This window comes from Protomyctophum bolini, assembly GCF_963924005.1.
Source record: "Protomyctophum bolini genome assembly, chromosome: 5".
Taxonomy (NCBI): Eukaryota; Metazoa; Chordata; class Actinopteri; order Myctophiformes; family Myctophidae; genus Protomyctophum; species Protomyctophum bolini.
Window position 1 is genome coordinate 41216919 of NC_137866.1, and position 144179 is coordinate 41361097.

The 144179-nt window shown below is 43.3% G+C and overlaps 6 protein-coding genes across 10 annotated transcripts; 4 read left to right on the plus strand and 2 right to left on the minus strand.

Moving 5' to 3' along the window:
• Positions 1–8860: 8860 nt before the first annotated feature.
• On the minus strand, positions 8861–74944 carry LOC308315637 (protein bicaudal D homolog 2-like). Of its 4 annotated transcripts, XM_080763718.1 has the most exons (13): positions 74246–74944; positions 47362–47574; positions 33849–34001; positions 31985–32199; positions 30589–30835; positions 26426–26683; positions 25860–26063; positions 24985–25263; positions 24511–24768; positions 22458–22609; positions 14822–15044; positions 12779–12870; positions 8861–11113 (listed from the first exon to the last, which is right to left on the minus strand). In XM_080763718.1, the coding sequence occupies exons 1-12, from the start codon at positions 74456–74458 to the stop codon at positions 12811–12813; spliced, it is 2475 nt and encodes an 824-aa protein (XP_080619844.1). In that variant the 5' UTR covers positions 74459–74944; the 3' UTR covers positions 8861–11113; positions 12779–12810. The 4 variants fall into 4 exon arrangements, with proteins under 4 accessions (XP_080619844.1, XP_080619843.1, XP_080619845.1 ...); XM_080763717.1 differs by having other exon boundaries at positions 8861–12870; XM_080763719.1 differs by lacking the exon at positions 12779–12870 and having other exon boundaries at positions 74246–74943.
• A 907-nt stretch (positions 74945–75851) lies between these two features.
• On the plus strand, positions 75852–80462 carry adtrp1 (androgen dependent TFPI regulating protein 1). 2 transcript variants are annotated; one of them, XM_080763386.1, is made up of 6 exons: positions 75852–76027; positions 76166–76303; positions 76718–76819; positions 77805–77920; positions 79011–79171; positions 79293–80462. In XM_080763386.1, the coding sequence occupies exons 1-6, from the start codon at positions 75866–75868 to the stop codon at positions 79316–79318; spliced, it is 705 nt and encodes a 234-aa protein (XP_080619512.1). In that variant the 5' UTR covers positions 75852–75865; the 3' UTR covers positions 79319–80462. The 2 variants fall into 2 exon arrangements, with proteins under 2 accessions (XP_080619512.1, XP_080619511.1); XM_080763385.1 differs by having other exon boundaries at positions 79301–80462.
• Positions 80463–90506: 10044 nt separating this feature from the next.
• LOC308315223 (putative helicase mov-10-B.1) lies at positions 90507–105652 on the plus strand. The gene is made up of 23 exons (XM_080763091.1): positions 90507–90714; positions 90849–90954; positions 91974–92143; positions 92467–92584; positions 92690–92831; positions 93086–93341; positions 93875–93976; positions 94396–94576; positions 96697–96839; positions 97209–97385; positions 97787–97899; positions 99154–99350; positions 99813–99910; positions 100791–100888; positions 101344–101442; positions 101848–101953; positions 102067–102184; positions 102655–102861; positions 103120–103191; positions 103312–103437; positions 103544–103632; positions 104135–104241; positions 104388–105652. The coding sequence occupies exons 1-23, from the start codon at positions 90584–90586 to the stop codon at positions 104393–104395; spliced, it is 2964 nt and encodes a 987-aa protein (XP_080619217.1). The 5' UTR covers positions 90507–90583; the 3' UTR covers positions 104396–105652.
• A 3505-nt stretch (positions 105653–109157) lies between these two features.
• ptpdc1b (protein tyrosine phosphatase domain containing 1b) lies at positions 109158–114344 on the plus strand (the record flags this gene model as incomplete). The annotated part of the gene is made up of 8 exons (XM_080762967.1): positions 109158–109203; positions 109930–110095; positions 110192–110272; positions 110824–110942; positions 111239–111376; positions 111726–112621; positions 113232–113417; positions 114234–114344. The coding sequence occupies 8 exons, from the start codon at positions 109158–109160 to the stop codon at positions 114342–114344; spliced, it is 1743 nt and encodes a 580-aa protein (XP_080619093.1).
• Positions 114345–116608: 2264 nt separating this feature from the next.
• Positions 116609–122136, minus strand: fbxw12 (F-box and WD repeat domain containing 12). The gene is made up of 9 exons (XM_080762734.1): positions 122107–122136; positions 121689–121858; positions 121368–121492; positions 120451–120657; positions 120182–120346; positions 119804–120041; positions 119031–119209; positions 118211–118353; positions 116609–117603 (listed from the first exon to the last, which is right to left on the minus strand). Exons 2-9 carry the CDS (start codon positions 121798–121800, stop codon positions 117504–117506), a joined length of 1269 nt encoding a protein of 422 aa, XP_080618860.1. The 5' UTR covers positions 121801–121858; positions 122107–122136; the 3' UTR covers positions 116609–117503.
• Positions 122137–123654: 1518 nt separating this feature from the next.
• Positions 123655–134690, plus strand: wnt7ab (wingless-type MMTV integration site family, member 7Ab). Its single transcript, XM_080764901.1, has 4 exons — positions 123655–124017; positions 124805–125031; positions 128844–129115; positions 131685–134690. Exons 1-4 carry the CDS (start codon positions 123947–123949, stop codon positions 132165–132167), a joined length of 1053 nt encoding a protein of 350 aa, XP_080621027.1. The 5' UTR covers positions 123655–123946; the 3' UTR covers positions 132168–134690.
• The last annotated feature ends 9489 nt before the right edge of the window (positions 134691–144179 follow it).

Here is a 144179-nt window from a genome sequence, read left to right on the forward strand (position 1 = left end):
TAATAGTTCTCAAATTCTTTCAAAGGTTTTCAAAATGTGTCAAAATCTTTTGAAAATTGCAAGTTCACAACGCTCACACAACGTTCACAACGCTCAGTTGCAATCTGTTGCAACGCTCAGTTGCAACTGATTGCGATTGCAACTGATTGCAACGCTCAGTTGCAATCTGTCTTGTAGATATTTGCACAAAGTATACAAAACAAGCTAGGTTTAATTTGTTAATGTGGGCCTATATTATATTAATAAATGTAGACACTATATTATAACTAAAAAGTCTGAAAATCGTCTCAAAATCGTACTGAAGTACAGTACAGTACACCTACACCATTTGAGTAAATGTACTTTATAGTTACTTTACTTGTCTTTCTCTGATCATTTCATCATATTGGCCTATTGGCAGCCGTGCATGGGAAGGCCTGTTGCCCCATGAAATGATGAAAGTGATTAGACCTTTCTACAGATAGGCAGCTCTTTCTTACTCTTATGAAATTATGAAAGTGATTAGACCTCTGTCTACAGATAGGCAGCTCTTTCTTACTCTTCTTGGCGTGTTGTGATGGGGGGGGGGGGGGAGGTTCCTGGAACACAAATACCAACTGGCATTTCTATGTCAGTGCTCCCATGCCCTCTCTTCTCTTCTCTTCTCCCTCGCTCCTGTTCCATTGACTGCAGTTTATTCCTCTGGAATTTCCAGCCCAGTTAACAATTGCTGTCAGCTGTCAGTGCAGTAGTAGAACAAGGACTTGACAGCTTGACTTTCCAGATCAACTGCAGGTAGGCCTATAAGAGGGTGCAATTATTTTATGCAAGCTTAATTGACCTGAGATCAGATTCTAAAAATGTCTTCTACATCCTGACAGTTTTCTGAAAAAGCAGATCTACAAGCTCATAGCGCACCGAGTGGCTCGCTACGAGCTTGTAGATCTGCTATTTTCCAATAGCTAAAGCATAACATAATGCTAACACCAAAAGGGGTTCCCGCCCAAAATGGGTTAGGACCACGTCACCCATCTTATATCCTTTCCTCACTAATGCTCATTATAATACCATTTTTGTCTACTCTGTCTGTATCACAGAGGTGGGCTGTGGACAGTTGAGAAACCCGCCTACCACCATGCAGTGACTGGGAGCCCAAGCTAACAGAAACTGCCCACAGCCCTCCTGCGTGAGTTGGTACCATGTGAGGAGGACCGATTATGAAGATATGGTTGAAAAGAAGTACTATTTGCACATAAGTGGGTCAAAAATGACCCGGTTGATTTGTTTCCATGATATATTTTGTAATGAAAGGTTTTTAATATAGTTTCATATTCCAGATATTCCTCAAATAGATTGTTTTTGATAACAGTTATAATTGAAAAGGCATACACTTAAGAGAATAAGAGTAAAATATTGTGGAACATATCAATAAAGTTAAAATGTACAAGGCAGATTTCTTTCTTGATCCCATTTTGCTAATTTCTCTGAACGTCAGATGGTTAGAGGTTCAAGGAAATATGATATTGTTTAATGTTAGCACTGCAGAATAGAATAGAATAGACATAGAATAGAGATACTTCATCGACCCCCAAGGGAAATTAAAAAACCACAGCTGCTTTCATCAGCAAAGTAGTCATTGTCTTCTGTAAAGTTGGCCTGTTTGATGTAGTAGACTAGGGCTGTATATCTCCCCTTGTCCTGTCAGAGTCCTGTGTAAAATATAGGCTTCTTCATGTGGGCAGTTCAAACCACCTGGTATGACTACCACCCCCCCCCTCCTTACTCTCCCCACAAAGAAGAGCCCTATTTTCGTTAGTTCATAAACCCCTTATCCCTAAACTACTTTGCCTTTTGTACTATTTTGAATATTAGTTTGGTTACAATGTTTTTCAAAATAGTAAATAGTAAAAAATAAAAATAAATAGTAAAAAAAAGAAAGACAAAGAAGTTTAGGGATAAGTGTTTAGAGCTAAACAGCATTCCATTTTGCTCTGGTTTTGGGTAGATTATTTCCAGTGTGTAAGCTAGCTCTCTCTCTCTCTCTTCAACTCAAAGGGCTTCATTAGGAAGTGTGAATTCTGTGAAATAATACAATCAAAATGCATGTAGGCTACAATGAAGAGGAATCGTGTAAACAGCTGTGTCACATTGCAACTTTGAAAAACTATAGCTTTATATGAAACCACAAATATGTGCATTCTGTTTAGAAATAGACAAGGATAGCTTATTATATAAGTAGCAGCAAACAAGTAGCAGCACATTTTCAAGGTTAATGCAGACATTGCAGGCTATAATACATTTGGAGACAATTATCAGCAATTTATCAAATGCTCTCTCTCTCTCTCTGTGTGTGTGTGTGTGTGTGTGTGTGTGTGTGTGTGTGTGTGTGCGTGTGTGTGTGTGTGTGTGTGTGTGTGTGTGTGTGTGTGTGTGTGTCTTTCCCTCTCTCCTATCCACCATGTCTCTCCCTTGTTGAAACCAGCGTCGACTGGGCTAGTGGGCTACGCACCATTAACCCCCTTTGTGACATGCCAGTGTAGCTGCACGCTTCTCCTCTGCCTCAAATCAACACAGACAACAGTGGGGTCTGTCACTCTGTAATGATACACCCCCCCCCCCAAACCCCCCCACCCCCACACACACACCACCATCTGGCAGCCTGCCAGCCACTGCACCACTCTATTCACACCACCCTGTAATAGACCACTGTCACTGTAACATTATATGCAAGCCCCCAGGCACTGGCAGTGGTGGAAAGGAACTAAGTACATTTACTCAAGTACTATGCTTAAGTCCTATTTTGATTTTTTGATTTTTTTTTTTTACTTTACTTGAGTGTTTTTCAATTGTTTATATACTGTGTCAGAGTATTTTACTTTAAATATATTCTGAAGACAACACTGAAGTAAAAACAGGGTATTTATACGTCTACTAACTTTACTTGAGTAAAACATTTTGAGTAGCCTATATACTTCCTCCTCCACCACTGCCTCCAGGACATTCCCGCAGTTGTAATAGTTTATTTATCCTAATCTATAATCAGCCTAAATAAGGGGCCATTCTCCCCAAACACTATAACTATAACCACTGTAACCATTATCTTTGTTATAGTGGTGGAATGGACTTTGTCATCACCGCCAGTTACAAAGAGTGCTTCCCCAACGTTTCAGGTCGAGACTCAAAAGAGAGCCCGAGACCCAAACTAGTGAAAACGGTAGATCTGCAAGCGCACAGCGCATTGTTCCGCGCCACATTGTCAGCTTGTAGATTGGATAATGTCACTACTTCTTAATTATTTTTCTTTTTTTATATATGGAATTTCTTTTTTGTTTGTTTAATTTTTCTTTAATACTTTTTCTATTAAAAAACTTTTGAAATATAGGCCTATTTTTTTTAAATGTAGGAGAAAAGAACATGGGAATTTTGCTCGTGACTCATAACAATTGGTCCATGACCCATAAATGGGTCTGTTTGGGAAACAGTGATTTAAAACAATAATCGTAGTTATGGTGCATGGTGTGTGAATGGCCCTTTAATCACACATTTTCCCCTTTCCATCTGAGAGACCCAGCAGCAGGTACTTGAAGGAGTGTAGAAAACCTTCTCTCCTCACTGGCCTTTGATTTCCAGTCTTGCAGTGCAGCGAGAATGATTTCTGAACGTGTCAGTGCACATGCTGAAAGGCCTCTGGAAGTTGTTGCTGTGGATGACTGTAAATAGGCCAGGACACACGCTGTCTGTCTGTCTGTCTGTCTGTCTGTCTGTCTGTCTGTCTGTCTGTCTGTCTGTCTGTCTGTCTGTCTGTCTGTCTGTCTGTCTGTCTGTCTGTCTGTCTGTCTGTCTGTCTGTCTGGTTGGTCTGTCTGGTCTGTCTTGTCTGTCTGTCTGTGATAGGTTTGAGATAGGTTGTAGGACTAATGACTGGTCTAACCAATGACTAGTCTAAACCAAAAACTGTCTAAACTACCACATCCCCGGTCCTGGAATACACGCATGCATGCATGCATGCATGCATGCATGCACGCACGCACACACTCACTCACGCACGCACACACACACACACACACACACACAATGTTTTGCTTTTGATAAACAGTTTTTTTAAACTCATTTTGGATGATATTGTTTAATGGGTTATGGGTATTGTGTCTCTGATGTCTTATTCAGTGGGCATGTTTTTAGAAGGTGTAACTCAGTTTCCACCACCAGTAATCACACACAAGCAAAACACTAATCAGTGTCTGTCACATACAATCAGCGTCTGTCACATGCAATCAGTGCTTGTCACATGCAAATTACGAGGTGACACTGGCTGTCATTCCCTTTCATGTTAACTGACACAGACACCAGCGATAGTGTGGAGAGAGATACATCTTGCCTGTTCCAACCTAGAATTACAATGCGTCCTGGATGATCTGCCTCTGAATAAAGGTGTGAACTACGTCTGAACACACTCAAGGAGCCTTGACATTCAAGGTTGGGGCACTTTCAGTGCAGTATGAGACGTAGGCTATTGTTTTTGTCCACATCTGGGTCGCACAGGCTCAGCTGGCTCAGGAGGTAGAGAAGAGTCATGGAATTGTGGATCAATTATCCAATCAAATAGGCATAATGGTGAGAAAGAAGTAGGCTATGTGACAACGCCAACAGTGGTAGCCCAAGGTAGTTCTGCCAACAAACAAGGATCAGATCATCATAGTTATAATCTAGCTGAAGGAAGGACAAGCTGATCAAATCACAACAAGCCAGGCTGTACCAAAACGATAGCTATCAGACCAAGCGGAGACATCTTGACTCCTAGCTACAAAATATCATGTCATATCATACGGCAGAAAGATAAACAATATAAGGTAGCCTACGACAAGTACATTTAAATCATGGCTCAGATTTCACCCGCTAACACCAAAAGTGTCAGGTTTCTAACCCAATGCAAGGGCTATACACCAACTCTCTTTGCTGTAGGCCTACAAGCTCACAGCGCATCACAATCTTGTGAGCTATTTTCATCAAATGTCAAATTCATCAAATATTTTCACAACATTTTTCACCTATGACATGCCCTGGCCTGAACGTGGTGAGGGACCACCTAGGCTGCCATGGTTCGTGACAGACAGACAGATTCAAACTCTGGCATGTGGAATGTTGTTGTATGTGTATCATGATGAAGAGTTCATCAACATAAAGTGCAACTATACCCATAACCACTGAAGTATTATTATTTTTTATCCATATGATTATATGATCTACACAACTCAACATTAAGTTGATGCATTTTGTGCTTTCACAAAATAGCTAAATTGAGGGTTCGCTGCTATTTCTATCCCTAGGCTGACTTGTTTCCAGTGTGCCCCTGGTGGAATGTTTATGTAGCATGAGGTACGTAGGGTTCATCAACGTTCCCTTAGGGCCCAGGTTCCAGGGCGTCCCCAGCTAAATTAATGATAGTTAGGTCTGTAACTCTCTGAGTTATGGAGGTCTGTGGCCTAATCATCAGCTGACCTCCCAGTTTGATATGCATACCAAAATGGGAGGTCCCTGAAATGAAAAGGTTTGAGAACGATAGCCTTTACGTACACCGGTCCAGGAAGAATATACATGAAAGACTGTGTGTTTGAAGAAGATACACATGAAAGACTGTGTGTTTGAAGTAGATACAGTGTATATATGTACAGTACCGGTATGTGTGGAGCCCGACATCATCATGTTGTTTCCCTCTCCATGCAGAGCAGACCACCTGATGTCCTTCCAGGACTGCTCCTTCAGGCTCCACGCGGAGATACAGTACAGTACAGGTCATCACATGATGCATCACATGACGGATACACATGAAGGAGACTCTTTGTAGGAGTCATTCTGATTCAGTGTCACTGAAATAACACACACACACACACACACACACACACACACACACACACACACACACACACACACACACACACACACACACACACACACACACACACACACACACACACACACACACACACACATCCAGAAAGACATTTGGACAGTTAGTCAGGCAGTCAGGCAGGCAGGCAGACTGAAAACTCAGAAAAACCACAGAAATATCACTTACACACATGCACGCATGTATGCAGACACACACACACACACACACACACACACACACACACACACACACACACACACACACACACACACACACACACACACACACTACGCAGGCCTGAGGTCAGTGTTAGTCCTTGAACTGAATTAAAGCTGTTGCTTGGCATCGGCCAGCGGCTGCTTGCCATGGCCATTTCTTCTAACCATGATACACCTATATGTACAGGTATATCTTACTGTATACTCAATAGCCATATCAAGAATATCTGACCTGCTTGTATAAACAGATATTTCACTCAACTCCCATCAGTAATATTAGGATATATCTGACCCTAACCTCAAATGATGGGAGCTTCGCAAAAAATAATTTCACCCATTTCACACCTGTAGTCCTGTAATGTGTGTCAATAAAGTTCAAGTCTAAACGAGGACAATCTTTCAAGTTTGTATCTTCCTAATACCAGGGATATAGTGCCACCAAGTGGTGAGTGGTCAGCAATGGGACGTGGTTAGAACAAAAGCTGAGGATAATCATTGCACACTGTCTGTCACAATAGGTGTAATCAATCACAGCACCTGACAGTAGATTTGGGGAGGAATTACAGTAGGTCATGGCATGGCTCCCAGTGACCTACATGCTGTGTGCCAGCAGGCCAGGCCGGCCAGGCTGTTGCAGGACAGGATACACGAGACGTGAGGGGAGTCCAACAAAGACTCCTCTGTTGTTGTTACGATGATGTCATGGACCGCCGATGATGAATTGACCCCTTTCCCTCTGTTCCACCAAAATATGCACAGCCTATCAAATTCAATGGTACGGCCACATGGCAAACGGTATAGAACAGTCTGTAGTAGTGTTGTGGACAAGCTTATGTGTCAAAGTGTCCCTGAGCAAGACACTTAATCGCTAAGCGCTCGCTGGGCACAGTGCCCACTGCTCCTATAAGCGCTAAGCGCTCGCCGGGCACATGCAGTTCCCACTGCTCCTAAATATCTAGGATGGACATATTGCATTTTTTGTGCAAAAGTACAGTGACAAAAAAAAAGAAAATACCCCAAAGCAGTGGAGTTCATATTCATTATTATGCCCACGCATGTGGTTCTCAAAGTGGGGTCTTTGGCGGGGTTCCAGGAGATCCCCAGCTAAATATATTGGAAAATATTGCATAAATGTAACATTAACACAAATCTCCTTCACTGTGACTGGTGGACAGACTGTCAGACTGGACACATGCGCTGCATGGCCTCAGATGGATTGTGAGTGTGACCGATCAATTTGCGAGTCCTAGCTGTGCCAGAGCCCAGAGTGGCACAGTATGTATTCTATCTCGACTAAGAAACACATCAACGACGGACTGTGACAACTTCTGAAGAAAGACCCCATTAAAACTATTCCAGCTCGTCAGCATGTGTTCTGCTAGTTTGAATAGCTCCAACAGGAAGCCATGGAGGACCACTCCAAAACCGAGGAGAGCTCCCGCGCTCTGGCAGGAAGCGCCGGGTGTATGAAAGGTCAGAAGCCAATTGGCTCGCCTCTGTATATGTGGGCGTGTCTTTAATTTGCTGCCGAGAGAGAGAGAGAGAGAGAGAGAGAGAGAGATGGAAGAGAGCCGGGTTAGGGTATATGCACAGCAGCCATTAAAACTCTTCCTACTTCCGGGCTTCTTCCGACTTCCTTCACAGGTGTTACCGATGATAAATTAAGGCTCTGTTCCATTTAGTGTACAGCGATTCTCAAAAAAAAAAAAATTTCAAGGACTCCCATAACTCTGAGAGTGTACACATGGAACCAAATGGACCAGTGTACATTTGCACACTCTCAGAGTTATACACACCCCCATACAGGGCCATTTGGAACCCACTCAAGGTTACTTTGAGACAAACTGGTGTAGCAGAGCTGGTTTCCAGCGAGCCAACATGCACAGTAGCAGCACCCTGACCTTAAATTCCAAGCTTAGATGGCAGAGAAAAGACTGAGGGAGAAGTTGGTTTCATTGTCTGAAATGTGATCTATCCTGCAGATTTTCAGACAGCTGGGAAGTTCCCCTTGACTCCCCCTCCTCCTCCTCCTTGACTCCCCCCCCTCCTCCTCGACTCCCCCATGCAGGCCAGAGCAGAGCTTCCAGCTGGGAAGTGGGAACACTCTCGAGGAGAGAGAGCAGCATCTGACTGCATACTTACCGAGTTAACCCTTCACGTGCTCATGAAGATCTGCAGTTGTCTGACCTGCTGGTATATTTATTTTCACGACTCATATCAGGAACATTGCAATATCTGTAGAACTGTTTTGATCCTTGTTCTTTCTCAATAACCCATTAAGACCTGAGGCAGATTCTACAAATGCTTTCTAAATCAGTAGTTCTAACGTTTTCGTGCCACGGACCGCCAGATTTAGGTCTATATTTGGCCACTTGCAGACCCCCGTGTTAAAATTCAAAATGATTCAACACTTTCAAGATTTTCCAAAAATGGTCAAAAATGCAAGCTTGCAGCATGGCATGAAGCAACATTTTGGAGAACCACCGTTCTAAACCAAAATCCTAATAGTTTTCTGAAAAACGTATGTTTCTACATTTCCTAGCCTGGGTTCCAGCCTGATTCGCTGCGTTCCGCGGATCTGAAAATGTCACTGCAGCTGCAAAAATGTCCCGGTTTTAATGGGTTTGAAATTAAAACATTAAAATGACAAATTGTCAAAAGTTTTACCCACTTCTTTACACCTGCAAAAACATGTGATGAGACAATAAAATGTATTCTGATTCCTGACTGCTGCAAAATAAGCTATAAATAACAACACAGAGTGACATCTTGGGGACGTTAAGTCACGTTTATTGATTTTTAGCCAGTATGACTACCTTTACACAGTCGACAAACCTCCTCTCTACTGGAAAACAAACAACACTTTTATACTGTTAGGTTTCAGCAGTAATACATCAGACTAAACTCTGTTTTTGCGTTTTTTTTCTTCCTTTTTTCCAACCCTTGACAAAGTTATACGTTTGTTTTTCAATTCTGTGTAAAGGTTCCCATGTGACTGAGGAACATGCATATGACATTTAGCTGTAATCAATATGCCTCTAATCATAATGCACATTATCAATAAGAATACAGTACTGCATGACAAATTCAAATAAATACCAACATACAAGTGAAGTCGTTATTATTTCATATAAAGGTATCAAACTCTCATTATGGGTCAATACTGAAACACAATATGACAATATAACGTTTGCACTGCTAATAATAACACAATGCCATCGCTTCCAGCAAACAGAAAACCCTTTTCTTTTCTTCGTTCTTTTCAATGTAAAACGTTTATTTAAAATTGCACTTTAATTTTGTAGCTTCTCATCCACATTTCAGACTTTTTTTCACCGCCTCAACAAACAAGCAACTGGCTGTAATGGCACGATTCAAGCTTGTTGATGCAAATTGTCGTTTTCTGTTTACTGAAAACATAATGCTTAAAGATGGTGTAAAAAAAAAAAAGATTAAAGAATAAAAAAACAAAACTGTAAATGACAACAAAGGATAAAAAAATGTGCTCTCTGCACATTATTCAACAATACTATGGATATCACATGACCTTAACCATACAAAGCTAGAGATAAATAGATGTTTCCAATAGTCCAAAACATTACAGATGCTTGGAGCATTTTGTTCAAGAATAATAATAATAGGAGGCCAATTTTTATTTTATTTGGTTCCCAAAGTTTGATACAAAATAAAATAAGGAAAACAAAAATGAAAAATAAACATCAACTTCTCAATACCCCTGAATTAATTGTTGGGACCACTAACCGACAGAATTCAATGCAATTTCAGTTTTATTGAGCTAATTTCAAAAGTATCATATCAATCATGCTGAAAGGTGTCATTGTTCCCTTTGCACTTATTGCTGCTCAGTCATTTTGAACCAATAGCCCCCACCTGAAGCAAAATAAAACAAATGCTAGTCTAAGATTCTCCCTTGAAACAATGAAAGGCACTACTGGTCAGAAACAAGGAACTAAAACGTAAAAACAAAAAGTCCTGGCGCTCAGCGAGGAGAGCTACGTACGGACGACCCCGAACACACTACACCTCTCTGACTCGACGCTTTGTCTTCTTACAGATTCTTGATTCTTTTCCTAAACGGCGTACCAAGATTTGGCACAATAAACAAAGAGAGAATGAAACAATTCCAATTTGGAATTTAATTGATTCACTTGCAGAGAATTCTGGAGGTCAGTGATCCCTTTTCAGTGGAACGCCCCTGGTAAGACGATAGGGAAACCCCAAACTTACCAATTTGAATCGAAGCGTTGTCAAGTTTTCTTTTGTGTTATTTTGAACTATTCCTAGGAATAATAAATACATGAAAAAAAAAACCAGAATTTGCTCACCCTGGATTTTTTTTAAAGATCATGGCAGTAGAACAAACATAATTATAATAACATAACATAACAATGCAACAATGGTTATTCGATGGATAAATTCTGAAGGATAAAGTCAAATAGTAGGTCTGTGGTTTCTGGTATCTTAAGGAGTAAATAGTCTCTGTAATTTCAACCCAGAGACAATTCAGACGGATGTATACAGTATTTATATTCATCATATAGCATGTAGATACTGAATAACTCACAAACCACTACTGCTTTTTCCTAGGTTAATAATGGTATGTTATAATCCTATATAATAAAAGTGCACAGGTTAAGAAAACAATAAACTAAAACAAAAGAAAAACAAGATTAAACAGCTTGTTGATTTACATTGGGAAACAACCCCATTTCCCACTCAATCATGAGCTCTGTTTATGTTCATTTTACTTGTGTGAAACATTGGCTTCCGACAACAGCGCCTAAAAATAATGTTTTCATTTCTGTTCAAAGTGTCTCAACCGAGGAGGGAAAGAAGCAGGACATTTTCCAAATCAGTGTTTTCATTAGTTTTTGTGTGTGTGTGTTTGTTTTGATGTCTTGGAGTTCAAATAGGTTATGCAGTAGTGTTAACTCCTATCGGGGAACCAAATCAGCAGTGAGAATGGACCTTGATGGTTCCTCATCCGGGCAGAATTATCGTAATTACTGCAAAATGGGGGAAAAAACAAATCATCAGACTTTGCATTAATTATTAATTTAGAGTGCACGCCAGTCAAAACGGTTAAGAAAACGGCAGCTCTTGTTAGTTAGAAGCAACTAAAAATGTCCAAAAGGCATTAAGCTGTTTTAGGTGTCCAGTAGGCTGCCAGCAGCAGTTCTGTCATCTTGAAAGCCATTCATTTCAGCCATTACACACACACACACGCACACACACACACACACACACACACACACACACACACACACACACACACACACACACACACACACACACACAAGAACGTGCAGCTAGGAAGCCAATGTCTCACAACAAGTACCACAAACTATCATTTCCACAACAGAGTTAAAGCCAAATCCCACAACCAGGTCAGCAGACATGGTCTTTCCCATGGTGCCATGCAGGTTAATGGAAATTAGTTTATGTTTTTTGACATGCAGGCTCATTAACCAATCAGAAATTGGATGCAGCGGTGTGTATGAGTGTAAGAGAACTCAAAGGTGAAGTGGGACGAGCCTGCAGGCAGAGGTAGGAGGAGCTGTATCTTTTTTTATTTTTCAAGTGACATGCTATGATGTCACCCGATCAACCAGACATTGATTACAAACTAGTTGGAGGGTTTAATCACAATGATATGGCGGCGTTGTAGTGTCTATCTAGTACAGCTCTGTGCTTCCACAGAGCCTATAAAACCAAGGAAAAGGGTTCAAAGAGTGAACTAATTTGAATCAATGTCCTGGTTAAATAACCAGTTGATGGAACAACCACATGTAAAATTAATTCATTTGTTTGTTCATCAAATCGCCAAGGGTTTGTCCGTCCCTCGGGAAAACCCATGGACTCATTTCTCCACAGTATCAGAGTCAGCATTTCACCAGACACACCGGACGGGGTGTCTCGCTTTCTTATCTCTCTCTGCTTTGAGACGTCGAGTAGTTTTCCTCTCTCTACTCCCAGAAGCCTTTCTCTGTCGGCGTAAACTGATAGGAACGGAATATGTTCGCTGTTGCAAAGTTAAGTGGAACTCAAAACAGATGAGTGATTGACCTCCGCAGAGGATTTTCTTGTGTTCTTTTTTTTGCATTATTCTCCATGCTGTCTGTGTGCTAATGTCTGCACACTCAAGCAGGGCTGACTACATCTCCCTCTTCGTCATTATTTCAGAGGGAGGAATACTATAGGAGGATCCTGCAAGATCATAACTTGAACACAATATTATCAAGAATATAGAACTTTACATACAAGTTATTGGAAGTCTAAAAAAAAGAAGCATAACTTGATTAATCTTGCAGGATTTCCTCACATCAACCCTGCTTTTAAGAGCATCATAAAGCTAATGTGTTTATGATCCACAAGCAGTGACATGGATTTTACTAACACGAGCCCCACATATTCTTGTATCTGCCTAACGCTAGCTTGCAATGAGATTAAAGCTATTTTGAATACTAAATATAGTACAAATAGTTTGTCCCCACACACACACCAAGCAACAAATCAGAAATGAACGACCCTCCGTTTTGCAAATATCATGAAAACATACACGCGCACGAGGGTCCTTCACGTCAATGCTGAAACTCAGATGCTGCGATAACACACACACGGGTTTGTGGAACACACACAAACACACTCACACACGTGCGTGAGGACGTTACCTGACAATTACCCCTCCCCACAATGCCTCATTCTAGTTAAAGGGTGAGAGGCGCCGCAGGGTGCGCTGTGGGAGCAGCAAGCTGCTGACAATCTAAGAGAGAGAGAAGGTCGCCATGACAGGCGAGTGACAACAAGGACACAGGTTAGAAACATGAGGGCGGGTTTGGTTGCGCGTCATGTCGCATACCGAAAATAGCCGATGCTGGCTATTGTTTCGGCGCACGACACAGGTGCACAACTAGTATAAATTAGGCATTACTGTATCACACAGACAGTGGATATAAAGAAAGAGAAGTGTTTATAGCTCAACTTCAGACACACAGGAAGGACAGGCCTTTACATTTACAGATGAGATAGATAGATAAATATATCAAGTGTTTGGGTCGACAGGCACTTTGCAGAGTGATGTCGCTCGGTTTCATTTGCAGATTCGTGATTATTGATTTGTGCTCATTTAGGATCTTACTCCGCTTAAAAAGGAAAATAATCTTTGATTAAAACTATATTGAATCTGTTCACAGTAATCACTTCTTTTTTTTAAACAGAAGTAGGAACCTGAGGCACCCATGCTGAAGTGCACTTAATTTTGGGTGTGGAGATCGATTTGTCTTAAACTTTCTTACGCAAATATGGCTCTGAAATGATCCACCATATACTGTAGCGTAACAGCTCACACAGAATAGCCCTCATGTGTTCAAATAACTCCTCTCTTTGTAATGTAAAGCCCTGTAGTACATGAGCTACTGTTGCACCACACACCTGGCAACAGAAAAAAAAGACAACCTTTAAAAAGCTCATAAGCATTTTCCAGCTACAAAGCCATGCGATTTGACCGACCCAATCGTGTTGGTGTGCTAGTGTCACAGTATCCTGAAATTAAACACACATACACACCCCGGTGGACCCAGGTGCTCCTTTTGACCACCCACCTCCTCCTCTGACATCAAATCAACAGCAAACCTGCTTCTTGAGTTTGGAATTTTCCATTAAAAAGAGCACAGCAAATGACTGTGCTTCCCCTAGCCCACAGCAGGGGGAGTTTGCATATTTCTCCATTAGTTTCATTCATGTAAACATTTTAAGAGTGACCTGATTGGACAATAGGTTGCTGGGCAAAGAGGTCAGTCCCCGGTGGGGGTCATCCCGGGACTTTCGCCCCCGGGGGTCTCGTCCCCGGGTACACAGAAGAACAGGAAGGAGGATGGGGGCTTTTTCCAAGGAGCACCCATGCCAACGAACAATCCTAAGAGTGAGAGGACGTGACCATGACAGTAACGTCCTCTCCACAAGTCCCCCGCCCCCCTCTAAATCACACAGGGAACACACTCGAGGGGTAACAGGGGGAGGTGGTGGCTGGTGGGTCCCAACAGAACCACCCCGTTACATCATCATACGTACACCACCATGACAGCGGAAAGAATAGACACCCCATAATATCCACAACAAAACCCCCATCAAGCCACGTTGATGGACGTTCCTATAACCCCACATGCCATAGTATATGTCTACTACCCCCCCACGTGGAGCGAACACTGTACATAGACATCTGCATTCCTCTAAGCGTTTACACTAGCAGGCGTGAACAGCCATATGAAGGTTAGACACACGTGCCCTTAGAGCGCTGGTTCTCAACGTCAGGTCCCGGGGACCACCGGGGGGTCCAAATGGGACCGGTTGCGGGTCCTTAACTCTGAAAACGTACGCTGTCAGAGTTAAAGGAACACCGTGGCCCTAATGCATATCACACCTTTTTAATATCCTCGTTAATTAAAAGGTTGAGAATCACTGCCCTAGAGGAGCTCAGCGAAGGCTGGGCTATGAAGCGAGCGAGTGGGGCTCTTGAACACTAAGGCTAGGGGAGGCGCGGACCACCCCTCCCCTCTCTGTACACGGCAGTCCCAAGCGGATGTCCCTCCGCTTTAGTCGCAGTAGATCTTGTACTTCTCGCTGCAGAACACCATGGGACCTCCCATGATGCCGCTGGGCAAGGCGCTGTTGAGCTCCGGGCGGCCCAGGCCGGCGCAGGTGAGACTCTGACTTACGTGGGGGTTGTTGGCGACCCCGGACTTGAGGGCCTTGCCACTGCGGGCCTTGCCGCCGCGGCGGACCTGCTCGTGGTCGAACTCCAGGTCCTCCAGGCGCTGCGTGAGGGCCAGCTTCTGCTGGATGGCCATGCGCAGCAGAGAGTTCAGGGTCTTCTTCTCGTCCTCGGACGCCGCCAGCTGACGCTGCATGTGGTCCAGCTGGGTGACGTACTCGTCACAACTGTAATGTATAGACAGACAGAGACTTTAGCATGCTAATACGTTGCACTTGCATGCTGCTTTTATGATGTACGGTATCAGTGCATCACATTCATTATCCTGTACATGCCTATTAATATATACTTTACTCCCTAACACCTTTCTCATGCCTTTCTTGTATTTATTGTTATTAACTTTTGACCAACATCCGACCTCTTATTTCCATCTCTATTCTTCTTCCACTTTCCTGAAAACTACAAACTTTGGACCTTTGGAAAAAAACACTTGTCCACACCTGTAAACCTGTGATGTCATCATGTGACAATGAAGTTCCTTCTTTTTCTTATAGAGCATGTGGTTTCCATACAGGCCCAGCAGGAGGCAGTGTCAGCCACAACATTTTCAAGACCCACATGCTAACAGGATGGGATGGTGTGAGTCTGCATTAAGAGCATGACTCTGAAACACAACCATATTGCCACCGAAAAGGACAGGACAAAACCATTTGTGTATGTCTCAAAACCATTTGAGACAGTGAGATGACCAATGTGTCTGTCTCAAAACCATTTGAGACAGTGAGATGACCAATGTGTCTGTCTCAAAACCATTTGAGACAGCGAGATGACCAATGTGTCTGTCTCAAAACCATTTGAGATAGCGAGATGACCAATGTGTCTGTCTCAAAACCATTTGAGACAGTGAGATGACCAACGTGTCTGTGCTGAAATAAACCATTTGAGACAGTGAGATGACCAATGTGTCTGTGCTGAAATAAACCATTTGAGACAGTGAGATGACCAACGTGTCTGTGCTGAAATAAACCATTTGAGACAGTGAGATGACCAACGTGTCTGTGCTGAAATAAACCATTTGAGACAGTGAGATGACCAACGTGTCTGTGCTGAAATAAACCATTTGAGACAGTGAGATGACCAATGTGTCTGTGCTGAAATAAACCATTTGAGACAGTGAGATGACCAACGTGTCTGTGCTGAAATAAACCATTTGAGACAGTGAGATGACCAATGTGTCTGTGCTGAAATAAACCATTTGAGACAGTGAGATGACCAATGTGTCTGTGATGAAATAAATGTTTCCATTATGACCTTTCCCTTCATTCTATCGCCACCAGGTGGAGCCATAGAGCCGACCGGCAAAAGGCCTGATAGGAGTTCCCGAGCTCCTGCATCATTAATGATTATATGATGATGTCATCAGACATTTCACTCCTACTGTCTCTATCAGACCATCCACTCGTTCCCCTCAGAGGAAATTGTGTCTAACAGGAGTGTATTTCAACATTTTCATGTCAAGGAGATTGATATGTACCGAGTCTGGCTTCTGAAATGATGTGCCAGTCGCCCGGGCCTAGATTGGCTATTTTCAAATTAAATGAAATAGGGTTAAAGTGGTTGACGCTATATTAACTCATTCTGCTGGGGTCCCCCTGGGATGTACCTCAAGGACCCCCTGATGGTCACTCTCTACGTGATGTCGTCCTCAGACGAGCCTTCCATCGGCCTCTCCAGTCTACTTACATCTGGCCAGCTCATCTGTGCTTTCCCTGGACCCCACTTTGAGAACCACAGAGCCGTTTGCACAACTCTCTATATTCCTCTCTACAGAGCAACTGTTCTGTTGTAAATCCAGCACAGAGCTCGGCTTCCCCTCTCTCACAAGACTAGACTAGCAGCAGTGACTCACTGCTAATATCCCACCTGCATTGTATCTCCATATTTTATTTTATTATTATTATAATTATTAATTATTTTATACTTCTTTATATGACAATGACACGCAAAAGTAGAGGGAGTAGTGAGAGGTGTATGCTAGGCTGCAGTAAAAAAAACTACAGTAGCACACACACACACGGGATATTAAAAAGCATTAACCCTGTGGGTCGCAAAGAAGATCCGTCCTGCGTCACCGCAGGACTTAGTCGAGGACGAGAAGGAACATAGAAAGTGAGGTGCACAAGACACCTGCACGACACAAGAGTACAGCCTCATCCTCCACACCTATTCTCCAATATATGTGGCACCCCACGCCCCTCCATCTGCCATGTCTGTGTAAAATACCACAAGCAGGCTCAGACCGTCTGCAGCACTGCGGCAGAATCCACTGTCTCCCGCTGCCCTTGTGGAGAGAGTGTGCTGCGCTGTAGTGTGTATGTGTGAGTGTTAAATGCAATGGTGCATGGACAGCTGTAAAAAGAAAAGTAGGTCACGCACGTGACATGACATTGTGACACTCTCACTTGTCATCTTGGTCCATTTCTCCGTGGCCTCACGCGTTCTGGCCACTTCAGCCTTCATCCATCTTTCATTCATGGTCTCTCCCTCCTGCACCTGCAGCTACTCCCTGGTATTCTCATTTACTGAATGTATCTCCTGCAACCGGCTGCAGCCTCTCCCCATCTCAGACAAAGCATTCATTCATATATTCTTTTTTTTTTGCAGTAATGAATGACACACCTCTGCAAAGAAGATCCAATCTCGCATGATGCAAGCAGAGCTAGACTGATATATCGGCCATTATTTGACTTTTTTGATGACATCGGCATCTGCAAATATGGAGCCGATGTGTCGTTTTCAAAAATGCTCAAGAAGCCTCATGACGCGTCACAAAACGATGCGTTGTGAGCCTGTAGATCGGCAGTTTTGTTTTACAAAATACGGGTGAAAACATTGGCAGTCAGTGGGCTAGGAGTCTCAAAAATCAGGATCGGCTGATGAAAAATCGGTCTAGTTGCAAGTCGCTCTGGATAAGAGTGTCTGCTAAATATCAAAGTGTGAAAGCAGAAGATGGCTACATGTGTGAATAGTGTGAAAGGAGAAGATGTGAATAACACCTCAGCCTTCAGCTCCAACAAAGCCACTCAAGAGATTATCCGACGAAGACATGCACATGCTACTGCTTCTTTAGTCGCAAACACTCCCTTGAGACGATAACACAGACTCCATCGGAAAACACCTTAACCAGTAATAACAGCCAAGGCGTGGACTGACTTATAAAAACAACAATGGCTAACCCTGACAAGTCCTACAATGGACTGTTCATGCCATTCATCCATTTCAATGCCAGCACACACACACACACACACCAGCACTGGCCTGTTCTGATTGGTCAACATGGGATCTAATGTTTTTGTTTGGGTATTGGCCATTGGCTGCTGGATCTGTTGTGTTTCTGTTGCACGTGGTTGCGCTCCATGTGAACTTCTGCCCTATCAGTCCCCCACGCGCACACACGTGCGCACACACACACGTGCACACACACACACACACACACACACACACACACACACACACACAAAGGGATCAGTGATGCTTCATTAAACGCAGTGTGAGTCGGGGGGGACTCCCTGGGTAGGGGCAGCGCCCCCTTAAGATGGTGGGACGGCTGCTGGGAGATGCAAGGCCATGGGTTTTCCCGGGATAAAGAATAAACCAATAAAAGAGGAATCTCCGTTCTAGTAGTGACTGAGGGCGTACAATGGAAGCCTTCTTGGCCTTCTGGTGGGGTGTAGGTTTGGGACTGGTGGGGGTGGGGGGGTTGTGGGGGGGCAGGAGGGGGTCTTTTGTGGATGAACAGTCACTACATTGAATGCACTGATGGACAGCTAGGGGCTCAGCTTCTCTCTGGAATCACTTACAGTAACCTCAGGGGTTAGGAGATATGCTTTCACACACATATGCACGCACACACACACGGCAACATAAAGAGGAGCTGCACCCAAACATGCCATCATGCATGGCACATAACTTAGCTGAAGTGAAGGGATCTATCTGAAACTCCCACACATACGTACGCACATGTACACTTAAAGTCGTGCGCAAGCGCACACACACACACACACACACACACACACACACACACACACACACACACACACACACACACACACACACACACACACACACACACACACACACACACACACACACACACACACACATACGTCACGGTAGGTAGGACATCACAGAGACAGAATAGACAAAGAAAGGAATTAAAAATGAAAAGAGCTTATGAATGGAAGAAAGAGAAACATGCACAAAGGGTGTATGTATGTATGTACTGTATGTATGCATGTATTGTACGAGGTGGGGGTCCTGTATGGCTGTTAATGACAATGTGTGCATGTCCAGACATGTCTGCATGGAGGCATGTCTGAGGAATGCTAGGGGGCAGCAGGGGTTTATGGGTAATATGATACCACAAGAGACTGCAGCTGGAGAAACATACACACACACACATGCACACGCGCACAAACAAACACACACACATTTTACTTGTCTAGCGTGTTGAAACTGTATCGGGTATTTTGGTGTTTTATTCTTTTGACAGATACATACAAATATAATATGGTCATGTACATGCATGTATATGCATTTTTGGCAGTAAAATCACACCAGCCATAACGTATAACTCAACACTAATCCCACAGAAAGGCAACAAATCCGTTTAATTTCACTCTTTCATCTTCTTTGTGTGCGGGACCACACCTCTCATATCGGAGACACTTCACCATGTCTCAACTTCACTAGAAGAAGTCTACCTTCACGGACTGATCGATTAGCATGAGAAAGACCACTCAGAATGGGCTTTATTAAAGCCCCGCCGCCCCCTCGTCCCACCAAACCAGAGGATGAGGTGAGAGGGGGATGGATGGATGGATGGGGGAGTGTGGGAAACGTCGGACCAACGGGGTCCCCCCAGCCTATCAAAGAGTCCCCCTATACCCCCCCCTGCCTCCCTACCCATACCCCACTCACTAATAGGGTTGAATTTACATACCAATACTGAGTCTGAGCTATAAACACAACATTGCATACGCAGTGAAATAGGCAGGCAGGCAGGGACCCCAGATGATTTTAATTGTTAAATTATTATGACGTTTTCAGAATAGGCGAACATTCTGCGAAAATAGCCAATCGTTGCAAAGCACTGTGAGCATGTAATTGTCTAATTTTGGCAAAGAGATTAGTTGTAGAGGGGGAAAAGGAATGGACTTAGTATAGAACCCCCCCCCCCCCCCCCCAGGGGGACCTCGGTCAACAAAGTACATGAGAGATGATGTGAATAGTAGTCTTACAACTCTTCCACAATCTCTCAATGCTATGGAGAGTCTGGAACTACATCCCGAAAGACGAGAACGGAGGCTGTCATCCGTTAAATAAACGGATAAACGGTTGGTTTAAGTGGGTCAGTGTGCCGGGGGGCACAGCACATTATGTGTCCATCACCTTACATGGTAGAACACTGGGGGGGGGGGGTAGATGCTACTGTAAGTGCATTCCTGTGGGTCCAGGCTGGTGCTATCATGAAGAGGAAAGAGGGACTTGACACGGACCGGACTTGAACCGCCTATCTTATCTCGCACCCTTCCTGCCCTGATAGCGAGAGGTGATGTTTCTTCATGGACGCCTGCCTGGAGAGCGGAGGGAAGTATAAGAGCCCGACCGATGACAGCTTTCTCAGCCCCGATATACCAATCCCATTTTTGGAGAGTCCTAGATCAAAGGTTACCGATATTTTGACCGATATTCTATCAATTCTAATCCACCCTGTTTTCACGTAACCAAAGTGCAGGAAGTATAGTGGGCATTTTGAGATCCATCTCATGAGAAGACGGGCACTTATCTTGTGTGGCGGCAGTTTTGGTGTTCACAATTTTATGGCAAGCTTCCTTTCAATATTTCCGGAATGTACTGGCGGAATTACAATTTCCCTGTAGTGAAAACGCTAGAAATCAAATACTGGAATAGCGTGATGACGTTAGATTTGAGAAAATGTCATCAATAATAGCAAATCTACACATGCTAACATATCAGCCATTATTTTATTACCGGTATTATTTTTGTTTCACTTTTAAAGACATGCTCAAAATAGGGACATCAGATTGAAAGGGGTTAACATTTTTTGACACATGGCCTGAATTATTTCCGATACCGATGTGGTCAAAAAGTACATTGGCCTGGCTCTAGGAAGAAAAGTCCCCTAAGAGGCAGATTTCCACCTTGCACACTGTCACAACAGATTATATTTAGCAGTGAGAGTGAGATAAGAGGAGGCGCAGGGCTTTCTCCTGCTACATGTGCATCTTGTAGTCCAGATAGCTTAGCATAACACCCACATCCCTCCTGCTATACCATCTGGCACTGCACTGCGCCAAATCGTCATGACAACACAAACTCTCGTATGTGCCGACGGGGGAGTTTTTCCGCACGTCTCTAATTGCCAAGGGCGCTGCAGGTAATATGGAGTTCACTTCAGAGAAACCTGAATGAATTTCTGCATGCCACGGACAGGGTGGGGAATGCCCAGTGTTCATCCTCTGCTCCTGCTGCCCGGTGGCACAGTTTGAGCTTTGCCTGCGGATTGTAGGGGTGTCGTCTTAACCACATGAGCCCTGACTGGTAATCCAGTCAGGCAGTGTGCCGCGGGTTCGACTCCCGATCCCGACGGCCTTTACTGCGTGTCTTCCCCTCATCTCTCTCCCCATTTCTGTCCCTCCATAAAACATATAAAATAAAATAAAAAAGTTCATGATAACTTGCCATTACCTATGTTTAGCTTCCAAGCAAGTCTGGCAGCTGCAAAGTGACGCAAAGATATTGCAGAGTACTGTTTGGTCAGAGATGATTTCACTACTGCATGGAAAGTAAAAAATACTTTTACACTAGCCACTGGAAATGTCAAATTCATCAAATAATTTGAGCACACACATACACACACACACACACACACACACACACACACACCATGCCGAGGTAGAGGATTACAACAGAACCTTTGGCCTGCTTCTTATAGGAATCACAAAGCTTAACGAGCATCTGAGGGGGTTAGTATCTGTGCACCCCTTGCAGAACTGCTCCAAAACACTGATGATGATACGACAGGATTACAACCCTAACATCAATGTACATCCCTCCATGGCCCACATTCATAGACCCAAAACAATAATATCCTTCTAATAATATCCTTTCATATTGAAATAATATAATGAATACACATAGAAAGCAACCATATGGTTATATGGATTACATTATAATAAACATGGCTTAAGCTTAGTTTTATGTAGTGTAGTCAAATGTTGTATATGTAGTGTTTTTAACAATGGATTAAATGTGCCAAAAATAGACAGATGGTATCATCATCATGACACACTTAGTAATCAATCTGCTTATTGATATACCATGTAAATAGTTCTAATATTATGTTGTTGTTTGGTTACAACTTCACCAACGTGTGGATGTACAGTATTGTCTGATATTGGGAAGCTTGCACATCTGCCAATTTCTTTTCCTGGTGGTCCCTGGGACAAAAAGTAACCCTTTTCAGATGTGGGGGTCTGTGGCCAAATACCTATGTATGAATATGAGGCTCCTTGGCATGACAAAGGTTTGAGAACAGCTGGTGTAAATGAACGTACCGTGTGGCGAACATGGCTCTGAGCGAGGAGAAGGTGGCGGCGTCCTCCTTCAGCGCCTTGAGCTCGTTCCTCAGCTTCATCATGGTCTCGGTCACCATGGCCTTCTCGTTCTCGTATTTGCTCTTCAGGTTGGCCAGCGCCACTTCCGCCGTCTGTGGGAACACACCACACCGAAACAAAACAAATGAATCAGACAGGAAAGGTGAAGCATGTGAGCCACACAAGGCCTTTGTTCCCTGCTGCGTCGGCGTGGCACATCAAAGCGGCCTTGTGACCTAGTAGTAAACCTCGCCACACCCCTCAGTTGGTTTGTTGGCTGTTAATTAAAAGAAAAATACACACAGGTATGTGCACGTGTGTGTTTGTTTCACGAGGTTTTCATGTCTCTGTCCTGTTCTAATGTTCAGACATAACAAACCACACATGTCTTTCAGAGATCTGTCACAGTAACAACTGTCGGCACCTCCTGCCTCGTTTGGGGTCTTTTAGTTCCCTGGGGGTCTTTTCCTCTCGTCCACCCACCCACATGGCACAGAGTCACTTGGCAGCTGACGCCACAAGACTGCAGTCTCCACCACACACGCGCACAAAAACACGCACGTGCACGGCAGTGTTTGTTATGGATCTGCAGTGCATGTGCTCTGCAGTCTGCAGCAGCTGATCCTAGCTGAAATAGCAAGCCGCCTCCCTGTTTCTGCTGTTCAAGGAATAGTGTCAGGGATCAAAATGGAGCCTGTTAAGACGAACTGTCTAGAGCCTACTAGAGCAGGGGCCTTTAAAGGTGATATAGGCAAGTTTCCAGTGTTTGTACACAGAAGCATGCATGCACGGACGCGCATGGACTCACGCACAGGACACGGACACGAACCTGCAGTGCATGCAGAATCATCGGTGGAAATTTATCGGCAGCATCAGCGTAAAATAATTAATTTCATCGGATACCTGATGAAATCATCGGATACTGGTCTAAAAGATACATTCCCAACTCCGCGTCGCTGGATATATCCATGGTCCTCGATAGCCTCTCCTTCAACGCACGCCATCGGAGAAACGCAACACCCAGATTTACTCTGGTTTTGGATCGAGCTCTGTCTGCCACACGTTTGCTTTCAAAAATCTTTCTTTTCTTTGGTAAAGTCGAAGCGTCCGCTGACTCCGCCATGTCACGTTATTTTCTTGAAATGGAAACAGAGTGAGGGCCTGGACCGGTGATATGCGGGCTGTACCTGTACGCACCCTCGCGCTGTGATTGGCTAAGACTCCGCGTCACCCCCCACACAGACCCTCCTCCCAACACACTTCCTGACGTCCCGACACAAACAACAGTGGATATAAACAGATACAAACACATAGAGGGAGACAAAGGGAGAGTGTATGTCTACAGGGCAGCAGCTCAGCATCAAAATATAGGGGAAGATAGAGGGAATAAGGCCACAAATATAGATAGATAAATATTTTGATTTTTGGCTAAAAACTTGCCTATATCACCTTTAAGTTAACGTATTCAGGCTTCTTCTTTTTTAACGAAAGCCTTCCATACAACATTTGAGAGTTGAGAGTTGAGACTAGCTTGGAAGTATTTCACAATTTCCACAGGTCTTTCTTTTAAGTGACTATGGTATGGGTTAAGTATTTTTGTTTGTTTACACATCATCTTTGCTAATAAAATGCTGGATTCCTGTTAGTGTATTTTCAGACATTTAAAAGTTTTAAAAAAAGAAAATGACAAACAACCCTCAGGCTTCCTTGAATGGGTTCCAAATGGACCCTTGCATGTCCATAATTAATTTGGTTCAATTTGTATACTCTCAGAGTTATGGGGTAAATGTCTGAGAACCACTGGCCCAGAGCCACAGACGGGTGGACAGACCCATTAGCCTAGAGCCACAGACAGGTGGACAGACCACTGGCCCAGAGCCACAGACAGGTGGACAGACTAGAGACACAGACAGGTGGACAGACCACTGGCCTAGAGCCACAGACAGGTGGACAGACCACAGGCCTAGAGCCACAGACAGGTGGACAGACTAGAGCCACAGACAGGTGGACAGACCTGCTTGTTGGCCTTCAGCACGGTCCTCAGCGTGGCGATCTGCTCCCGCTTGGTGCTAAGCAGGGACTTGAGCTTGAGGATCTCCGCCATGCACGCCTCCTTGTCCTTGTCGGCCACGGTCCCCAGCTCCAGCGAGGCCACCCTCTGGCGGGACAGCTCCGTGGTGCGGTCCACCGCCAGCTGCAGGTGCTTGATCTGGTCGCGGATGATGGCCACCAGGTTGTAGATGTTCATGGGCTCGCGCCGGGAGTCCGACCCCTAGGGTTGTCGTCATGATCATGAAAGTTTAGTCGACTGACTACATAGTCGTACATGTATAATTGTGATTAACGTCGGAACGTGTGCATCGAAATTACATTTCTGTTTGGCTTCTAGGCGTTTGGAAACAAAACGTGCACAGGACAGATATAACTAATATAATACGTAATTAAGTATAATACAATGTATTAAATATAATAATTGTGAGAGGCGTACCGGGGAGGGCAGGGGTGGTGACAGGGCTCCATCGTCGGCCCTGGCGGGCTCGGGGAACAGGCCCTTGGTGAGCAGGATGGGCGAGCGGCGGCCGCGGACCTCGGGACTGCTGCGGCCGCCCTTGCCCTCCTTGTAGAAGTCCAGCATGACGCGGTTGGGGGTCTCGTTGTTGCACATGCAGACGTGGTTGTAGAGGGTGGCCAGCTCCTCGCTGAAGGTCACCAGCTCGTCCTGGGCCACACTCAGGCTGCCCTGAGACTCACCGGCCACGTCGCTCACCTGAACACGCACAGCGGAACACATGGTTTAGCAACGATTAATACACAAAAAGACACACGGAATATGCTGGTGATACCATTAGACTTCTGACGACAACAAAGAAATACTGTTTGTTGTCCTTATCTTTTATAGATTGGGTAGGTTATTATACTGAATTCTGCATGTATATTTTTTATCTAGGACTTGTAATTCACAGGTACTGTGTGTGTACATGCTGAATTTAAAGATAATTTGCCTTTATTGATAGGGTACAGTAATTAGACAGGAAAGGGGGAGAGAGATGGGGAGTGACACGCGGCAAAGGCCGTCTGGCTCGGGAGTCGAACCTGTGTCCAGCTGGTGCCCAGGCGGTTGAGATAACCGTCCGGGCCCATGCTACTGAATTTAACCTGCATTTTATATTATCGTCTTTTTTTTCCATGTTTTTATTCTCCTTTTTATTCTTCCATTTCTACTCTCTTAAACTGCAACAGTAAAAGCCTGCACCCAGTATAGAGTGTGGTGACAATACAAATTCAAAATAATTAAAATTATAATTATTAATTGTAATATAACAATTATTAGTAATTATCAGTAATTCACAGTCTGCTCCTCACCTTGCGTAGCTCCTTCTCCAGCCTGATCTTCTCCTCACTCTCCTTGCGGCTGCTCTTCTCCAGCACTGACAGCTTCTGTCCCAGCGTGGTGACGTCATTCTCCAGGCGTCTGCTCTCCTCCTCGTAGCGGGACTGACAGCTCTGGTACTCGGCCTTCAGGGTCTTCAGCTCCTCCTTGAGCTCACCGGCTTCAGACACCGCAACCTGGAGAAGAAACGCCGTTAGCAACCCGCTTCAGACACCACAACGTGGAGAACAACGGTTCCAAACCTTTTGTGGATTCAGGGCCCATTTGAAAATCGTGAAAAAAACACGCATGCATTTTGAGAGCATGCTTTACTTTATTTGTGTTCTGGCTCGAGTCAATGGACATTAAGTTCCTATTCATCAGTATCACATTCTCTCTTTACATTCAAGTTGTAAAGCCAAAATACCATGACATTTTATAAATGTTATCATTAAAATCGTAGTGTTTAGCCAATTACTTGGGGGCCCATTTGCAATATCCACTGCTGTTAGACTAGTCCAAACACCACATCAACAAGAGGAAAGAACAGGTTTCTGACCTTGTACTTGCACTCCAGGATCTCGGGCCCGTTGATGTCCACCTCGTAGTAGTCCCCGTCCTCGTGGCTGTCGCGCTCCTTCTCGTTGTCCAGCGCCGACTGGCGCTCCTTGCTGGCCTGCAGCTTGCGGATGGTGTTGAGGTTCTCCGTCAGGCGGTTGACCTTCTCCTGGTGCTCCGACAGAGCCCCGTTGGCCTGCTCCAGCTGCTTCTGGGAGTCCTGCAGGTTGGACAGCAGGTTGACCTTCTCACGCTCCATCTGGCGAGGAGAGACGGAGAAGAGTGTTATGGACGCGACTTAACTGACTGATGTTTTTTTCCTTTTTTCAGATTTTTGTTTCTTTCTTTTCTTTTATTGTGACTTTGTGAGTCTTCCTTGGGTGTTAACCGATTCGGATTAGTGTTATATTACAATGTTTATGAAATATGAAGCTATTCTTTGATTGTATCTGCTTAGATATTGAATGCTTCTGTGAAAACCCAATAGAGGGTATGCGCATGCATGAAGTGTATGGGATATCGAGTGGCAAGTAGGCAAAGTGACTTGGCAAAGTGAGTTTAATGTCGTTTAACGTTGTTTAATGCAATCAGACAGACTTTTCTAGGAGGTGTTGACACGAATAAGCTTGTGGGCGTGTCTCTCCAACTGCTCTCTACATGGGAAAGTGGCATCGATGTGCGGCACTCCTCTCTCAAAAGTTGAACTGTACTTTGGTGCCCAGAGCACTGTGAAATGCAACGCTCTGCCTTTACCACAGCAATGCAAGGCAGAAAGGCTCTGGCAGCTCAGAAGATGGTTTCTTTGGACACGGCCCCTGGAGGGACACTCTGGAAGCTAGATGTGTGCATTAGGTCCTACGCTTTCAATTACTATCACATGTCCTGTAACCCTATACCCACAATGCACTTGTGTTGGTGAAGCATGCGAGGCTGGCCCCACCGCCCCGCCCCGGGCCAGCCGAGCAGCCCGGTCAGCGTTGACCTTGAGGAGTGTTTGGAATAGGTTCAGCTCAGCACTGGCAGAGACCAGGGCGGGTCCCCTTACAGTACATGCACACGCGCCTGGACACTGAATAATCTAAAAGCATTTCAGTCATGTTCATCCTTATTAAACATTTACAGAACAGGCCTAGATCTGGAAGAATGTCACCCACATAGAAGAAGCCACGGCTTAATTAACGGAATGCCATCCTTGACAAGTTCAAGGGCCAACTACAGTAATTTTACAGTTCCGCACTCCAGGATTGCTGCACTCAAACTAAGGAAGATTAGAAGGATGACATGATGGTACAATAAACTATGCTCATCATTCAGACAGTTAGCGCTGCTTGTTTTATTGTCTTAACTGGATATTGCACTGATGTCTATGTTTCTGTTTTATTGATTCTAAGACTATATATGACATATTGCTTCTTTTCCACCCAGGCTACAATTGTAAATAATGATTTGTTCTCAACTGTCTGCCTGGTTAAATAAAGGTGAAATTAAAACACAATGACAATTCAGGTGACCTCGTCACGTGCATCTGCATGTAGTTGCAACATTGTTCTATAATGGTGTCAATCAAACAATAACCTCTGCAGAAAGTGTGCAGTATATGATGCAAACTGTAATGCTGCAGGGAACGCTGGTCATTGCTTGGACCATTTGGCATGTTAAGGAAGTCTGTGTGTATTTACCTCTAGCAAGCTCTAATGCAGAGTGACATGACCTAAATGTGGAAGAGGGGATCTGTGTTAAAGGGCATCCGGCACACATCCAATTCCCTCAACAGCCATTTTAGATGTGATTCTAGACGGCATTGGGGAGTTCAGGTGCTGTGCGTACAAGGAGCGGATTGGCTGTCGTTATTGATCAGTGCGACAGAGTGCGTCACTAATCAATAGAACTAACTAGGTGAGGAGGTAGAAGGGCAACAAAGCGTTGGCCATTAAGGTAAATAAGCTTTGGTTTCTCCTGTCCTGATCACTGTCTGGAATCTGTGGAATGGCCTGGCAGTGTGACGCAGTCACCGGGGCATTGTCACACATTGTCTGAGCCAGACACACTCACCATCAATACACTAATCAATACACCATCAATACACAAATTCTTCTCATCTCTTCTTTTACCACCATCTCATCCAGAATTTTTACCTATATTTTATTTGTAATACTATGGTATGGTATGGTATGGTATGGTATGGTATGGTATGGTATGGTATGGTATGGTATGGTATGGTATGGTATGGTATGGTATGGTATGGTATGGTATGGTATGGTATGGTATGGTACGGTATGGTACGGTATGGTTCTGTAGAACAGATCCTACCAACACTGCTTGTACTGTACTTGTATTAAGTAGGTGACGAATAAAACCGCTCTTGATTCTGTGTGATTGATCAAGCGTGGCCTCATGGGACGATCTGGCAGATGGCAGCTGGTGGCGCCACCCGCTCGTGCCACCTCCTGCTGGTACCACCACCTGCTGCCTCAAAGCTCAACCCCCTTGGGATGGGGGCGGGGTGGGGGTATCTAACAGGGTTTTAGATGTGGCTAGAAGCCTGGAACAGGATCTAGCTCACACCCCAACTGACTCCCTGACTCAATAAGGACATGACTCCACACTGACTCCCTGACGTTAGTGACGTAAGAAGGACATGACTGTCTTGAAGAACCACACCAAACATGTTTGAGAGGAGTATGCAGCCTTTAGGAATTGTGGTGAAAACACTTACCATCATATATCTTTTTAAAGGTCATAAATAGCAGATCTGCAAGCTCACAAGTTCACCACATTTCATCGCACCATTAGCGTGTAGATGGCCTATATGAGCTGCTGTTGCACCAGTGCTTAGACATTACAGTAAAAAGGAGTGTCAAGTATCATAATGTATGGAATGGAAAGGAATCGTAGAGGAAGTGCCCCGGTGCTTTATTGACCGTGTGTGAGTGGTCCGTTATTGATCTGCTTATCGGCTGCAAGGGGCAGTGACACATAATGCATCATAATGAGATGGATGGAGCCTTTCCAAACAAGTCCTCTATCGAGGAAATATCCCAACCTCCTCTGGTGGGAAGACTGATGTGTGCCATTAAGGGTTCACCTCATCTGTGAGGTGAAATGCGTCATTTACAGTGATCTGTAAATACAGTGTATGGTGTAATTCGGGAATTCCAGTTAATTTGTCCTATATATATACACACTACAGTATATCCATATCCATGTTTGTGCAATGAAAGACCACCACAGGATAAGGCTGGTCTCAAAGCTAAATGATCCTTTAGATTTTATTGACTCTATGAAAAATCTATATTTGAACAACAACAAGGCCATTAGTATATAGGTAAAGGCCCAGCTGAATGCAGTTAGTGAAATTGCAGCAGAACACAACAGTCTTAAAATGTTTGAGGTACAGATTTCTTGGAAGATATGTTGAAAATGTAAATGTATGCTGACATCCAATGATTTTAATGTTTAATGTTTATCCCGGTTTTCATCCAGTGTATAGTATGCATGTCATTTACAATTATTTGGAATTGGGGGGTGGGTTACGTTACGGATAATATGATGGGACGTTGTTGTGTTTATAGTTGAACAAAAACATTGACTATAATTATACAGAATTTTACATGAATAACACCAAGATAAAATAAAAGACAGAATGCTCTATAGTAGTTCCCAAACTTTTCTGCATCAGGGCCCACTTGAAAATCCCAAAAGGGTTCACAATCACAGCCCACCCATCTGACCACTTAACACGGCAGCCCTTCAGCGGCCACGTTAAGCGGGCAGATTGGTGGGCCCATGTTAAGCGGGCAGATTGGTGGGCCCATGTTACGTGGGCAGATGGGTGGGCCCATGCATTTTCAGAGCACGTTTATCTTTAAAGATCAATTAATCAAGCCATTGTTTCCGGCTTGGATCAATGGAACTAGCGTAGCATAGTATGGTAGTTTCGCAGTTAATGTCCTTGCCGACTGGACGAAAATTTATTTTTATTTACACAGCAGTGTGCAAGGACCTTTAGTATCACAATGAAAATTTGTTTCCCCCCCCCCCCCACATGAAACTATCACATGAAATCTTTCATTATTATTATTATTAATTGGGGTCCACATGCCACACAGGTTGGGAATGACTGTTCTAGAATGGTGAATGGTTGTGTGTTGTCGTAAAACAAACCTGCAGCAGCTGCTGTTTGAGCTTCTGGATCTCGGTGATGTTGAGCTCACTGAGCAGGTCGTCCACCAGGCTGGGGATGGGGCGGAACAGGTCCTGCTTGCTGGGCGTGGCCATGCGGTTGTTGTCGGTGATGGCGCCGCTCAGCTTGCTGAAGCCGTTCTCGTAGCCGTTGAGCGCCTCGTCGTTGTTGGGCTCCGTGGCGGCGTCGTCGCTGAACTTCAGACCGTCCAGAGAGATGCTGAGTGGGCTGGACGTTTGGAGAGAGAGAGAGAATTTTGAAAACAGGGCGGCATGATATCGTTAGCGATTATACTCTTTGATTAACCGAATAATCAAGAAGAAACCTTTTTCATTTATTATATATCATCAAATTGTTTTTTTTTGTTTTTATGTAAATCAACTAAATCGATTAGTAGTATGATTAAAACTAAGGTTCGGATTTTTTGCTGCGTTTCTCCAGCGGTTTTCCGAAAAACGCGCCCAGTGTGCAACCACCTTTACAGTATGTCCTATTTTATAATTGGTTGTATACCGTTTTGAGCTTGTGGATCTGCTACATTTGATGTTTTGTCTTGTGTGACGCTGCAGTGAAGATCAGTTAGGGCGTTAATTTACAAAAAAACTAAAAATGCTAAAAGTTAAGAATATGGAGATAAGAGGATAAGAGTCTCGTATGGTCATGTAGTGCAGAGATTCCCAACCACTGGTATGTGTTGGTACACTGGTACACGGGACATGTCCCACTGGTACACGGGACATGTCCCACTGGTACACAGGACATGTCCCACTGGTACACGGGACATGTCCCACTGGTACACGGGACATGTCCCACTGGTACGCAAGAATGGAATCCCAAGTTTTCCCAAGTGTGAATCTATAACGCGTTACCAAGATCAATAAGATGGTCAATGACAATGATATAACATTATGTTATATAATGTGATATAATAATATAGCAGCGGTTAGGCTACTTGATGAGGCCAATCAACTGTCGACCATGTTTTGGTATGATGATGCGCAAATACAACGCACAGCCCACTCCCAGCCATGCCGGTCTGATGTAGTGGACACACTGGACAGTACCTGTGGTATATGGAGTCTCCTATGGTCATGTAGTACTAGTGATTAGTACCTGTGGTACATGGAGTCTCCTATGGTCATGTAGTGATTAGTACCTGTGGTACATGGAGTCTCCTATGGTCATGTAGTACTAGTGATTAGTACCTGTGGTACATGGAGTCTCCTATGGTCATGTAGTGATTAGTACCTGTGGTACATGGAGTCTCCTATGGTCATGTAGTGATTAGTACCTGTGGTACATGGAGTCTCCTATGGTCATGTAGTGGACAGTACCTGTGGTACATGGAGTCTCCTATGGTCATGTAGTGATTAGTACCTGTGGTACATGGAGTCTCCTATGGTCATGTAGTGGGACAGCTCCTTCCTCAGGGAGGCTTTGAGCTCCCTCTCGGTCTTGATGGTCTCCAGAGCCTCTCCCAGCTGCCGCTCAGCGATCTCCTTCAGGCGGATGGCCTCCTCCAGCTGGCTGTTCAGGACATGGCCGTCCTCCTCCAGACGACGGATCTCATGCTTCAGACCCTCAAACTCCACCTGTAAAAGGCCAGGGAAGCAGGGGACACGTTAGTGGTGCGATTTACACTAGTACACGGACATAGCATCCAAATACCAGGGGACAGAAGTCCTGAGCTGACAGCCTGAGACTCTCAGTGAACAGTCTATAGAAATAGTCTGCACGCACAAGGTGCATCTTCTTAGTTTTATCCATTTATTTACCTGTGGTAAATTAAAGAATTCAAAGAAAATTCACCTTGGGACTGTTTCTGTATACTGTACTACACCAGATATAACATAACATATTGTCGACGTCAGGCAGAAACCTTGCATTTGCACATTTCAACTTTTTATAGGGCGTTTAATTAATGTGTAAAATGAATGCCCTAGTTGGTCGAATGAGAGTTTCGTGAAAAGGAGCAAAAATAGCAGATCAAAAAGTAGTTAATACTGTGGGTTGGGTTTATAAATAAACCAATGAAAAGTATTAACAAGAGCTTGAGACAAATAATAACTGGTGGATAGATTGGAACATGCGGGGTTTCCACCAAACAGCGACAATATAGACAGATATAACAAACAAATATACACATAATATCTGGTCCATGACTGTTCAACCAGATATGAGAATACAGATTTAACCTAGATGACGATCTACAGTTCCACCATTTCATTTCCGCTTTCAGATAAGATTTCACCGTCAAGTCATATCTTTGTTTCTTGGAACCAGTGACAAGGGCAAACGTAATAAAATACTCCCAGTCCATGAATGGAAATACCATACTTGGAAATGCAGTTATTATGTGCATGCTATTATGTATAGAATTTCTCTAGTCACGTCATTTGAATGAAGTTGAGCAATGTGTTTTTGTGCAATCAACTGTGAGGATCTCCCATTTCGTTCTGGTGGTTCATTTGCCAAATCTAAGTGAGGTTTTCATCTAAATTAAATCTTGTGTGCGTGTGTGTGTGTGTGTGTGTGTGTGTGTGTGTGTGTGTGTGTGTGTGTGTGTGTGTGTGTGTGTGTGTGTGTGTGTGCGCGTGCGCGTGTGTGTACACGTGCGTTATCAAAGACTTCAGAAAAGCTGCCTCTAGCTACGGCTACAATGTGTCTCTGATGAGCCAACTCAGCTGAATGTAGTATTTGTACAGTATGCTATAGTGCTGCATGCTGGTGGAATCTATGAATTTGATATGCTTTTTACACTTATATGCATTGTGACTTTTTCTTCATGAATGTTTATATCAATGGTTCTCAACATGGGGTCCAAGGACCCTCAGGGTTCCTTGAGGGGGTTCCAAATGGACCCCTGCAGGTCTGTAACTCTGAGTGTTCAAATGGAACGGAATGGACCTTATGGGTCCATTTGTACATTTAGAGGGATAGACAGTAGGCTAACAGGAAATGGAGAGAGAGATGGGGGATGACATGCATTAAAGGCCGTCGGGATCGGGAGTCGAACCCGCGGCACACTGCCAGACTGGATTACCAGGCAAGGTGCCTGGACCGCTGAGCCACGGCAAAGACTAATTCTATTTTCTTAAGTCTCAGTCTATAAGGAGTCTTTTTAAATGCGATAATGCTGTTAACCTGAAACAAAGGACAAAGAAAGGCACAACTGTTTCCCCCGTACGGCACTCTCCCCCACCACACAGGACTCTCCCCCACCACACAGTGTATCTCTCACCTGGCTCTGCTTGAGCACAGACACCTGCTTCTGCAGGGAGATGTTCTCCTCCTCCAGCTCGGTGTAGTCCTGCAGCAGACGAGCCTCTCTGAACTTGTACTCCTTGATGTCATCCCGCAGGCCGTTCCTCTGCAGCTCCATCACCTGGTGGTTCTGTTAGAAGAGAGAGAGAGAGAGAGAGAGAGATGGTCAGTCAGCGGTCACCGTTTCCATCTGGGTCGGGGGGCTCATCGATGGGATTCATCTGTGTCACTCACGGCAATACATTTAGCATAGTAAATCTTATAGGATAAGGATGTATGCCCATCTGGCCCTAAAGCCCCTGGCATGTACAGTACAGTATACAGTATGGTGCCTTTGATGTGTGTGTGTGTGTGTGTGTGTGTGTGTGTGTGTGTGTGTGTGTGTGTGTGTAGGCACCAGGGCCCTCATTTATCAATCGAGTGTAAAATCTGCCACAGATTCGAGTGCAGGTTTCGTAGTACACCCACGTCGCCACGGCATTTATAAAGTGATCGCAAACAGCTGATCCTTCCTTAATTTCGTCCTGACGTTAATAAATGTGACGGCTGAAATCTATCTGGCACGCCCTATGAAATCAAGCCTCGCCCTCGTTTTTGCGACTGAACACATGAATTACGACCTGTGGGAACCATGGAAACAAGTTTTTACTATGGAAAAAAGGTTTCTCCCGTGCCTTGCCCGCCTCACGCACCTCTCTCACACACACACACACACACACACACACACACACACACACACGCAGAAGCACACGCAACTTGCAAGCCCACTGGTGTCTTGTTAAATAAAGAACGAACACCTGCATGAATTAAATAAAGTTGTAGGCCTACCCTGTCTGTTTTCCTCTCACCTCGCTTGCTTTGCTGTCATGTCCACGCATGCACGCATATACATGACACATCGACATCGCATCGCCATGAATGGAATTAGTTTTTGTAGGCTGGCCTATATTAATTTTACCCATTCGTGCGCAGTGCACGGCGAAGGCGTGATACTGCGCACTGCTGTGATATTAAAGTCCTGTGGGTGACATGCCTGCATGAGAGATAGGCTATCATGTCCTCAAGGCAGTTCACAATCAACGTTTATGTAGTGATTTGATCATTGATGAACGAATCATAAACATATGGATGAAGGCTTGCCGCTTGCGCTGGTATGTGTTGGCGACGCACGCCGCGGTCCCGTCCTCCCGAGCCCCGAAAATGATCTCGCTTTTATCTGAACTGTCAAAACTGTCTAAGCACTTATAAATGGTGAATGATTAAGCCCCTTACGCCTATAGCCTGCTAGTACTTACTACAAATAGGCAAGCTGTATTGTATGCTTGTCATTGTCACTTGGAAATAAAGGCGTGCAGTCCATTCATGCCTTTAAAAAAATAATAATATCATAATCGCATATGCCGCATCACCGCGTCCGCATGCGCTCCAAAATCATCTCACAAGTGCGCTCGCATAACAAGTGTTTGATTAAGCACAAACTAATACATTGTAAACATGTTATATTGTTTTTAATTGCGCGATTTTAATTACTTGTAAAGTTGGAAATCTCTCTTTTGTTTTTTACATACACATACCGTTTTATATTAACATTTTAGGAGTGAAAACATATGTTTTGATGCCCGTGACAGTGTCAGCAGTTCAGACAAGGCTGCTCCGCTTGTGTAAGACAGAAAAAAAATGCGTACGCCAGGTGAGGAGCAACCGTGGATTTTCAACGTTGTCACGTTCAATTTCAAGCTTTGGCGGAATTGGTAAATGTCAAAAATGTCGGCAATTTCGGCGTGCACCCATATTTTGGCGTACGCACGGTTGATAAATGAGGGCCCAGGTGTCTGTTAAGGCAGTGGGCCACCACCATTGTGGCAGTGAACTGTGATGACACCACAGAGAGTATCAGATCCTGTGCAGGCACGAGGAAAACAAAGACATCGAGAATTTGCGTCCTTATTTTGTCAGACTGCAATATAAAATATAAAATGCAATCCATGTTTGAAATTCATCGACATTCCTTTTTTTATTATTATTATATTATTTAACCCACGATTTTGTAACCCATTTTCACCCCTGTGTCAATTCTCTAATGTGATCCTGGGCTCTACACACCCTCCGCCAACCTGGGGAGAGCAACGGACTTGAACTCATGCCAAATTGCTCCTTTACACCTGACAGGGGGGAGTTTCCCTGGTTGGACGTAGCGGGTGGAAGGAACACGTTATTCCAACCAGTTCCTTTCCCCTCCATCAGGCAGCCCGTTCATCGACATTCCTGAGAAGGTGTGACTGCACACTGCAGCGACGGATGATCCACAGTTGCAGTAATTATGCTTAACGTCATGTTTTGTTATTAGGGAGCAGTGCAAATGCTGGTAACACAAGTAAGCAAGTAAGTGCATCTGCTACCTGCACTGGACAACCTCCATTAATTAATAATATAAAGAGCAGTGTGAGAGAGAGAGAGAGAGAGAGAGAGAGAGAGAGAGAGAGAGAGAGACTTCCATGTTCTGGACTGGCAGACACACAGACAAACTGAGAGCCAGAGGGATACTGTAACTGTATACTCAGGTATACCAACTTGGTTGTACAAGCTCACAATGCGCATAGAATGCAGTAACTACTGGAGCTTTAATGCCTGTTAATCCTTCAACGTTGAACCCTCCTTTCGGCCGCCCTGCCTCTCGCCTCGTGCAATTTAAGAATCCCACAGGAGGGCAGAGCAGGGTGGGAGATGTGTTAGCCCGCAGCTGTGTGCGTGGTACTGAGGTAAGGAGATATGCGACGACAGAGGGTGGGCCTCACCCCTCTCAGTGCGGCTGAATGAACACGCACATGTGTTAGAGAGAGAGAGAGGGAGGAGAGCATTTTGATATTGATATCTGTACCCATTTGTGTTTTGAATGAACTTTGTACCGTATGTTGTCCATGTGTTTTCTTTGTTTATGTGCATGTACATTGTGTGTGTGTGTGTGTGTGTGTGTGTGTGTGTGTGTGTGTGTGTGTGTGTGTGTGTGTGTGTGTGTGTGAGTGTGTGTGTTGTGTGTGTGTGTGTGTTATGTGTGTGTTGAAATGGTGTAACGTGTCACATCGTTTTTGGTAGCACAGGAGACAAAGGATTCCCTCGGCACTACGTCATGTTATCTATCGCAACAGTTGCCAAATGTGTGTGCGAGAGAGACAGGAGTAAAAGAACGGCGCTCTCCATCTGTGCAGATAGTATACCTACAGTACGGTATGGTGTGTGTGTGTGTGTGTGTGTGTGTGTGTGTGAGTGTGTGAGACGAGTGCCTTTCTCTCTTTATCCGACAGGACTGACCTACCGACAGGGGGACAATTAGCATCACAATCCCGCGCCAGGTGTCCTCACCCCAACACAATCCATGCTCTCTCTCATCATCTGACGTCAATCCTCACAGGCTGTCGCCGTGTAAGACCATGAGCCACCAGGCTGTAGTGATTTTAATCATGGAAAAATTAAATAGTTGCAGTGCAGCCTCGATGCAAAAATATGTGTTAAGGCTTTTGTTAAGGTTTCAATGTGCCTACAGTATGTGTACTCATCAGGGCAAATGTGTGATATTTGACGGGATATTAGTGATATTAACTTGAGTGAGTGTGACAACAGCCTGGTGGTGGAGGGCGGGCCAGATGTTTATAGAGACAGTCAGTTAAGCAGGTTAGAGGTTTGATGTGCTTGAGTGAGACAACTTAACCTTGACCTGCTCATGGTCGCCTCGCGCTGCGATGACACTAATGCAGACAAACCGGCTAAACCTTGAAGCATGACCAAACGGCTAAACCTTGAAGCATCACCAGATACCTCTTCCATTTACAACTTTTCAGTAATTGTGAGGAGAGAGAAGGGGTCTAGAAATGCTGAAAGATAAACATGTCATGATTGACTTGTCCAGGTTAACTTCCTTTTGTAGCGTGTCACACAAGTGTCGGGCATCCTTTTGTATCTTCATGTCGTTAGTGGCTTCCACTTAAAATGACTGGTTGCCTGTCGTTTTGACGCCGCTAGTGTGAATGCAGAATCAAGGTTCACGTGTCTCAATGAAATATGCAAATAAACGTTTGAAGATATCTTGTTCATAGAAGTGCTCTTAAATAGATGTTTCTTTTTAAAAGACAATGTTAAAAACATGATTGTTAACACTGTGAAATATCCCACTAATCTAGCTCAAGAGACTTCCGCAGCTAAAACATGGCCAAATCTGGGGAGGAAATGGGATGTTTTGAAGTGTTGCTAAATAACTCCCCAGGTGACGAGGCGAACAAGCTGGCTCGTTAGCCGTGTGTAATTATTCATCACTGTCATGATCATGTACACAGCTACTGTATGACGGAGAATGACGTTTGAAGCTGCATTAATATTCAATAGGACTCGGGTTCACGAATGTCCAATGAGCGCGGGCGCAGTCTTTTGCAGCCTGCGTCAAAGCACCATGCAGCGTTGGTGCATTACTGAATAATGCATGTGTGATTAACATAGAGATCAAGCCTGCCTCTATATACTAAGCATATACAGCATTTTACACATTTTAGCCCGATATATACTTCATTGTAAGATGAAAGATTTTAAATAGCAGAAATAGCTGGTCTACAAACTCTCTACTATCTGCAATTTCGGCTGTTTTAGAAAAGTTTGACTTTTTTTTTTTGCCGATTTTTGTAACATTTCCAATTGCACTATTTTGTGCAGCATGGGACGTGTGGTTGAAAACTGGTGCCATAACGGCACATGTGTAACCAATATAGAACTGGAAAGTGAGTTAGACTGAAATCTAATCAGGTACAAAGCAAAGTAACATAATCGTGACAAAAACCATGATGAATTGCTTTTTTTGTTCAGGAGTGCCAGCTGCTTGTCTGAGGTTGCCACAGGCACCCATACATCGTATACGCCCACCCAACCCCAATCCCATTATACCCCGTCATTGTCTTTTTAAAGAATCTATTCATTTATTTAGGGTTAGGGGAAAAAAAGCCATCAAACTCTTTAACTTTAGTCACCTTGAGTCCTTTTTTCACCCCTTTACTACAGTAGATTACTAGTCAGTTTAATTTGCAGTTAACTATTTTTATTTCACAATTAATTGATTCCATTTTTTGGACCTCCTGTAAATTATTTGAATGTGCAAGATGTAAGAGTAAATGGGTTGTTCATACATTGTCATGTCATGTCGTTACTGTCAGGCAGAAACATTTTATCTCCGTATTTCAATAGTAAAATTAGCTGATCTACAAGCTAATAACGCATAGCGATGTGACACGTTGTGAGTTTGTAGATCGGCTATTTTCACAATGTTAATCAAAATATAATTTAAAAAGGAACAGTTTTGGACATACAAGGCTTCCACCCGACAGTGACATACAGTAAAAAAGGAGTGCCAGCTGTTGGGACAGGCCTGTTCCTGGTCAAGGTCACAAGTCTCAGCTGCAGGTCGTATGGACCACCACTAACTCTGATTAGAAACCTCCTCCCAAACTGATTACGATGCAGCCCCACGCGCTGACCTTTCACCCTGCTACTCTAAACACATGGCGGGGGTCCTCAGAGCCCAGGGGAGGGGCATGGGTCTGTGGGACGCAAGCTGATTGGTTGTAAAGTAAACGCCACAGAGCCGCCCTGTCCTAGAAATGTGAATAACATTTACTCAGCCGAGGGACCTGGACCCCTGGGTAATAGTGGGTATGTATGACAGTGTGTGGTATGGTGTGTACTGTGTGTGTGTGTGTGTGTGTGTGTGTGTGTGTGTGTGTGTGTGTGTGTGTCAAGAGGGTCGAAGGCTGTGTTGTGTGTCATGGGGGTCCTAGTTTAAGTGACAAGTGACGTTTCACCTTTAGACATCTCATTAAAGGGATGTCATTCATTGACAAAGACATTTTTGGTTAGTGCACACACACACACACACACACACACACACACACACACACACACACACACACACACACACACACACACACACACTTAACTAATCATTATCAGCTAATTATTAATCATGTTTCTGGGTAGCTCCCTAACCATTGTGTGTGTGTGTGTGTGTGTGTGTGTGTGTGTGTGTGTGTGTGTGTGTGTGTGTGTGTGTGAGATACGACTACCATAGAAAAGTCCTAGACAGGGGACCGGATGATAGTGGTGCCGCTCAGTTCAGAGAACATGGAAGCGGTGTTCTGGAGACTCCAAATCGATCGGCCTTAAGCAGCGGAAGCAAAGCGCCAAAGACGCCAACATCTTTTTCTAGAATTTCTACCCCGTCCACCTCCAACACTTCCGTGCCCAGACTGCCCCAGACTCTCCCACCCACATATACACTACATACCGGCCTTCACAGTAGGCACACAGACATAGAAGAGCCCAGCTCGCATTAAAAAGAAAACTGAATGGATGAGGAGAACGGATCCTTGATTCTTTCGCGGTTGCCATGATGATCTAGGTCAGCAGGTCAGGAGTCCAACCTCCTTCCAGTGACACACTCACTGGTCTGCTGCAGTGATTCTCAACCCTTTTCACGTCAAGGTCCACCATTTCCACATGAATTGGGTGGTCGCGTACAGAACAATTTATTCTGTACAAAGAAGTGTACAAATTAATTCTACACTCTCAGAGTTACAGACCCACGAGGGTCAATTTCGACCCCTGGTGGTCCCGAGGCTGAGAAACAGTGGTCTACTGTACCCATGCACCGCACCGACCTCCTGCTTTTTGCCAGAAATATGATTTTCAGCATTAAAACGGCTTTTGACGCCATATGCTGGTTTATCCAGCTTAAAGTCTCAGCAAAATTCTGAAATATTTGCGTTAGAGCTTCTCAAAAATACCAGCTCTATAGAAACGGCCTAAAATCACGGTGGAAGAGTTTAAGGGTTTAAGAGTTTAACACAGTTACAGATTAGGTGTGTTTTAAGCATAGAGCAGAGACTTTAACAGAGAACCGGGCATCAATTTATTAATCCTTTCCTCTCTATAGTTTCCTTCCAGTACTGCAGACTCCCAGTCGGCCCAGAATGAGATTACTGATACTGTATGACAACTCAGACAAGCTCAATATCACTCTCTCTCTCTCTCTCTCTGCTGTTTCTTCAAGCTCTCTCACTCCACTAACCTCCATTTCGACTCAAGTGCTCGCTCTGTCTCTTTCCATTCTCTCCCTCTATCCTCTCTCTGCTCTCTCTCTCACTCTGCTGTGTCCTCATGCTCTCTCACACCACTGACCTCCATTTCAGTCAAATGCTCACTGTTTTTCTCCCCCTCACTCTCTCTCCATTGCTTTTCCACTGGGAGTGTGTCAGTTGGCTTTTACAGTCGGCACAGTTGAATTCCTTCGTCTGGCAGACAGACACTTAGTCCCATCAGATCCATCTATCAGATGGACATTCAGGGGACAGACTTTGACCTACATCTACAACCCGACGTCGGAATTCAATGGGAACATCCCAGAAGATCCCGTGAAACAGTGTGTCTTTCACGTCGGCCCGCCATTAAATGGGATGCAGCTGGGCTGTGATTATCTTCAAGGGAGTCGAGCAGAGAGTCGAGGAGACAACCCCCATTAACCACTTGAATCCTAACAATCCCATCGTGGGGTGAACATTTGGGGAAAATAGACGGATATTTTCGGGAAATACTAGTGTAAAGCCCTGAGGGACCGCCGGTCAACTAAGTATAGGGTTTAAATTGTTAACCACTTGAACCCAAGCGTCCCTATTCTGTGGGCCCGAGAATCAGGCATCAGTTTATTAACATGTTCTCCTCCAGTTTCTCTACTTGCAGATTGGCTATTCCCAAGCGAAGAGATTCAGAGTGTAATGAGTGTAGAGTGAAATACTAGCGGAGAACCCCGGAGGACTTCAGTCAATTAAGTCGATTATTTCCAATCAAGTCATTATGCCAATTAATTCCTCCCACTGCTGTTCTGTCCTACTGGCTCACCTGTCAGTGAGGAGCAGCCCCCACCGCGTAGCGCCTCCGTCCTATAGTACTGTTCTGTCCTACTGGCTCACCTGTCAGTGAGGATGAGCCCCCACTGTGTAGCGCCTCCATCCTATAGTACTGTTCTGTCCTACTGGCTCACCTGTCAGTGAGGATGAGCCCCCACTGTGTAGCGCCTCCATCCTATAGTACTCCTCCCGGTCAACATCCCCGCTAGCCTGTAGAGTACGTGCATGGACAATCAACTTCACCGTGCAACTTCCCTCCCCCAGAACACGGCCAACTGTATATACAGTATATGGTCTATTATAAATATAGACGCTTGTCCAAGCCAGATGCACTGCGGTGGAATTGGGACAGGTACTTCACCCGAGCACCCCAAATACCGTAAGCAGCTTATAAGATCCTCTATTGTCAGTGTTCCGCACCGGCCACAACGAAATATAAATCAAACCTTAGAGCCGAGGAATAATGAACCTCTGGGGCTGTCAAGAGTGAAAGCAGATCTGCTTTTATCCTCCTCGTTGCCCGCAAGTGGTGTCATTCTATACAATCTACCCACAATGCATTAGGGAAGGGGGGAGGTGAGACACAGTCAAGGTCATAAGGTTTTTCAAATAGACTGCAAAGTGAAAAGTGTTTCGCTCAGAGTGTGTGTGTGTGTGTGTGTGTGTGTTCATTTTGGAGCGTGGATTGTACGCCTGCTGAGAGCTGTTCACCATATCATCGATCGAGCATGGAAAACTACTTAAAACTTGGTAGCCGCTGGATGGGAGGGCTTAAAAAAACCCCAAATCAAATATGACACGCTTTCAGCCGTCTCCTCTTCTAAGCTGAGGCCAAAAGACAAACTCCATTAGGGATCAATGGCAAATCTTTTAAATGTCTTTGGGAGATGGAGCTAAAAATAACCATCAATCTGACCACCCACAGTGATCGTTAGGCAGATTAAAACAGCAGGTCGAGAAAACATCTGGACGCTTAACCCATTTTGACATCATGACAGTTTTCTGATAAAGCTATGTTTCTATATCAGTGGTTCTTCACCTCAGTAGACCACCTCCAGACCATCACAAACAAGAGGACACCATTTCATCCTAATTCACTCAACCGAGCTCATTTTCCTCCCTCTCCTATGACAGGTCTATAATCCCTCCAGTTGAAGGGTAATAAAGGAATTAGCAGAGATGCGTAATGGCCAAGAGCTCTATTCACAGTGACAATGAGGCGGGAAAAAAACCCAATAACGTTTAACAGCTGAATGACTTCCTCATTACGGTGATTGACAAAAGAATAGGGACCCACTGTATACTGTAATACGGTTCAATCAATGGGATTGGTTGACACCTGAAAACATAATTATGGCACAGGGACTGTACTGTATATGCACCAAGTTCACCCTAAAGCATATCAACCTACATACTGTGAGATTTCTGAGTGATGCTACTATTGTGGAGATAATATAGATTCATGCAAAAGCGTGAATAGAAAGGAAAGAAAGGCCTGGGCCATGGCTCAATGGTCCAGGCACCTTGGCTGGTAATCCAGTCTGAATCCGATCCCGATGGCCTTTACTGCATGTCTTCCCCCCCATCTCTCTCCCCATTTCCTGTCAGCCTACTGTCTGCCCCTCCATAAAAAAATATAAAATAAAGGCGAAAGCCACAAAAGAAAAAAACCATTAAAAAAAAGAAAGGAAAGAAAGACAGCACTGATCCTTTCCTCCGGCGAAGGGAATCCCTGCTGCTCTGCAGGGAGCTGTAGGCAGTCGTGTTCAGTGAAGACACACTCCGTCTCATGACATGAGATTGGATTTAATGGAGTCACGCACGTTAGTCTGCGCCTCCTTACAACGTTACTGCTTCATTGTGTGGGTCTAATCCTGTCGACTGCACCGTGGCACAGGGATGGGGCTGATCAGCCTCCGGGGCCTACGCTATAGGCCTGTGGACCATAGGGAGGGTTATGCTTCAGCGACTACACGGGAGGATTATATGGTTTATATTTTGTAAACCATTAAAATCGTTAAACATTGACAATCCAGTTAACGAATAGCTGTAAAAGCAATTGATTGTTGGCGTTACTCGTCTTCGTTCTCTCTGGTTCACACAAACGAAGAAAAACAGCACCCAGTAAAACATTAAATAAACCCATCAGCGGGGCTGTGTACTGGCAGAGAGACTGTACGCTCCAGTGATTGATGGTGATGTGTTTACCAGGTTCGGAGGGGTCAACAATGAGCCATTATCATGTGGACTCTCACCAGCTTATGAACCAGCCCTACCACAGATCTTTACCTTAAATCACATCAAGGAACATTATATACTGTAGTCTCCACTTCAAATAAGACCTGGGGCCTATAGGCCGTGTTAAAGCCGTACTACTGCTCCTGCCACGTGCTTTACTCCAACTAGAGCAACAGTCTTTGTACATACGGTATGTAAGCGGAGAGTAAGACAACCTTCAACACAAAAGGCTAGTTAGAAGAACCCACCTGTCTGCTCCATTTCATGACTAAATTGAGTCACTCAATATGATTAGCTGAGCTGTCCCAGAAAAACGTGGCGTCTGACTCTGCACCACTTTGGCTTATTTACTCTCACTAAGCCTTTTCTCTCCCTCGTTCCTTTAAACCAATTTCATTCCCTCTCTGTCTGCCAGGCCCCAGCCAGGACGCTCTCCTCTTCTTCCCTCTGTATTCAGAGTTCAGACTAATCTGAAACCAGGGTGACAAAGGGTTCTTTCAGTGTTCCCGCGGCGCACGGGAGCCACAATGCCAGCCTCAGTGTCCCTGCGCCCACCATCCGTCTGCCACACTCGCCCCTCCTAGCACCAACCATACAAATGCCACTGGAAGTGTCATTATCTCCAATACACAAGAACGATTAGCACCCGCGTCCCCTTGTATCTCATCAATCACAGCTGGCAGGAGGCCGTACGTGGCACTGCGTCAGTTACTGTGTGTGCGTGTGTGTGCGTGTGGTCACACAATGGTCACAGCAGCACCTGTCCGACAGAATGACCTGCGAATGTGACACCAGCACAGCACCAGTGACTGCTGTCACATATAGGATTAGGATATGCAGTGGAGACTGTGTCTGACTTAACCACATGAACTCTACTGTTGCAATTCTGGGATGAACAGATTGGTGAAAATATCTAGAAGCTAGCTTGCAGAACTGCTATTTTTGGCAAATATATTTAGCATTGAGGGGCCTACCCGGCCTAGTGTAGAGCCCTGGGACACTCCGGTCATGGTATAAGTGGTTAATAACACTGTTTCTAAAAAGTGGGGACTTACCGGTCTCTCTTGATTTAATAAGAAGATGCTGAAAAGCACTTTGTTGTAAATTGGACTTTTAGAGGAATTATGTCCTTTTAAATGAGGGATCATGTGCTCTAAGTGCAGGGAGTAATGGTTCTGGAGTGTTTGTACAGAAGAGGCTTAGTCGGCACATCAGAAACGGACCCTGGTTCACAAGCGAAACGAGCGCCGTTTGGAAAGTCCAAATAAACTGTCCCAAATCAAGCCAGTCTGTCTAATTCCCACTAAGACGATATAGCACCCCTGTCCCCTAGTCCTATCTGCAGTGGCAAATACGTAAAGCAAATGGAGTCGTGTGGAGTCGAGTTGAGCTGGAAGCATGCAGTGGAATACAGACTCTACTGCCTCTTGTTATTAGCTGATGATTCCAAACATGTCCTTAATATTCTAGTCTTAACCTGGCCTGTCCGAGGCGTCTTTACACATCAAAGACACACACATCTAAGGAAGTGGTAGAGCAGCGCTCTCTCATCTCTCCATCAGGCTGGTTCAAAGCCCCCGAACGGACCGCTCTCACAGGGGGGAGACCTTTGGAGACCTGTTAATTCAATCCCTTCATCGCCACATACAGTACACACACACACACACACACACACACACACACACACACACACACACACACACACACACACACACACACACACACACACACACACACACACACACACACACACACACACACACACACACACACACACACACACACACACACACACACACACACACACACACACACACACACACACACACACACACACAGTGCTCTATAATTCTCTTCAAATGAGGTCAATTGGCTTTGATTGGAAGTGACAGCACAATGCAAAGGGCTGGCAGTGGTTCAGGAGGTAGAATTGCCACTTAGAAACCGGAAGGTTCCTGGTTCAATACCAGGCAATTCCTGACTTCACGCTGAAGTATCCTTGAGTAAATCACTGAACCCTGTTCATTCTGATACCGATGAGGTTTGTTCCTTGTATTGTTGCCTGCCTCTGTGTGTGTGTGTGTGTGTGTGTGTGCGTGTGTGTGTGTGTGTGTGTGTGTGCGTGTGTGCGTGCGTGCGTGCGTGCGCGCGCAGTAAAGCACTTGGGATTAAGGCGCCTATAGAAAATGCAATCATTTACCAAGACAATGTCTAAAGTGGGGCACAGACAATAGTGGTTTCCATTATGATGGCTGGTAATGTCTGAGAGGGTAGAATACATATATGAGTGCTGGAAGGGGGTTAAGTTGAGGAATTTGTGCAGTGATTCTACAATGGACAGGCTGGAGCCCCTTTACACTTGGTTGCGTGCCGTATACAAGCTCATGACCAAGTATAAATGAGCCTTTACTTGTATCTGTGGGCTGGCCAGTAGGGCATGGTAGGTATATGTATAGGACGCATATACTGTAACAGCAGATTCAACACAGGAATGTAGAGTTGTGATACAGGCAGCGGTGGACCTATATTTGTACATTTATTAATTGAAAACATTTAAAGGAACTGTAAAAATGTACTAGTACTTCAGGAGGACTAAAGCTTTCAATTGAGGAGGTTCAAAGTGGGCAAAACAAGATGCCTCTGTTTTTTACTAACCCTCTAATCATTACTCTACCCTGAAGATGCCACACCACAACTGAACACATGGAGCCTGTTCACCCGCTCCCCTCCCACTCACCACAAGTTCCAAAATGATGAGGGTACAGTACGCATGAATGTTCCTGCCTGGGGTCGCTATCACAGCGCTGATGATAAGATCTCGCATTTCTCTTTGGGAAGTAAAGCTATATCAGTGCTAGTACAGACAGGTCATAAGTATTATAGGTATAGCTGTATCAGCTTACAGCATGTACCCTACAACAATAGTGGCTCAGGAGGTAGAGTGGCCTCGGTTCAATCCAGGAACCTTCCAATTTGAACCCCAAACTGCTTCCAATGAGTATAGCTTGGCACTTATGTATGGTTTCTTCCACCGTTGTGTGTGTGTGTGTGTGTGAAGAGGCCAAGAGGGCGAATGTTAATGCACAATTGCACATTATAAAGCACTTTAGAGAAAGGCACTTTATAAATGCACCATGTACCTGTACCATAACCGGCTGAATTAATTCAAAGTCAGATCAGATAACATGGCTGGCAACAAGAACATGGCTGGCAACATCAAAGAGACATGACAACAAATTAAAAAAATAATGTTGTTCTCAAAATGTCAAACAATTTCAAGAGACTCAGCAGTCCGGTTCTGAAACCTGGTCTTACCTCTCTCATCTCCTGGGCGATGGTAGCCAGGCGCTCGTTCTCAGACTGGGTGTTGGTGAGGATGTTGCGAACCTGTCGGACCTCCGCCTGCAGCTCCAGAACCCTCTGTTCGTAGTAGGCCTCCTTAGAGGCCGACTCCTGGATCAGAGACTCCTCGCGGCTCTCCCCATCTGCTGCCACCTTCCTGTGGTTGGAGTAGGCGTGTCCAAAGGCCTGAAAACACAGAGATGCTGGTTTGAAACTAAGAGATGTTCAGGGAGGTAGAAGACTACTTTGTAAATGATATGAGGGAAAACATGAGACTGATTTCAAAGGCTTCCGAGTTCATATTTCATTTGTCCAGTTGCTTCCACATCGCTTTAATTCCTGAGGAGATATAGACCTCCTTAAAGCATGCAGTAAGCTCAGCGGTTAGCTGGATAATGTCAGTTAATGGCTGCCACAGATAAGGATTGAAATATCAAAATAGCAGGATTGCAATGACCAAAGCCTTGCTTTGTTTTGCCAGATTTTTACTGCATTGGCTCAGCTGGGACTCAAAAGCTATCCATGCATACTGTGAAAGGAGGCTTCACACAACATACAAAATGTCCCAAATTAAAGTTCCCAAATCTACTCGAGAGAGATAATCAGACGCCCACCAATCTGGGATGCATTAACCCCCCCAACCCCCAGCTCCCAGCAGGGCGCCAGTCCCTACTGCACGCACGTGCTCAGTAGAGACTCCACAGATGGAGAGACTCCACAGATGGAGTAACAGGAAAAGTGGGACAGAATCCTGGTAAACCCGCCAACTTAGGCCCACACTGGACACGACCTCTTGATCAATGACACAGTATGTCGTCCATATAAGAAGATAGCATCCCTATGTGGGCCTTACACACTACACAGTATACACAGTATAGCTCACATACACATCAGACTTTGTTTTCTACACAGGATTTAAGTTAACGACCAAGGATACAGACTTCTAATTTCCTCTATAGAGATGTGGAGTGTGGGACAGTAATGTATTGTGTCGACAGTGCTCACGTGCCCTGGTGAGAATGTGTAGTATGAGGGCTGGTTTCGCTATTAACAGCTCTTCCCTTCAACATTGACCTTAATTTGTTAATGGATCACAAGGCAGATGCACTCAAACAACACGCTGCAACATGACCATAGGAAAAAAGGGAGATAAAAAAAGAGTCATAGAGTCCACCACTGCAACAGAATGTAGGTTAGAGACTACATTCTAAGAATTATATCACCCCATGATTACATATTTCATGTCCAATCCTGTAACCAGCAGTTGGCCGTTCAGATTCCCATCTGGTCCCTCAGCATGAGTCACGCACACACGCTGGTCTGGAATCACCTGGGGAGTGTGGGCTCGTTAAAAGCCTCCACTCTGCTGCATGTGACTGACTGACGGACGCTGGATTTTCTCGGGTCAACAGTGGTTCATTTTAATCCCAGTAATTCCTTCATAAAGAGGAAATCATGGGCATGTGGAAATTATATTTCTGAACCTGACCTACTTCAAGGACTTAGTAAAATCAAAGAGGGGAGAAAAAAAACAGGAAACATGTCAAACTAGCTTAGTGGGTTAGTGAAACATGACATCATGGCTTGTGCATGCTGGCTCGTCAAGCTCTCACTCGCGGGTCAAGATGGATTGAGCAGGAACACATGGACTGTTTGCTTAACCACAAATACTAAGTATGTTGACTGAGACAGCATCCTGTGTCATATGGTCTGCAGCAATGTTATACTGTATATCCTTTCTTGGGTTTCTATTTTATTTGTCAGCTATTCACAGTTTTGTTTATCATACATACAAACATACAGTTTCCCGCATTTTTTACACCATGGTTACACAGCCTAAGTTGCAACGTGTTGCATTATGAAACACTGGTGTGGACTGGGCTTTTTAGGGTCCACAAGGCATTATTTCTCTTTTGCAGTGGACAACTAGTGCCTATATCCTACTCACTCTCAGAACAGTTTGTTGCTTGAGATTCCGCGTGTCTCCACTGAGTTTGGAAAGTTGGCTTTCAGGTTTTGTGCCCTGCATACTTGGAACACCTTACATGGTTTGCCTATGTAGGTCACTAGGCCACAGGGTTTTGCTAGGTCACTTTCAGTCGGCTATATCAACTTTGGTCAATATAAATGGCACCATTAGCGACCAGCGTTAAGCTAGCTATTGTTTTGGTACCTGTGTTTTGGTAGTTTATGGTGCATCCCCTTGTGACACTAGAGTGAAACTATGGTCTAACTCCTGTGTTCGTTGGCAGAACTACCTTAGCATGTAGACCTGTGTGTGTCTAATGTTCTTTTCCTAAATTAATCCTGACCTCCACCTTGAAAAATGGTTTCCTCTTGCCTCATCAATTACAGACTGATCCAGAATTCCACAACAGTTGTCTGTTAGAGGTTTACCGCGAGTTATTCTCTCGGCAGAACCCACTACATGCTGACTTGTGATTGTGATTCCATTTCGTCACTGGAATATAAATGACGTAATTCGGTTTGTGTCACCACCACGTGAGATTACACACCGCGCGGCGCACTCACTGACCCACATGGCTCGATGAAAACATCAGCTGATTGTCTAGTCTATCGTATCAATGTCATCACAACGCCCCCCCCCCCCCACCCCTGCACCCGCCACGTCTAATCCATGTTCGTCATTAAGGAAAAGAGATTAACCCAATCGGAAAATGGGGGAATCCTATCATTCTAATCTGACACGTGCCAGAGATAATGGGTCAGTCTGATCGTCCACACACAGCGTCTCCATCTCCTAATGAGCAGCACCCCAGCCAAAATCTGCTCACCCAAGCTTGGTAATCCCAGTCTTGTGATGGGTCTGACGCGCGTCCACTACTATAATCCACTAAATGATCTGGTGACCCAATCTATAATTCATCTCCATCCCGCCATGTGTTGCGTCTACAATTGAGCCTATGAGTGTAGATTATGAACGTGTGAGGAGGCTGATGAAGGACAAGTTACAACAGGGCGTTAATAACGAATTGTACCGTTTTGGTTCATTGGCAACCAGTTATGTGAAGCCAGATGCAGTATTTTGGATAAAGATTAGAGCCCCGATCGACGGCAGATAGACCACCACCGATTATCGATGAGAACGAGAAGAGAATTAACTATTAACCTATTTTGGGGCGGGAACCCCTTTTGGTGTTTTTTTTAAACATTGTTATAATTTAGCTATTGAAAAACAGCAAATCTACAAGCTCAAGCGCAGACCTACGAGCTTGTAGGTCTGCTATTTTTGAAAAATTGTGAAAATATTTATTTCAGAAAACTGGAGGATTTTGAAGATATTATTTTAAATGTCGAGGTCAGGCCTAAATGGGTTAACCTATTAACAATATGCCCAAATTAGGGATGCCAGGTGTAAAGTGGTTAAAAGTCAGAAAACGAATCGGCTGCGAGTACTATAGACGAATAACAGTTCACACTAATTATCCATAATGTATACATTATGGATAAGGGGTCAGGACAACTAGGCCTTTTCGTGGAGGGGTCAGACAACATTTTGGACTGTTATTCGTCTATGGTACTCAAATTGAAAACATACCCTATAAAAAGATGAAAGGTCATATCTCTCGGTCTTATGTCGCTGATTCCAGATCAGTGCATAAATACATCACAGGCTGAGGTCAGACACACACAGACCCCTCTGATCCCCGCCATGTGTGTGTAGACCCCCTTAATGCACAGAAGAGAGCGCTGATCAAGGGAGTCCGCTAATTGGATGATCGGTCAGAAAGGGCGTCTGATCTTTCGCCACTTCCTGTTTTCCTCCCCGTCGCTCTCGACATGTTCTTACTTCCCTCTGTGTCATTCAATCATTCATGCCGTCACTCACAGTCATAATATGATGAACACAGGGAATTGTGTAAAGTTCTGAACATCAAACGCTGGGAAAAGCTATACTGTGATCTCGATTTCCTGGGCGGGGTGAAGGGAGAATTGGATGGGAGACGTCACCACCATCCAATTTCCATGGCTGGTGGTGACGTCCTGCATAAATGAGAGTTTCGCCTCACCGTCACCTGTAACTGTGTTCTGTGTACTAGTGACACTAAAGCTGATTGATTGATTGATGTCATGAAGCCCTGCTTTTGGTCAGACTGAATTAAACACACGCATTTCCTTTTGGGAAATGTAGACTGTCCGATATTGACGTTTTCCTTTTGATAATAAACAATAAGACAAATTATGTAATCCGCACATTTTGCTGAATTAGCCAAAATGTGTCCAAATAAATGTTTTACTTAAAAAATAGCAAAGAATAGCAGATATGCACATTCTCAGATTAGGGCTTTAATTTCCCACTCAAAGCAAACATTGATTTGAACAATGATGGTTTGTTTATCCAATTTCAAGGCATGTTCAGACATTTTTTGTCTAATAGACGTTTAATATTCTTAGATTAGATGTTGATTGGCGGTTGTTTAAATGTCTATATATATATAGACGTTTAAACAACCGCTAATAAAGTCTAAAAAACTTACATTTTTAGCCGTTTTTTAGACGCACGTCTAATAGCCGTCTTTTGCTCAGTGGGGTTGTTATGTCTTGTAATCTGACCACTGCAGTGACATGGTTTAAAGTTCATGATTAGAGGGAAGGCCAAACCAGACCTGCTTTATGATCCGATCCAGCATGATCGCTGCTGCTGCTGCTGCTGCTCGGGAGTGGAAGGGAAATGCTAAATGATATGTTCTGCAGGCTGTATAAAGCCTTGCTGGTGATGTTTCCAACAGCATGGATAGCCTACAGAGACCTTGCAAGGTCAGAGAGTTCACATTGGTTTCCCCTGCTCAAACTCCTCCCCCACACAGTAATCCAATGAAGCGCGCAGCGCACAGAGGGGCTTTGGCTCTCTCTCTCTCTCTCTCTCTCTCTCTCTCTCTCTCTCTCTCCAACAGGTAGCAAGCAGATCAATAAGTGCAACCTCAGTAAAAACCCCATCTAAAATTCTATTTTCGGTTTCTGATCTGCTAGGAGAATATGTGTATAGGGACTTATTTTCCCCGCATTGTGAGAACAAAACAGAGATGTCTCTATAGATAGGCCTGCTACACAGCATTGTGGGAATGTATACCGATGTCTCCAGACTAGAGATAGGCGTACTGCACAGCCTTTTGAAGTACAGGATCAAACCAACACAAGCGTAAAAAGCTAATCCTTCTCCTCTCTCTTCTCCTCCGTTTCCACGTGGCTGTGTATACACCAGCAGCATTTCAATCGATATCAGTGTTTCTGCTTTTACAATCATTGCCTTTAGGCCCTAAAGCCCAATTAGAAAACCACTCACTGTAGGTGGATCAATCACTTTGAGATTTGGACAACACCTTCAAATCTCCCTTCAGTTTCCTGTTGTCTGGCAGCTTGGCTGTCCTTGACAACAGAGAAACCAAAACCTGCAGAACAAAGACCACAAGAAAAGGCAGACGGGACGAGATGGGGGAGAGAAGAGAAAAGGTCCAAACAACATCCTTGTTTTGCGGGGCAAAAAGAAAGGACCTGCACCTCCCATTCCAACACTCACAGCAGACAAGTCTTTTGTCAATGAATGATTAGGTTCTTGGTAAGCCAGTGATAACTCAGTTGGAGTTGTTTGGAGGGGCTGACAGATTATCATCTTGTCCCGGGCCTCGGCTGTAAGCTTCCATTGTGATTTATTCAGACTATGACAGCGGCAGGAAGGAGACAATAAAAACACTGAGTTGCAGTGACTTTGTGCTTTTGACATTGCCTAGATTTCTGGCCAGCAGACAGAAATAAGTCACTTAATCACCGTCTTAAACCATATTTTATACTTCAGCTATTCAAAATATCAGATCAAAGCTCAAGATTAGGTGTAACCCTAATTGAAAAACAGAGACGCCAGGGTGAAAGTGGTTATACAGACAGACACTGTGCACGAGGATGCTTATGCACACCATGGGCCGTGTGAGAGGCCCACGGGAGAATAAACTGAAGAGGGAATCTTGAAAAAACAAGAAAGTGGCCTCACACGCTGACAGCCAAAGTGCCAATATTTTATTAGGAATTTAGGATGCAGAGTAAGACATGGATACAACGTTTCGGCAGTTAAGCCTTCATCAGGGAATATTCACAGATGCATGTTTTGTGGGAAAACTTGTTATTTAAATTTAAATAGTCAGCAGAATAAAATCCCAAACCCTGGCAGCTCATGTAAACCGATCCTTGCTGATTTTGAAGCTGAAGTGCTATCACAGTATTTTTTACAAGGCCAGTGAATGCCCGATAGGGTAGAACAGAGGTCATGCTTACCTAGCAATAATAAACAAACGCACTCCGCTAAATGCAGCCGTGTTCAGAAACGTGATATGAGAACGCACGTGTCAATGCCCTTCGTACGAGCATTGTGTCGCTAGAGGGTGGGCTGAGGCTACGGCAGGACAATCTGACGACAGTTTATGAGAAACAGAGTTGGTTGTTGTGTGGAGATTGAACAATGCAGTGTTGTGTTTGTTTCCTGTGGGTGGCGGACCGACTCATACATGAAGTCAGGTCACATTGCATGCCAAGAGAGTGACTCAGGGCTGGTCAGTGTGTTAACCGCATGAACCCTGGCGTCCATATTCTGGACATTCTGCTAAATTAGTCGACGATCTAGAAGACTACAACAAGTCCCAACTTTTAGATTGTCTATTTTCTTGGTGTAATGGGAAAAAGGAGGGGGGGGGCCCTGGAGGACTCTGGTCTACGACATATACAAGGTTTAAGTGGTTAAAAGCCAACACCGAGGAATGAGGGAGGAAGAAAGGGATGGACGATGTGTGTGTGTGTGTGTGTGTGTGTGTGTGTGTGTGTGTGTGTGTGTGTGTGTGTGTGTGTGTGTGCGTGTGTGTGTGTGTGTGTGACGTGTGTGTGCGTGTGTGTGTGTGTGCGTGTGGAGGAGTTGTTTCCTGCCTCGTGCACCATCCCTCACATGGAGCCACAGCGGTAAACACGGCATACATCCTTCCTTGCCCCCTTCCTCCCTCCCTCTCCCTCTCTCGGTTTAATTCACAGGCCATCGCTCAAACAACACACAGATACATTCATAGTCATATACACGCATTTTCACGTGTTTATTAATTCTATATTTAGCTGCCCGACCAGCGACCGTCACCATCTGCTTACAATAATGGATCATCTGTTTTTGTGTTCATATGCTGTTCTGGAGTTGAAAAGAGCTTGTTGTATAACATGCAGTGCAGGGTGGCGTTAGCTTACTGTACATTCAACTACCACTCTGAAAACCCTACTACAACAGTGTGTGAGATCTATTATTAGAATGCAATCAGAAAGAACATGGAGCGACGACGATAATAACACAGAGGTGTTGATCGTCCACTGATTCAAATCCTCCTCCTCTCCCTGCTGTCTCTCATGTCACTAGATATCAATGTAGAACATAGTACATACATGTTGGCACTGCAGGATGTTCTGTGTAAATAAATCATTTTCCACCAGAGTGCTTCATGTAATTGTAGTTTACATAAACGCAACTGTCTGATTTCACGATCACATTTTTACAGAAAAATAGAGAGGCTAGGGGAGAAAGGGAGAGAGAGATGCAAAGGGAAATGAGATTGAGGGTGGAAGACATTATACCTGATTTATACTTATAGTCGGATGCCAGTACAGCGAATAGCAGATCTGCAAGCTCACAAAGCATTGCATCACAATACGTTGCAAGCAATATAGTTCTGCCATTTTCGGTACATGAGATGCGCAACCAAGTACAAACCGGGCATTAGATATTGTCTGACACAGACCCAGATTGATTCACTGTGTACAGCAGAGCACGTGCACGCACGCACGCATGCACACCCACACACGGTCACACACAAAAACTCCATTTCCAATTTTCGTGCCCTGCAATAAACCATTCTGCACCAGCCATGTTGAGGCCTGTTCTGCTCTCCTGAGACGAAGCCAGAAGAATGCATTGGTAGCCTCGGGTCTTCTCCTTGATGCAGAAACCTGGGCCCGAGTCACAGCGGCTCTGCACACAGGCTGAGCACTTCTATACGCCAGAGGCAAGGAATACACCACCGAGAATATCAAGGGAGAGATGCTCAGGTGAAGGAAGCGCCGCACACTAAACATCCTGGAATAGAACCATATACAGTACACACTCCAACAATAGAACTCCTACAACACTGCTTTTCACAAAGTGAGCAAAGCTTACAGTGAGACAGAAACGGCACAACTATATTTTCAAAAATAATAAAGAAATCAAGAAGGTTGCCGCTTTGTCAGTCATTATTCATGAAGGTACAATCAGCTAAATAGATTATTGGGCCACGATTCAAAACAAATGAGCTGTTAGCTGTTTGGCTTTGCAGTTGCAGAATAATAATAGAACATCAATGTCTGTCTTTTTCTGCCCACTCTTTTCTTTTTATCCTTCTGAAATGTACAATCTGAAGTGATATTGCCCTGTTGCCCCTGTTTAAGTGTGGACTTGATGTCATATGTAGCTCACGCATCTAAAGAAAAAGGACTATACAGAGACATTGGAGATGGAGCCACTTGGAGGGGGGATGAGGGAGGGAAGAGGGGTGGGGAAAAAAAGAAATCTTGGGAATTGCACTTGTGTCCTATGTAAAAACGCTATCTATAATGTATTGCTTTTTCCAAATAAAACAAATATTATTAAAAAATAAAGAACATCAATCTTAAACAACATCAACAATAATAATAAAAGATTGATCTCCCCCCCACAAGGGCATGAACTAAAACCAGTATCATCCCTGGAGGAACAGGGTGGAGGCAAGGCCAGGAGAGGGAGAGATGCTGGAGGGTTTGGAACCACGTACTGGGATCCTCATTCACTCACATCTCACAAAGTTACAGGTCTGTACTAATCAGACTCTGGAGGCACACGAACACGCCGCAGAAATGAGAAAACATCAGTACAGTCTTAATTACGCTCACGTTGCAGCGTTTCGGTGATACGCCAGACCAACGGAGCCGTTCTCTGCCAACAGGCTGTTATGCTTGATTAATACTTCGTTGCACGCCAAGTTCAGGCAGCATTGCATGTGTGATGGGTTGTCAGCTTGTAGATTGCTTTAAGATCGTTGCGTGACAACGTCTAATCAGGCTCATCAACACAGTACGTAGAAATGGGGCATCAATAGCCGAGTTTTTGTGGTGCGTGTACAGCGTACCACATGATGACGCTGCCTGACAAAGTCACAGACCATTTTCTGCATGTCCCTCCCGGTATCCGGAGAACTCGCCAGTTTACCAACTCGCCGCAATTTAGTTTGACTTCACCTTCATTTGAATTGCATTGAATTGAATTGAATTGAGAGAGAATATAGTTGTTTAGAGTGAACACTAGAGAAAGTAGGAATGCTAAAAGTTTAAACATCAAAGTACCGAAACAATGTAATTCATTAGTAAACAATTCCTGAATTGGTAGGCCTACTTATCGTTGGTATTCACCTTTTCTATCATCATCTAGCTGACCATTTAATTGCACAAAATAATAACTATAACATCTGTGGGTTTGACACACTACCCTGACGAAGACAGCATCTTAGCATAACGGTGAAGACATTGATGAAGAATGTTCGCCGTGGCGACTAGTCTACTATTAAGCGTGATGTACAACAGTATAAATGGTTCTGCTTTAAGTAGGCATTAAGCCAAGTCAGATGTCATGTTCAAAGTAAAGCATACTGCTCATCTATATTCAACATTATGTCTACACTGACAGCAGACTGGGGAAGATAATATTCATGTATTGTAAAGCATACATTATTGTGTGAGTGTGTGTGTGTGTGTGTGCGCGCGCGTGTGCGTACGTGTGCGCGCGTGTGAGATCCCTATGTAATTAGTACTAAAAGCAGTCATTATGGGTTCTGGTACGGCGGCAAAATCCTCAACACCTGCATGTGGCTGACAACATGTTATCTGTGGGAGGACATGAGTGGGGCGTCACCTTTACGTGGTATGGAATGTTTCATTTAGCCAGCGAGGGCCATTTTCATTCCAGAGAAAATGTAAAGTGAAATGTAAGCCACTAAAACAAACCATGTTCTAAATTCTAATCTATGATGATAAACATTTACAAAGCCACCACAGCTCTGCAGAGTAAGGCAGTTTTTTCGGAGAACGTTGGTCTTGGCTAACAAGTTCTTGGTTTATTGACATAGGAACGCTGGAAGAGGGCAAAAATCACAGCACACACTTCGTAACGTGCCAAGCCAAGCGATGTTATTTGCCGAGCGATCGAGGACGTGAACCACGCTATTGTTTTTCAACCGTACATTTGAAAAACAAAAGACACCACTATCAGTCCATGAAATAATAACGAGGCACATGTTTGTGGAGTCTGTTTATCCATTCTATTGTTTAGCTGCTAAATCTGTTATTGAATGGAGATAAAAGCCAGGGTCTCAAGGGAGAACCACACTCAATAGGGCTGATACACTGCAGCACCATATCGGTGCCCGGCTGTGAAATCAGCTTTTCTTATCTCAGCTATGCTCCGTACCAGCTCTGGACAAACAAGACCTCAGCCATTTGCAATGCAAATATACTCCTTATCTGCCAGGCCCGAGTCTGCAAGGCCCTAGTATGGCATGTCGCCCTGCCTTCCGCCCCATCACACTCAGCAAGAGTCAGCAATAGTGAAAATAGCTGATCTACAAGATGTTTTATTTATTAGGGCTTAAGTCATACATTTAGAATATATTTGTGTACATTTGGGTCCTGTGGAGATGGCAATTTCCTCTTTTTGGTCTCGCGTTAAAAGGTTTGGGAAGTGCTGCTGCCTTGGTCTGCATGTCTTTCTGTCAACCTCCACCAACCCCGGGGAAACAGCCGTTGTCATGGATACGATGCCGATTACAGTACAGTGACAGAGCGAGGTGCAGAGACTTCCTGTGACACAGATGGCTGTTCCAGGGCCACGTCCAACACAACCTGCTCTCCTCAATCCTGTTCAGCCAGCATCTCTTATTAGGGCTGTCTGTGTCTGTCACAATTACACATTACACAAGTTGACGATTAATTGTCACTCAGATACGATTGAATATATTTTGGCATTCAACATTTGAACATATGAATACAAGTTTGGTTTTTAGGCTTCATAATAACAGGGCAGATATGACAAATAACTTAAAGATACAAAGAAATTACTATCTACAAAACAAAACTCACACTTGTGTGAAGTGAGGGGCGCTCTTATCATACATCATCATACAGTACATAATCACATTCCGTGCTCAGCCAATCAAATCATCACATTCCATGCTACAGGCACACACACACACAAAGCTGTGCATAGGAGGGGGCCGGGGCTAGCGCCCCTCAAAAATGTGCATATATTTGGGAGTGGGTCTGCCTGCCGTTCTGACTTTACGCTGGAATTCTAAGTAAGTTCTCCTCGCTCAGAACCTGTGCTGTTGGGCCAAGCCCTGATCATGGTAAACCGCCGTTCAAAGCCTCCTTTCTGGATTAGAGAGCATGTCTGCTCCCATATGATATGACTGCCACTGCTAAACACAAATCACCTCTTCCTGTTGGCAAGAAGGAGAGCAGCTGGGATGCAGCTGACAATAATAAGTGTGTGTGTGTGTGTGTGTGTGTGTGTGTGTGTGTGTGTGTGTGTGTGTGTGTGTGTGTGTGTGTGTGTGTGTGTGTGTGTGTACACGATTACAAGTTACCATGTCCCAGGGCAGGAGGATATACAGGAAGGGGGAAAGAGGAAGGGGTGGGGTGAGGTCTCCAATCTCTGCATCCATTTGTTTGAGTATTTGTTTGTTATTTTCACATGATGCATGCATATCGGCCAGCTGCAGTGATCGTTTATTAAAAATGAATAACATGTCCAAGGCTGTAAGGAAGGAGTTCCTTTTCATCATCCTAGACATGTCCAATCAATCAGGGGCCAGCCAGACAGGAAGGGGGTGGGGCAGGAGAGGACAGTCTCAATTTCTGCACTCTGGTTTTGTTCCGTTCCTCATTGCTAACCTCAGGTGTTAAAGCTAAAACAAATATGACTGAAAAGGTTTTGTTCGGCCAAGTACCACTACCAATCTGCCAATTGTGAAACTAGCACTATAGCACTCTGTTGCCTAAATCTAAACTGTAGTCTGTGAAATTATGTTTTGGCATTATCGTTCTAAACCTCTACGTTCCTGCTATCCTACTTACAGCCAACCACTTAAAAACCCTACTAAAGCCTTAGGGTTTATGGAAGTTTCCAAAAACGGGAGAGTGGCCCATTGCTCACACCCAGACGCAGAATAATTACACTCTGTCTATATGAGACTGCCACGAACAATCATTTCAGTTAATGTGTGTGTGTGTGTGTGTGTGTGTGTGTGTGTGTGTGTGTGTGTGTGGGGGGGGGGGGGGGGGGGGGGGGGGGAGATACATATAGCCTTGAGTGTGCGTGAGACTTTATTCTACTTCATATATCCATGTACAGAACTTGACACGTCTACATTTTAAATCAAACAGCCCTTTTCAATCAGCATTAAAATTTAAAAAAATGCATCCAGGTAAACAATGAGTCAGGCACTCTAATGACATGCGTCCAAATACAAAACAATTCTTATATGAGAGAGCTACAAAGTACACAAGCGTACATAAAGGAAATCAAGTTGAGACTATTCTCCATTTAAATCCCTCTGCACTTTAGTCTCATTAAGGCAGATGGGAGGAGGAAGCCCTATTCTTCTAGGTTATAAAAAAAAGAGAGCGAACCGGTTTCCCACAGGGAACCCTGGCATTGCCCAACACCCCTCCCATCTCCACCCCCTAATTCTCAAGGACCCCTGAGAGACGGGCACACATCCAAATCGCAAACCAACCAACCCCTCCCCGCTCTCCATCACAAACTCCCATGCTGTTATCGCCATAAAGCCATCCCACCCCAGTCCCTCCTCGTTCCATTCTCCTTCCTCTCCTTCCCCCAGTCTCCTCCGTCAGTCTACCATCCACGCCACCACACAATACACCCTGATAGAGAGAGGGGCGGGGGGGGACGGGACCAGACCCACTAGCCCACTTTCACTAGGAGCCTGGGGGGGTGGGGGTATGGAGAACTGTGGGTCTATAAATGTGTCCCTGTTCGCCGATTGTGGCGACAGTGTTAATGGAGCCCCGTGGTGAAGGGACCTAGTAACCTGCTAATGTTCCATTATAGCTTAGCTAGACCCATTAAATGCAGCTAACATCGAAAGGCGAGATGCAATGATTCTCAACCTTTTTCATTTCTAGGACCCCCAGTGTGATTATGCATTAGGGCCACAGAGACCCAGGTTTCATCTCTGGGCCAATAATCTATACCGTAAGATCCTGGGTGTTCATTTAGCTCAGAGAGTGTACAAAATATAATCAACTGGACCCGTAAGGGTCCCTTTGTACACTCTCAGTTACAGAGCCATAAGGGTCCAGTTGGTTCTCAACTATAAATCGTCTCCGTCAGTTGGAAACCTCACATGTTACTTTCTGGACGACAGCAACAAAATCATTTTGCTGGGGACCCCTGGAACCACCTCAAGGAACCTCGGGGGTCCACAGTCCCCACAATTTGAGAACCACTGACTAGCGAAATGGTCTGGAATCACTGTCTGGAATCGGTCCTCTGGTCAAATTAATTCAAGGGAGATGAAATGAGGTGAGAGGCGTCACGTCACCCTGTCATTAAGGAGATAATGGGGATGAGTGGAGCTGGTGAAATTACAGAGGGACCTGAGAGGCGTGTGCCAAAATATCCAGTAAACACAGGGGGGGATGACTGATATCCATCTGTCTGGATCTCTCATCCTCTGGCGTCTCATCTTCAGAACCAGACAACACAAGCAAGCACACAGTACGACAATGGCGCAAACTAAAGATACCACAAACTTGAAACTTCAAATAGGTTCCTGGAGGGGTTTGAAGATGGGTGCCATGTTCTCCCACCTCCATCTGACCTTCCTCAGTGAACTGATATCAGTTTACAGAAGATACTGGTATCTTGTGTGTGTGGATGTCAGATTTTGGGGTTAACCGATTACCAATGTTTTGACCTATATTTTGTCAAAAAGCACAACATTAATTCAAAATTCTAATCAATTGAAGTTCTTCACAAACTTAAAATGAGCAGATCGACAAGCTCATGTAGGCAGCGTTCTGATTTGTGAGCATGTATATCTGCCATTTTTGAAAACGGCTCAAAGTGTGTGGCTATAATGACATAACCAAAATAGAGATGCCAGGTTGTGAGTAATTCAAAATGGGGACACATCGGCTGCATAATTGCCGCGATATAGATAAGCTCCTCTTCCCCTGTCTGAGCCGTTCTGCAGTGGATATGTGTACGACACCTCACACACCCAGTGTGTGTGTGTGTGTGTGTGTGTGTGTGTGTGTGTGTGAGAGAGAGAGAGAGAGAGAGAGAGAGAGAGAGAGAGAAGAGTGGGGTCAGGGGAGGGCACCCACCATCTGTCCTCTTATAGTGACTCTAAACATATTTATTCCCGCCCTCCGTATATGCTATTGAACGTGGGGTGATTCTGGGGGTTCAAATACTCTAAGCCAGGAGCTCTTCAATATGCCCTCTAGGCATGGCAGGAGGAGCTCAGTAAAAAAAAAAGAAACACGTGTGCACATTTATTTACTGTATTTAAATGTTTCAGTCATTCAAACACAACACAAACACCAACACTTGAGAAACTGTAATTGCATGTATTTGCATCCTAGCCTAGTAGCCTACATATACTGAGATTAGGTGAGATTATAGGATGTTAGCCAAACCACATCTGTCCAGTTTATCCACTTAGGGCTTTCCGTCCTTACATGCTAAAGTTTTCAAACATTGTCAAATACACCGGATCTACAAACGACTACTTTCGCGACTCGCATGACACCGCCGCTCTAGGATGTATAACATAAACTTTATGTTATACATCCTAGAGCGGCGTTGTCATGCTTTTATGTCATAAAGGCTTACTGTAAGCGTATATAAACTAGAGAACGGACAGCCCCACCCCCAGCTATTCATTTCAATGGAAGTAGCTCAGTGGCGTTTTGAAGCACCCGGAAGTCTGCCGGAAGTACCTCTGTTGGCTGGATATAATTGGTTGGCTCCTATGAGAGTACCTCTGTTGGCTGGATATAATTGGTTGGCTCCTATGAGAGTACCTCTCGCGCTGCTCTTGTGGTACCTCTACGTCACGTACCTCTACGACCCAGCGGCACGCTCTCTTGCTCGTGCATGTATTTCGCCTGCCTGCAGTTCCAGCTTTGACCAGTAGGGCTTCAACGTTGGCTAGCCGCTCTTGGAGTTTGGGCTTAAGTGGTTAGCGGTTACAGCGGACGGATTCGTTTTACTATATGCTGCTGTCCTAACTAAGTAGTACTAGGTTGGAGTGGCTTATTGTAGGCCAAGAGCAATATTCCATTTTCCTTTTCGATGACCAAGATCTGTGAGAGATGGACTACTGAAGTGGAGCACAACACATAAAATCAGCTCCCACAATTCAGAACCTTGTGGTCCAAAGGAGAGTGCTCCATCGACTGAGATACCCGGACACTGTCCTAAAGTGTCTGTAACTATTATCATAATTTGCATATTTGCTCTCCCTTACAGCAAGAGCAGAGAAGCAGTGACCTCAGTCCTGAACGGGAATCACTATCTGACTATCAGAGTGAACAGTTCTGATCAATACCTAAACGACTCCCAGTGGCGTTTATTGACTGACACTTCCTGTCTCTGATACCATGACAACAGCCAACAACAGGAAAAGCAACACGCTGAGCATGGAATTCAATGGCACACAGTGGGAAGACAACCACATTCCTGGTGATCCAGCTGGATGATCCAGCCTTTTTCAATGTCCACAAACAAGGGTCAACGCCGGTGACCAGTGGTGGAACAAGTACACACTACCCAGATTTCTTAAGTAAAGGTAGCAAGCCAATCAAACAAGTGAAGTGACATAGTTTTGAATAGCCAAAGTATAAAATAGGGCTGAAGTGGGTAACTGGTGGTTACGAACGTAACCCAGGCTATTTAAATCAAACTAGCGAAGCAAATTATAATTATAATGTATTATAATCTAAATCTGCAAAGTCACGTAGTTGTAAATCAAGTTGTCAAATAATTTTAGTGGAGTAAAAAGCACAATATTTGCCTCTGAGATGTAATAGAGTAGATGTCATGGAAAAACTCAAGTCAAGCAAATTAACCTCAAAATCTTACAGTACTTGAGTATGTAGTATGTACTTGGTTACTTTCTACCACTGACGGTGACTTTACTGATGTGTCCCATGGGGTTATATTCCCCCTCTGATACCCTCATGTATCCCATGGGGTTATATTCCCCCTCTGATCCACTCATGTATCCCATGGGGTTATCTTCCCCTCTGATCCCCTCAAAGACATCCGGTCTGATCCAGAGTCATATTTCAGCTGCTTCCTGGCTCCTTTAAATACCCCCAGCTCCACAGACGTAAACAGGATACAGGCCCGGGGGCTTCTGATTCTAAATTCAATCGAGGGAAGAGGTGCAGTGTTGAGGGAGCAGAGAGGTCGTTCAGTCCAGTACAGTCCAACATATGGAATTCGCCAGTGTAATTTATGCCTTGAAACGTTCAAGGGCAAAATTCGCAATCACAAAAACAGGATAATAAGTGCAGAGTACTGACAATAGAGAGAGATGAGTGGTGAAGTGGTCACCCATGGATTCAGTGATGCAGCCTGTGTTAGTCAGACCATATGGCGCTGCAGACTATAATGTGGTTTTGGAAGGAAATCTGATACAACACACAAAGTTCACCCACATCCTCCATCAAAAGAACAATGCAGTCAGGAGGAGGTGGGCCTCAAAACAAGTACTTCCACAAACTCTCTCTCCCCCCCTCTCTGTGTGTGTGTGTGTGTGTGTGTGTGTGTGTGTGTGTGTGTGTGTGTGTGTGTGTGTGTGTCTCTTTCTCTCTCGCACATGCACACTTTGATTTATACAAAGTTCATGTAATCTAATAGTTTGATCACATCGCCCACTGATTAAAGGCAGTTAAGACTCAAGAGCAACAAGGCAAACATTTCCTATCAATATAAACATATGTTACTTAAGCTACAGTGCCTCCAGTTACAGTAGGTATAGTCTAACGCAATACAGTACCACGGCTATCGTTTTTTTCTCCCAAAGGCATGGTCACAAGACAGAAGACACAAGGCTTTTAAGTGCTTCCTTCATGTCCCTACCTTATGTACCTACAGTATGTGGGCTACTTTCATACTGAATACAATATGTACATTAAGCAGACAGACTACTTTCCTTGTCTCACCTGCATACGAGACTGCAAATGATGGAGCTTGTATGAAAAAAACTAAAGTGTGATGTGACCATAAATCTGATTCTGATTATTATGTATCCAGCCATCATAATGACTGAAACAATGGCTGTAAAAAGTTTTAAAAATAATAATAATGAATGGGGGAAAAATATTTAGAAAATGTGGTGAATAGAGGTGCTGGGTGTGATTAAGACAAAATGGAGTCAGCTGAATATTAACAGAAGGTGAAGGAGACAGTTGGTTCAGTTTCCATCCATCTGTTCTACAATACAGAGGATGCAGACACGTGGCTGACTGCACGTGCGAGACACACACACACACACACACACACACACACACACACACACACACACACACACACACACACACACACACACACACACACACACACACACACACACACACACACACACACACACACACACACACACACACACACACACACACACACACACACACAGTGTATTTGTTGGGAGATTTACAGTAGGCGTTGACAAAATGTAGGAGCACAAAGAAAGTTCCATCAGGCTGATTGGCTGTAATGGTGAAGAATGACAGCCGTACGACGTACGTCTTCCTCTATGACATCACGTTCTACTTTTAGCCTGATGGCCATACCGGCCACTAACAGGATTACACAGCTAGAATCATGACCCTGCGGAGCTACAGCAAATACTCCAAGAACCTTTCACTTGAATGTTAAGAGCGCTTGTTCTTTACATCCAATGTTTGTAATTAATAACACAAGAGATTTTAAATGTTTGAATTAGGCTACGTGGCCTAGATGCTAGGCTGGGTGGTATGTAACTATACATTTACTAAGTTAACTTTATGATTCATAATTTGACTTGGAATGATATCTTCAACAGGCTGCAACAGGCCAGGCAGTTTAGGAGCTATATATAAAAGAGACAAATTCCCCAATCCCCATGAGACAGAATTTGACCATCATCATAGTCAGTTGGCACCACACACAGTGCAGTAGTCCCCACACACAGTGCAGTAGGCCCCGCCCACACACAGTGCAGTAGGCCCGGAGGGAACTGAAAGTTGTGAATGGTTTAGGTAATGTAGCGGGCATGAGCACGCTACAGGTAATGTTAGACTGGGGGGCAGTGTGGCATGCTGGTAACGTTAGGCGTGGTAACCTTAAGGGCTGCTAGGCTCTGGGCAGCATGCAGCACTTAGCGTGGCATGGCATGTTACAGGTAGCGTTAGCCTCAGGGTGGCTGCATAATCTCTGTTGAGCACGAGATGAGACTTAAGCCAGGAGGAGGCAGTAGCTCTGTGTTTCCATCCTCAAACATTTGAGGATGGAAACACAACAGGATTACAAAACATGATTATGAACCGCTAAAATGTCTGTCCTGGTGGAAACACAACGGGATTAGACAACATCACTGTATGAGCAGGTATAATAATATCTGTGTTTCCATCCTCAAACATGGAAACACAACGGGATTACAAGACATGATTATGAACCGCTAAAATGTCTGTCCTGGTGGAAACACAACGGGATTAGACAACATCACTGTATGAGCAGGTATAATAATATCTGTGTTTCCATCCTCAAACATGGAAACACAACGGGATTACAAAACATGATTATGAACCGCTAAAATGTCTGTCCTGGTGGAAACACAACGGGATTAGACAACATCACTATGAGCAGGTGTAATAATATCTGTGTTTCCATCTTCAAACATGGTTTGAGGATGGAAACACAACAGGATTACAAGACATGATTATGAACCGCTAAAATGTCTGTCCTGGTGGAAACATAACGGGATTAGACAACATCACTATGAGCAGGTGTAATAATATACATGTGTCAGTCAGCAGGCGCTTCTCACAATATCATTCAGGTGCCTGCCCACATGTCCCATGATGTGGTTTAAATCCATGGAGGATCACCGATTGAAACAGATGAATAAATATGTAGGCCTAACCCACAATGTGTATAATTGTACTCTTTAGTCTTTATACTTGTGCACAATGGGGAAATTATATATGGCTTTCCTGTAATCTGACTCTTTACTTTGTTTCTTCTCTATTCTCATGACTAGAATAAAGTGCCCTTTGGCTGTTTGGCCCATCCTACCTGAAAGCCCACCCATACTTGTATAAAATAAAATTAAACTAATTTTACCACTCTGCAGACCCTATGTTGAGGACCCCTGCTCTGTAAAATACCCAACGCAGAGACCACCACACAGCAAACATCATAGCTGAAGTCAGAGAACTAAACACAGCTGCTGAAGTCACTTCAACACCAGCCAAGCCTAATGCACTAAGTACGGTACTTCACAAGCACGTGATCCTTTTCATCTGAACACATCTTACCAACACTCCACTGTAACACAGCAGACCAAAAACACCACTCAAAACAAGCCTTGCCATTCAGTCCACCTCTGCCTGCAAACACTGATTAAATACAGCAATCTACTAACGCTCACAGCCAAATATGGCCTGTGCTTGAACTGAGACAGTCTCTGGTCTGGTGGTACGCTGTTTACCAGAGTTCCACACAAAAGACCTTTAAAATCATTGGGGATTAGCAGTGGACCGTTTTGCCTAAAACTGTGCAAGGTGAATGTTTTGTTACTTTGCATTTAAAATAGTTGACCAGGGCCTGGGCCGTGGCTCAGCGGTCCAGGCACCTTGGCTGGCAATCCAGTCTGGCAGTGTGCCCCGGGTTCGACTCCCGATGGCCTTTACTGCATGTCACCCCCCCCCCCATCTCTCTCCCCATTCCTGTCAGACTACTGTCTGTCCCTCCATAAAAAATATAAAATAAAGGTGAAAGCTACAAAAAAGAAATCTTAAAAAAAAGAAAATAGTTGGCCAGTCAGACTGAGGCTCAGTGAGATTTTCCTCTGGACTTACTGTAAATTAATACTGCGAATGGTCTGTGCGTAACTGTAATTGCATTTGGGAGTCATACAAGGTAACTAAGCGGGACAGTATTATACGTCTAGGGCAGCAACTATCAATTATCTTCTTAGCAATATATCAGTTCGTTTTTCGATTAATTGAGACTTTTCTATTAATTAATCAACGAATCGATACAACAAACTATAGTGTTGCGTGAAAATAAAACGTGTCACATCTTAACGCTTTTAGTAATTTTTGGAAATCTATTCTTTTATTGATTATCATGGAAAAATTCTATTAAATCGATGAGTTCGATGAACTGTTGCACCCCTAACAGACTCTCCGGGGTGCTAGACAAGGTCAGGCCAGCATTCCCAGCAGATGGACCTGCATGTCCCTGGCTGTGAATGCCACCAAGTGTGGCTGGACCTGGCCGAGCTCCCAGACCTCCGTAAGCCTAGTGCATAGTGGCAGGGATTCATCCTCTTAGGGATGGGATTTGAGACTTTATTTAGTGCCATTTAGAAAAGATTACCCCTTAATTGCAGAGCGGACGCCCACGCAGACAGATGAAAGGTTTGGCCGAAATACCCCCAAAGCAATGTGTGGGTTTTGGCAGGTCTGAAGTTTTGAATGGTTTGTAAAAGCAATGCTGTGTTACCTTTCAACACATCATCAGGAAATGCTCTGTGGCATAATAGTCATCAGTAGTACAGAGTAGACCACTTCTACAGTATCACTTCGATATTAATTCAATGGGAATGATTGGTATTGGTAAGATTATGAGCAAAAAGAAACAGAGCAAGTGGTTCTGAGAGGAACAGCTGCTGATGAATCATGAAACGTGATCTGGTAACAGAGAAAAGGGGCTTCACTATCACAGAAATGCAACAATTATGAGAGTGACGTTGTTTATGATGACACTTTACGACTTCGCCTTCCAAGAGTCCAGATGGGAGGGTGTCCTCCTCCTGCTCTCTGCTGCGGTTCAGCTGGCATCCACGGCATTTAAACACCACACTTTTTAAAATCACACCAAATACCTTTGTTTGAGGACACTGCGATCCGTCCTTTAGTGATCTGCCATTTCTAAAGGGACAAAAGGGAGCGATCTTTTTCATGTTGTCACAATGGGACGGCTCTCTCAATCTCTGCTTTGTCGAACTCTGTGTTCTGTGAGCGTTTAACCCCCTCCCCGTTTAGTGTGCGACACCCAAGACCTGTTAACCCCATCGGGTTCAGACACACAAAGGCCAGCGAACCGAGGACAGAGAACCCAGTTTTTACCGAGCTTAACCATTTACGTTCCCGATTGTCCACGAGAATTCCACAACGCACTACACAGCTGCTGCTGCAGCCATAGGAGAGAGAGAGAGAGAGAGAGAGAGAGAGAGAGAGACACGGGTGAGAGGTAGAGAGAGGTGGGTTATGACTGAATGGCTTTACTGTGTCCACTGGCGCTACAATGCAACAAGGACCCCAAAACACTGCTCTTTGTCACAGTAGCATTGTCATGGTCTGCGTGTGTGTGTGCGTGTGCGTGTGTGTGCCCATGCACAGAAGCCTAAAACACACAGGTCCCGTATTACACAGAGAAAGAGCATATTAGGTCAAACAAAGCATGGGATTTGGGATCTGCAAGGATAAGATGATCTTTATGGCCATGACCACTCCGTCACCCTTGAAATACGTAACTTTCTAGATATGAATAAATTGTGTGCAGTGGCTGGTCGGCCATTGACCATTGTCCAGAACTTTATTCTGCCTGGCAGCACTGCACCTAAATGCTTATCATAACTATTAGTCATAACACCTTTTTGGATGGGATCTGTTATATAAGGTAACAAATAACTATCTTGTATTGAGGTTCGATTAATGCTTGCTTGACCATGCTTACAAGAGCCGGCAGAAATTCTGGGAAATCAGATTACCAATTCATGGAAGGCCATTAGTGGTATTCTGCAGGTGTAGCAAAGGAGCTAACTGGCTCACACACTCATTGCATAATGTGACAATAGACACTTGACAGTGTAGCTGTCAGGCCAGTGTGCCACACAGATTGGATAAGAAAGATGATGTACTGTACAATTACCTTTCCCTCTTTTACTGAAGAGGGGCTCACCAGAAGAGGGCTTGTGACCTTTCTAGTCAGGTGAGAGCAGTGGAGGAACAAGGAAGGAGGGGCTTAAACACATGAACCCCAGCGTTCCTATTCTGGCCTGAACATTTGGCCAAAATAGCGGATCTACAAGCTCACACAACGCCTTGCGACACATTGTGAGCTTGTAGATCGGCTATTTTCAAAGATATTGAGTGTAGGGGGGGGCCTAGTATCGACCCCTGGGGGACTCCAGTAAACTCTACATATGGTTTAAGGAGAGTGGCAGAGCAACAAGAGGGGAGGGGCTTATGGTTGACAGGCAGTTAGGAGGAAAGACCAATGATTAAATAATTAATCTCCACAAACAGAGATAGCATGAATCAAAGTCTAGTAGTGTAATAGAGAGCTAGGTCAACATGACCATAAAGATAACATTCACAACATCACCTGACAACATGACAGATCACTGTTTGGAGAGCATGGCAGCATGGCAGCATGCTATGAATATCATTAACCTACTGTATGTTTAGATATTTCCTTGGAGCGCTCCAGAGGATAACCGGACAGCGTATCGAGTACACAGATAATGAGATAATTGCAATGTCTGGTGTCTCTGGTCTGGAGGCCTGTGGTGTGTGTCCTCTACCCCATCTCTAGGTTATTGTCTCTCTACACTTTCCTATCAAAAATAAACAAGATACACGAGATCATTTCTTGAGAAAGAAGTCTTGTTTAGTTATTTCCAATCATTAAGCCCTGCGTATATTCTTATTTTGATGGCCAATAGAAATAGTAGATCTACAAGCTCACAATGTATCGTGATGCCACATGTTGTGAGCGTTTAGATCTGCTACTTTTGAATGTTTTTTGAAAACCACTGAACACTTCCTATGAAGCTTGAAAGTGATTAGCCATTATCTAGCAGCACTAGTATCCTATGTACCAGCATACTCTGCGAAGCTACAATATGCACTGGTAGTCATGCAGTCTCCCACACGCACACACACGATGAAGCAGCACCAGCCCGGCTCCTGGCTGCTTGAATGAACAGAGAGCTGTGCCGTTACTAAGCAACAGTGCAGAATTCCTCCATCTCTCTGTTTTACTGTGTGTGTGTGTGTGTGTGTGTGTGTGTGTATGTGTATGTGTATGTGTATGTGTATGTGTATGTGTATGTGTGTGTGTGTGTGTGTGTGTGTGTGTGCGCGCGCGCGCACTAGTGTCCTGTCCTGACCCAAGGTTAAGTGGGACTAAAAAGTAGTTTTTACGGCAATTTCTAATAATAATTCTAATACAGTAATTTCTTTCCAGGTTTCATGAAGAAATTGAAATCCATACACGTGCACTGTGGTGAGGTTTGTATGTGTGTGTGTGTGTGTGTGTGTGTGTGTGTGTGTGTGTGTGTGTGTGTGTGTGTGTGTTTGTGTGTGTGCGTGTGTGTGTGTCTGCGCCTACATGCATGTGTGCATACATCTACAGTAGAAGCCATTCCGCACAAACATCCTCTGTTTGATGTCAACAGATCAATAGCTACTGTATGTGATTATTTATTGAATGTTTACACTTTATACTAAGGCTATTACTTGGTTTGTGTTCACAAAACAAGCAATAGCTTAAGTAAATTTTGGCAAACAATATAATAGAACAATTACATATAATAGAACAATTAAATGAATATACTCCAAACATCCATTTTACAAGAATGGCCTGAACATGATGATGGGATAGCTGCATATGACAGCGTGAGAGAGAAGGTTAGAAAGACATCATGAGAGAAACTGTTGAATGTCTATGTCTGAAAAGGGAAGGTCTCTGTAAAATAAATCTCCCAGACAATGTAGTTCCAACTGTCTCTGTTGTCTGAGAGACTAGTATAAGAGAGAGGGGTCGTCCAAATATTGTGTAGACAAATAAGCACCAGGTACCAACGGCTCCGTGACATTTAGCTCTGACCAGACAGATGTCGATGACAGATGATTACAGGCAAAAGTTACAGTTTGACTCTTCCGTTTCCTTAGAGAGGACAAACAAGCTGTGGGGCATGTTTGAATAACCACTTTGACCCTAGCGTCCTGATCTAGGCATGTCGTAAATAGAAGGCGAATATTCATGAAAATATTGGCTAACATAACATTCAGCAAAAATAGCAGATCTACACTACAAGCTTACAAGGTGTGAGCTTGTAGATAGTCGAAGACATTTGGTGTAGAGGTAGAGGATAAGTAGGGACCCAAGTACGGACCCCTGGGGGACCCCATTCAATGAAGCATATAGGGTTTATTAATTTTAATGTGACATCCATGTACAGTAATTGGTGAGGACTTGATACTTCCAGCGGAAGGTGACCTCAGATGATAACGTTTATTTTTAGCTACTAGTTCGGCAGTAGCCTGTCTACACAGACTGATCCATCTTCCTAATGATGGAGACCGGCCCCATCCTTCCTAGGGATTGAGACTGACCCTTTCCTTCCTAATGGCTGAGACTGAACCCGTCCTTCCTAACGCTCTCCAACAAACAATCAAGAAGAGGAAGGAGGGTGGGGGGGTCTGGCCGTAATTCTTTTGTTCAGGATCAGAGCTATTGACCATTGCACTGCAGCCAGCATGGACTGTTCTCCCAATTAACTCTCCACAAGCACTAATATAATGAAAGTGTGTCAATGCCTTGGAGGATAATTGAATCTGTTGTATATTATACAAATGCATGCATTGCATTGTCACCTATCTGAGACAAATCACCCACTGAATCATACAGATAGGATTTATAATTTTTCCACGTCTTACAATAGATCTTAAAAGGGTGATGTGAAAGTGTGAATACATCATAGGCCACACTTTCCTACATTCTCTTCTGCTTTGCTGCCTGTCGTGGATACTTTTCCTAAATGTGTTGCCAGTCTATTCAACATGTTTCTTCTGCTAGACAGTTAGGACTCCCAGGACAAAGGAGCAGTACATGGGGAAACAGAACAGGAGCTGTTGAGAAAGCCCAGAAACCTCCCCCTCTCCACAATAACAACTATTAGAGAGAGGGCAGCACAGAAACAGCCAGAGAAATAAAAAAGACTGACACGCCAATCACACATTGAGCTGAAATCTCTCTCTCTCTCTCTCCTTTCTTCATAGCCACTCTGTCCCTCTTTTCCCACAGAACAACACATAATCCCAGGGGAGCGATGAACAAATTCTGACTATAGCGAGGAGGGATTTGCTGTGGCGTCAGTTCTCACAGCAATTGGTTGTCCGTCTCTGTGGGAGGAACAGGGAAGTACCCAGAATCTCAGAGATGTACTGCCCATAGGAGGGCATGTACTTCTGTGCTGAAGTGGACATAGATCTGTCTTTTCTTTTCCTAAGACTAGCTAACACAGAGTGAGTGGTTCAGCGGCTGACTCCTCCTCAACCAACTCCCACGTTCATTTGACTTTATGTAAAACATGTAAGATGTTGATCAAAAATGCTGAGAGGTGGAAAACTCTGACCAGAGTTGGACAGAGAGAGCAGCAGCGAATGAGTCAGGACACTGTTCACAGTAACAGACACATCATTCACCCTGAGCATTCCTCCCATTCCGAAATGGTTACAACACTTAGAACACTCTTATAGTTTCCTCTGCGTTGCTCATCCCTCGTTTGAGCGGGAGGTTTTGAAATTCAAACCATCTGCCCGCCCCTTTTATTATCCGCACCGGCACTTTGCACTCAGACAGTTCTTGTTCTTACACTGTAGAATCTCTGAGCTGGGTCGGGTGTGTCATAAATGTAAAGCAACACAATATCTTATAGTATTGGTTTATCTGCTCAAATGATCAAACTGACTTAAAGATTTTTGATGATTTCTAAAATAAAAATAAAATCCATTTACATTTGATTTAGCAACTAAATAAACCAAAGGGATGGCAGACTTGGAAATAATATCCCATCATAAAAATAATAATAATAAACAATCAAGTGGGGCAAACAGATCATAATTTTCATTTCAAAACACAAATTATATATATAAGACCCTATTCAATGTCAAGAAATGCTATGGGTTTGTTGGGGGATTCGTGCTAGACAAGCAAGGTTGACAGAGCTATATGCCACTGTCATAAATAAATAAAAGGGGTATAGCTTGGGGAATCCCAGCCTAAGTGACTGGCGGGGGGCGGGGGTCCATCTAGCATCTTGCAATGACTAACATCATGTTGTCTCAACCCTTAATTTTGACCTTGAGGGGGGGCTGTTATTAATTGTCTATTACACTGGTTTTCAACGGGGACCATGCACCACCAGGGTAATAGATTATGTACCGGTCTGTAACTCTGTCTGAGTATCTCTGAGTATTAGCCTACCCTACACATTAACACAGCGGATTTTTACAGTGTATAGATGCATGATGGGTCCCAGATTATAATTTTTGTTGCATCATAAATGTGGCCTAATAATGCATTATGCCTATCAAAAAGGGGGTCGTTGAATGAATCACTGGTTTGGTAAATGGCCCGAGAGAAATCAATTGCTTTACCATTTGAACACTGGTGATGATGATGAGTGAATAGTGATAATAATTAATGTAACTGTACCTCTTTCAGCTGGTCCAGCTCCTGGCGCACGGTCTCGTATTCAATCTCCAGTTCGTCATACTGCTGCTTGAGCTGCTGCTTCTCGTCCAGCACCGCCAGACCGTACTCCGCCGCCTGGATCTTCTCTTTCGTCGTCTCGCTCAGCTCCCGGGATAGGCGCTCTACCTCGGATCTCAGCCCCTCGGGCCCGGCCTCCATCAGCAACACAGACATGGTTGTCAGTGTTGGGGTACCAGCTGGTGGTCTCAACGACAGACAGCGGGGGGATGGAATGAAGGATGATGACTTCAGGCGCTCTAACCTTGAAGACGTCAGATGCTTCTCTTTAGATTCTCCTGTGTTTGAACAGCATGGTTGTTGTTTTTGTGTTTGCCGACGACGCTGTCTTTTCGGTCTTCTTATTTTTTGTCCCTTTATCCGAAAGGGAAACGGCTTCTGGCGTCTGTTACAATTGCTCCATGACCGAGGTGACGTGCTCCCCTAGTCCCTCTTCGCTTCTCGCCGGCTGAATGCTTATTGGAGCTTCTGGGGAGGCAGTTCGCTGTCACATCACCCAGCTGGGACGACAGGGGTACAAATGTAACCGCGGTGCTGACCGGGAAATGTAGTTATTTCTTGCACGCGGCCAGGTGGAAAGGCACAGGAGGCTGCCACAAACTGAACTCATAATCCCGTGAGGCTTTGCGCGCGTGCCGATGTGGAGCACGGAACTGTTTCGCCGACAACTGCTTGGTCGGCATAGAAATAGAACGACTAGACTCACTAGAGGCAACACACCATGCAACACACCGGTGGCGTGGCGTTGTTTACACGCAACTGCTGCCCCCTGGTGGACCTTTACTGTCAAATAACGTCTTCAAAACTTAATCTGTCAGTTTCAAATGAAGACAAATTAACTAAGAATAGTTGGTATATCATCCGCTGGGACCATAGAGCTATAAAGGAGGCTGGGACACGTAGCCTACTGGGCTGCTGCAGATAGTTTCCCTTCCCGTCAGTATTGATTGTTTATCATTTATTCATGGATTTCTTGTTTTATTTACAGTAATATGTATGCTTGTCAATACAAATATCAATCATTATCAGTAACGAATTACATTTACGCGAGTATTGTACTTTTAAATTAGAAGTACAATGTTGAGACTTGTATTGAGTATTTTCACTATTCCATTACAACTCAGAGGAAAATATGGTACGTTTTACTTCACTTCACTACATTTATTTATTTGTACAGCATTAAGGTACTTACGAATATTATTACAACATTCAATACCTGAGCGAGTTGAGCCCAGATGTACAGTATACCTCTCGGTTAAAACAATGGAAATTGGATACTTCTTCCACCACTGATTCATTCTGATTCATTCAGTCAGTATTAGATTATATTAATTTATTATTAATGTATAGGCTATCTTTATAAGGTCACATTGTTGTAGGCTAAAAATACAAATATATATCAATCAATCAATCAATCAATCAATCATAATTCATAAATGTTATTGTAACAGTAATTACTAATTCGTTACAATAACAAATCAAACTCCACAGTGACAGCCTCATAGGGGGACAGCCTCCTCTTGCCACGTGACTAGAGGAGCTGTCAGACTGTTCTAGTGCAAAATGGCTGCGGCCGCATCCTGGGGGTCGTGCCTGTGCGTTCATACCATAATATTTGCATGGTACGTTTTCACGATAACCAAGAATTGCTCATTGAACACGGAGAGACACCCAGGAGTGAAAACATACGGCGGGCGATGGAAATATCTGACATTCCTCGATCTGGTAAGAGGTGTTTACCTTTCTGCATCTTTATAAGATCAAAGGCATGGTGCTCGTAATGTGTGCATTCAGCCAGCATCACACACATCATAAACTATTTCTAGGAGTCGGACTGAATCATTCATTGCCATTTGCCAACAGGTCCTGCAGTGCGTGTTCTTTGGATTATGCGTCTTCATTGACATCGTTCACCTCATACTACCTGCCAAAGGTGTTCCATCCCTGTTGGTTAAAATAAGGGACAAAATATTCACTATTCTGGCTTTCCCTCTAGCTGCCGTGAGTATATTTGACTCTTTTTCATACATTGCATAATGTCTAACATAATTATTTCTCTATTAGATAGAGGTGCTGTATAAATTATATATATATATATATTCTGAGAGTAATCATTGCTACAGTGTTAAGTTACAGGAGTCTCCCCATCTCTCAATTTAAAAAAATAGTATTCCAGATCCAATTTTGTCAGCTAATTTTGCATTTCAACAATTTCAATTATTGTTTATCCTGTATGTGTGAGTTCTCGATTGATTGGATGAAAATGGTATTCTGAATTGAAAATGTATTTATGAGCTGGAAAGAGTGCATGACTTGTTACTCTGTAGTAATGATTGCTATCAGCATATAGTCAGAGCCATTTGAGTTTTTAGCACTTAATAATAGCTAATCCACGACTCCTTCATGTTTCCACAGTTTGTGTTTTTCTCTTTCTGGTCATTATACAACTATGACAGAGAGCTGGTGTATCCCAAGTACCTAGATGGCATTATCCCTGTCTGGTTGAACCATGCTATGGTAAGTGTGCTTTAATGTGTCATTAAACAGGACTTTAGACAAATCAGGCTAAATGGGGTATACTAGTAATGGTTACAGTTAGGGCTGTATCCACTTTACAGTTGAATTCTAAAAGCATGACCTGTATCACATGCTCTTTAGACAAGATCACAACACGTGTTTTCTCAATTGAATGTTTGATTCTGTGTGTGTGTGTGTGTGTGTGTGTGTGTGTGTGTGTGTGTGTGTGTGTGTGTGTGTGTGTGTGTGTGTGTGTGTGTGTGTGTGTGAGAGAGTAGGGTTGGTTTGTCCTGAACACACTACTGCTTTTGTTGCTTTGATTATTGCATGTTAGGGCTTTCACTATGAATATAATCATCTGTAATGTAATGTCAAATTATAGAACAGTTAGAACAGTCAAGTTAAGAAAGACATAACGTAATAATTATATCACAATAGTACAATATGCAAAACATCCCAGATATGTGGTCTTTATCACAATATTGATATATTATTGTATTAGTCCCCAGCCCTAATTGCATATATCACACTCAACTGTGAAATGCTTAACACTTAAATACAGCACAACTTGAACTTGTCTGCTTAATGTTTATGCCAATCTTTGCTACTAACTGAAGATTGTTATTTAATCTATTTGCTCACAGTCAGATAAAAGTTTGTAATGCTAGACTGCCAAAGGCCACCATTGTTATCTTACATTCTCTCTTCAAACACCCAATATTCTAATCTACAGTATGTTTGAAAGACCCGAAACACTCTATGATCCCAGGTTTACAACACTGATGATGTGTCCAAGTCTGTGCATCAGTAGATGTATTGTTAACTAACTACAGTATGTTTACTGCTGGCGTGTCTCTGGTTGAAGTTACAATATCACCTGTTCTCAACACTTTTTGTAATGTCCTCCTGACTAACTACTATGTGCTAGCTTCACCTTTTTTGTTCCGCAATAAAACTCCTGTTCTGCATTTCTTTCCATTTGCAGCACACTACCATCCTGCCCTTGGTACTTGTGCAGATGTACATTCAGAATCATAAATATGGCGACAGAATCAAAAGCATCCTCGGCTTGGCTCTCTTTGCTTTTGTGTACCTTTCATGGTAAGACGTGATTTCCATGATGTCGGGCACAAACCTTGTATCTCCATACTATGTCATTTTGTTTCATAAATTATTATTACCCTATTTTATATATTTATATATATTTTTCTTTCAATTGTTTGCATGCCCTATTTTGACACACCAAAAATAACAGATTGAAAATGGTAGTAAGTTTGTGTGTTTTATAAATATTGATCCAATGAAAAGTATTAACACCCCCGAACGTCCGGGGATATTTAGGACCATTAAATCAGGGCGCCATCTTGGATGTAGCTGAAGTAGCTAGATGTAGCCAAAACACCCTGAGGATTGATCAAGAGTAGATCAAGAGTTATTCACGTTTTAAGATTTTCGATCTCATTCACTAAAATGGGAGGGACCACTTTGGATGACGTCCCAACCGGAGATGTTGCCCAACAGGCGCTCCCAGCCTGTAGAGAGGTGCACTCTGTTATGATATCATTAATGTTCCGTCCTGTGATTAATTTCCGTCCTGAGCGTCGAGCGTAACTATTTAATAGGACGGAGACCTCTGTTTATGCCGCTCACTTACAGGAGCTTGTGAATCAACAATGGATTCATTGGAACACAGTTTCTTTTTACTGAGACTAGACAGGCACCAGCCATTCAATTATCTGGTTTATTAGGGTTTTATAAGGCAATATAGAGGGTATGCATGTGACATCATAATCATACCCGGAAGTTATGTGGGAATGCCTACTGAGTGGCCAAACAGAAAAGTTCTATCTGATTGCATTAAACATTAAACAACGTTAAACTCACTTTGCCACTCGATTTGTCCCTCACTTTATGCATGCGTATACCCTCTATATTAGAAGTCTGCACATAGTAACTTTGCAAAGCTCCCAGTCTAAGTTTATACAGGTATAATAAAGCCTTGAGTAGGAGCTTTGCAAAGTTACAGTGTGTTACATATTGTGTTTCCTTGTTGGTCCTGCACCTGCCATCCACCGGATGTGCCAGTTTTATTCTTTCTTTATTGGGGTTTTACTTTTATCCCTAATAAACCATTGAAATAGTTAATTAGATTTGTGTTCCGTTGTGTTTTTGTATTGTCACTGTGTGTCAGGGTCCTGTGGGTGCACTATGTCTCAGATATCTGGGTGTATCCCATCATGGCCAAGCTGAGTCCAGTGGGTCTGGGGTTATTCTTTGGGATTGCGGCCCTCACCATGGCTCCACTGTACCTGCTCGGGGAAAAAGTCTCCCGCAAGATCTGGACCAGTGCAGGTAGGAGCAGTCTGAAGTAGTAAGATTGGTGGAAAGTCACCTTAATGAGTTAATCTATCCTTCTTGACTTGGTGTGGCCATAATTAACAAGATTTCCTAACGTGTCTCCTGTCTCTGACAGGACCTCAGAAGAAAAAGAAGAAGTAAGACTTGGTTGGCCTGAGGAACAGGGAGGGGCCTGTTGTGGCACAGGTCATAAGGGACACGCCCCTCCAGCACTGACTACCTCCTTAAGGACAGAGTGGGAAAAACGCTTATGACTATACAGACTCGGAATATTACCTTCTCATTTCCTGTAGGATGACTTAACAGTAATCCATCAAATGCATATTGTCACATCAACTCTGTTGTGATTCTTATTGGAGCAGACTTGCACTGACGTAGCATATTCTTCACCATCATGCTATTCTATAATGGACTGCATCTGACAGTTGACTTGACACTTATTTTGATTTCTCATACTCACTCTCTCTCTCTCTCTCTCTCTCTCTCTCACCTTCATCACACGACCACATTTTCTCAGATATGGTAGCACACATGCACATAACAACACTTCTCTTCTCTTTCATCTCTCTGTGTGATATTCCAATACTTACTGTACATCATAATCTTGTTTGAAACAATATTGTACATTTAGTCTGTGTGAAAGGGACCATTCCTACTGTTCTGTCGCTGTTCAATCAAATTGCTGAATTTAGATAAAGATGTTTTTTAAAGTAACTTGTAAAAATAATTATTGCTAAAAATGATATACAGTGCTTTTAATGAATAATAATATTAAGAATTGTATCTCTTTTAAGTGATTGCTGCTGTGCTGATTATGGTTTTTTTCACTGAAATGGAAGAAATAATAGGGGGAGCTTTTGCCAAAAGTAATAGTGAAAATTATATTGTTACTTTCACAGATGATCATAACCATATTGTATGTTTATGTTCCATTCATCTTAACCACTTTTAGCCTGTCATCCCTGTTTTGGGAAAATCATTACAGGCCAATTTTCCTTTTAAAATAGTGAAAATTGCTGATCTACAAGCACTTGATGTGCTTTGAGCTTGTAGATCGTCTATTGATTGCTCATAAACATGAACAGGTTGGCAAAATAAGAAATTGTAAGCAGGTGGAATATTGACTGACTTACCACAGAATTCTTAATGAACGAAGCTTTTTATTTTGAAATGGCATTACTACTTTTAAATACATTGCTGTGAAATGTAACAATTTATCCTGGGAAAAACACTTCATGTGAGTTATTACAAACACATTTCCTATTAAAATAAATGACAACAACTATTACAAGTAGTTACAACTATTTTTGTGGAAAATAGGTTTTCATAAGCAGGTGGGATATTGACAAAGTTACTAAAGAACATGTTTGAGTAACCTACTGAAAAATCCTACATTTCAGACAGTATTGCAGAGAAGATTGACTGACCCTAGTTATATTCTGCCTGATACTACTTATATCCTGTAGACATTGCTGTGCTTCCTAAAGCCCACAAGGAGTCAGATAAGAGCCGATGGTGAGTATGTACAAGGTACAGAGTCAGACATTAAGGCTAAAAGGATGACACAAAAACATCCTGGCTGGGGACATGTTTCCATTGTGCTCCTATGTATTCGATTTATCAACATATAACATTACAAAAATCACACTTGTGTGAAGTGAGAGGCGCTCTATATCATCATGAATCACATTCTGTGCTCAGCCAATCAAATCATCACAAATGACATTCTGGCCAATCACACAAAAATAACACATGTGATAGCTGTTTATTGTTTGGATGCCAGTTCATGTTCTCATCTACTCTGACACCTATATCTTTCATGTCACTTTAACTCTGAAAGCTTGACAAACAGTGTCCCATGCACTCAACCCAAATAGATAACTCACCCTGCTTACAATTAAAGCCCCGTCCTTCACTGACGCCCTACATATAATATATCCCCTCTGTGGATAACATGTTATGGTAAACATCCTCTGTGAAACTGGGTAGTTTTGAAAGAATCCAGTGATTTACATCTTTTAATGGATGGTGACGGGGCATTCCACATTTTGGTGGCAGAATTGTCCCATGTGGATTCAGTAGGCCTACTGCTGTATGGGTCCGAGACAACAGCAGGAAAAAAGCCTGCATAGAGTCTACACAAGAATGCCATGAATCAATGCCACTTGGTGTCACATGGGTGGACTGCATCAGAAACGTGGACCTCTACAGGGGCCCCCCATGGCCACGGGTCACAGACAAGGTTATAGAGAGAAGGATGAGGCTGGCTGGGCACTGTCACCGTTGGGCATCTGGAAGCAAACTGAGACTGCATGGGAACTATAGCCCAGGGCACATCCAGGAAGAGAAAGAGGCGCCACCTACTGTACGTAGACACTAGACACACTCCGGTGTGACAGAGGAGATAATACTGTGCAGAGCTCAAGATCCTGATGTGTGTGGAGGGCAGCCATTCAGAAGTCTCAAGTTGGTGTGGCTACTTCGCAATGATCAGTATTAAGTAGCTTTGCCGAGCCATGAGGCCCATAGGGCAGAAGCCTATCTCCTGTTTCTGTAGCGTGAGGCAGCTTGATGTACAAGTACACCCCCTGGACATGATGCTAGTATGACGCAGGGACTTACCCCCAATCCAACCCTTGATGCTGAGTGTCAAGCAGGGAGGCACTGGGTCCCATTTTTCTTTGGTATGACCCGGCCAGGGATTGAACCCCAACCTCCCAGTCTCAGGGCAGACACTCTAACCACAAGGCCACTGAGATGGTAATGAGTGTTACTTAAGGATTTGCTTATTGGGCCAAATTACATTCTGTAGCCTATAAGTCTTATTATAATTTACAAAGCGCAAAGAGAGAGAGAGAGATGTCCAAGCCAGATTTTTCCCAATATTTATAATGCTTTCTACGGTCTTAATGTATGTACCACATAGAAACTTCTTGACAGTCAAATGCCATTATTATTACACAAACTGAGATGAACTTGTTAATGTGTAGGCTGGAAAATGAAAACTTCCATAGGCCTACTGTGCTAAAGTGTGCATATGACAGTGCATGCATATATGTTCACTACATGTATGTTCCTAGAACTCAGAACTTGATTAGCTCTGGGAATGTGATCACTGATCAGCTCACATTACCCTTGTCTCCCAACCAGATCTAATTGCAGTCGTCAGTCCTTCCCATCAAATACAGTATACTACTGTATGTTGTCTTAACTTGTCTCTGTGTGTTCATCTAAGAGAAAAAGATAACTACGTGAGAAATACACTAGGCCTACAATACTTTCACCACAATTGTTCTAAAATAAAAGACATCCAACGAGCACTTCCAAACTCCAACATTTGGAAAAATAATCACCTGCCAGGACAGAAAGTAGTTTTTATGAAACAAACACTGCTGATAGAAGAAAGAGCGTATATATACAGCTGCAATGTTGTGAGTTTGACATTGTTTAATACAATCAGATAGGAATTTTCTGTTTGGATGTATGGGCTGTCACTGGGAAATTGCACCTATAGTTACCACCCTGCCAAGAAAAATGGCGCACTTGCATTTCATAACTACCTAAAAGAAAGCAACCCAGACACGGATGTCCCCTTAGTCAGCTGGTCCAGGGACTGATCACAAACGCAAGCACAACCACCAGACAGAAAACCCATTGGAGTTAACCAGATTATAAGAAAACATAAAGAAAGCTACCTGACATACTGGACACAGTGGACAGAGACAGAGGTCAGGGCCAGGGGTGACATACTGGACAGGGCGGAGGTCAATAGGTCAAGACTACCCAAAACCAAAGCAAAATGGAACGCTATCTATCACTAAAAAGAGAATAGAATTGGCTGAATACCTGAGCACGGTAAACGGCCCAAAACGTAGGAAAGCCTTGACTAGTACAAACTCAGTGAACACAGCCTTGCAATAGAGAAAGGCCGCCACAGACAGACCCCGCTCCCAAGGAAAGACAGAGACTATGCACCAACCACTGCACACAAAATGTGGTGGAAACAGAGCTACACATTCTAACCACCTGCCCATAGTCCCATACCAAGACATCAGAGACACATACTTCCCACAGATTACTGATTGGAGAATATAAATATTCTCTATGTTCATATACAAAATACACTTTAAAATTTCGCTTGCATCTCCATTTACGGTTCTATACCTTACGGTTCGCTTTGATGTATTGACATACTGATACTTTACGGTTCCCCAAATAGCAGATCCACAAGCTCACCCTTCTCGTTTTCCTGAAACAACACAACCAAGTAAGTCCTGATTCCAGAACTAGATTTCAGCACTAGCAGATGTGTCGTCCAGGCCCGTGTACCTACATATCACGGACTGGACTAACTCCCTTTTGCTGCTCAGGGCCTTCTCCAAGGTCAAAAGTCTTGTCTCATATTCTAGTTCAAGCTGGTTGCTCTCTGGCAGGATGCCAGTAAGTTACCACTTGGCTAGAAGACCTGCACCCACTGTTGAATTCTGTGCGCTTTATATATGCAAGCAAAGTGCATCTTTCCCCATGTTCTCATAATTTCTCCTTAAGATAGGTTGATTTATTCTCACACTGTGCTGAAAAGGTGACAAACATTACAGTTATACACACACCCAATGTGAGTTTGAAAACTATTACCAACGACAAATAACTCCCACACCGAATTACCTATTGGGGAAAATACAACAATGTGCAAACACAGCAGCAAGATTTGTGAACTGTTGCGACAAAAGGTTAGCCAATATAATACACCATAAAGACTACTATCTGTACCAAGTAGGCTGCTAGACCTACTGCACACAGCTGCTACCTTTAAACACATCTTAAATCTGATCTGTGGTTCTTTTGTATAGGCCTACTATTTAAACAGTCTTGAGAAAAAATGCTGCTATTTGTCCCAAAGTGACACAATGTGACATAGCTCTGTTTACAAAATGCTACCCCTACAACCACGTATATGTCCCCATTTTCAACAGTTTTTATTATATTTATCTTGCTTTGGCAATACAAGGAATTATTTTTCTCATGCCAATAAAGCTAATTTGAATTCAATTTTGTTCCTTCAGCAGCTCTGTCCTCCCTCAGCTCTATGTCCCGTCATCTTAGTGTGAGGTTATGGTAACAGTTGGGTTGGGGTAGGTGTTCGAGTTAGGGATTGTGTTGGGGTTAGGGGTTAGGGTTATAGGGGCATAGATATACAGTAGGGCTGATGGAACGATTATAGACTCCCTCTCAGATTGATGTGCTGATTGCTTTATCACACAACTGTTACTCTACCAAATATCACAAATCCCATGAGGAACTGTACACAACTGATCCATCCATCTTCAACCGCTTGTGAAGTAAAAATATATGCTTTACTATTATCTCCTTCTGTCAGGTGCTCTCCCCCCCCCCCCCCCCCCCCAGTCATAAAACATGTGTGAATTCTTGATGAGATATTATCTAGTCTTCAGTTTGCCAGGGAGCATAACAGGAAACCTGGAGAGGCCCCTAAGAGGCCCTCCTGGAAGGCCAGTGAGAGTACCAATGCTGACACTGTGGGTGTCTATAGTGTCTATAGCTCCCCAGAGATGGCGAATTCACAAGACAGGAAACTAGATAAGGAACTAAGTGACCCTTCTGACCCATTGTTTGAACTTCTGTAACGGACTGTGTCTATTCTGTTTTTTTGTTTTGCTGAGGGTATAAGAAGAGACACACATATGCTCGGTCTTGGGAGCTTTGACTTTGTACTTTTGTACTTTGTCCTTTTGTACTTTTGTCCGCGGATCTTTCAATAAACTTGTACTTTTATCCTTTCAACTCTATTCTTATTCATTTCTTGTCAGTTCTATATTTCTTATTCCTTAGTGAAATTTCCACCACAAGCTCCACCAGAGTGTTCCAGACTTCCCTCTCCAGAGCAACATTAGTGACTTCCTCCTGGGGGATCCCGAGACGTTCCAAGGCCAGTGAATCGATGTGTTTCCTCCAACTGCGCCTTGGTCTGTCCCGGGGTCTCCTCCCAGTGGGACGTGCCTCGAGGACCTCCCTAGGGAGACACCCGAGAGGCATCCTCCTAACCAGATGCCTGAACCACCTAAGCTGGCTCATTTCCAGGCGAAGGAGCAGCGGTTCTCCAGTCTCTCTTGTGTGAATGAACTTTTCACCCTATCTCTAAGGGAGACACACACACACACACACACACACACACGTGCACATGCACGCGCATGCACGCGTGCGCGCACACACACACACACACACACACACACACACACACACACACACACACACACACACACACACACAGAGACACACACACACACACACACACACACACACACACACAGACACACACACACACACACACACACACACACACACACACACACACACACACACACACACACACACACACACACACAGGTTGTAGAATGATGATAAATGTGTCTGGTCAGAAAGAGAAGGTCATTCCCATGTCAATGGATAACCAGGAAGGTTCATTCAGCATGTGTTCAAGGCCAATCAGTCTCAAAATAAGCACTAAGCACTGGTGAAATAGTAACTATAACGTAAGTACATTTACTCAAGTACTGTACTATATTTTACTTTACTGAAGTATTTCCAATTTTCAATCATTTTACTTTTACTATTCCACTACAGCTCAGAGACAAATATTGTATTTTACTCCACTACAATTATTTGACAACTTTAGTTACTATTTACTTATGTTATTTGAAAATAGCCGAGCTACAAGCTCACTGACACATTGTGAGCTAGCTTGTACATCACAATGTACAAGCTCACAATGTGTCAGTGAGCTTGAGTGAGCTTGTAGATCTTGTAGATCTGCTATTTCAAAGGATTGTTATACATTTTAGAGTGACATTTGAAACTTGTGAAATGGGAATTTCTACATAATGATGAGTACTTTTACAATTGGGTACTGATACATTACTTTTACTTAAGTAATGTGAGTTCTTCCATCACTGAAAATAAGCATGCAGATTGGTAATATCAGCACAGGAAGTAGCTGCACGCCAGTGAAACATGCATGACTCATGACTCTGGGCAGTGGGCATGTCTGGACATATATAGAGAGATTTCCGTTCTACCAGTGAGTGAGGTTCCTTTCTGTTGCATTTACTTTTCAAAGTAAAGAAACCCTGGCGATAACTGAAGTGACGAACATTAGTGATAGTAGCTCTGGTAACTCTTTTACATGGATCATTTCTTTTAACCTAGCTAGCATCCCTATTCTGGTGTGAACATTCGGTGGAAATAGTAGCCTAACTTGTGACGGGTTGTGATTTCGAACTTGTAGATCGGCTATTTTCTGAAAAGATATACTCCAGTCAACTCAGTATAGGGTTTATTGTGGGAGTAAATCTTACTAAACTAGAGTAGATCATTCACCATGACCAGGGACGGCTCCAGGGGGGGCAAGGGGGAGCCAAATTATATAAATTATTTATTCTTGTGCTGCCACTGTCACAAAAGCCCTTTGACCAAATAGAATGGCCACATTTATTTGAAACAAAAAAGATTTGGAAGATATGCTCCACCAATTTCCAAAGTTTTGCCAAAAGCATATATATACGCTTGTGGGTATCTCTGCATGGTTGGTCAAAACACAGCAGAGCCAATACAAGTTACAACAAAAGTATACAGAAATGTATTCATACAAACTTTACTGTAAGCTCACAGTGTAGTCTGATATATGCAGTATATATAGTTACAACAATGGATTCAATCTCATAGGCTTCTCCTTCAAGTACAAAATGAATTAATTACTGTTGTATATCTGTCCATTGTCTAATATAAATTCTTAAATATTTTCTTTGACGTTTTGTTTTAGATGTTGAGCTCCTGCATGCCAGGTTTCGTCGACCAACGGCAGGATGTTCTATCTAGCCACATCCTGTCACCAGAGCTGTCAATTTGCATTGTGTGGTTACAGTAGGTGACTGAGACACAGGTGTCAGAATAGTTGAAATCACAGAATGTTCCATTGCTATAAGCACTTTCCTTCAAACAGACCTCTGATTATGACGCTAGTGCACATACTGTAACAATAGTCATGAATCCAACACAATAACTCTATGCATGGCAGGTTTCACCCTCTGTCAGGCCGGACGGCCGAAAGACAGACGTTCTGAAGGCCGGAGACAAATGTTTTCACTCAGGAGTGTAATTAAGCAACAAATTGCTATGCAAAATCTGTGGTTGTACCACAATCATTCAATCAGTTTCCTTTCTTTTCTCCCGCGCTGTTGTTGTGAAACTTTGCACACACACACACACACACACACACACACACACACACACACACACACTCCCAGTATACCAAGGACACGATGTGCCAAGAATTGATGTGATAATAATTCATCCTGTATTTTTGTATGTTTAGCTCCTGTTTTGGGTGTCGTGTCGAGCTGAAAAGGTTTGGGAACCACTGCTTTAAGGTGAACACCGGTTATCGCAAAAACATGAACAAGGTCAGTAAAGGGGGAGTAAAGGAGCGCCTGGCATAGAGCACAAAGCAGGCCTGTTCGAAATTTCTCACAATACATGACTGCTACCTGACATATTTAGGGATACTATAGGTGAGTTTGCGCTAGTCACTTCATAACATCCTTCAAATATATATATTTTCCCATATCCGGTATACAGTACACTAGTAAGTTGACTAAGGTCTCAGAGGCACTTGCCCGTCGGACAACTACAGGTCATGTTCTACTTGCCCCAAGGCCATGCCCGTCCATTATAAAATGATAGGTAAAGTTTTAATTACCGTTAAATTTTACTTTATTTCTTTTTACTATCTGGGGTTGTGTGATAAAAAGTGTCATACCTCAAATTTATGCCAAATATCTACATGGATAGGACTATGGGTTCACACTTGTTATTTTATATTTTTAAGTGTAGCAATAGTGATAACAGCACGTTATAGGTAAACTCATTTTACATTGCACAGACCAGAAGACGGAGCGCTCTGGCCACGTTTAGACAGGTATCTCGTGTTGTGTTTATACTAGAGTCTAGTATAAACACAACACGAGATACCTGTCTAAACGTGGCTAGTAACTAGACTGTTGCGACCACTCTCAAACGAGCACTTGCCACGGTCGGGCGACCTGAAAGCAAACTCCACCTGCCCGGAAGTTTTATTTACCTGCCAGGTGCAGGCAGGCAACCTTTAGTGTCAACACATAATGATGTATACACCTACAGTTTTGCACAGTTTTGCAGTTTTGCACGCGACCACACCCTAAAGTGCACGCATCTGCCTGGGTGGCGGCAGACTTCTGGGCGAGGGGCGAGGGCGTGCGTAACATTGTTACATGCAATAATATACTTTCTGGCATCCAACGCAGCCACGACAAACATGGTTGCATTTATACTGCCACTCTGTAACTCTTTGTGTACCATTACTAAACCCAGTCAGTCAGTTTACCCACATAATGTTTACTATGTGCTTGCGTCATACATCAACATACATGTATTGGGGGTTCATGCAATGCAATGCAATCATCCCACACATTCTGCCTCTGACCAGGTACTTTGGCCTAATGCAAAAGCAAAAACACAGGGCAGAGCTGATACTATTGCTGTGGAAAAGTGACATTAGACAGTCACAGCTGTGCCTGCTGGTGTAGCCCCTTTCTGGTTTGTTTCTGAAGTTGAAGAGACACATTTGTGTGGTGTTACAAATACAATAGTTTACCATTGCTAGAAGTTGCTGTAGCTGATTCAATGCAATACAATATCTTGTTTTGATCAAAAGTGTTGGAACATCCATCTTTAGAGCCCCACCGTTAGGGAGCCAAAAAAAGGATTATCCCTGTGTATAGGCCTACAGTAGGTCTTGTATTGATAATTAGGGATGGGGTATTATAATTTACCGGTATATGGAAAGAAACAAGAGAATGTGTGGATGTGTCAGTGCTATTTCTCAGACGTTCTGGCTCGATGCACAGGTCTACACTCCTACACCGGAATACAACGGAAATGTTTGGCTGGTGAATTCGGGAGAGCTGATATGAGGTTGATAACACCAAGGCCACTGGTGTTATCAACCTCATTCAAAAGTTCATTCAAAAGGGCTGTTCGTGGACATCCTTGACTTCTTAATCCATGATGATTTTAACCCATTAAGACCAGAGACCAATTCTACAAATGCCTTCTAAATGAGTAGTTCTCAAACTATTTTGTGCCATGGACCCCGAGGCGAAAATCCTATTGGCAGACCCCCCCCCCCTTTTGTGACACTTTCAAGATTGTTCGAAAACAAAAATAGCTCCAGCTCAGTGGCCTGAGACTGGGAGGTCGGGGTTCAATTCCTGGCCGGGTCATACCAAAGACTTAAAAATGGGACCCAGTGCCTCCCTGCTTGACACATCAAGGGTTGGATTGGGGGTAAATCCCTGCGACATACTAACGTTATGTCTGCCTCATGCTACAGAAACAAGAGATAGGCTCCTGTCCTATGGGCCCCATGGCTCGGTAAGGCTACTTACTTTATACAAAAATAGCAATAATAATAAAAGTAGGCCTACAAGTAGCCTACAAGCTTGCAGTGTGTTACGAAGTGACAGATGTGAGCTTGCAATTATTGAGAATCTCTTTTCTAAACCACTGTCCTAAATCCTAAGAGACTCCTTCCTATAGGCCTATGTGAGCATAATGATCATGTAATAACTTCCCCCACACAGGTCACGTCTCAGGTTTTTGTGTTTATTTTATTTTATTTGTTTTATTAATTAAACTAGGTTTTTTTCAATTAGTCTAACATGGTAAAAAAATAATTGAAGTTACAATGGGTTTAGGAAGGGGCGTGTCTGATAAAATGAATATCAAAATCTAAATATTGAATCAAGCAAAGAAATGACCCCAGAAAAGTTAAATACCCCTTTACCTGTCCAAGATCGTTGGAAAAGCACAATGTAAGAGATAAAGTTACATTTCTAGATTGTGTCATACTAACCTCATCATATAGGCATACCCATACATGTATAAACTCCTACTCTATGACTCTATGTTGATACAGTTTCACTTGTGGGTGGGCACACTCCACACTAGACTGTGGGCTAGAACTAGACTAGGCTCAATTTTCTTTTCAGGTTGAAGATCCAGTCTACACAGGATACGGGAAGTAGTAAGTATGCGTGCATGTTGAGCGTGAGCAACCTATGGTGAGCAAGTTAGCGGATACAGTAGGCAGGCTCTAGACCGGATCAGAGCACCGAGCAAAGAACATGATATAAACCTCGAAACTAAACCAGTTGCAACAGTTCCTGCGGGCGGAAAGACTGCGAGCCGAGGTTAGCTCAGCTGCAGCTGCAAGTCTATACTGTACTCTACTGCGCAGCTCAGCCGACCGAGCGACTTTCCTGCACAGCTCCAGGAAATCCCTAACATGAAAATATGAAAACATTCGATCGGAGTAATGTTGGATTAAAATTCTTTGATTTTTTGAAAAAGACTAATCGAGACGACATAAACAACAAGGATGAGCTAAAAGACATCTATAATCGTGATTTCAGGAACAAGAACAGGTGAGAATCCGTGAGATTTTTTTTGTTGTCTCAGATAATAAGGTTTCGCGAAAACTAAACTGTGGTGCTTGTGTGACTGACTGTCAGACACTGCAGACAGTCAGTCGTTTATTCTATATTTTATTCTATTTCAGGAATGGGGAAGGACGCAAAGATCCAAGCTTTAGTAGTGTTCTTTATGCCCTGACATTTTACGAGTATGTCTACATATACTCAGGGAAAGTTCATTTCAACTCCAAGGTGAGCATCTTCATCAGCGCAACTTATTTTTTTTGTTTTTACAAATTCACCATTGCAATCGTTGTATTCATCGTGTACGTCTTAAATGCAATAATATAAATTAAAGGCACACGTTGACGTTCGGTTGGGGCTATACAATACAGTACTAGTCTAAAGACTACAGACTACAGTAGATTATTACATTGGTGGTGATTCAGTCGATCTCGATCCCAGTCACAGACTCCCGTCTCGTCTCCCAGTCCCTAACGGTCCTCGCATATCAGGGTAGCCTATCAGGGTGCCCCGCGTGCCCAGGGTTCAGCGCTAGTTCTTGGCCTGCCCACTGCTCGGAGTCTCCGTATCTATTTATGATCTCTGTCGCTGTATTTGCGACCCCTACAGGTTGGCCAGAGCTCCTGTCAGCAGCAGGTAGGTTGTTGAACTGGCCCTCTACCCGTTTGGTGCACGGTGCTGAGTCCTGAGTTCCTGCCCCTATAAGTTCAGGAGAAGAAAAATACTCAAGTGTATAGGCTACCACTTTTTTCATGTCAAAGACACCCAAATTGATTGATAACTTCCATAAGCAAGTGTGAGCGACCGTAATATAGGCCGGTGGCGTGTGTGTGCTTCTCAAAGTGGGGTCCGGACTCTGGAGACCACCAGAGGTCCTTGAGGGGGACCCAACAGGGGGTCCCCAGCAAAATTTCCCTATCACAACATATTTTCAGATGGGGGTTCATGGCCAAATGCATATCGATTTGGGGGTCCTTCACATGAAAAAGTGTGAGAACCACTGATATAGGCTACATGGGGGAAGGTAATCCAGCATAGGCAGACTAGTATACGGCCTGTTCTTCTGCCCATCGTATATTTATGATATTATTTATATTGATTATTGCTATTGCTCATTGTCACAACATTTTATGTTCCAAATTCCAATGTTCAATGCCCAAAAAACAAAAACAATCATTGCTTGATCAATCATCAAGCATGGCAAGTATGACAATGAATCGTCAACTAACATTTCATGATGGTGACAGCCCTCCCATCAGGACCAATGGCGTCCCCCCAGGAATCAGCAGCGATTGGCTGCCCAGAGAGCAGGGTCTGCGATCTCCAGACAGGCCCCCTCCGCTGATGAACAGAACACAAGAGTTCTGCCCCAAAGGATACAGGCCTGCCTATTTATGGGCAAACTAAAGACTGACAGGTAAGAGGACAGTTATTAAAGTGGGGTCCAGGAACCCCCAGGGGTCCTTGAGGAGATTCCAGGGTTTCCCCAGTTAAATGAGTTAATATAGCATACAAATCTGTTTAATCACTTCAGCCTAGCTTACATGTCATCCATGTTTCAAGGGCAAATCTGAGTTCTGCTGCTGTTCATGCAAATCAATTCAATCACAAGCACACTGCCCTAGATATCGTACATCGTACACTTTTAGTAAAGTACCAGACCAGTAGGCTACAGTAATCCTCTCATCTCATGTCATATGAAATAGAAAGTACTATAATGGTCTCATGTTGTCTCCACAGGCCTCGGATGATCTCTGACAAACATGGTGTCAGCATCACCTCAGACCATGTGTTCGAGAGTGGGACGGTTCTTCTAGGAGGTGTTGAAGGTCTTCTAGGAGTTGGAGGAGTGTACGAGGTCAGTGTCTGGCTGTGACACACAGTATCTGAGATAGAACATATCAAGAAGATTGTCTTCTATAGAGCTCCATTGAGTGACCGTCTATTGTTCTTATTGTAACAGCATGTGGTACGGTTGTACGTCAAAAACACTGGAGCACAACACGTCTACTTCACCTACTACGGTCCTCTACACTTCCTTGATTATTTTATTCTGGAGGATGCCTGTAAAGTGACCCCAGCCAAACCGCTTAAGCTGAAACCAGGTGAGATTAGTTGTCCCCCCGCTCACCAAATAGCTTCTCCTGAAAATAACAAATCAAGCTTGTACAGTAAATCTTCGCCATCTTCTGTTTGCCCAAGAATTGGAACGACAACTTGTTTCTTAATATTAATCACTCACTATAATGCTATAGACTGGATTCTGATCACAGTCGAAAATGTTTCTTAATTACAGTATCTACAAATTCTGACTTTAACATGAGTGCATATGGAATATTGAATGCTTTTCTGTCCCCAGGTGATACCTATGAAATCAAAGTGTCCTTCCGTACGACTTGGGTAGGTTGCTATAAAACCACCTTGGCTTTTGGGTTCAAAGCAGACCTGCCTGCCTCCAAACCCTTTCACATAGTACGTGATTTTGAGGCCAACTGTGTTACATCTTTGGGAAAGGAGCTGGGGCCCGTAGCCCCCTATACACCTTGCAGCATTGCTTGCATGATGATAACAGGAGATGAGAAGAGCAAGACTGTGGGCGGCGTGCGCCCTGAGAGGTAAACACCATACACTCCTCATGTTGACTACAAGTGGACTGTAAATCTTCTTTAACCCATTTTGGGCGGGAACCCCTTTTGGTGTTAGCATTATGTGATGCTTTAGCTATTGAAAAAGCAGATCTACAAGCTCATAGCTCTTGAATAGCAGAGCCTGTAGGTCTGCTATTTTTGAAAAATCAAAGAACGACTGACATAGAAACAGCTTTTTCAGAAAACAAACATTTTTAGAATCTGATCTCAGGTCAAAATGTGTCACTAAGCTTTCTAAAGCACGATATCTTGCTCTATTGCTCCATTGGTTAGATATTGATATTAAAAAATAGCTTCCTCATTGACTTGCATTGAACAGTGAAACAGCTTTCAAATTCACTCTTTTAGCATATTGATTGAACACAAACAAAACAGATTCTGCCAATATAAATTAGTATAATATCAGTATCACAAAACCCAGTATTGCATAATTTGTTTTAAAGAAAAATGTCAACTTCCTGTTCATTTTACTGAAGATATAAATGTTCCCCTATAAACAGATTGTCAGAGTTGCGCCTCAACACAGTGATCCGGCTGAACCGGTATGAGGTTCCCGCTTACATGAACCCGCTGGTCCGTAAACTGAAGGACCCAAAGTCAAGGTAAATGTAACGTCAATGTAGGAAAGCCCTATACTGTAGATATGTATTTTTGAGGGGCGCTAGACCCTCCTATATACAGGTTTAATGTTTGTTTTTAGTTCGAAGTTTGTTTTAAAAGCGACATTGACAATGACGGGAAAAATGTACGTCATCTTGTCCCTAACACAAACATTAAATGCCATTAACAATAAAGATAATTTAATGTTTGTTTTGTCACCTTTTGTTTTACATCACCATTACATCATCTAATCAGCAACATGAGTTAGACTTTAATATATTAGCGCCCCTCACTTCACACGGGTGTGATTTTTATACATAGAGTATCACATATCGATGATATCGTGATATATATCACACATTTTACATATGGTGGCCAAGCTGCCTCTGAAAATCTAAAATCTTTAATGTGCCTACCATAGGGACCCCAGGGTGGAAGTGCTTAAGAGTCCACTGAATGAGGAGAACTACCGCAAGAAGTTCCAGTTGATGTTGTATCTAGAGGAAATTCAGATGATGGTGGACATCAGGAAATACAACATCCCCAACAACGACAAACAATATGCCACCATGGTCCGAGACAGAAGTCTTCTCATTCTGAAGGTTAATTTTAGTCATACACATGAGTCATGACACACGCACACACACACACACACACACACACACACACACACACACACACACACACACACACACACACACACACACACACACACTGTAATGACTCACTGAGTCAAGGGTGGTTATAATAAGGCAAAGATGTTTAATGCCAGAAATTGTGTTTTGTTCCGGTTGTTTTTGTGGCATGGCATACAAGTTAGTGATTAGCAGTGTTGGGCATCGTTACTTTCTAAAGTAACGTCGTTAGGTTACTGGATTACTGCCCATAAAAATAATCCCTTACCGTTACAGATTACCTTCTGAGAAAAGTAACAAGTTAGATTATTTTCCGTTATTTTCCGTTACCAGACAATTAAGACCCATTTTTTTATGCTTGCGCAAGTTGGTTACATTGTATTAGCCCTACTGCCTACCGTCAATGCGCCGCATTATCACGGCCCGGTTAAAAACGAGAATGATACACACCATGAACTGACATAGACAATATCCCCTTTACAGCTCTCTTTATTAACGAATATAAATCGCCACAATCGCCAGCCTATACACGTAGGACTGGACAGAAAGAGCTAGTGCAGAGAGTACAGACAATACCATACTAGGCTGTTGCGCTGCGCTCTGATGCCCTCTCCACGCCGCGCACCGTGGCCCATGAACAACAATAACAACTCCACGTGGACCCACAACGACCCACGTATGAATTAGATAGTTTATAAGAAATGGCACGGCGGCCATCCTTGCAGGCAGTGACAGTAACATAATGAGAATCCTGTAGGCTGTGTAACCTGTTCATTTTGGGGGGCATCATCAACAACAGCCTGTTGATGATGAATGATACTATGAAACTTAACAATTAATTTACTAGTACTCACCTAATGACGTCGCCACGGAGGATATACCATGTTTAACGTAATTCCACGTGTTTAGCCTACATTGTTTAAGTCATAGACGCATGCAGTTTTTATGAACTTTGGCTAAAAGCATGTTGTTTTTATTATTCCACCACCCGGCAACACTACCACTGTCATAGCAGCTGGCTACAACCGAAACAACTTCCTCTTCCTCTTCAAAATAAAAGCTGCTTGTAACAATACTTTTATTTCTTAAGTGAACTACAGGATGTCGTAGACGCAGGATGTATAGTACATGGTATAGTGGGCTTGGAAGGATAAATCACACAGAAGGCAGGAGAAATAAACTCCGCAGACATTCGGGGCTTTATTATTTTAAAATCTTGCCAACAGAATGAACAGGGACACATTATAGTAACGGGATTACTTTGTTGGAAATGTAACTAAGGAACTAACTACTAAATTGCAAAACTAACAAGTTACTTTATTCCGTTACCAATAAAAGTAGTCCCTTACATAACGCCGTTATTAATAGCGCCGTTACACCCATCACTGGTGATTAGTGAAAGACAATATAAAAGTGCGGCTAAGTGAGCAGGGCTGAGCAGGACCTGAAGCAAAGAACCAAACAAAATATCACCAATAAACACATTTTCCTAACAAAAACTACCTAACTGATACTTTAATTAGTAAAAAAGAAAACCTAACTATCTGACTACTCTATCCTTCTACCTAACTCAAAACAAAAATACAATGTGAGGTGCCTGCTTAACTACCTAGTGAATCTAACAGTGGAAATATACTATAGAAAAATACCTACTATACTACCTGCCCTGGATCACAAAAACACAATAAACACTTTAATGAACAGTTATGTAGCAACTCTTGCAAATGAGGTTTTACTCCATGAATGAAAGGGGTTAAGACATTATCTTTCCCTGCACGGAGGGCACGCTGTCACTACTCTACTCTAGAGTTTGAAACTGAATGACAGCGGCCAGGAGTGAAGTCTTCAGGGTGGCTTTATGCTGTCAGGTGGAGGAGACGATTGGATGCCGCAGTAGGAGACGCAGTCGACCAATGATGGAGCGTGGGGACTGGGGAACGCTCCCCACCAATGGCTGTGCTGACGGATCGGCAGGGACCAATTAGACAAACGGGCGCGCGCACATACAAACACGTAACCAGACCCATATTCCTACATCCGTAACACACACACACTTACAAAACACACTCATTCTTGCTCTCTGTCAGGTTCCAGGTGTGTGCGAGAACCGTCCATCTGTGCTGCGTGGCGATGAGCTGCTCGTTTGCCCAAAAGGGGAGAAAGGGTTTAAATACAGTGGATATGTCCACAGTGTGGAGCTGGACCAACTCAAACTGGGCTTCAACCAAAAGTATGTTTAACCTCATGTACAGGTGCATACTGTGTCTGCTGCTTTGTAGATATGTTAATTATTTGGTGTATGATGTAACAATTCAACCCTTTTAATTAGTGTGAATTGGTATACCTGCTGCTATGTGGACCTACCACACTATGTTTAACCTCATGTACATACGGTATGCTACTATGTAGATATCTAGATTTTTTAATGTTTGATTTTTCTTCTTTTCTTCTTTTCTTCTTCTTCCTGCTCTCCCTTTCTAAAAAAAAAAGAACAAAATAATTTCAGCCACTTCTTTACATCTGTAAACCAGTGATGTGACAATACATTAGATTTTGGACTCTTGAAGCTCACCCAGTGTGTTGTGAATTGGTATTGCAGGTTGCTGGATGTCTTCATAGAAGACATGAAGTTCAGTGTGGAGTTCATCCCCGGCCGCCTGATCATGTGTCTCTATCACAGAGCAGTAGAGCTGATGGCTAAACACGGACTGGGGAAAGTGCTGTTCCCTACAGCTTCCACCTCCCCACACCGGGAGCTAAAGCTACCCAGCCTGAGGTCAGTCATTCTAGCCACTGTCATCCACGCACTCTTGTCTACATTCATTAACCACATGAAAAGAAAGGTATTGTCTGCTCACTGTATAGAATGCTCTCCTCTGCTTTATTAGGGGCCTTGTCTACAAAAAGTGGTGTTCACTTCATCACAAATCACAATACTGTATATATGATCAGCTTGTACTTGAACACAGTGCTGAAGCCAGAACCACATAAACCCTAGCCTTGTCTCGTCTGAACTGCAAAAAACCCAGTTTCTCTTGTGACACATTGTGAGCTTGTTGAGGGAAATACCAGGGGACCTAGTATAGAGCCCTGGGGGACTCAACTAAGTATATAGGGTTTAAGTGGGTTTTAAAGCCAACTTATTTATACCACATGGTTGTACCTTTCTCTCTGTAGACTGTTTGACAAACAGCTCGAGAAGAACCCAGAGCAGTACACCGCTGTAAAACACATTGTAGCTGGATCTTCTAAACCAGCTCCTTACCTGCTGTTTGGACCACCTGGCACAGGTATACTGGAGAAAGTGTGTACTTGATTACGGTATACTGTACTTGGTATTTAATGGTGCTGTAAGTGATACATTTCTTTAGTTCAAGACAAAAAGTTAAAGCTCTATATTCTGATTATCAATCATTGCTATATATAGTGTTTGTTCTTTATAATAGTGTTCAAGAAACAAGACGGAGACCAGAATCCTCACTGAAGCACAGATCTTTTCAAGTAGCTTTGGCGAGTTGATACAAGGCACATAAGTCGTTGCATCAAGTGTTTTAACTGTTCTGAGTATACGCATATATAGGCCTTCGGTTAGTGCCCTTCCCTTTGAACCTCCTAGTAACATCATGTCTAAAATAGGAAATAGGTTCTGATATCACTCTGAATGCCAACAGGTGTTGTCTAGTCAGCTCTCGGCACACTGAAATCTGCAAACCCATTCAAACCATTCAACGCCACATACTCCTATTATGGGGAGCTAAAGAATGGATAAGTTACAGTTGGATGTTCTCCATGGCTACAGGTCTCTAGTCTCTACTCATCATCCTGCTAGCCACATATGGTACCCTCAGCACAGCTTTTGTTACCAGTTAATGCTGAGCTTGCCACGATGGCTGATGTTTCTTAAACTACCTTCCCACAATAATGTCATGGTGCTCATTCTTGATTATTACCACTTTAGAACAGTCTGCGACATGTAGTCTGCTGGAAGCTGAGACCTTAACTCATAATGACATTAGATAGTTACAGTAACGCAAATACATGCTCTAGATGCATGACTTTTACTCAGGGTCAGAAAGCAAGTTAGGACATTATATTTCATCAGAAAATGGCTGCTACTGCTATGCCCTAGGCCTAGGCCTAGGCTATAGCAATAATCAGAATTTAGCTATTTAAAATATATTTGAAACAATAACACTTGCAACCACTTTAAACCTATGTAGTATTTATTGGCCAGTGCACCATATTTCGTACTTTCTACCAACTGATAAATTGAAAATGGAGGACCCTGATGTAAACAAGTTTCAGTGCTTTTCCTGGATATATCCTCGCAGTAGCCATTTTTTGACCTGTACTTTCTTTTGAACTGTACCCATTCTACAAACTATGAATACAATTTTCAAACGCTTTCACCACAGATAGTTATTAAATTAAATTCAAAACCAAACTAACAGTCAAATTCAATGGAAACGGCAGTAACATTGAAGAGGGGTGACTTAGTGAAAGTTAACATTATTACATTGCTGCCGTGTGTGTGTGTTGGTCAGGTAAAACTGTGACTGTGGTTGAGGCCATCAAGCAGATCCAGAAGACCCAGGGTTCCTGCCACATCCTGGCCTGTGCTCCGTGCAACAGCGCCACTGACCTCCTCTGTAAGAAGATAGTGCTGCATGTGGACAAACGCGATGTGTACCGCATGTACGCCAGGAGCTGGGACCCCAACGCTGTTCCTGACTGTCTATTGGTCAGTAACTGACACGTCTGTCCCTTCTAATGAACTAATCTGTCCCACTGTTCCTTCTAATGAACTCATTGTATCTCTGTCCCTTGAACTAATTGTACCTCTTAGCTTCTAATTAAACGATTAACCCCTGAGGCCGATTATACAAATGTCTTCTAAAAAGTCTGTTGCTACAGTATATCAGTGGTGCTCAAACATTTTCATGTCAGACCCCCAAAAATATATGTATTTGGACCCGCAGCAACAAAATGTTTGATTTTAAAATATATACATATATTCAAAGATTTGCACAAATGTTCAAGTTTTATTTCTCCAAAAGTAGCGGATCTACAAGTTTGCATACCGGTATCTGCTATTTTTTAAAACACGTGACCCACTCATAAAATAAAAAATGACTGATGCTTTCCCAGATTGAATCGTTTCACTAATTAAGTCATGTATTTACAACCCGATGTATTTTCACAGGATTGCTGTAACCTGGAAGGAGAATCGTACGTGTTTCCCTCTAAAGAAGAACTGATGAAGTACAAGATCATCGTCACCACACTGTTAACTGCTGGAAGGTAGCTAATGCTACACACTAACGTTTACACATCATAGCCAGTTAATGTATAATATAAAGATAGCTTAACCTACATGCTATATCTGAATGGGTAGAGTGCCCACTTGGGATGAAGAAGCCCCGGCAATTTGTTGAGGACCAAGGTAGCCCATGATAAGACACCTCTAAATATTGTGTAGGCTGGTTACGGATAATATTGTCTAGTGGTTCTCAAACATTTTCATGTCAAGGACTCCCACATTCGAAAAGATATATATATATATATATATGAAAGTCTAGGTGAACCCAATTGCAGACTCAACCACAGAGGCAAGTTCAAAGTTCAAAAACACAAAGATTTATTACCAGCCAGAGCACAACAAAAATGCAAAAGCAGGCAAAAACTCCAAACAAGGTATAGGCAAACTTAACGTAGGCGTAGGCTGGTAGCGAAGAGGCAAAGTGCAAGACAAGGCACAGGTTCTGGAGCAAGAGAAACACAGCAAGTTACTTGAGGATCTGACAAACACTGAAGTGCAGAGCAGGCTCCACCCGATTACTAAAGAGCTGCAGCTCAGGAGCCACACCCCTGTCTACAGTCTCCCAATCACAACAGATTTAGAGATTAGGAAGATGTAGATGGCACTGGCATGTGAGCCAATGTAACAGTTTGGTTCCTAACTTCCTACTATCATGTAGCTGGGGACCCCCTGAAACTCCCTCAAAGTTTTGAGAACAACTGGTCTAATGCCAAATTATTTTGGGGGGTCCCCAAATTATAAAAAAAATAATAATAATCTGCTTTGTCCATCGCGAGACGTGGCCAAAGCATTTCCGGGGGTGGTCCCCAGCCAAAAACGTTGAGAACCCCTGGTCTAATGTGTTTGTATTCCGTTGTGTAGGCTGGTTACAGGAGGGATTCCTTCAGGACATTTCACACATGTGTTTGTGGACGAGGCAGGACATGCAGTGGAGCCTGAATGCGTCATCCCATTGGCAGGTAGAGTTGCAACAGTTCATCAAAACGAATCGAGTTAATCGATAATAAAATTGATAATCAATTTTTATAATGAAAAAATTGAAATGTCCCTTTTTTCTTTCCAACTGTTTCAGCTAAAACTGTCGATCTACAAGCTCAAAGCGTGTCTCATGGTGACAGGTTGTGAGCTTGTACATCGTCTATTTCTGTGTGACACTGTTGTATGATTAAAAATGTAATAGGGCTCAAGTGGTTAATCAGACTAATCAATTTTAAAAAATCATATGAATTTGTTTATGTAAAAGATAAAACGAATGATCAAAATAATTCTGCTTCTCGATTACTCGAATCAAAAAAATAATCGATACGATAACCACAAAGAGATTAATTGCAGCCCTTTCAGCAGGTGAAAGAAAAATATAACAATTTTAACAACATGTGTTCATCTGCTCTCATGTCTTATCCATGTTACACAGGGCTACTCCATGCAGACTCTGGTCAGGTGGTCCTGGCTGGAGACCCCAAGCAACTTGGACCCATCCTCAAATCTCCACTGGCACTCAAACATGGCCTGGGTAGGAACTTGTTTTTAGGAACATTTTTGAGTGGTGCTAGCCACTCCAAGGAACAGCAATGTGGGTCCCTATGGATGTTCACTTGAGTACGGAAATACCCCACTGTTGAGTAGCCACACACACACACACACACACACACACACACACACACACACACACACACACACACAAGTTGTCACTGTTGAGTAGCCTAACACACACACACACACACACACACACACACACACACACACACACACACACACACACACACACACACAGCACTACTCGGTTCAGACTGGTCTGATTTTATATCAAGGAAGGACTCCTCAATCGGTAGATTGGTTAATTTAATTTGAATAGCTTGAAAAATAAAATGGTATTTCATGAAAATGTATGCTGATGAGAACGTTCTTCCATCTGCAGGCGTCTCCTTGTTGGAGCGTTTGATGAACAACACGGATCTGTACCAGAAGAACCAAGAGGGGAAGTTCGACAACCGTTATGTCACCAAACTACTGAATAACTACAGGTTCATTAATAATGATAATAATAATAATGATAATGGTTAGTGGTTAGTTTATCATGACAGAATGAATGTATTTTATTTTATTGTGTGTCATGTGTGATGTTATGCTGTGGCAGGTCCCATCCTGCTATTCTGAAGATCCCCAATGAAATGTTCTATGACGGAGATCTCCAAGCATGTGCTGACGAGGTGCTGTGCAGCTCCTACTGCAGATGGGAATACCTGCCCAAAAAGGTAACGTTTATACACATACAGACATACTTTTACATTTACAATTTAGGCATTAGTGTGACACAAATAGGGGACGTTGTGACACAACCTTTGGGGAAGGCTAGTGTACATTGTTCTCATTCACAACGATGCAATTTAAATTGCGCCGATGTCGCCAGCTAAGTCGTTTCACAGATGGGGTCTGGGTTAGCAATGCTCCATATGAAAGGTGTGGGAGCCATTGCTTCGATTGCTCCATTGATTGAAAAATCACCGTGGTGGATACACGGCCTGAGAATGTACATACAGAGTTTATAGTAACCTAAACTAATTCCTACAACTGTGTTCACATGCCCCTAAATAATTGGATTTTCATGTGAAAACGACTGACATAGAAACATAGCTTTTTCAGAAAACTGTCAGGACGTAGAAGACATTGTTAGAATCTGATCTCAGGTCAAAATGGGATAAAGTAGGCTTCATTGTCTCTGTAGGCGTTATCCTCTCAGAAGTTCCCGGTGATCTTCCACGGGGTGACGGGTGTGGATCAGCGTGAGGCCAGCAGTCCTTCATACTTCAACGTAGCGGAGGTGGAGCTGCTCATGGACTACCTGAAGAAACTCCTGCAGACACAGGGCAAGAAGGGCCTGTCCAGAATCACACCCAAAGACATTGGCATCATTGCCCCCTACAGGAAACAGGTGGGAAATGTACACTTCCATTGCCTTTCATATGCAGGCATAATACCACAGTTCACTTTATAATTCTAGACTAGTCTAGAGCAATGGTCTAGAGCTGTTGATCCGTGTCGATATATCCCAGATTATTTGGCAAAACAGACTTGATTGATTGATTCATAACATAGTTATTAACACTGCTGTGATAGAATCTACTCATTTATATATGTGGAAAATGATTTAAATGTAAAGTTAAATGAGATGTAAATGCTGCTCCTGTAGGTGCAGAAGATCCGAAAGGCCCTTCAGAAGGTGGAGGAGAACATTAGAGTGGAGAACATGCATGAACTTAAGGTACAAGGAAATGGAACTACCTGTAAATATAGGTCACATGAAATATATCGGCCATTTGGCAGATCAGAAATAGATTTTCACGTGTGTGTGTGTCTGTTTGTGTGCGTGTGCGTGCGCCAGGTGGGCTCGGTAGAAGAGTTTCAAGGTCAGGAGAGGATGGTCATTCTGGTATCTACAGTTCGCAGCAGCCGCAAGTATATGGAGTTTGATGAGCGTTTCTCCCTGGGCTTTGTGAAGAATGAGAAGGTAGTGTGTAAAAGAACAAAAATGCTGAGTGTTAATAAAATGTTACCAAATTGATAAATGATCACTGACTGTTGTATGTTGACACACTTTTCTATTCCTGGGTCAGAGGTTCAATGTGGCGATGACTCGAGCCAAAGCCCTGATGATTGTGGTGGGAAACCCCATAGTGCTGAAAACGGACCCGACGTGGGCCAGGTGAGTGTCACAATGTCACCAGCTCCATAATTGTACCGTCGCAAAATGTTGTTTTAACTCATTTATTGCGGCTAGCTGTTAGCATAAATCCCAGTTCCAGGTGCCACCATACGCGTTCACTTTAAAAGTCGGAGTTAGCCCCCCCCCCCCCCACACACACACACACACACACACACACACACACACACACACACACACACACACACTCGCTACACACACTCGAGTATCATTGGAACAAGCACACACACTGTTTACCTTTCGTCAGAAGCTTTGACATGGCGGGAGTGTCACGGTACAAAGGCACAATTAAATTAAATCCCAGTGACCCAGTGTTCCAATGTTCCAATGGGTCCAGTGTAGTACATTAGGCATTATCAAGTGTGAGGCTGTGAGCACACACACGCATGCACACGTCATCTACTGCTCAACCCTGATAAAGCACATGAAACTATGATTCTATATTGTCTTTCTGTGTCTTACCTAATCTCCCGGTCTCCCCAAGGTTCATCCAATACTGTAAGGATGAAGGAGGCTACACCGGTTTCTCAGACACAGACGACGAGGTGGAGAACAGATTGGCCAAACTTCTCCTCCACATGGAGATGAATGGTGAGTGTTAAACATAAAGAGAAGCAAGCGCACACACACACACACACACACACACACACACACACACACACACACACACACACACACACACACACACAATATTATTTTAAAATGAAGCTAATTATTTTCCCCCCGTTTCCCCCCAGGAGACTGAGGAGAGTCCAGTTCAGCAGCATCTGGACCCAGACTGGAGGAATAACCTGTGAACTGAATGACCTCTGACCTGCACGTGTGGAAAGAATTTAGACAACTTTGTCAATTTCTTTGTAATGGTGTAATTCAGGTCATGAGGGGCATCTTGTATCTGCTGAACACATTTTTTAAGTGTATGAATGAATTCAAACTTCATGAATATATACTTTGTTGCAGTCGGGCAGAAACCTTGTATCTCCATATTTAAACTTTTGTATTATTTTTTTCTTAATGCCCTACTTTGTCGTACAACAGTGTTGGAAAGTAGCTAAAAAAGTTCTACAAGTTTGTCGCTTGTAGATTGGCTATTTTAGCTATTACTGAATATTTTTTTAAAGTGAAAGTGGGTTTTTATAAATATTTAACTAATAAAGTATTAAGATAACTGTATAATGTATAATAACTACATTGGAACACAGATAATTTTTTTCTAATTCCTGAAAAGTATAATTGTTTTGGACTTACAAGGTTTCCATCTGACAGTGACTATACATTTAAAATGTATCAGCACACCTACTTGAGGTATTTGAACCAAAGACATTTAACCCATTATGGTTAAAATCAACACGTGGCTTAATATCTTAATCACAATTATTAATCATGATTTGTATTAGAAGTTACATATAGTTTTTGTATGTTTTTTATCTAAATGTTTTATTTTCTTGCTCATTTGGTGCCATATCTTTGTAATGATGGCCTGTCATTTTATTGTTCTCCTGTGAGCCTGATTAATGGGGAGATTTGCTGTACTATTATATTTACATGTTTTTTATAGGAGAGATGGATGTATAATGTTATGGTCAAAGACTGAACCTTTCTCCACACTGCTGTCCGTGTGTGGAGCAGCCTTCCCGAGCGTGGTTCCAGTCGGACCCATCACAGACAATGGTCTTCTCCTTGACCTTGACCATACCTCACATTGACTGTTGAGCTGCAGTGATTGGCCAAATGAATATATTATCAGACTTGGCTATTGTTCACAATTGCATTGAATTAAAAAAGAATAACTGTTGTGTTAATGGACAGGAACAACAGCTGACCAAATCATGTGTTTGAATTAATTGGCAAGTTTCATGATTACATTTAGTGTAAAACAAAAACATGTAAACATTGAGCGATGAATCAATTCAAATCAAATTCCAATCATGATTCTAAAATCTAGCCATTGGCTTTCTGGAGTTCAATGTTTCTCTGTAAGTCATCATGAATAAATGGAAAATGTCAACATCACTTTGTTTCTTGTCCTGACTTAGTCAAATTAAGAATTAATTAATTAAATGAATTGTATGATTTCATGATTTTGACATCTTGAAAGTATTGTTCATCATCCATGCAGGTTTCTATGGAAACCAGATATAGTAAGTATAAGGTCACATAGTTAGGCTACTGTACATCAGTGATACTCAACCTCAGGCCCGCGGGCCACATCAGGCCCGCGGGACCATTATGACTGGCCCACCAATGAAAATCTAAAAAAAAGAAAAAAATGAAATCTGGAAAATGAAATAAAAATAAATAAATCTGAATGAAGTTATCTTTAATTACATTATAATAAGTAATACTATTAGAGTTGTACTATTACTCGAACGAAAATAAAAGCTTGGGGGGGGGGGGGGGGGGGGGGGGAGATGCAATGCAAATGAAAGACATATACTGTGTATCCCTATTCCCTGACATAATTTATAGCTAAACGGACAGAATTCTATTTTATTTGAATGATGAAACCCAGCTGCCATTAATAGTTGGAAATGGAAATTGCGGAAATGGAAATTGCGGAAATTGTAATTGCGGAAATGGTGGAAATGGAAATTGCGGAAATGGAAATTGCGTAAATGGTAATTGCGGAAATGGAAATTGCGGAAATGGAAATTGAGGAAATTGCGGAAATGGAAATTGCGGAAATGGTAATTGCGGAAATTGCGGAAATTGCTCTTCACTTATAGCTATCTATTTTCAGGTAGATTGTTTTATTTTACTCAGTCAGCCATATCACTACTCATTTTTTTCATGAAAAAGGTCATAGCTGGGTAATCTATTTTCAGGCAAATTGTGTTTATTGTATTTTATTTTACTCAGCCATAACAATTTATTTTCTGTTAACCAACTTGCTGGCTGGCAGGCAGGCAGACAGACAGACAGCTACTCATGGAGAATTGGACAGGCAGGCAGTCAGACAGCTACTCATAGACAGGCAGACAGACAGCTACTCATGGAGAATTGGACAGGCAGGCAGACAGCTACTCATGGACAATTGGACAGGCAGGAAGGCAGACAGCTACTCATAGACAGACAGACAGCTACTCATGGACAATTGGACAGGCAGGAAGGCAGACAGCTACTCATAGACAGACAGACAGCTACTCATAGACAATTGGGCAGGCAGGCAGACAGCTACTCATAGACAGACAGACAGCTACTCATGGACAATTGGACAGGCAGGAAGGCAGACAGCTACTCATAGACAGGCAGACAGACAGCTACTCATGGACAATTAGGCAGGCAGGCAGACAGCTACTCAGACAGGCAGACAGACAGCTACTCATGGACAATTGGACAGGCAGGCAGGCAGACAGACAGCTACTCATAGACAGGCAGGCAGACAGCAACTCATAGACAGGCAGACAGTAAGACAGCTACTCATTGACAGACAGACAAATAACTACTCATGGACAGACAGACAGACAGGCAGGCAGGCAGGCAGGCAAAGAGCTACTCATGTTATGTTATTATGTTATTATAACAGCTACTCATGTTATGTGCAATAATTTGTGCAGTTATGGAAACAGCTCTTTGTGTTTATGCAAGAAAATGTAACACATTTATTTATTTACATATTGTGTGCATGCACATTGTACTTTGATACATTTTGCGAAAATAAAGCAATTGAAAGAGAGAAGTTATCAAGTATCATTAATGTCGTAATTTTATCTACTGGCCCCTGGCCCCTTGCCATTTTTGTAATGTGGCCCACAGGTAAATCTATTTGAGTATCCCTGCTGTACATCCTTGCATGTAAAAACAAAAATGGTCTAGAAAGGATAGAGATTGTGTGTGTGTGTGTGTGTGTGTGTGTGTGTGTGTGTGTGTGTGCGCGCTTAATGTAAATCGCTCTGGATTAAGAGCGTCTGCTAAATGCCTAAATTGTAAATTGTGTGTGTGTGTGTGTGTGTGTGTGTGTGTGTGTGTGTGTGTGTGTGTGTGTGTGTGTGTGTGTGTGTGTGTGTGTGTGTGTGTGTGTCCGTGTGTCCGCGCGCAACTACCGGTAATCATAGGCTCTCGACCGAATCACAGCACTGAGTAGTAAAACAGACACAGACAGAAAAACTGATTATTCACCTATAATGTGTATTTTTATGTTGACGGCCTTTTCCAACATCCAAGCTTATTGAATGTCCTACTATTTCACAAAAGCAGACCGTAAAAATGCCACTAAACATGTTTGAGATTGAAATATCCCTTTAAGACTTAGACTGTGCTTCAGTAGCCGTACCTTAATCAGCTTTAAAAGGCTCTAGTCTACGTAAACCAAGTTGATTCTCCCAACTTAATTCCTGTCAGGCTCCTCCTTTGGACAAATGATTGGAACTTGAATAAAGCCAATTGAACTTTAACTTTAACTTTAAGTAGTTAAAGTAACTGTTGTCTGTCTGATCGTTATCAGACATTCTCCTTCATGATCACTCACTCACTGACTTTATCATGACTAGTGACTAACCTCATACACAAATACCATAACACAATATGCTGCAGATGACAGTAAGTGTAATGCAATAGGTTTTTTTATAATACACAATGATACTGTGCCCATCATTTGCATTGTAGTTTTGTGGAGGAGTGGGACCTATAACATTCATAATAAGATTAGTGTAAGTGTACTAATCCAGTCAGAAATAGACCAACTGTGAATGTACCCCAGACCTGCTGTAGGCTACAGTGTGCTTATGTACGTGGCAAGTGGAACAACCAACAGACAATCTTTTTCTATTTGAATTTTTGCTATACTACAAGGAAGTATTTGGTCCTGATGAGATCCCCGGATGTATTACAACAGGGAATAATAATAATAATGTATTGTTGTTATTACGACAGGATGCAAACGGTCATTCTGTTGGACAATCTGAGGACAGTCAAATCACAGCAGGCAATGGGGACATCTTTACAAGCAATCTAAAGGTCATCACAGCAGTGGACGTTCATGTCACAGCATTTTGAGAAAGAAAGTGACACATTTGTGTCATGGGTATGGTGTCTGCAAGCTCCTCCTAGCAGGTAATTCCTCTGAGTGTAACCTATCACTATCACTTTGGCAACTGTGTCCTTATTATCTATTGGTTTATCGTTGGATCATTTTGTGTGACTACTGACTGAGTAGTGGTCGTGAATTGTATGGGATTATTATGAGATAGGAGTCATAACTGTTGGTTTAGCATGACTGATCCTATACACTGATCCTTTCAAATGGATTATGGCAGATTAAAATGTCTGTGTGATTGAATGAGTTGATTTTGTATATTATTTTCTTAATTTTTGTGTCCAAGATTAGTTTCTCAAAGTTTGGAATAAAAACGTCAGTCATTTTCTAGCCTTCACAAAGAAGGTGTTTAATTGATTGTTTAATTGAATTAGTTAACTTAATTAGTATCGCATCTCATTAGTATAGCTACAGCTATGTGTACCGCCTGCCTCTGCTATGACTGTTGACGTCACCTCAGCTGACCATCCAGATGGCAGTCCATGCCAAGACAAGAGGTGGATTCCTGATTGATTTTGGTAAAGACTTATGTATAGCTGTTAAAGGACCACTTCACCACTTTTCATAATAGGTCCCATAATAATCATGATAAAATGGCATGATGTTTTTCTACTCCGTCATGTCTCATAGGAGGGCTGTGGGCAGTTTAGAAACCGTCTTCCAGTAACATCATCATTAGGCAGATTTTTATTTTAAACAATATTTTTTTACAAAGATTTAGGTTTTCATTATCGTGAGAACGATGGCTTCCATTTTCGCATTGCAACTGTTCAGGACTAGAAAGCCTGCAGTTTCTATTAGCTTGTATTCCCCATCGACGATGTCACTGGAAGACGGTTTCTGAACTGCCGACAGTCCTCCTATATGAGACACAGATCGAGTAGAAAATAATTGCGCCATTTTTTCAGGATTATAGGCGAGGACCTAGTATATGAAGATAGGTTGAAAAGTGGCGAAGTGGTCCTTTAATCTATTGAGAACTAATATGTGAATTGTTAAGGACTAGTGCTAAATTCACATGTCAGTATTATTATGCGTATATGTACATATGTTGGTTATAGAGTGCTAGCCAAGGATTAGAACTCACCAGTGAAGATGTTATTTATTTATCACTTACCAAAGTTTGTTTGTGACTATGGCAATCACTAGCTTATGCAAATCACACAGAAGATTGCATGTAACATTTTAACATTGACCCAACTGACCCATAAAGGCTCTTTTGCTCTATCCTCTGCTGAATGCAGTCACGGCCCCCCGGGCCAAATACACCATAGTGGGGGAGCTCATGCGTCATGTGGTCCCAGAAGAAATGCAATGCTCAATGGGCTGTGGAGGTCCGGCCTGCAAATATGACAACCCCACTCACTGGAGTGACGACAAGCAGGCCATCAAAGGCCTCTACTCCTCCTGGTAAACCTGCTCTGCTTCATTAGCACTTTACAATAATCACACATTTAACTATTGCATCTTTATGACATTCTGCCCATGATGTTTCTGTCATTTCAGGGTTACTGATTATCTTCTGGCAATGTCCAGACCTTCCACTGAAATCATTGAGAAATATAACATCATTGATCAGTTCAAAAGGTACAGCTTTTTTTCATAGATCTTTGATAACTTTTAAGGTAGAGTATTTCAATACTATAACACCGTGTGTATGTTTACATGGATTAAAGTTCTCAGTTGCCACGACTGATTTCATGCATTTGGATTCTATAGAAGTCAGCATTGTCTTCTATGGAAGCATGTTGTAAAAAGAAAAATAGCCCATCTACACACTCTCAATTCATCTGTGACGCATTTAGAGCTTGTAATGTAGATAGTCTATTTTCTGTCATTATTTTAAGATTAGAGCATTTGAAGTGGTCAAATTAGCAATATGTTCAGAAGCATCTCCCATAAAATCTCAATAGTCTGGTATATTTCATATAAAATCTTTAATCTAAAAAGTTTAAAGCCTCAATATGTGATTTCGTCTCCTGGTTGCCGAACAGCATGTACAATATTAAAAAAAACATCATTTTACACAATTCTTTAGGGAACCTTTCACACTGTTTCGCATAAGGATTTGGTCATACAAACACTTTCAGTCGTGGTTTTATTTTGCTTTAATCCACACTATCTGTGTGTCTGTGAAGGAATGGTATAAAGACCGTCATCAATCTGCAGAGACCTGGAGAACATGCTATGTGTGGAAACCCTCTGGAGCCTGACAGTGGCTTTGCCTATCTCCCTGAGGTTTTCATGGAGAACGACAGTGAGTGCTGTTCAAATACTTCTGCACTTCTGTTTGATTGACCCATTTAAGAGCTGAGGCTGATTCTACAAATGCCAGCTACTGTAAATCTGTACTTTTCCCAGTAATGTTTTCATGCCAAGGACGCCCATCTGAAAATGTTTTGTGACAGGAGAGAAGAACTGTTCCAAATCCTAAGAGTTTTATATATTGCTAAAAATAAAAAAAATTACACGGATGCTTTCCCAGTTTTAATGGGTATTAATGTGGTGTAATACCGGGAAACTGATTTTATAACAAAATTCTCACCATTTCAGTTTATTACTACAATTTTGTCCTGGCTGACTATGGAGTGGCTAACCTCACGGTGGTTCTGGACATGGTGAAGGTCATGGCCTTTGCAATGCAGGAGGGGAAGATAGCGGTTCACTGTCATGCCGGTCTAGGGAGGACAGGTACACACTTCACATTCACAGTGCGTTTTAACACTGGGAGAACAATGGCGAGTGACAAATTAATTTCATTGGCTATTGGCTAATAGCCCACTATCGCCGGACGATGTCGCCCCAAAAGATTAATTATTTTCATCTTTTCGGGCGACGTACCTCTGCCCACTTTTCGACTATAGCCAGTTCGCCTGCTCTCGCCGGTAGTTGCCCGGGTCCCATAGACAAATAATGCACTTCCTGAAAATTCGTCTGGCTGTCGCCCGCTGTCAAAACGCACTTATGATTATGAATCTAAAAGAATTATGATGATAAGGAAAAAAGGTATTTAACACACAGATTGTCTTGTCCCATCCAGGTGTGTTGTTGGCATGTTTCATGACCTACACCACCAGGATGTCCGCTAACCAGGCCATTTCTCACGTACGTGCCAAGCGTCCTAACTCCATCCAGACGAGAGGTCAGCTGCAGTGTGTCAGGCAGTTTGTACAGTTCCTCGTGCCTCTGAGGAAAGTGTTTTCCTGCGCGGAGCCCCGGTCAGACCCGGTCACCCTGTCCCAGTACCTAATCCGCCAGAGACACGTGCTCCACGGCTACGAGCGGCGGGAACTGAGGCACCTGCCTAAGATCGTCCACCTCATCTGTAGGCTCCTGATAGACACCTTGAACCGGCAGGTCATCGAGGAAGACGTCCTGGAGGCCCCAGATTTTGAGGACTTAGAGATGGTCGAAAGTATGGTCGAAAGGCTGGGCCCTGGCTTTGGCCAGAACATGGCTGACATGCGGCCCCGCTTACCGGGCGCTCCCACTTTACCCCGTCACTTCAACGAGCCGGCCATCTTCTACCACCACAAGACTCTGAGCTACAGTGACTCCAACATCGAGCGTCTCGGATCCAATCTCAATTTGCTGGCACAGCCTCTCGGTTCACTGTCGCAAAGCAACATTCATTCGCCCTATCATCGCGCCTCCTCCCAGAACCAGTCGAACACCTCCTGCTGCTCGACAGGAACACTGTGGGACGACTGCAACCAATCGTCTGTGATAAAGGCCAAGATGTCGTCCAGGTTGAGGGCAGAGCAGAGGAAAGGAAAGCAGTGTCTGCTAGAAGTGGAGGAATCGGAGGTGCCGTTCATAACCCTGCAGTCAGAGTTGTCTGCGGAGACCCGGAGGTTCCTGGTGGCCCAGGCTCTGGCTGTGGACCTGTTCCTGGACGGAGAGGAGCAGCACAGATGCGCTGTCTTAACCTGGCAGGTATACAGCTTTATCCACTCATCATATCTACCTCGTTGCCGTTGGGCGGAAACCTCCTATCCCCATAATAAAACCTTTTGTGTTTTTTTCATAAATGAATGCCCTACTAAACTTGATCTGATCATACTACAGCATCAAACAAAAGTAACCAACCTGGTCCTTGGTCTGTCACCATATGCCTATACGGTCTATGGCCTATACACATGACATCATCAATTGGGATTACAAGCTAATAGAAACTACAGCCTTTCTCTTCCTGGATATTTAGCAAGCTGAAATAGAGGCCATTGTTCTCTCTGTAGGAGGGTTTCTGAACTGTCCACAGCCCTCATAAGGAGTGAGTAGACAAAAATTGTACCATCTTTTAGTAAGCATTAGTGTGGAGCAAATATTAATGTGAAGATATGTTGAAAATGGGGGAAGTGGTGTGGTCCTTTTACTGGCTCCTTTCCAACGAGTCTCTCCCGGGTGACTTTATATAGCTTCTTACCCTATTAAATGATGGTGATTAAGGCGGGGGGCTTTGACAGAATATATAATATATATGTATATTTAAATAATATAAGCTCAAAGAGCTGTTCAGGTGATCTCATGTTGAGTGTTTGTACAGGCAGAGCTGAACATGGGCGGTGGATGGGAGCAGCAGCTGTGTTTAGAGAGGGATCCGTTTGTGTTGACTGGGCTGATGTGGTCGTGGCTGGAGCAGCTGAGAGAGCCAGTCCTCTCCGTGCAGGCTGCCATGACCCTGGACCCCAACAACACCAAGGCTCACACTGTCCTCAACACTCTGGACCAGGTCAGTATAGTCCCGCTGGCGGAAGATGTATTCACATTAAGTAGCAATATAGAAATACTCTGTTACAAGTAAAAGGCCTATTCAAAATTCTACTTGATCAGTATTGGCATAAAAAGTTACTCACAGTACCAATTAAGTAAACAATATGCAATCATGCATTATGAATTGCCCATTTCACAAATGCTTTGGAAAATAGCAGATCTGCAAGCTCACAATGTGCCACGATGCAACACGTTATAAGCTTGTAGCTCTGCTATGTTCGAACATCCAAAGTAAGAAATAGTGGGTGATATTTGACTTGGTTTACTCTGGCTTTTGTGAGCAGTGAGCATCCAGACAGTTTTTAAGTTGCTTATATTATTTTTTTATTTATCAGACACGCCCCCTTCCTATAAAACCATGTAACTTCAAACTCCATTGTGATCCATATTTGAACTGATATTGGCCGTCTAATACGTGAGGGGGATGTGTTTTTTTTTTTCAATTCATCTGTTTTAATTTCTTTTTTATAATAATTATTTTGGGAAAAAAATATTTAATAAATAAATAAAAGAATGAAAGTAGTGGAGATGTAATGGAGTAGAAGTCTAAAGTAGCTGGAGTTGTAAATGGTAAAGTAACGCAAAAGTACTTCAAAAAGTACAGTACTTTCCACCACTGAGTAGTTCAACCAACCACTTCTACTTTGGCAAATAAGCAGCTAGAGAACGTACAACTATTCATGTAAAATCTCATCATTTTCATCTCTCTAATATGTCTTCCAAGGCTCAGAAGCAGACGTTAACTTGCCTATTAGACTGTATGGCTCATATGCAGGAAATACCAGCGGACGTAGAGAACGCTTTCTTGGACCGTACCATCAAGGCTTTCACTCGGGTAAGGAAGAACCATGACCGCCAGCTGTCCAAATGGACCGTCCCTTACTGACAGTTTAGGCCTTTAGGGTCTATAACTCAAATGCAGTGAGTTAAATTAACAATGAGGATTCTTCAGCGTAGATTGGGGTCCCAGAGATAAAAAGTTAAAAACACATCACTTGTGTTAAGTGAGGGGCACCCACTGTATTTATATCGGCCACATGATGTCTTACGTCGACACTTAGTTCCCTAAACAAACATTCAAAATCCCATAGACTTGGCTGCCATATGCCTGGCATAATCTTCAAATTAAAGCCTTTTATCATGATGATGACACTTTTTATAGGCCTACAGGGGCCTAAAAGGTTTCAACAAAATACATTATGTGTGTGAGTGTTACATGTATTAACAGAAATGTTGAATAAGGTGCATCATGCACCTGGTAGGGACTGAGGAGGCAGGCTTTTAAAGGGCGTTGGCCCCTGGGCTCAGGTGCACGCCAATTACTCTGATCATCCATCTCAACACTCCCCAAGTCCTATTGGAACCAATGAGAAGGGAGAGAATACTACAGGTCAAAGCCACATACAAAGACATAAACCGTAACCAACCTAAGAGTGAACTATTATATCCTAACATACATAATACAGGGAACCGTCGCACTAGTAGAACAATAAAAAAATTCACACCCGTGTGAAGTGAGTGGCGCTCTTATCATCGTACATCATAGACACTATGCCTATTTGCTCAGACACTATGACGTAAAATTCTCCATTCATTGTCAATGGAAATGTAATGTTTGTTTAAGACAAAGTTTATCGTGGACAGTAACTAAAAGCTGGATGTAGGAGGGGCTAGCACCCCTCAAAAATGAGGCCACACCTTAGAGTAAGGGCCACACGGTGAGTACTGCACCGCCTCATCTGCCCATAGAGCGTCGCAGTCCCGCCCCCTTTCAGAACGACGAGTGGCCCAGGAAATTAATCCCACTGCATTTTGCCCATAGGCTTTTCTTAAAGTATTTATTTAAAGACGGTTACGCCGCGGACAAAGCCAACTCGGATCGTGACAAATCATGACAATGAACACAATATTTTGGGCCGATCAAATCATTAGAAAGAAGAAAATAAAGGCAGGAGACAACACTATTTGTTTTGTTTTTCTTCTTATAAATTATTTGATCGGCCCAAAACATAGTGTTCATTGTCATGATTTGTCACGATCCGAGTTGGCTTTGTCCGCGGCGTAACCGTCTTTAAATAAATACTTGCATAATGCATAATGTTTGTGAAGTTATGGTTAAGCTTAGGGTTAGGCATAGTGTTTGTGAAGTTAAAGGTTAGGGTTTAGGCGACACATGGGCGAAGGAAGAGGGAACCCCTTAGTCAGACATTCAATCATGCACGCGCTCGCATACACACACAGAGAGAAACATTAGGAAGAGGTATATGGCACATGGGAGCAGATGTAACGCTGGTAAAATTCTCTCTTAATTTAAGCAAAAAAATAATTCAATTGAGGCTAAGAGTTTACAGACCAGTAAGGGTGCAATTGCTGCTGGTGGTCCCCAGAGACCCAGCATTGAGAAACACTGTTCAATAACTTCCTAATCAAAGCCCTGACTGTGTATGACTAAAGAACATGCCATGCCTTTCAACAGCTGGAGAAGAACTCAGAGAATGGAAGGAATGTGTACAAGACTATGACTGAAGTCCTGAGGTACATCCTTCTGGACATGAGATGGACAACCATTGGTGATGACAACCATAGTTCAACATTGTCAGTAACTGCAACATAATAATGTTATTATCAATAAATGGACTTTTATATTTACCGTGCTGTGTGTGGACATCGCCCTGTTAAACAAGGGAACTGTTTGTGCCTTGTGTCACAATCATATAGCCTAGTTAGTATACATGTTCCCTTGTTGGGCAGAAACCTTCATCTAATATTTCACCTATATGACATTGACAGTGTCAAACTATTTTTGAATGGAGGAAAATAAACGAAATATTTACGCAATTAAAAGTTATTAACCAGAACTACGTCATTTATTTGGATCTGGAGTTATTTTGCTCCATTATAACAGTTTTGGACATACTGTACAAGGTTTCTGCCCGACATCAACAATATATTTATATTTTTAATACCTAACAAGTACAACTATTGTGTAGACTTAATATATTAAATTCATGGAATCTTGCCACAGTAATATGTTCTGACAATATTTAGCAGAGTTTAAAATTGATCACACCAGAATACATGCAATACAATATGCCTTAAGACTTGTGTACAACAATATACTGTACCGTAATTTATTTAACAGTAGGTTGCCCTTGAACCAGTGAAGAGCTTAGTTAACAAAATGTCTCTAGACAAAATACAGTATGTGTTCCATGCCAAAAGGCCACTGTATGATGATATCCAGCAGCTATACCCTATTGGCTAACTTGCCAGTGAATAGCCATTAGCCCCCACCGGGTGTTATGTAATGCAGTGACAAACTGGAAATCAAATTGATTGATTTCCCAAATAGCAACAATATATTACACTGACAGCTGCTTGCAAACAAATAGTTTGTCTCAACTGAAACTGATGAACAAAAATAATATAGTACTATGTGTAACAGTGTCGTAGTACAATAGTTTAATCACTTTAATGTGATTGTGAACTCACAGAAACACAAAAAGATATCAATATCGTTTCGGACATCTCGTTTCGGTCCTAGAGGAGTTAAGGGTCTGTAGATTTCTGGCAATAAAAAAAGAGATTCATTTGGCAACAGGTGCGTTGGTGAAGCATCACAGACACGGAATGAAAATAAAAATCTACTTGCTCAATAAATAAACTATTTTATTATGTTTCAGCATATCAAATGCCTGAAGGTCTTCTAATGTAACAAAAACAAAACGGTTTCTTTATTGAGCAAGTAGACAATGTGTGGGTGTTTGCAAACATAGGATTTCTAAAATACCACATAATACACAATAATATCACATATCTGTTAAAGTAATTCTCAAAGGGGGAAAATAAAATAACCCTATCATTTCTTCACGAGGAAGACGTGTGAATGTTGGATACAAATCAGATTTAACAACGCCTAGCAATGCCCTCGGCACAAACAATAGAACTTGCACTATAGTCAAAGTTCCCCTTGGATTAAAAGAAGTGGTCAGTGCAAATATCAGTAGTGCCATTATGTTTTCCATTCACGTGGTGCTTTTGGTCTTCAGGAGGTGAAAGAATACGCTTTCAGGACATCTTTCCCGTCGTTCCCTTCTGCTACGGCCACGATGCTGGAGTAGTCACAGGCCACATGGCTGAAGCCCCTGGAACAGATAGGACCCCAGCAGCAGGGGAAGGTTTAAAACAGTGCTTTTGTTTGTTCATAATCATCATCTATTTAAGCTATTTGGAGCACTGATGCATTATAGACAGTGTATAACATAACGATATTCGTACAGGTACAGTAGCAAAAGGCATGGCTGAATGTGATACCCACTATATGCGTTTATGCATTATTTGAACAGAGGAAGAACGTTTTTTTCAGAAAAGCACACTATTTACAAATAACTTCTAAAATTAATATTCTTGCACTAAAAAACAAAACACGAAACTCATCCCCAAACTGAACCCGTCGTTACATGAATTGCATAACCTCTGACTTCTTTCCAGGGCTTTATATCTGCCAGTAATCTTTGGAATTCTCTGATCATTCGCCCTAAAATTACATGTTGATCTATTTTCACTATTCTTGAAAGTTTTCAAAATGTTTTGAAATATTTCTCCTATGACGACATGCCCAAAGACAGGGGTCAATTATTAACAGATTATTTTAATAGATTATCGAGTCTTTTTTTATATAATTGATTGATAAATTGATTATTTCTGCTGTACTTTAACGTCAACCTGTCTGTTGTTGTTGTTGTATTATACCTGGACATAGTGTGGGAACCTCCGAGTAAGTGATATCGGCTCTTCAGGTCAAGGTCAATACGGCCATCTTTTCTGTTCTGGTCTTTCCATGTGTACACTCTTAAAGACAGGTCCCGACAAGCAGCCACCACACGAAAGCTATCCTGTAAACACAATTGCATGAAAATAATTGACTAATTGTAGCCGAGAAAGGTGTTGAATTCTTCTAAATCCTCCAGTTTTCTGAAATAAATATTTTCATGATTTTTCAAAAATTTCAGACCTACAAGCTCGTAGCGCGCCACTCGGTGGCGTGCTATGAGCTTGTAGATCTGCTATTTTTCAATAGCTAAATTATAACATAATGTTTAAAACACCAAAAGGGGTTCCCGCCCCAAAATGGGTTAACCAATGCAAAGGTCACACAAACAATTGATATGTTGCACAGCTATAAAGTAGCCTGGTTAACCATCCCGGTCGGTCGTGTAAACTCACATTATCATAATGTCTTCTGCAGACCAGTCTGACTCAAGTGCTGTGTGAAACAAAAACTGAAACTGAAACTGAACTGAGTGTTGCAACCCCCCCCCCCCCCACCTCTCTCTCTCTCTCTCTCTCTCTCTCTAATAAGTCATATACTCGTGCTCATGACCACTGCCACATACGCACGGACATTGCTGGTTGTAGGAGTGGTTGCACCACTCAAAAAAATAGAAGAGCCAATCGGTGTCTGTCATAATTCATATTATAATGTGAATTCACGCGACCGGGATGGTTTACCAGGCTAGCTACAAGCTTACAAGTGCTTGTACTTGTCACCATAAGAAGAAGAAGAGCCTACCACAGATATGGATGTAACATTTGCAGATAGGCATTTATAGCTGAGCCTGTACTTCAAAAAGGTGACCCAGAGGTCTTGGTGATCCCCCATCACGAGTACATCGCCATCCTTGGCCTCCAGCAGGACGTTTAATGGAGATTTGTTCCACCATAAAGGAAAGGTAATCCCATACTTCACCACTACAATGGAAACGTAAATTATACACAGGAAAACTATTAATTCGAAAATCATTCCGTATGACTCGAAAGGTCGAAAGTAGGGCTGCAACAATTTTATATCTATTTTCTTAGTGATTATTATATCGATTACGACAGAGGTCTTCCAGCGCTTTTCAAGCCAGAGGGAGGAAGCAGGGACGCCCCCACTAGTACATTATTGTGTAAAATTGTGTTGCAGATTAAACTTTTTCATAAATTCCATACTGTAGATTGATTCATAGACTTGTTTGACAACACTGTTATCAGTGTATGTTGGATTCATGGAAATGTGTGTTTACTATTTTTCATACATTTAACCACTTAAACCCTCAATACTTAAACCTCTGTACTTGGTTTGTTCCCTTTTCCCTCTACACCAAACCTCTTTGACGATCTACAAGCTCACAGCGCGTTCGGCAAAGAATAGGGAAGAATGGGGGGGTCCTAGCACACAAAGATTTAGCGACCCCCTTGCAGTAACTCGGAGGACCCCCTGTTGAAGACAGCATGCATCCACTATCCCAGCTTTAGAATACAGGTACAACATTCACAGCACAGAGTGTATACTGTAGCTACCTTGTATCTCTGACTTGTATCTGGATGTCTTCATGCTGAAATCCAGCACAGTGACGGCTCCGGGCACAGACCCGGAGCCATAGATATCCCCCTGGCCATCATCCACCTGGTGGATGATGGCCAGTCTAGCAGGCTGGGTGGGCATAAAGACGGCCGTGTGGAACCATTGGACCGGCAGACGCTGGCTCAGAGGATCTTCGTCCGCAGATGGATTGATCAAACTGGTAGCAGAGATCACCTGCCAGCCATACATCATCAAACAAAATAAATGAAATGTTCTTTAATCCTGGTTTCATTTTCATTTATCAGCTGCACACAGAAATGTAATATAATACAGTAAAACAAGCATTACCCAGTGCCTACAGAGCTATTACTTACCTTTGGAATCACATCATAGTTGTCTTTGGTTCCTGCCAAGATCCATTTCTTGTCGGGAGAAGCTAGCAGAAGGTTGACATTGTAAGAGTCGCACACCACTAGACTGTTTGTTTTTGACCACTCAGGGCCCGTTAGTGTGTGCAGTGATCCTTGTCCGGTGCCTACCTGAGAAACATTTGAATTAAGAGAGAGCGTTGACATTTCAGAAGAGAGGGACTTGAATAAAGATGACGTGAGCAAAGATTTGAAGAATTGAGTTGGTAACTTACAAAGAGAAAGCAGCGGTCTTTAAACGTGTATGGTAGTAATGTGCAGCGTGGAGATGCTGTGTCGTATGACGCCACTTCCTCTCCTGTCAGAGCCTGCCAGCTCTTGATAAGCCCTGAGGAATCGGATGTAATCACTACTCCATGCTCTCTGTCACTGACAATGCTCGTCAGAGGACTCTGCACGGCACTGCACCACAACTCCACCCCCTAAAACAAATGAGACAAACACAACAAGCTAATTCAGTTCACTTAAATGGCCACACAAGATGCTAGCTTGTGAATACATACAGGCTTGAGACAGAGCTTATTTCCATTAGTGGTCCTTTATGTATGAATGTTTAATATATGTTGTTTGCCCCCATTGTAGTCATTGCCAATTTCCTTATGTTTGTACAGTTATAGTAATATACTAGTAATTGAAGCTAAATTACTTTGACCTTCAATCCCTTTCAAATGTCTCTGCTTCTTTGCCTGTAATTAAGGTTGCATTCCTGCCAAATGTTTAGAATCAGACTAAAAGAAGAGTAGGATTGACTACTCTTTCTTTGTTGCGAGGCTTTTGTACACAAGGTAATAATGTCTTTGTGACAGGTGTGTAGGTGAAGCACACAATGATGCACCAAGAACAATAAAGGCGGTAAGGCACCCGCACACTGCCCGACTTGCACAGTACAAGAGAAGAACTATTATTAAACACGTTTCGGTCACCAAGGCCTTATTCAATCAAGCATTTAAGGTCTTGGTGACCGAAACGTGACCAAAATGATCCTGTTTGGTGCAAGTTGGGCAGTGTGCGGGTGCCTTTATTGTTCTATATTTACATGATACAATTAAAAAGGTATTTGAAGGCAACTTTGTTCCAAAGCTAGAAACCAAGCAAATCCACTGAATCGCTCTATGACATATTTTTTACTAACATTTTTCACATCCCACGCTCGCACTGTCCCATCAGTTGAGGCACTGCAGATGGTGCTACGGAAACTCCAGGGCTCCATAGCGGTGGGTGTATTCTTCTCCAGGTACACTAAACCAACCACTCTGCCTAGAATAGATGATGACAACCATTTCACACCAAAAGAATGAGGTTAGAGTGGCATGGCATCATGGCAGAAAGGGTGCAAAACAAAAAAAAGTAATTGATAGAATAATCGCTAAGAAGATTATAGATAGCTGCAGCCCTACATGGCAGATATGGGAATGCAAGTCCTGTGGACATGGTACAGTATGTAAGTACATACCTGTGTGACCCCTCAGGCCTTTGCAGGTGTAGTCGCAGCCGGACCGGCCCTGCGTCATCTTGCTCTCCAAGTGGGAGCGACGCAGGTAGTACCTCTTCCACGCGTCCCTCATGTGTTCACTGTCCACCACAGCGATGTTACAGAACCCCCAGTACTGGAGGCACAATCTCCTGGACACATCACATCATAGAATGTACAGTAATGTACAGTACTGGAGGCACAACCTCCTGGACACATCACATCATAGAATGTATAGTAGGGAATGCACCGAACACTATCCATCCATCTATCCACCCACACACATGACACACACACACACACACACAAACAAGCAACTTAAAAACAGTCTGGGGTGTTCCCAAAAGCTAGAGTGAGATGTTAAAACGACACCAAACATGCCCCTTTAAGCTGAACGTACCTCCATAACCAAGGAGTCTGTGCAACTTCGAGCCAAGTAATTTGTATGTACATGAACATTATCATGATGAAAGAGGGCTCACTACTGGGGTATGGTGCAAAGACCATAAGCAATGAGTTGACAAGGTGGGAAACGGTGATGGTCAGATGAGACATCCTTCATTATATTCTCCAGAAGTGTGCGAGTATGTGTCCTGAATGCTTGATCCCTTTAGTGGGCTTGGTTATGCTATGGGGGGCATTTTCCAGGCATGGTTCAGGTCCACTTGTCCCCATAGAGGGGAGGGTCAGTGCAAATTCAATACAGATTGAAGTTCCACAATGACAATGCCCACATCCGCAGGGCACGATCGAGGGGTCACTGAATTGTTTGATGAATATGAAAATAATATGAATCATAATGACCCACCAGGCCACCACCACTATAATAAAATCAAGTGTATGGGGAATGGGGATAGCTTTTATTTTATCTTGCGTTACATTGGAATGTTTGTTTCATCTGTCCACATCTCCACAAAAGCTGTCTATAGGTGGCCAGTGGCCACCAGACCAACATCTATACTCAGACTACTTATTATGATGATGGCACATTATGTTGTTTTCCCCTTTTCCATTTGTCACTAGTGACTATACTATACTGTCTCAAGTTTGTGAATTTAGCCTCCCACACACCACTTCCGCACTTCGCTGCCACCACTCCTCCTTACCGTACAAACACTTGAGACGTTCATCAAATCTTCCACATTTAAGAAGGTAAAAATGTGGATAAGGCAATCACTGCCTAATGTTGCAATTGCACTGTCCATAGTGATGGAAGTCAGCAGTTAATACAAACTACACAAGCACACGTGCTGTTTGCGTAGCACTAAACCAACCAGTATGTTGATTGTTGTGTAAAACTACGGAAAGTATGCAGCGTCAAACGACAGTTTCCCCTTTTAACTGCATTGGCGTCACATTACCATCAGATGGCGCCACAATCAAAGGTACAACGGCTACACTGGAGCGCACTAGACACAGTGCGCGCGCCAGTGCCCCGTCTAATTTTATTTGAGAAAGAAAATGTGTTTTTAAAAAAGTGTTTAAACTGCACCACATCAACATAATGTTGAATGAAAGTGAAGCATAATTTTGCTGTACCGTCCTGTACGTTCATTTGGGCTCAGTTGCATAGCCTGTTTTCAGAAATATATCAGTTTTAGCCGGATTACTTTAATAATTTAGGACTATTATAAACCATCAATTTGTTTTGGAAGGTTTGTTTTTTTAACCTAAATAACCACATATGTCGACACACCATGCCCGATGGCCAAATCATTAGGAATGCCTATCAATCAAGCAAGGTGAATGCACACAACAAGTGGAATATGTAGTGGCTGTCTGCCTGCAACCCTGGCTGGCGGGATTCCACAGCATGCAGAAAGAAGAAGAAGGGCCCCATGCATGCATGTCTCTCTCTCCTGTCCTGTGAACGGTGTGAACACGCCCCAGATAGATCAGACAGATATAAGAGCTCGGCTCAGACCTGCGGGTAGCAGCCAGCCAGGGAACAACTGTGAGAAAGCACCGCACTTGCTCACCCCAAGCGTTACCTGTGACACCCTCGCAATGACAAGAGGGCGCTGCAAAGGGGCCACGTAAAAGAAGGGACTTATTTGGGGATAACTTTTTTTTCCCTCCAGGCCATGAGATATATTTGATTGTACATTTGTTTTGATGAGATCCGTCACTTGGAGTTTACTTCTTTGGACTTACCTGGGCGGTTGTTGTTGTGGACGATCATCGGAGAATAGGCGAACAAGACATCACTCGTGGGAATCGTTGCATGAAGTGGGGGCACGATGAGTCGGAGAACTCGCCGTTGGATTTTAAGAGTTTTACTTTGCCTAGCAATAGTTTATTTGAAAATTGGGTGAGTTGCATTTACGTGTTTTCTCGTGCGCTCCGGTGCGGATGTTGCAGTCTGGTTCGAAAGGCTTTTGACTGAGGCTATATTGACAAATGTAGGCTACATTTGTCAATATAGCCTCAGTCAAATTTTTTATTTTTTATAAAAAATAGCCTATATAGGCTATAGCCTATATAGGCTACATTATGTAGCCTATATAGGCTACACATAAAAATTAAAATTTAAACGTATAAAAGTTGCTACTGGCTTTAGTTTATCCCCCTTTCATCCTGGCAAAATTCATATTGTGCCAAAAACATCTCTGCACAAGGCAGCAAATTAATGAAACTTGTGATTTAAAAAGAAACACAAAAGTTTGTTATAAAACGCATATTAGGCTATAATTGTATAATGTTATGTTAAATAATTGGATATAATTTGTCAATTTGACAATAACACCCAAGCTGTTAAGTCTATTGCCATATTAATACATTATTATAGACCTAACACTTTAATTCAAATTTGTAATGAATTATCCAAATGTTGTCCAATTATTACAAATTAACAGGATTTTGCTGTTTAGTGGCTATTAATGCCTTGTAGCCTATAGGAGTTAGGCTATATTTATTTCTGTTATTGTTTTAGGGTTTCAAGTTTTAACCTAATTAACTAAATGCTAGAAATGTCCAAATGTAATTTAGGCCTAATAAAATAGCCTCGGACAGTCTAACTAAAATGTTCTTCGCTAAATGAAGGGACTGCATCATCTGCATGTCTGCTTATCTCACTTACATCCATCTTCCATTCACAGTGGCTTCTCGTCGGTGGTCGCTTTAGGTGCGAGTATAATCTGTAACAAGATTCCTGGTTTGGCTCCGCGACAACGGATTATCTGCCAAAGTCGCCCCGATGCCATTATCGTCATCGGAGAGGGAGCCCAAATGGGCATCAACGAATGTCAATTTCAGTTCAAAAACGGACGTTGGAACTGCTCTGCGCTCGGAGAGAGGACAGTCTTCGGAAAAGAGTTGAAAGTGGGTATGTTACCTGTCAATTACATTTGGATTACAATTTGAAACTTTTTTTTGTCGCAAAAAAATGCCTTAAATTGAGCGCCTTTACATGAAAGAAATGCATCCACGTGTGCGTAAAAGGTGCGTCAAGTGCGCAAAGTTGCCAACGTGTTTAAATAAGGAGCCATGTTTGTTAATAGCCTACATGTTGTGGGCTAATTAACAATTATTTTGTGTGCAATATCCTTTAATCCTTTAATACATTATCAAAATGGTGAATGTATAGTCTTGCATGACAAACGTACAGTACAAAGCTCCAGGATATGATAATTATGCGGCTTGCGCTAAATCTGGCAATATTTCTAATGATCGTGCCACCTGCAAAATTACATCCTCTGCAACTTTCCAAAGCAGTGGTTCTCAAAGTGGGGTCTATGGAGGGACCCTCAGGGTTACAAATGGACCCTTACAGGTCTGTAACTCTGAGAGTGTGCAAAGTTCCATGTGTTTTTGATTGATTGAATACTTTATTAAGAGTTTGCAAAATAGTACAGAGGTACAATAATGCTAAAATGATAACACAAAAAGTCCTAAGGGCTTGTTTCCATTTAAACCCGTCTGTGTAGGCTATATTATATTATAATAATAATATACTAATATACTAATATTATAACTGCTAATAATAGGCCTAATATACTCTCGGAGTTATGGGTGTCCTTGAAATAAAAACAAGGTTTGAGAACCACTGTTCCAGAGGATCCAATGAGCAGCTATAGTGTCATTTACAACAGGCCTAGTGAGGCTCTCTGGGCATTTTATAAAAGGCATCTGAAGCCAGTGCGACAACAAAGCTCCTGTGAATGTTGCCGGTCTCTCTTTTCAGCCAGACAGCGTCTCCAGAGACAGCATGTTCACCCATAGTCTTTATCCTGTCTAACGTTGGGTGCTGTGGCTCACACTGTATCCATGCATGTGCATCTTACCACGGGTATAAGTTACATCCACGGAAAAAAGTCAAGAGGACAGAAAGATTTGAAAGTGGCCTCAACGACACTCATGGGAATTATTAAGAAAAAAAGAAATAAGACCAGTTCAAACCAGTGTTGTCATTGTTGATACAATAGTCTCAGACAGGCAGATGGGAGTGCATCTTATGACCAGTGGCTTTCTGTGTGAGAACTCTGTTGACCAGTGGTTGTATGATAAAATATGTATGTTAAAATGTGTTCTCTCTTTAAAAGCATGACGACAGAACATTGCAATATTTTGAAATTATATATCTCTTTGGTTACAGCCTGTAGTCAGCAGGGGCTTTATTTTCGCCTTGTGTTAGTTATTTAATATTAGCGTTTCTCACCACCACTAGAGTTGTTATTAAACAATATGGCCAAATACCTCTGTATACAATGGTCAGTATTGCTTGGAGCAGCTGTTTGGGCCCATCTTTCCTGCTTTCTGTTGGCGGGAGGGGATTATCTCGACATGCTGTTGAGGTGAAAGCAGTGGTGTTCCCCAATCTGTTCCTCTGAATGAATGGTTTAAGCCCGTCAAGGTTCTCGGTCTATAGTTCTTAAGAGAAGAGTCCAAGGCTATGGCTTGGACAGCCGTGCCAAATAGATTGGTTTCACTGATCAGATTAGCCGGTAGAAGGCGAACGAGTGTAAATGAATGCCATTGTTGGTGCTTAGTTGCAGCCTGCACTGCTTTCATTGAGGACACAGGAAAAGTAACTGACCCTACTACTCATATATAGTTGAATATGAGGTGCTGTTGGTGATGCTCAGTACCATGGACCTTAGCTATACCTTAGAGTAATATTAAGAGGTGGAGTATAAAGAGTTGGTGCTGTTGGTGATGCTCATTACCATGGACCTCATTACCATGGACATTAGTACCATGGACCTTAGCTATACCTTAGCGTAATATTAAGAGGTGCTGTTGGTGATGCTCAGTACCATGGACCTTAGCTATACCTTAGAGTAATATTAAGAGGTGGAGTATAAAGAGTTGTGTAGGCTACACTACAGTAGACATTATGTAGCCATTTTTAGTTTTCCAGTGTCTCTTCTGTTTTTAAGCTCTTCCACTGGTTCTTACGAGATCACAAGGAATGCATACCATCCTTTGTTTTTGAGCCCCTCGCATTCAGAACTCAAGGGGAAAAATTAACAACAGTGCAGTCAGGACTGGCCAACTGTGTCGACACACCTTCGTTTCTGGCTACGAGCCCATTGACTCTATAAAAACGTCCACATAATTGATGCCTCAATATGAGTTTTCCTTTTTTCCCTTCAATGGCAAGGGCATGCATCCAAGATGTTTATCAGAAACATGGCAGCCTCACAGTCAACCACGTTGCAGGAGGAAGTGCTGGGGAGAGTATCACGTTTGTTTTAGACAAAGAGAGAGACAAGATGAGTTTGTTTACACATAGATATGATGCGTGCTGTCATCGATAGGTTTCCTGTTTACATGCTGGCGAATGCGATACCTGCTATTTGAAACATGATAAATACCGCATCTATGAATATGCATCTGCGCACAGTGCATGTTCCTGCATGCGTGCTCCACGAGAAAAAATGGTTTGCATTATGGCAGAGTGGAAGCAGATCTAATCTCAAAATGGATATAAAACTGGGCTCTTGAATAAAATGTTTCCTTATGGCTCATATTTCCTCATGGCCCATATTTTTTGTTTTGACTCAGGAAACCCTGCCTTGGGATCTTCCCGTAAATTGTTTCAGGTTAACTGTAAATTATTTGTCGATAATTCAGGCCCTCCAGTGTGCGTAAATGATTTGTGTAGCTGGACTTGGAAGAGATAACCCCAGCATGAAGATTGTAATGTTAGCCTCCTATGAGTTTGCACAAAGCGTACCAGTTTCCGATGGGATCAATACACTCTTCCTTCCCAACAAGCCCGTTTATTCATGACGTTTTATTGACAGTGCCTCTCACAGCCATTTTGGTTCAAAGGCAGGAGAGTTTCCAGGTCAGGTTGCAGAACACTGCAGCCCTTGAGTGATGTGTCAGTAAGACTGTGATGTAAGCACACATACTGTTAATGGTTAAACGCCTTTTTTCTGCTCCCTGCTTATTGTATTCCCCGGAGACTGGAGGAGCATCGCTGAGTTTTTACTGTGTGGGTGTGTATGAGAGAGAGTGTGTGTGTGTGTGTGTGTGTGTGTGTGTGTGTGTGTGTGTGTGTGTCAGTCTGTCTGTCTGTCTGTTCAGAATTAATCTTGCAAACGTGTCAACCAATCAGTACCAAATATCTGCCATTAAGCTGAAGAAGTGCCTCCATGCTAAATTCTTTCCACTTTATGTTTTATATACTTTTAATGGAAGTCAACATAGGGCTCAGATCGGGGCAGAAACCTTGCCCAAATAGATTGGTCATATACAGATATGACTGACTGACGTCACAGATGAGTGATGTCACATGAAGTCCCACATCCACATGGGAGCTACACTGTTCCCCATGTGGATCTGCAAGATTCACGTGATCCCATTTCCCTCATGTTCTCTTGTACTTCATTTGAAACCGCCATGAAATATCATACCATTGCTGTCGGGGAGAAACCTCTTATCGCCCATTCTCCATATTTTGACTTTGTGTTTTTTCGTAAATGAATGCCCTACTTGAGCAAACTACAGCGTCACAAAAAAACATCGAAAGTAACAGAACCATTTCAAGCTTGTAGATCTGATACTTTTGCTCTTTTTAAATTTGAATACTCAAAAGTAACAGTTTTAGATATCATTTCCACCCGACAGAGAAGATTCATACAATACTCATTCTATTCTACCTCCATCTCACCGTCTTTCCCTATACAGGCAGCAAAGAGGCGGCGTTCACGTATGCCATCATCGCAGCAGGCGTGGCCCACGCCATCACAGCGGCGTGCACACAGGGCAACCTGAGCGACTGCAGCTGTGACAAGGAGAAGCAGGGCTTCTACGGCAAGGGCATGGGCTGGAAGTGGGGCGGGTGCTCGGCCGACATCAGCTACGGACTGGGCTTCTCCAAGGTGTTTGTGGACGCCCGGGAGGTCAAACAGAACGCCAGGACGCTGATGAACCTGCACAATAACGAGGTGGGGCGCAAGGTAGGTGGTCACAACAACAACTCGCAACCGCACACGCCTGTCACAGTTATTATTATCACACGATGGCCTGATCGCAATTATTTGAGATTAGACCCCCTCGCCGTCAATTATCCCTTGCATAATTGTCAGAATTGTTTCCCTTTCGCTCTGAATAAATTAATTTATTGAAAAATAGCAAAAATACAAAATAGCTGATCTACAAGCTCACAAGGCGTCGACATTGTGACGCATTGTGAGTTCATTGATTGCCTATTTTCACTATTATAGAAAACATTTGAAAGTGTTGGCTATAGACCAGCATTTATTTAGATTATCGGTCATTCAGTAATTTCCGTTTATAGTTATTTGACATATCCTGTGCAATTGTAGTTTACAAAGTCTAAAAGGCAAACAGAAATCAAAATTTGTTTTATTTTCCAATGTTCAATGCCAAAAACGCAATTAAATCATTAATCTTAGTTATTTGTACGACAATTCATATTTCATGATCGTGTTAATGGGTTTTATTCACCCTTAATGATTGATTGTACAGGTCCATTTTTAAATGAACACCACATTTACCGTGTGGCATGGGGAAATGGCTCATTAGCGCAAATCTTTGGAGACAGAATGACACGTAAGCCATGACAGACTGTTAGGTTGAGATGTTAATTAATGACGGGGATTAACAACTGTGACATCAGCCACAGTATAGTAACTGTGGTTGTGGCGATTCAGGAGGCCTCGCCGTGCTTTGGGACGGGTGAATCTTGCCAGGGATCTGGGCAACGGGGCCAAGATTAAACAGGCAGCGGAATAAAGGGTTTCTTGTAGGGGAAGAGCTCTTTAAGTGGCAGGGTTTGATTACAACCCAGATCTCTCATGCTGAAAACAGATTGACACTGTACAAAAGGGCATTAGCTCTGTCCCCCATGCGCTGCACTGTTGGGACAGTATACAGTTACCTTCGCTGGATTCCCTGACATGGTTTATCTAATATCATCAACCCACATCAGTTGTGATGTGTCAGTAGGTACCATGGAAATGTTTGCTGTTTTCATACAACTTTTGCTCATCATGTGAGTCATGCGTTTTTCCATTTTTACGACTAGTGCCAGTCAGACAAAGATAATCCCCGAAAACAGCAGCAGACCGTCGTTCTTTAGTCTTTTTGTGATGCGTTCACATGCTCGGTGCATCCATGGCTGCAGACACTGTGGAGAGACTGAGAGACTCCAGCAAGTCTGGAGGTTAAAGATTGAGTGGAATAGTGTGCCAAACAGCCAGGGTGAGGCTTCTTTGCACCACACTGGGGTTAGTGAAGAGGAAAGAAGCACCTCTTCCCGAGTCAACCCAGCTTCCCTCTCCTTTCTTTCTTTCTTTCTCTGGGTGCCACAGTGGGCCGATTCACACCACCGACGCGTCCCCACGCAGACTGAAAAGCCTCCTTCTCACACATTGTACCCCGGCAGATCACACTGCTGCCTTTCTGTGCGCCAGTTTCTGAAGCCTCGGGTTCTGATTGGCTTATCTAGACAGCTAAATTGCCTCCCAGCGAAGCAAAGCTACACTCATGGTTCAAACCCATCAGTGGTTTTACTCTCCCCTTGTCTCTGGCAATAAATGGACTCTCTGTTTTGATGGCTGTCCCCCCCCCCCCCTGCCTTTATTTATGCTAATCAAAGCAGCAGCAATGAGCATGAGCGGCGCTCACAGCTCCAGGTCCATGACGTCCACACAAAGGCTGTCACAAGTGTTGGTCACAGGACGGCTGATGGATTAGTCAATGGAGAGCCAAGACAGGTTGTTTATCAGTCCTCGTTCTCTTGTCTTGTGTTTCCATTTGGGTTCTATGCTTAATTTAGTATAAGACGGAGTCGCTGGCCGACAATAACTGATTTTTTCCAGGTAACAATTGTAACAATTGTAGGCTAACATTAAAAGTTCTTTGACTTTTTAATTCAACTACTTGAACCCTAGCGTCGAACATTCGGCAAAAATAGACAATATACAAGATCACAACGCATCACAACGGTGTTAACTTATATTTATTTATTAACTTAGGCTATATATTATTTGACATATTTGCTGTACAGCAAAAACAGGAGAGACTCACTCCCTTCAACTACGTATATAGTGGTTAAGGACAGCACGGGACACAAATTAATGGCAGTTGAAGAGTTGTAAGAAGTGTGAATGAAACTTTAAAAAGAATGGTGCTGACCTTATTGCAGTGTGACTGACTGACTGACTGCGTTGCAGTGAGTGGCGGTGCAATGGTGTCATCGTATACGTATGTCATCGGCTCAGGGTTTTGCCGTGATCCCAGTCACTCAGCACCTTGTACAATCACTCCTGACATTTGTGTATTGTGTGTGGTGGCTACACACACAGAGCCTGAAATCTGATACAGTATTTTGGCTTCTGTGTATACAGTAACACACTGCTGAAGCACACCCACTGTCTCCCACCCATATAGAGCATTTCTCCTGCACGTTTTCTAAGCTAATAAGTAACACAACCGGGGTGGGTGTAGTTGGTCTTAAGGGGTTTATCTAACCCAACTTTCTTTCTGTGTGTCTGTCTATAGGTCCTGGAGAAGAACATGCGTCTGGAGTGCAAGTGCCACGGCGTCTCCGGCTCCTGCACCACCAAGACCTGCTGGACCACGCTCCCCAAGTTCCGCGAGCTGGGCTACATCCTCAAGGAGAAGTACGCGCACGCCGTGCACGTGGAGCCGGTCAAGGCCAGCCGCCACAAGCGGCCCAAGTTCCTCAAGATCAAGAAGCCCTACTCGTACCGCAAGCCCATGGACACGGACCTGGTGTACATAGACAAGTCGCCCAACTACTGCGAGGCCGACCCGGTCACCGGGAGCCTGGGGACGCAGGGCCGGGTGTGCAACAAGACAATGATGCAGCAGATCAGCGGCTGCGACCTGATGTGCTGCGGACGGGGCTACAACACGCACCAGTACTCGCGCGTGTGGCAGTGCAACTGCAAGTTCCTGTGGTGTTGCTATGTCAAGTGCAACACGTGCAGCGAACGGACAGAGGTGTACACCTGCAAGTGAAATTATTTATTGGAACGACGGTCGTGTGCGTATGTGTGTGCGTGTGGTGTCTGTGTGTGTGTGTGTGTGGATACGTATGCATGCGGGGCATTTTGTTCACGTCTTGTCTTGTGTTTTGAGTTTGACCTTTGTATGATTACACGGACAGAGGAACTGTTGAGTTGTACAAGAAGGTTTTTATTTCGCAGTCTAGTCGTCGACAATGTGGAGCTACTGAATACGTATGGAGCCTGACGTCTTTTTGCACACAAAGCCCTTTAACCCATTTTTGGTGTTTTTGCTGGAGTGCAATGTGAGGAATCAGTGCAACATCCACCATAAAAGGGAAACAACAACCCAACGAGGACGAGTGTGGTTGGACGGAGCCGCAGTGTGAGTCACTTAGACTGGAAGACTTTAAGCTATGGGATGTGTACGGACACGCCGGGCCGGCTGAGGAAATGGACACTAGCCGACGCTCTTAAATCAATGCTGGATCGGGAATGCTGGACTGACTGACTGACTGCTGTATAGTTCTCTGCTCCTAGCAGCCCTAGGACACCTTATGCACAGACGGAAGAAAGAAATAAAACGACACAGCCATCGGGAATATTTAACATGCTGTATTTAGAGATTAAAAAAAATAATTAATATTAATTTATTTTATTAAAGAAAACTACTGATTTTTTTTTATCCGTTCTGGAACAACAATGACTAGATGAGGGGAGGTTTGTGGTTTATATAAATGCAATCGGAACTAAGTCCACGCGGTAACTGTACACTGGAAATGACTGGAATGTGTTGTTCCACGTTGAAGCTGCTGTGGGCTCCATGTCTCTGACCTGGTCTTTCTCATGAGTTTGTCTTACCTCTGTTTGCTGCTAGTCTAGAGAATCCCACCCTTTTCCGAGGTAGAAGGTTGAACACTAAACTGACTGATTTCAACACTCCCTCTTCAAGCTGACATATTGGCTCTTTTGGACTACCGGTATACAAGAACTGAACGTGCTGTACCATGGCGTGCGGTGTAACGTATTTCACAAGTTCTGGATTTGTTTCCATATACGCTCTTCCGCTCGGTTTCAGATAAGGTCCCCAGTACCTGTAGAAATGTTCAGGAGGTTCAGAACTTACTTGAAAATAGTTGATCTACACACTCCACACACACGATGGGCTGCATTGTGAGATAGTAGATCGGCAATTTTCACGTTTTTATTTAAATGACGTACAGTACCTCCTCCTCCCCCTTCCAGGGTAGTCGTAGTTATAATTGAAACTTGAACAAAAACAATCACAGAGATTTACTGGTTCTAGAAGGTTTCAGGTTATGCAAGGTACTGGGTTACCCTTCGTAGTCAAAAGAGCCATTGAAGGAGTAGTTAAACCAAGAAATTACTTGCAGTATTTTCCATCAATTACACACCCCTTAACCCATTTTAACATGGTAATGATTCTACAAATGTCCTGACAGTTTTCTGGAAAACCTATGTTTCTATGTCAGTAGTTCTCAAACATTTTCATGTCAAGGCCATTTTCATGCCCAAAAATATATGTAATTGGCCGCTGACCCTCATCTGAAGAAATTTAATTCCAGGAGCCCAGAAGCAAAGATTTGAGTTAAAAACGTTTGCTGTGAAAGAATATTATTCGAAATTTGCACCACATTTTCATGATTGTTCAAAAATAGCAGACCTACAAGCTCGTAGCGCGCCACTCGATGGTGCGCTATGAGCTTGTAGATCTGCTCTTTTTCAATAGCTAAAGTATAATAAAATGCTTAGTTAAAACACCAAAAGGGGTTTCCGCCCAGAATGGGTTAAGCCTTGAATTCATGGAGATTTTTCTGATTTTGTCGCATTCCTGAGCCAATAATTTGATGAGCGTATAGGAAGTCTGAGTCTCCTATACTGACCGATGACCTGGTCATCAAATGATTGGCTGAGCAATGCAATATAGAGAAAGATCTTCATGGGGTGTGTATTGTGTAATTGATAGAAAATAAGTATTTTGGGGGGGTGAACGACTCCGTTAACTTTAATATGCCTCCTTTATACTTGAGACCCAATGCGCAACTCAGTATAACTCAGGCTATACTCTTTTTTTTTTACACGACACATGTGGTTTCACAAGTCAGAAAGAAACACAGGCACATTTTCCACTTTTTTGGTAAATATAAAATAATGGTTGATAGAGTATATTTTGTAAAAGGCTATTTTTATATGAATGTCTTATTTATATCTCTTGCATATTCAAATGTCCAAGATCCCATGCACCCCCCCCCCCCTCCCCTCCATCCTTTTGTTGTTTATACCCACGTGAGACAAGCTGATGTGTTACGTACGACCCTCACTGTCACTGCCATAGTTGTATATCGTATGTGATAGAGACTGTTCAAACTGCTGTGTGTGTTTACTGCTGATGGAATACAGAAACAGGAAAATTAACCAGGCACGGCTCCGAGAGTTTCATTTATGGTTGTACTACTTACTGCCAGTGGTGTGAAGTAACTAAGTACATTTAGTCAAGTACTGTACTTATGCCATTCAGGCCTGACGTCAAAATAAAATAAAAACGTTTTCTAAATCATGACAATTTTCTGAAAGATTTGAGGCACATTTTAACGATTTTTCAAAAATAGCAGACCTACAAGTTCATAGCGTGCCACTCGGTGGCGCGCTATGAACTTGTAGATCTGCTATTTTTCAATAGCTAAATTATAACGTTAATAATTATAATGTTATAATCTTTAAAACACCAAAAGGGGTTCCCGCCCAAAATGGGTTAAGTACCATTTTGATGTATTTTTGAGGGGCGCTAGCCTGAAATTACGTCATGTGGCAGCCAAGTCTATGGACTTTTATTGTTTGTTTAAAAAACGTTTGCCAGCCAAGTCTTTAATGGACTTTAATGTTTGTTTAGGGCAGTTATTATGTAATTCTTGAATGTTTGTTAATGCAGTAAATGACAACGTAAGTCTGGCTGATATAAATAATTCCCTTGCAGCGCCGCCCCACTTCGCACAAGTGTGATTTTCTTTACTTTACTGTATTAGTATTTCCACTTTTCAATACTTTTACGTCTACTCCACTACATCTCAGAGGCAAATATTGTAATTTTACTCCACTACAATTATTGGAAGATAGTTTGAAGATTATTATTACAAAACATACATGAACCACTTCAGCCCTATGTACATTGGCTATTTGAAGAATTTCTAAAGATTATTTGAAATTTTACTTTTGGTACTTAAAGTATATATTCTGACGCCAATACTTTTGTGCTTTCACTAAGGTACATTTTTAATAATGGACTTTTACTTATAATTTGCACGTGGTGCAATTGATACTTTTACTTAAGTAAATAAATCGGAGTAGTTTCCCACCACTGACTACTGCCATCCATCCTGATCCAGTGGTTCTCAAACCTTTTCATCTCAAGGACCCCCAAATGGATGTGTGGCTGCATGCAGACCACCACCTGAAGATGTGTGTCTGCATGCAGACCACCACCTGAAGATGTGCCAGGGCTGCATGCATGCAGACCACCACCTGAAGATGTGTGTCTGCATGCAGACCACCACCTGAAGATGTGCCAGGGCTGCATGCATGCAGACCACCACCTGAAGATGTGTGGCTGCATGCAGACCACCACCTGAAGATGTGTGGCTGCATGCAGACCACCATCTGAAGATGTGCCAGGGCTGCATGCATGCAGACCACCACCTGAAGATGTGCCAGGGCTGCATGCATGCAGACCACCACCTGAAGATGTGCCAGGGCTGCATGCATGCAGACCACCACCTGAAGATGTGTGGCTGCATGCAGACCACCACCTGAAGATGTGCCAGGGCTGCATGCATGCAGACCACCACCTGAAGATGTGTGGCTGCATGCAGACCACCACCTGAAGATGTGTGGCTGCATGCAGACCACCATCTGAAGATGTGTGGCTGCATGCAGACCACCATCTGAAGATGTGTGGCTGCATGCAGACCACCATCTGAAGATGTGTGGCTGCATTCAGACCACCATCTGAAGATGTGTGTCTGCATGCAGACCACCACCTGAAGATGTGTGGCTGCATGCAGACCACCACCTGAAGATCAGACCACCACCTGAAGATGTGTGTCTGCATGCAGACCACCACCTGAAGATGTGTGGCTGCATTCAGACCACCATCTGAAGATGTGTGTCTGCATGCAGACCACCACCTGAAGATGTGTGGCTGCATGCAGACCACCACCTGAAGATGTGTGGCTGCATGCAGACCACCACCTGAAGATGTGTGGCTGCATTCAGACCACCATCTGAAGATGTGTGTCTGCATGCAGACCACCACCTGAAGATGTGTGGCTGCATTCAGACCACCATCTGAAGATGTGTGTCTGCATGCAGACGACCACCTGAAGATGTGTGGCTGCATGCAGACCACCACCTGAAGATCAGACCACCACCTGAAGATGTGTGTCTGCATGCAGACCACCACCTGAAGATCAGACCACCACCTGAAGATGTGTGTCTGCATGCAGACCACCATCTGAAGATGTGTGGCTGCATGCAGACCACCACCTGGAGATGTGCCAGGGCTGCATGCAGACCACCACCTGAAGATGTGCCAGGGCTGCATGCAGACCACCACCTGAAGATGTGCCAGGGCTGCATGCAGACCACCACCTGAAGATGTGCCAGGGCTGCATGCAGACCACCACCTGAAGATGTGCCAGGGCTGCATGCAGACCACCACCTGAAGATGTGCCAGGGCTGCATGCAGACCACCACCTGATGCATTTCCGTGTGTCACATCACGCCTCCATATATGGTCACGCCTCATGACATCACGCCTCCATATATGGTCACGCCTCATGACATCAAGCCTCCATCTCCATACATGGAGCTGACCTGTTCTGACATTCCATATGTTGATCCTTGCCCACCCGTCCTTCCTCTTCGATTGATTGATTGGTTTATTAACAGTTTGTAGAACTAGAGTACATTTCAAGTACAACTCAATACAAAAACTGTTGACAGTGAGTGGACGACACCATAAAGCATTACACTTGTTTACAATAGGGCCCACCATTTTCAATTCATCAACACATTTAGAGACGTACGAATATACACAACTATAGTCAAAACAGGAAATCATCATAGGAGGTAAAAAGGGAAAAGAAACATATACAGTGAGGGGGAACAGGGGTGGGTGGGGGATTCAGATTTTACGGGGGCCAGTTTCGAATTGCAGCCGGCCGTATAGGTGTCCTTTGAGAGCATGTCTCCCTTTTGACTGATACCTGTCCATTCAAACTCTAGACGGGCCCGCCGCAAAGTTATTAGTGCAGCCGCGCTAGTGCAGGCCCGAAACTTGAGGCCCGGCCCTACCTGGGCCCTAATGAAACCCTGTACACTCAAGATACTGCCCTCGCTGCCACCCTTAAATCTCCATATAAGGAGATGACCGGTTCTGACATTCCATATGTTGATCTGACCTCATCAAACCCTGTACACTCAAGACACTGCCCTCCGCTGCCACCCTTAGATCTCCATATATGGACCTGTTCTGACATCCCATATGTTGATCTGACCCCCCATGCCAAAGCGCCAGTGCTCGCCCAGCAGTCTGCTGTCACCCAGGTGGATGCGTGCACGCGACCTTGGCACATAGGATGAGAACTCTCTTCAGGTTAAACCTTGGTCACCCAAGGCCCTGTAGCTCTCCCTCAGGACTGTTACCAGTGTTAAAGCCCACAACCAACTAACCCACTTGTCCCTGCAGCCTCCCTTAAATAGGGGTGGATCATACCACAGGACACAGAGCAATTAGCAACCTTTCTTCTCAATAAATACTTATAAATAAATACTGCCATAAATAATCCCTTATATAAAAGTAACCTAAACATACTAAAGATGTGTTACCATTAAACAAATATAAATAAGCATGAACACTCAATGACAAATAAGAATAAGAAGTAACCCCCCCCCCCCCCTCCCCTGCATAGCACTTGGCCCCTTCCTAAATCAAGGGCAATGCCACCAGCAGTGCAGGAGAGACAATTAGCAAACAATCAGTGAACACACAGTTTTCCATACACAAGTTTAAAACATTAGTCCTTGCATGTTATAGAAAGCAGTTTCAAGTGTCTTTGTATATAGGGCACGGGTTGCCCCGTGACAGTGTCTATGAAGTTACTCTAGACTAACCCCTCCCCCTTTATCATACAACAACAGCTGTGGGTTCAGGTGGATCACCACCCATCTTATAAAACATAATTTTAACACTTTCTGTACATCTTTTCTATAGTACAATCATAGTACCTGATGATCATGTTTTAGGGGGGGGGGGGGATAATGGCATTCGATCTTTAAAGTTCCTTGTATTAACTTGTAACTTTAGAAATGTGCAGATGTAAATAGCAGAGCCTGCACTGTATTTAGGTGAAAACAAGGTTGCACTTCAAGCTAATCATCTGGGGATGCCCCAAAATTATTTGGGTCCCCGACCCCCTGTTTGGGAACCACCGTTCACATAATGGGGATATTGCTGTGTCAACTTTGAGGAGATACAATGTCAGCGCTGCAGAGCAGGTACAATGCAGTCTACGAACAGGAAACACATCGCTGAGACTGCTCATTAAATTAAACACGACGGGGAACTGAGATAAGGGAGCACTGGCCTTAGAGAAATTCCCACAAGACCTTACAGACGGCGAACATTACCCTTATTGCATTAGTTATCTTAAATTGCTCATTCCACGGACATTAATTAACAAAGGATTCATGTCTTCCCATTCAACTAGACATAAAACATAAGATTGCCGTAATTGCCTGGGTTTTATGGCAGTATGAGTAGGCTATGAATTGTAATCAGCCCACTCATAGAGTAGCCTATTATAAAATCGCACATAAAAGCGGTGAGCTATCGTATAGGACTATCATGAAGATAAATCAGCTTCCCCAAAGGGATTTGGCCTACAAGTGCAATGTGTTGCAACGCACAGCCGGGCCCCAAAAGGAGACATTCTTTGAGAGCGGAGAGGGAGGGGAGGGGGGGGGGGGGGGGTATTCAAGCTTAATTGAGGGCCCATCTCAGAGACTTGGGAAGCGACTGAACGTGTCAGCAGAGGAGAAAAGTGTTGTGTGCGCTAATGGTAGGGTACCAGAGAGTAATGGATGAGGCTGGACCGGGCAGGTTGTCACGGTGATGACTTGCTCAGGCCTTAACATTTACGCCCCGCCGCAGGACAGTGTCGCGCGCCGCACCGAAGACCGCAGACCTGCAAGCTCACGAGGCGTCGCGGACGAGACGCCTCGTGAACTTGCAGCTCTGCGGTTCTCCGAGGGGAGCATAAATTAGGGGCTTGCAGGCGGGGAGGGGAGGGGCGGTGGAAGCTGTCAGGTGATAGATGACCCACACATCTGCTTCATTCAACCCGTTGCTACAACAACTCCGACCGTGGCGGGGAAAATGCAGGGCGGTCTCCAGGAGAGGCCGGGGCGACGTGTCAGGGAAATGTTAACGATGCTTAAGCCCACAGATCGTTACGGATTCCACTCCCACCGGGGCCCTGGAAGTGTGTGAGCGCAGCGGGGAGACGTGTTGATGGAAAGCTTGCGTGGTCCCAATAACCTCTGGGAGGGGGGAAGAGACGCAATGTGCCCCGTAAAGTGGAAGGTTTCACCTGTTGCTGTGTTTTTTATAACATTTCCATTCACATACAGTACACACACAGGCATTTTTACAGTGAAAGACAGGTTTTCTTTCTTTCTTTTCCTTTTTCTTCGTCATCTTCTTGAGATCTTGAGAAAGATTTTGAGAAAGTTAAATGGGACATTCTCCATAATGAGTCTTGTCTCTAAAGTTTAAGTATTATTTTGACGCTTTCTTTTTCTGCTTCGATCGATCGATAGATAGATACAGATCTTTATTGATCGCAAGGGGGAATTCAGTCACTAGATAAGTACAGACAACAGTTAAGTACAGATACAGACTAAGAGACGTATGGGCTACTGTAAGATAAAACAAAAGCTTAGCGACGAAAAGTCTTCTTTTACTTGTCTCCCTCAAAATGGCGGAGACACGGGAAAAGAAGTCGAAGTCAACTCTAACTTACAGTAGATTAGCGGTATTATGTGTCATTGGCACTGATGATCCGCGCAGAACAAAAGAGCAAAGATGGAGGGGTGGGGGGGGGGAGAAGGAGGAGGGGGGGGGGGCATAATAACAGTGGCTTCTCTTTGTCTGACGAAAGCTTTCAGCTTTCATAATATTGATACAAAAGAATCCCGCATAAGAATAGACAGCTGCTCCAAACAGCCCCGGTTAAAGTCAAACCAGGGCTGTATAGTGTGTGTGTGTGTGTGTGTGTGTGTGTGTGTGTGTGTGTGTGTGTGTGTGTGTGTGTGTGTGTGTGTGTGTGTGTGTGTGTGTGTGTATGTGTGTGTGCGTGTGTGTGTGTGTGTGCGTGCGCGCAATGCACATGACACTTCTCATCCCGCGTCTTTAACAAGTACTTGAATGGGCGTTCTTCTACCACTTCCATCTCGGAGGGCGTAATGTGGGTCACCTATTCACTCTCACTCATTCATGTCTTGTGTTGGCCTTTAAATGACAGAGCAGAGTCTCAGGGTTTTTGTGCTATGGAGTCAATGAAATGCTCCAGAATCACCCTCAAAATCCCACTAATGCTGATGAATGGGTAGACGTCATTCCTTTGATGTTATTACCTACTGTATAATATAGCCGGTTAAAACAAACACGCGGGATTAACTGCTGTTCCATATAATCAGTGGTGGTGGAAAGTACATATACTCAAGTATACTGTGTGTAGGCTACTAAAGTACAATTTGAGGGGGATTCTTTGAGTGTTTCCATTTAGTTAATACTTTGTACTTCTACTCCACCACAATCTCTGAGGCAAATTATTTTCCTGAATAATAATACTTTTTAAACATTGGTCACAAGTTAGTTTGTAGATTACAGAACATACCGTAACAAATTAAGCTCTATACTATGACTATTAAAATAAAAATAAAAAGTCAAGCTCACAATGCGTAACATACAGCCGCCTATAGCGCAACATTGTGAGCCTGTAGATTTTGAAAACCTTTGAAAACACTGATTCTACAAATGTCTTCAAAATCAGTTTTTCGTGTCAAGGACCCCAAAATAACATACTGTATTTAGATTTCAGATGTTTCAAGGTCACAGTGAACTTGTATAATGCGCGTGACATTATCATCATACCCTAAGTTATGCAGGAACATCTACTGAGTGGCAAAAAACGACTTTGTGGCCTTGACAGCCCATATACATCCAAACAGAAAAGTCCTATCTGAAAAAAACAAACAAATCAGAGTACATCTTCCACCACCATGGCTCCACCACCTATACGCTACTGTATGACACTGTCTGGCGGTAAAACAAACAGGTGAGCTTAACGGGCTGTCGTGGCGTGCTAATCCACCTGCAGTACGTGTTTGCGTGGTCAGGTGCAGAGAAGACACAGCTATAGGAGGGTCTGCTCTATAGTCACCCCATCACTCCACTGAGTCACCAACACTAAACAGCAGCTGCTTTGATATGGCAGCCTAAGTCAGACACCCTGCAGGATCACTCACTCACTAATTATACTCTCATGCCTGTGTTGCTCTATAAACAGGCCTAAGACCATGCCAAGATGTTCAGGGGTGTAATATACATGTTGCTCTGAAGTGGGGTTGCTCTACCCTTTGGAGTTCTGTTTATAAATACACATATTATACTGCGCGCACGCACACACACACACACACACACACACACACACACACACACACACACACACACACACACACACAATGTGCACGCAACAACCAACCACACACATGCACACCTGCATGTGCACAAATACGTACACAAACACACACACACCCATGCACAGATGTGGAGACACACACACATTTATGCACACTCTCCCAAGAACCAGACCACACATGTACGCACGCACGCACATACATGCACGCGCGCGCGCACACACACACACACACACACACACACACACACACACACACACACACACACACACACGCAACCTCACCTGCAGTGCTTGGAAATCGGTGGTAGCTACAGATTTATGGTCTTCAGTCTGGCTCGGCAGCGAGTGTGTTATTGCTGGCCGGCTGCCATGGCTTCCCTATCTGCTCTCCGGTGTGACCTGGTGCATTAGGGCAGCCATGTAGTTCTGTCTTTCTTCCCTATCTGCTCTCCGGTGTGACCTGGTGCATTAGGGCAGCCATGTAGTTCTGTCTTTCTTCCCTATCTGCTCTCCGGTGTGACCTGGTGCATTAGGGCAGCCATGTAGTTCTGTCTTTAATTCTTCCCTATCTGCTCTCCGGTGTGACCTGGTGCATTAGGGCAGCCATGTAGTTCTGTCTTTCTCCCCTATCTGCTCTCCGGTGTGACCTGGTGCATTAGGGCAGCCATGTAGTTCTGTCTTTAATTCTTCCCTATCTGCTCTCCGGTGTGACCTGGTGCATTAGGGCAGCCATGTACTTCTGTCTTTCTTCCCTATCTGCTCTCCGGTGTGACCTGGTGCATTAGGGCAGCCATGTAGTTCTGTCTTTCTCCCCTATCTGCTCTCCGGTGTGACCTGGCGTATTAGGGCAGCCATGTAGTTCTGTCTTTAATTCTTCCCTATCTGCTCTCCGGTGTGACCTGGTGCATTAGGGCAGCCATGTAGTTCTGTCTTTCTTCCCTATCTGCTCTCCGGTGTGACCTGGCGCATTAGGGCAGCCATGTAGTTCTGTCTTTCTCCCCTATCTGCTCTCCGGTGTGACCTGGTGCATTAGGGCAGCCATGTAGTTCTGTCTTTCTCCCGCCAGCAATTAAGCGTCAAAAGTAAGTACACCATTATACTTTTAAAACGCATTAAAAAGGCAAGAGCCGTCCTGTTTGGGGAGTTATCGTGACATCAGATGCCACGGTGCACAGTTAACAGTTGTTGATATTTAACGCGATAAGACTTTTAACGATGCAGCCGGTTGTCAAAGATATGAAATCTTCTGTCTTTTCTTTCCTCATGTCTTTCCTCACATTTTTTATTGACACTATAAAAATATATGGCATATAAATAGATATAGATAAATATAAGCTACTGTCTGTGTGTATCCAGCCTGAGCAGGAGGCGTTATATTTTGTTGGATATTCTTGAAACTTGAAAGGAAACCACACCAGTGGTTCTCAAACTTTTTAATTTCAAGAAACCACCTATTTCAAGGAACCAAGGAACCACATTTCAATCATATCTATACCTGTCATTTAGCTGAAACACACTCAAGGAAGGACCCCTGGGGGCCCCCGGACCATGAGTGCATGAACTACACAATTTCCATAGTGGACCTTCTGGTTTTGTCACATATTAATATGATATAAACATACAAATTAAATAATTACACCTGCCTGGCGTCCCCATTTTTGGGCATGCAGTAATTCTCAAAATGTTCAACTTTTGTATTGTAGACAGCTTGCAGACCAGATATTTTTGCTATTCGTCATACTCGTATGATGAAGTATACAGAGTCTTAAACCATATACTTAGTTGAACGGCGTCCACCAAATTGTACTAGGCCCCCTCCTGTTTTCATTGTACACTAAATACCTAAATACAACGCATTGTGAGCTTGTATAGATATATTTTTTCGCAGAATGCTTTCTCCAGAATATAGGGACGGTAGTGTTGTAAACCTAAGGGAAATGATTATTATAAAATCTACAACTATACTCTATTGGGAGATTGTATACCCAAAATTCAGAGAATTATGTGTCCACCAAAGATAGCCCTTTATCTCTTGGCATTTGATTTGACAACAAAACCGCCACATGGAGTAAAAAAAAAGGCCTCGTGCACCGTGCACATGGTAGGGACTCGTAATTTCACAGCAAAAGAGTTGCGAAGTGACATTGTACAGTAACTCCATGTGTACTAAAACCGTACTGTCTCAACAGCTTCAAACATTTCCCTCAAACAAGGGGGGACACCGTTAAAGACAATAATTTGAAGAG

What these genes read in the sequence shown, in the direction of transcription:
- LOC308315637 (XM_080763716.1), bottom strand. Translation starts at nt 74,458, where the DNA reads ATGTCTGTGTTGCTGATGGAGGCCGGGCCCGAGGGGCTGAGATCCGAG. An exon ending in CTGTGCTCAAGCAGAGCCAG is followed by an intron (nt 32,200 to 33,848) that starts GTGAGAGATACA and finishes GGCCTTTTACAG; the next exon opens with GTGGAGTTTGAGGGTCTGAA. An exon ending in CACCACCCCTGCCCTCCCCG is followed by an intron (nt 24,769 to 24,984) that starts GTACGCCTCTCA and finishes CGACAACCCTAG; the next exon opens with GGGTCGGACTCCCGGCGCGA.
- adtrp1 (XM_080763385.1), top strand. Translation starts at nt 75,866, where the DNA reads ATGGCTGCGGCCGCATCCTGGGGGTCGTGCCTGTGCGTTCATACCATA. An exon ending in TGGCTTTCCCTCTAGCTGCC is followed by an intron (nt 76,304 to 76,717) that starts GTGAGTATATTT and finishes ATGTTTCCACAG; the next exon opens with TTTGTGTTTTTCTCTTTCTG. An exon ending in GCTTTTGTGTACCTTTCATG is followed by an intron (nt 77,921 to 79,010) that starts GTAAGACGTGAT and finishes ACTGTGTGTCAG; the next exon opens with GGTCCTGTGGGTGCACTATG.
- LOC308315223 (XM_080763091.1), top strand. Translation starts at nt 90,584, where the DNA reads ATGAAAACATTCGATCGGAGTAATGTTGGATTAAAATTCTTTGATTTT. An exon ending in AAGTTCATTTCAACTCCAAG is followed by an intron (nt 90,955 to 91,973) that starts GTGAGCATCTTC and finishes TGATGGTGACAG; the next exon opens with CCCTCCCATCAGGACCAATG. An exon ending in AAACTACTGAATAACTACAG is followed by an intron (nt 101,954 to 102,066) that starts GTTCATTAATAA and finishes ATGCTGTGGCAG; the next exon opens with GTCCCATCCTGCTATTCTGA.
- fbxw12 (XM_080762734.1), bottom strand. Translation starts at nt 121,800, where the DNA reads ATGAGGGACGCGTGGAAGAGGTACTACCTGCGTCGCTCCCACTTGGAG. An exon ending in AAGACCGCTGCTTTCTCTTT is followed by an intron (nt 120,347 to 120,450) that starts GTAAGTTACCAA and finishes AATGTTTCTCAG; the next exon opens with GTAGGCACCGGACAAGGATC. An exon ending in ATGTTACATCCATATCTGTG is followed by an intron (nt 118,354 to 119,030) that starts GTAGGCTCTTCT and finishes TTGTGTTTACAG; the next exon opens with GATAGCTTTCGTGTGGTGGC.
- wnt7ab (XM_080764901.1), top strand. Translation starts at nt 123,947, where the DNA reads ATGAGTCGGAGAACTCGCCGTTGGATTTTAAGAGTTTTACTTTGCCTA. An exon ending in CGGAAAAGAGTTGAAAGTGG is followed by an intron (nt 125,032 to 128,843) that starts GTATGTTACCTG and finishes TTCCCTATACAG; the next exon opens with GCAGCAAAGAGGCGGCGTTC. An exon ending in ATAACGAGGTGGGGCGCAAG is followed by an intron (nt 129,116 to 131,684) that starts GTAGGTGGTCAC and finishes GTCTGTCTATAG; the next exon opens with GTCCTGGAGAAGAACATGCG.